At 41.7% G+C, this 143,547-nt stretch overlaps 6 protein-coding genes across 7 annotated transcripts; 3 read left to right on the forward strand and 3 right to left on the reverse strand.

Moving 5' to 3' along the window:
- Positions 1 to 9,329: 9,329 nt before the first annotated feature.
- cdk9 (cyclin-dependent kinase 9 (CDC2-related kinase)) lies at positions 9,330 to 14,479 on the forward strand. Its single transcript, XM_085278851.1, has 8 exons — positions 9,330 to 9,548; positions 9,687 to 9,800; positions 12,462 to 12,543; positions 12,632 to 12,722; positions 12,800 to 12,966; positions 13,056 to 13,227; positions 13,357 to 13,505; positions 13,592 to 14,479. Exons 1-8 carry the CDS (start codon positions 9,508 to 9,510, stop codon positions 13,955 to 13,957), a joined length of 1,182 nt encoding a protein of 393 aa, XP_085134977.1. The 5' UTR covers positions 9,330 to 9,507; the 3' UTR covers positions 13,958 to 14,479.
- A 17,049-nt stretch (positions 14,480 to 31,528) lies between these two features.
- Positions 31,529 to 37,052, reverse strand: LOC146570427 (uncharacterized). The gene is made up of 2 exons (XM_085278852.1): positions 35,870 to 37,052; positions 31,529 to 35,755 (listed from the first exon to the last, which is right to left on the reverse strand). Exons 1-2 carry the CDS (start codon positions 36,519 to 36,521, stop codon positions 35,343 to 35,345), a joined length of 1,065 nt encoding a protein of 354 aa, XP_085134978.1. The 5' UTR covers positions 36,522 to 37,052; the 3' UTR covers positions 31,529 to 35,342.
- A 19,520-nt stretch (positions 37,053 to 56,572) lies between these two features.
- On the reverse strand, positions 56,573 to 73,876 carry LOC146570428 (LIM domain transcription factor LMO4.1-like). The gene is made up of 5 exons (XM_085278853.1): positions 73,660 to 73,876; positions 63,867 to 64,113; positions 58,816 to 58,912; positions 58,557 to 58,715; positions 56,573 to 58,109 (listed from the first exon to the last, which is right to left on the reverse strand). Exons 2-5 carry the CDS (start codon positions 64,106 to 64,108, stop codon positions 58,101 to 58,103), a joined length of 507 nt encoding a protein of 168 aa, XP_085134979.1. The 5' UTR covers positions 64,109 to 64,113; positions 73,660 to 73,876; the 3' UTR covers positions 56,573 to 58,100.
- A 2,105-nt stretch (positions 73,877 to 75,981) lies between these two features.
- Positions 75,982 to 90,439, forward strand: lrsam1 (leucine rich repeat and sterile alpha motif containing 1). The gene is made up of 25 exons (XM_085278854.1): positions 75,982 to 76,289; positions 78,168 to 78,346; positions 78,427 to 78,483; positions 79,178 to 79,222; positions 79,448 to 79,525; positions 79,752 to 79,820; positions 79,905 to 79,989; positions 80,070 to 80,191; positions 80,274 to 80,364; positions 82,226 to 82,335; positions 82,456 to 82,485; positions 83,227 to 83,349; positions 83,493 to 83,632; positions 83,726 to 83,770; positions 84,311 to 84,381; positions 84,662 to 84,761; positions 84,852 to 84,939; positions 85,034 to 85,108; positions 85,428 to 85,508; positions 86,428 to 86,523; positions 87,444 to 87,542; positions 87,622 to 87,753; positions 88,372 to 88,438; positions 88,580 to 88,794; positions 89,626 to 90,439. The coding sequence occupies exons 2-25, from the start codon at positions 78,275 to 78,277 to the stop codon at positions 89,746 to 89,748; spliced, it is 2,214 nt and encodes a 737-aa protein (XP_085134980.1). The 5' UTR covers positions 75,982 to 76,289; positions 78,168 to 78,274; the 3' UTR covers positions 89,749 to 90,439.
- Positions 90,440 to 91,549: 1,110 nt separating this feature from the next.
- On the forward strand, positions 91,550 to 103,584 carry ndor1 (NADPH dependent diflavin oxidoreductase 1). 2 transcript variants are annotated; one of them, XM_085278855.1, is made up of 15 exons: positions 91,550 to 91,669; positions 98,399 to 98,538; positions 98,726 to 98,803; positions 99,387 to 99,484; positions 99,579 to 99,677; positions 99,755 to 99,856; positions 99,936 to 100,139; positions 100,316 to 100,443; positions 100,656 to 100,867; positions 100,998 to 101,105; positions 101,191 to 101,305; positions 101,627 to 101,773; positions 101,864 to 101,982; positions 102,114 to 102,208; positions 102,394 to 103,584. In XM_085278855.1, exons 2-15 carry the CDS (start codon positions 98,404 to 98,406, stop codon positions 102,536 to 102,538), a joined length of 1,785 nt encoding a protein of 594 aa, XP_085134981.1. In that variant the 5' UTR covers positions 91,550 to 91,669; positions 98,399 to 98,403; the 3' UTR covers positions 102,539 to 103,584. The 2 variants fall into 2 exon arrangements, with proteins under 2 accessions (XP_085134981.1, XP_085134982.1); XM_085278856.1 differs by having other exon boundaries at positions 91,556 to 91,669; positions 98,402 to 98,538.
- A 979-nt stretch (positions 103,585 to 104,563) lies between these two features.
- Positions 104,564 to 107,948, reverse strand: ntmt1 (N-terminal Xaa-Pro-Lys N-methyltransferase 1). The gene is made up of 4 exons (XM_085278858.1): positions 107,813 to 107,948; positions 106,220 to 106,379; positions 105,563 to 105,815; positions 104,564 to 105,196 (listed from the first exon to the last, which is right to left on the reverse strand). Exons 2-4 carry the CDS (start codon positions 106,376 to 106,378, stop codon positions 104,940 to 104,942), a joined length of 669 nt encoding a protein of 222 aa, XP_085134984.1. The 5' UTR covers position 106,379; positions 107,813 to 107,948; the 3' UTR covers positions 104,564 to 104,939.
- Positions 107,949 to 143,547: the final 35,599 nt, after the last annotated feature.

Below are 143,547 nucleotides of genomic sequence, written 5' to 3' on the forward strand. Positions count from 1 at the left end.
CGTTTAGAATCAGAATCAGAAAGGGTTTTATTGCCAAATGTTGAGCGGGTTTACAACATTAGGAAATTGCTGCGGTGCTTCAGTGCAAACATACTGTTATAAATTAAGCTTAAATAGACATGAAAAAAATAAAAGTAAGAATAAAAATTAAAAGTGCTAAGTAGATAGATATATACATGATATGTACATGAGTGCAGGTGGTGATCAGTGCCAAACATGGAATGATGCAGTGAACACAGCGTAGGGTCATGTGTTAGTGGTGGGAACAGTCATATGGTTATTGTTCATGTGTCCAACAGCAGAGGGGAAGAAACTGTTCTTATGGCGAGAGGTTCTGGTGCGAATGGACCGGAGCCTCCTGCCTGAGGGGAGCAGGTCAAACAGACTGTGTCCAGGGTGAGAAGGGTCAGCTGAGATCCGAGCTGCACGCCCCAGTGTCCTGGAGGTGTACAGGTCCTGCAGAGATGGGAGTCTGCAGCCAATCACCTTCTCAGCAGAGCGCACAACACGCTGCAGTCTCTGTTTGTCCCTGATAGTGGCTCCAGCGTACCACACGGTGATGGAGGAGGTGAGGATGGACTCGATGATTGCAGTGTAGAACTGCATCATCGTCCGTGTTGGCAGGTTGAATTTCTTCAGCTGCCTCAGGAAGTACATCCTCTGCTGGGCTTTCTTGATGACGGAGGTGATGGTGGGCTCCCACTTCAGGTCCTGAGTGATGGTGGTACCCAGGAAGCGGAATGAGTCCACAGAGGTGATGGGGGTGTCAGTCAGGATGATGGGGGGGAGTGGGGCTGTGTGCTTCCTGAAGTCCACAATAATCTCCACTGTCTTCTGGGCGTTCAGCACCAGGTTGTTGTGGCTGCACCAAGACACCAGACGTTCAACCTCCCTCCTGTAGGCAGACTCGTCCCCGTCCGAGATGAGCCCAATAACGGTGGTGTCATCTGCAAACTTGATTAGCTTGACAGACTGGTGGGTGGAGGTGCAGCAGTTGGTGTACAGGGAGAAGAGCAGAGGAGAAAGAACACAGCCCTGAGGGGAGCCGGTGCTGATGGTCCGGGAGTCCGAGACATTCTTTCCCAGCCTCACATGCTGCTTCCTGTCCGTCAGGAAGTCAGTGATCCACCGGCAGATGGGATCAGGCACATTCATCTGGGAAAGCTTGCCTCGAAGATGGTCTGGAAGGATGGTGTTGAAGGCAGAGCTGAAGTCCACAAACAGGATCCTGGCGTAGGTTCCTGGGGAGTCCAGATGCTGCAGGATGAAGTGTAGGGCCATGTTGATGGCGTCGTCTACAGACCTGTTGGCTCTGAATGCAAACTGCAGGGGTCCAGGAGGGGGGCCGTGAGGGTCTTGAGATAGGAGAGAACTAGGCGCTCAAATGACTTCATGACCACAGATGTCAGAGCCACGGGTCTGTAGTCATTTAGTCCAGTGATCCTAGGTTTCTTGGGGACAGGGATTATGGTAGAGGACTTGAAGCAGGCAGGCACATGACACCTCAGCTTCACTACTGGAACTTTAACATTATGCACTCCATACTGTACAGTAACGCCACTGTTTTGCACATGTCTCACTCTGTATATTTTATTTTATATATTTTATTTATTGTTTACTCTATTTAATTTGTAAAATATGTGTATACACACACACACACACACACACACACACACGTAGAAAAATATTTAGTATACACATCCAGAAATGCATATACTATTATATATTGTACATATATTTATTAGTTCAGATGTAGCCATTCTTGTATTTTGCTTGTTTACATTATTGTATTTTGCACAACTCTGTTGCTTGTGAAGCTCGCACACAAGAATTTCACTCACATGTGCTGTACCAATGTACCTGCACATGTGATGTGACAATAAAAGTGATTTGATTTGATTTGACATGCCTGCAGTGAGGAGTTGAAAATGCCAGAAAACACTGGGGCCAGCTCGTTTGCACAGTGTCTGAGGGTGGCAGGAGACACGCCGTCTGGGCCGGGAGCTTTTCGAGCATTCAGGTTCTTAAACTGCTTCCTCACATCTGCTTCATGAATATGAAGAGTTGTGGTGGGAGGAGGTGGTGTGAAATCCTCTTTTGTGTGGGGTGAGGAGCGGGGTGTTGTATGTGAACAGTTTGAAGGTGGTGATGGCTCTATGGAGGGGGGAGAGGTGGGGGAATGAGTGTCCAAAGTGTCTCTATTGTTATTATTTACGTCGGTTTTCTAAGAATTTACCCTTAAATAGGGCTAAACCCTGGTGAACAGTTATTCACCGCCTTTCTTTTAAAAAGGAATCGAAAGGTCATAAACACGTTTTCAGTGGGGATCCTTTGAATAATTTGTCTCTGTTAAAATGTGTCTGGTAGACGTAACTTTCAGGTCATAAAAGCTTTAACAACAACTTTAGATCATTTTGGGGTAAAGCATTTGTTTTAGATCTTGTTAGAAGCACAAACACTGATCCATTACTACACACATTTTCTTTTTGCTGGGCAGCACTAAACTCATCAGTGGCTGAGATTGTTAACATTTTAAAAATTAGTACCAGTCATTACATCACTCCTAAGGATCCCCCTTTCTTATTTGGGAGGTGTGATGGGATTACAAAATAATCTTATTTACATACTGCAGAGGCTGGTTGATGGTGGGTGGGGTCGGGAGAACCTAAAATCCTGTTTATTATTATGCAGTTAACCTCCAGCTTTGCTTCAGTACGGTACTTAACAGCCTCATTTGCACAGTCTCTTTGATAAAGTACTTTGTGTATTTCTCTGGCGATTCAGAAACTGGGTAATAAAGCTTTTAGCTCTCAAGAAGACCTGGGACCGTCATTTAAGTTTGAAATGGGACAATAAAAGAGTGGGAAAGGATATTTAGAAACATTCAAATACTTTCCCATGATGCAAGGGATACAATTTCTTCACTTTAAGATTGCGCATTGCTTTTATTGGACACCATACAGATTATATACAATACTGCTGTATAAGTCTTATGTACATATGCCATCGTTTTGTAATAAAATTCAGGAGTTTGGGACTACAATATATGAAAATATATGTGATGCTGTTTTCCCTGCGAGGTGAGACAGAAATATACTAAGATTCTGACCTAAATGACTGATCTGACAGTGAAGACTAAAAAACTAATTATTTAGTTTTTCAAATCTGATGACTGGTGGTGGGAGAAGGGGAAGAAGGTGGCTTCCATTTTTGTTGTAAAACAAATGTTTTAGAACAAACATGTTGAGGTTTCCATTCTCCTCAATGTGCACAGTGGAGTCCAGAAATGGCAAACTGTTGTCTTTTGTGTCTTCCCTGGTGAACTTTGTTTTTATCCACAGAGTTGATGTGAACAGTGAAGGATTCTACTTCGTTGGTTTTGATTTGTGGATAAAAACATAAATTTCAACACACACTCAGACAAAAACTGGTTGATCCCAAAGACAAAACTCCTAAACACAAATTTAATAATGTAGACTGTACAATGTAGTGAGGAGTGCTTAGACCTCTACATTGGAGAGACCAAACAGCCACTTCATAAACGCATTGCACAACAAAGAAGAGCCACCTCCACGGGACAAGACACGGCTGTCCATCTGCATCTAAAGGACAAAGGTCACTTGAGGATGCCAATGTTCACGTTTTGGACAGAGAGGACAGATGGTTTGAAAGAGGAGTGAAAGAAACCATCTATATCCACTGTGAGCGACCATCTTTGAACAGAGGCGGTGGTTTACGACACCAACTCTCTGCCATCTATAATCCAGTTTTGAGATCCCTTCCCAGACGCCTTGACGCCCACTCACATCCAGCCATTTGACCTCAGGAAATTACTTGATAGGATGGGGCTAGGTTTCAAGATGAGCTCATCCGAAACCTTGGCTGATTGTGACCACACCCGTTTTCACACCTTGGCTCCTGTGATTAGGTAGAGGATCAATAGGGGTCCATGACCCTCTTGGGTACACTCCCATAGGGCTTGAAATCTGGGACTCTCCACCAGTTGCTCTTAGGACTTTTTATATATTTTATTTATTGTTTACTCTATTTAATTTGTAAAATATGTGTACACACACACACACACACACACGCACGTAGAAAAATATTTAGTATACACATCCAGAAATGCATATACTATTATATATTGTACATATATTTATTAGTTTCAGATGTAGCCATTCTTGTATTTTGCTTGTTTACATTATTGTATTTTGCACAACTCTGTTGCTTGTGAAGCTCGCACACAAGAATTTCACTCACATGTGCTGTACCAATGTACCTGCACATGTGATGTGACAATAAAAGTGATTTGATTTGATTTGAACTGAAGAAGGTTCTCAGATGAGAGGTGAAACGTCTTCAAGAAAACTTAAAGAAATTTAGATGCTTTTAATTCCAAGCTCCTTAGACTACAATGACCTAGATGACTGAGAACCTTCACAGACAAACTTCAGTGTTTGTTGTTGCTGTTTTAAGTATAAAAAAAAAAAAACACGTGAATCATAAATTAGCTTGTTGTTTCTTTTCTTTCAGATAGATTTGAATAATGATAATAGCTCTTTTATTTCCCAGTCAAGTTTAGTTTCGATGCATGCTTTAAAATAACTGCAGAGGCAAGCAAATGGTTGCTGAGGGGGTGGCAGGGAGCTCGCAGGAAATCAAGAAAATTAGAATAGAATAGAATAGAATTCAACTTGAAAGCACTTGAAACCGGCTGAAAACAGAGTTCTGATGGTTTTAATGTGCAGAGACCTCCATCAGCATGCTGAGGGTATGTGGCTACCCTGTAATAATAATAATAATAATGTATTAATACAACCGCCACACAGAAGCATAGCATTTAATGGTGAATTAACAGATCGACAACATGTTTAATTTTAACGAATGGAAACGGCAATCACTACAGCTTCTAAGTAAAAGTTATAACATTATGAATAAATACAAGTTGGCGGAAGTAAATAGGCTAACAGTGAGTTCCTTTGTTTACAGTTATGAAAATAAGAGTTCTAAATAAACCACTGTGCAAGTTTCAAAGCTTACAAATATATTATTTTTGTGACATGGTTTCATGTTTGATGCACTCAGGAGGATCAGGAGAACTGGAATTCCCACCCTGTATGAGGCCATGCATTATGGCATGACAACACAGTTTCGGAGAGGCCACTCCACTCCTCTATGCCCCCCACCCCGACAGACTTGACCTTTCTGAATGAGATGCTACAGACGAACCCGGCCTTACGAGATTGGTTTTTTATTTATTATTTTATTTTCTTAATATTTATTATTCTTGTTGGAGGTTCCATTTTTTAGGGCAGAAATACCGGGGTTACTCGCATATCTCACGGAGGAATAAACCATACACACGTTGTTTAGAGTTTTACATCAGAGGGACACACCTTCCTCTGCGCCATCATTTATTGCACACACACTTCCGTATTTATACCTTTCAGGTTAAGAGCACATACATATATGATAGGGCAACACCCCCACTTGCTCTTAACACTATACATTACACATTTACATGATATACATATTTACATGATATTCACATATCAACGTTTTATGTTCCAAACAAAATATGCGTAAATTTATCTATTTTCACTTTACTTACAGACTTAGTCATGATGTCTGCTACCATGTCTTCTGTTGCACAATACTTAACTTGTACTTCCTTCTCAGTTATAGCAGACCTAATAAAGTGATACTTGATATCGATGTGTTTACATCTTTGACGGTTTATAGGATTTTTGGACAATGCAATTGCACCTTGATTGTCTGCAAGAATGGTAACTGGTGAATATTGCCTTTTAATGTCCATGCCATTAAGTAGCTGTGAGAGGTATAAGCTTTCTTGTACTGTGGCGGCCATCGCCATGTACTCTGCCTCGCACGTTGACAAAGCTACTGTAGCTTGCTTCCTGGTTTTCCAGCAGATCACTGGCCCATTTTTGGATAGTACAAAACAATAACCCGTTGTACTTCTCCTGTCACTCAAGTCTGTGGCCCAATCTGCATCGCTGTATGCTATAAGATTTAGGTTTCCTTCTATCCTTTTATAGCACAGCTCTTTGTTTAGTGTCCCCTTAAGGTAACGTAATACATGTTTTGCTGCTGTCCAATGATGCTCTTTTGGCTCAGACAGGGATTGTGACAGTTTGCTCACTATCCAACTCAAATCTGGTCTTGTACATGTCATTAAGTAAATCAAACTGCCCACTAATTCTCTATATTTTCCTGAATCAACTGATTCACCATGTGCACCAAAATCATTTTTGAGTTCACAAGGAGTAGAACGTGGCTTACAGTCAGACATTTTGAACTTTTCCAGGATTTTTGTGATGTACCGTGTCTGATTTAGTCTTATCTCATGGTTCTCTTGTATACAGTCAATACCCAAGAAATGTTTGAGCTTACCAAGATCCTTCATTTTAAATTTCTCATCCAACATTTGTTTCACGTTTCTGATAGCGTCCTCACCGTTGGCAGCTATGATTACATCATCAACCCAGATGATAAGAATCACTGTCTCACTCGCTGTCTGTCTGGAATATACACAATGGTCTACAGGATTTTGTTTGTAACCTTTTTCACATAAATGGTCATGTAACATCTTATTCCAGTTCCTGCCAGATTGTTTCAAACCATATAGTGATTTGTTTAGTTTACAGACCAGTTTTTCACCTGTGTCTGACTTTACTTCAAAACCTTCTGGTTGCTGCATATACACCTCACAATCGATTGGGGCGTGCAAATAAGCAGTCTTCACGTCCATTTGATGGAGTTTAAAGTTGTGCTGTACTGCTAATTGCATCAGCGTACGCACTGACGTCATATCTGCAGTCGGCGAAAAGGTTTCTTTGTAATCAATGCCTTGAACTTGGCTATAGCCTTTAGCAACATATCTTGCTTTAAATGTTTTAGTCTGATTTGGGTTCTCTTTTATCACATACACCCATCTCCCCCCCACTGCATTTTTACCTTCTGGCAGCGTGGTTAAAGTAAACGTATTATTGTCTTTCAAGGATCTTATTTCATCTTCCATAGCATCTGACCAACACTTAGAGTTCGATGACTGCATAGCTTCTTCAAAAGTCTTTGGTATGTCGTACATCACCCTGTAACAGTAATCTACAGTCAGTGATGTTTGGTCGTCTTCTGCAGTTTGGACATAGTCTTTCAGGTAATCTGGCCTTCTCCTGTTTCGTTTGGGATATCGTTCAGACTCTGTTCTATCACTCTGTTTGTCTGAGTTTTGTGCATCATTTATGCCATTGTCCTGGATGTCACTTTCAGGTTCCAGGATCATACTTTCATCTGATCTCTGGTCATTCCCTGTTTTGTCCTTTCTAGCGGGGTACTTCAAGATGTCCCCTGGAGTCAAATCATCATCTCCATTGTCATCAACCTGAGTGGTCTGGGTTTGGTGCTCAACTACACTTTTAGTGAGGAACTTGACCAACCTATGTCTAAGAACTCGTCCTGTTTTAGGGTAGTAGATTAGATACGACGGACTGTTTTTATCGTAACCCACAAAAACTCCTTCGTCACATCTTGCGTCTAACTTTTTTTTGTTGTGCCCGTAACCATAGCAAACTGATCCAAAAATCCCCATCCTCGACATGTCTGGCTTCTTTCCTGTCAGCATGTAATAAGGGGTTTGCTTTGTGCGTCTGTTGTAACACCTATTACGAATTACTGCGGCAGTCATAACAGCATAAGTCCATAATCTTTTTGGCAGGTTACTTTCGATCAACATACACCGTGCCATTTCAAAAAGTGTTCGCCATTGTCTCTCGGCAGTCCCATTCTGATGAGGTGAATACGGCGCTGATGTCTCATGCCTTATCGTGTTTTTATTTAACAATGTCTGAAACTCTTTAGATGTAAATTCAGTTCCATTGTCTGATCTGATTCTCTTTACTTGCCCATAGGGGGCGACGTCTGCCAAAAACTTTTCAGTTGCTTTTACGGTGTCACTTTTAGCCTTTAGAAAGTACACAAACATTGTGCCTGAGTAATCATCAGTAAATGCTAACGTGTACCTGAACCCGTCTTTAGCTTCTGGTTCTATCGGTCCAGCTAAGTCAGTGTGCACTAGCTCTAATGCTTCTTCTGCTCTTTCATCAGGCTCTCTATTCCTGGTTTGGATAAATTTGCCTTTTGTACACACTTCACAGTCTTGGTAATGTTTAGCTTTACCTTTTATTTTCATACCCTCGGTAATGTCCTCTAGTTTAACCAAGTCTTCATAGTTGCAATGGCCGAGGATTGTGTGCCAAGTTTCTACATCATGACAGCCATTGCATTCGTCGTTGTCAACATAATGATCAGATGTAACACTGTTCAAATAGTATAGGCGTTCATATTCACTTATCTTAAACCTTGTCCCGTTCTTATGGATAAGCTGGTTGCAGCCCTTCTTGAAGGTTACTGAGGCTCCTTTGGCCGTTGCCGCCTGAACCGAGAAGATATCTTGCGGGTAAGAGGGAATGTAAAGTGCTCCCTCCAGTGTCGCCTTCACCTTTCGTCCCTCGCTGTCTTGTAGATAGACCTCCACATCTCCCCTCTTCAGTGCGACCCCACTCGTCCTCGTTCCGTCAGCTAATTCCATGAAGTGTCTTCCAGGTGTGAATGTCTCATCAAAACTCTTAAATCTCTGAATGTCCGTAATAATGTGAGAAGTGGCCCCTGTATCAACCATTAGGCCTCTCTGTTTCAGCCCTTGATTTCCACAGTCTTTGGCTTTGAACGCGAAACTATGATCTTCTGCATCAGTTACGTGTTTAGCAGTAATCTTCTTTCGTCGGCGACAGTCGCTGTCCTTATGCGTTGAGCTTTTACAGTAACCGCACCACTGCTTCACTTTTTGTTCTTTCCTTTCGGTCTTTGTGTAACACTCACGTGCTATATGACCCTCTTTTCCACAGTTGTAACATATTATTTCTGCATTGTCTCTCTCTTTCTTCCAGTTATTTGCCTTCTTCCTCCGACTCGCCGGGCTCGTTCAGAATGGCATCCTTTAGCCCAAGTAGCCGCAGGTATCCCAGGAACTTTGTTTCCCACAGTTCATAGTTTCTCTCGTCTCCGTCGAAGCATAGACGGTTCCACCGGCTTCCCACATCCCTTCTGGGCCCATAACCTGTTGGAGGTTCCATTTTTTAGGGCAGAAATACCGGGGTTACTCGCATATCTCACGGAGGAATAAACCATACACACGTTGTTTAGAGTTTTACATCAGAGGGACACACCTTCCTCTGCGCCATCATTTATTGCACACACACTTCCGTATTTATACCTTTCAGGTTAAGAGCACATACATATATGATAGGGCAACAATTCTTTTACTGCTTATTTTTCATTTGTCTTTCTTTATTGTTGCTTCTTTTGGGGTTATTTTTACTTTTTGCCAAGCCCGCCCCCACATTAGCATGCGGGGCGTCGCTGAGCTCTAGAGGTGACGCCGTGCGCAGACGCTCCATACGTAACTACGTCGCGGACACGGACAGGATGCAGCGGGATAAGACAAGCAATGCCACCGGGGCTGAAAAGTAAGATTAAATCTATTTATTTTTCAATTTATCAAACGGGTTTGCTTTAGTTTGTTTAAGCTGCATTTGAGGCGCGTTCTGTGTAAGCCTTGTTTGATGTTACCACTATAAAGTCTCGTGAATTTTCCTTTTGTCCAGGCCCGACCGGGAGGCCGCCATCATGTCGAAGTACTACGACGGAGTGGAGTTCCCTTTCTGTGACGAGTTCTCCAAGTACGAGAAAATGGCCAAGATAGGACAAGGAACCTTTGGGTGAGTAGTACAAAGCAGGCTGGTTGTCTTACTGAATCTTTAGCTGCTTTGCGAATTCCGTATAAACGCCAGCTGTGTTAAGGCTAGCTGTGCTAACTGCTAGCCGCACGGAGTGAATGAAGAGCAGGTAAACAACGGAAGTTTCCTTCCTGTATTAGTCCAGCTGCTTATTAAGGAAGGCTGTTTCGACATGTTTTTTAAAAGGTATTTGGTTTGTAAAGTTGCAAAGCTTTCATGGGCTATGGTCTTCTGCGATCAACTGAAACAACAGGGCACCGAGATATGGCACCTGAATAATTTGTGACTGGCTAAATGAGCCACATGCTGAAAACCAGGCTCACTCATAGAGCACCAAAGAAGGCTTTGCGTTGTATTCTCAATGAGTGACATCTCTTCTCCCCTGACGTGGAAGAGAGGCAGCTTGACCTCTGTCCCGATGAGCTGATTCTCCGATGCTGTGCCATGCTTTTGTGAAGTGGGTGTTTATTCTAGGGCTGAGTATCGTCACTGATTTCTAGAATCGGTTTCAGTGCACGTTAGCATATGCTACTTCCGGTGGGGAAACTCCTGTAGGGCGCTTCGTTTCCGGTGTGATATTCGCGTCTTGTTTACGGTCGGGTTTGCATCTTCCTCTGCCTTTTGTGTGCTACCGCAGGTACCTTTGACGGTGCAAAACGTTTCGTCGACATTGTTGTGTTTGTCGGGGGAGAAAACTTACAAACATACAGTGCAGCACTTCAGTGATCAATGTAGCGATTCTGCGGTGTCGTCATTGTCGATCTCCTCGGCGGCACGGAGGAGATCGACAATGATCTACAGCCGATCGGGACGCAGAACACAATGGACTTTAAAAAAACAAACAAAGCATGCAAAATTGCACTAAAAGAATCCGCTAAATAGCGAAGGACCACTGTAATTGTGAAGATAAGTCACAACATACCCTTCGTAAATACTAACATATAGAGATCCTTACCCGCAATCATTCATGTATTCTTTTTTTAAATATCCTGTGGCTTTTTTCCCACGGTTTGTTGACATGCTGTGTAGATGTGTACTGACATCGACTTAACAGGGAAACATCTGGCTTTGACTATTGTTCACCTGTAGTTTGAATGCTGAACATTTGCCTGTTTAAATCACAAGTACTGTCACTGTACAGAGATGTCTTCTGCATGCAGTTCTGCTTGTGCTGAGTGATGTAAACAAACAATCGATCTACGCTCTTCAAACATAAAAATTCATCATTTGATTTTTTTTATGACACAGCAATGGTGAGTGTTCCCACCCTCTGCTCTTTGTAACTTAACGTAATGATTTTTGAGTCCACCTTTGCAGTAGCAATTGACTTCAAAATAAAGCTACCGGAAATGTACAACCCTACGCCCGGTCTTAAAACAGGAAGTTAGCATTTTCTCGTGCACAGGGTCTATTTGATTAGATCCACGATTCGATTCCATTTGAGTCTGGGAAATTTTGTCTCAGACAGTAAGAAATATTATAATTCTGATTATTTATCAGTACATATTTTTATATCTATAAAAAGAAAGCTGACACCCGTGAGACTTGATCAGAGGTGTAACCATCACAGCAGATGACTTTGTGTCAAAGTAACAGAGCATAAAACACAGAAACACATGAAGGAGATTTTCCTGGCCTGTCTTTTTATAGCAGATAACTACCTTAAAATATTCTGCAATAGAACAAAAACAGAAAACCATGAATCAACATATGAACATTACCTGATGCTGCTGAAGTGAAGCAGAGCAAAGTTACAGAAGTTTAGTTAGAGAAACAGCTAAGCATTTTGCATAATTTTAAAAAGTTTAAATTTCTTCAGTATTAAACAGCAGAAATGAGGCTTTCTTTTTGGAAGTCAGTTGAATAAAAAAAACCAAACAAGCAAAAAACACAGCGGCTGACAACGCTGCACATAACGGTAGACTTGTGCATAATAAGGAAGCAAATAACACAGAAAACAGATTTTTAGATTGGAAGAGACGAAGAGAGCTGTGCATGAAGTGTCATTTTATCGTGGTGGGAGCAGAACAGCAAAAGTAAGAGGGGATTCATGATGATGTTTATGTGAAGCATAGTTTGGATCTTCTTTTGCTGCTGGTTCAGTATAATGTGGTTGGAGAGAGACAAAGCCTACAGCTGCAGAATCTAGCGCAAAAAAGATGTAAACACAGAGCGTGGACCTGCCGATGCACCAGAACCTGTGAGCTGTTGGCTTTCAGTCCAGACAGGGTGTCCGTGTATGTGCCGTCAGGTCAGAGAAGCTTACGTTTTTGGTGGCTGTCGAAATTTTGTGAGGTTTAACCTTAGATTCTGGAGTTTCAGGCAAAATACGTTTATATTTAAAAATTGATTCAGGATTGTAATGAATCAATATCATTTTATTCAAGCTAGAATTGATTTTAATCGGAAAATCGATAATCAAAACCCACCCCTAGTGTTTAGTCTGTAAAGGTCTAAGTACTCCTGTTGTTGTTCACCTTTGTCTTTGGGATGAAGCAGCTCTTGTCTGAAGTGGACTGAGATCATGTCTACCACACAAATGCCAGCAGTGTTGTTTCTCTAGCCTACTATACATTAGGCTATATACTGTTTGAGTCGAGTAGTTTAAAAAGCCGACTGTTCTAAAATTTGTCTTTTGTACAGGGAGGTGTTCAAAGCGAAGCACCGGCAGACAGGGAAGAAAGTTGCACTGAAGAAAGTGCTGATGGAAAACGAGAAAGAAGGGGTAAGAAACCAGAGCATTGGCGTCATTTAAAATCCAGTGTCCTGAAAGTTGGTGTGGATGAAATATAACTGGTTTTCCTCCACTTTAGTTCCCAATCACAGCTCTGAGAGAGATCAAAATCCTTCAACTGCTCAAACACGAGAACGTTGTCAATCTGATCGAGATCTGCAGGACCAAAGGTTTGTGTGACACATCTTTGTGTGGATTTATTTCAGTTAGTTGGGGGTTGTTTTTAATTTGCTGTTCTCCTTTTCAGCTACTCAGTTTAACAGGTACAAAGGCAGCATCTACTTGGTGTTTGACTTCTGTGAGCATGACCTGGCTGGGCTGCTGAGCAACGCCAACGTGAAGTTCACGCTGGCAGAGATCAAGAAGGTGATGCAGATGCTGCTCAATGGGCTGTACTACATCCACAGGAACAAGGTTAGACTCTCAGAGACACAGTGGGTACTTTAAACCAAAGGAAATTCCACTGTCAGAATATTAATGGGGATCTGTTGTTCTTTGCTCAGATCCTTCACAGAGACATGAAGGCAGCCAATGTGCTCATAACCAGAGACGGCGTCCTGAAGCTGGCCGACTTTGGTTTGGCTCGAGCCTTCAGCCTGGCCAAGAACAGCCAGGGGAACCGCTACACTAACCGCGTGGTGACGCTGTGGTACCGACCTCCAGAGCTGCTGTTGGGTAAGAAAGAAACAAAAGACTTGTACTCAAACATAGTCACAGGTATAATCAGGAAAAAGTAGTACAAGTAAATTTCAAATGTACTCCTGGTGCAGTTTTTTAATTTCTGTGTATTCTTTGTTTTTGCAGGTGAGCGAGACTACGGGCCTCCAATCGACCTGTGGGGCGCCGGCTGCATCATGGCCGAGATGTGGACACGGAGTCCAATCATGCAGGGGAACACGGAGCAGCACCAGTTGACCCTCATCAGCCAGCTCTGCGGCTCCATCACGGCAGAGGTGAGCCTTCATTCTTCCTCTCAGACTCTGTTTGTTCTGTTTCTCAGCTCTGTGTTAACTTAACTAACACTCGGTTCTCCCATCAGGTGTGGCCCGGTGTAGACAAGAAGTATGAGCTGTACCAGAAGATGGAGCTGCCCAAAGGTCAGAAAAGGAAGGTGAAGGACCGCCTCAAAGCTTACGTCAAAGACCCGTACGCCCTGGACCTCATCGACAAGCTGCTGGTCCTGGACCCGGCACAGCGAATCGACAGTGACGACGCCCTCAACCACGACTTCTTCTGGTCAGACCCGATGCCGTCAGACCTCAAGAACATGCTCTCCACCCACAACACGTCCATGTTTGAGTACCTGGCCCCGCCTCGGCGGAGAGGACACATGCCCCAGCAGCAGCCCAATCAGAACCGGAATCCGGCGACCACGAGCCAGACAGAGTTCGACCGCGTGTTCTAAACCAGGTTCTTGACGCTTGGCAGTCCAATTTTCCTTCCAGACGTCTGTGGATTAACTGGGAGCAAACGTTTCCTCCTTGTCTTCACTGCATGTTTGAGGCAAAACTTCTTTTTTCTTACAGCTACTCATTTCTCTGTGTTACAGAGTTATTTATGAAGACAGTGTTAAAGTTTTATTTAAGACACACTTACAAGGACACTTATTCTTCTGACACAAAGGGACGTGCATACCTAAAATAAAGTTGTTGTTTTTTTTTCTGTTTTTTTCTCGTCTTCCTTAAATGTACCTGGCAGCATGTGGTCCGACACATGTGTGGCCTGACTTGACCATCAGGATGTGAAGTGACTGAAAGACTGCAGTACCTCCAGCAGGGGGCAGCATCATATCGCTGTATATCTTTATACAGCACATGTACATAACGTTTTATACTCCAGCATCGCTGAACAAAAGTGTTTTTGAACTGTGGGCTGGGCCTGTGCCTGTAATGTGAAATTTGGGGTCAATAAAATATTTTAAACCCTATCTGATTCCTGATCTTTATTTAAAAAAATATATATATAAAAATTTTCTGTTTAACAGCTGTAGCTGTTTTAGTCTGGATGAAAAACCAGATGTTGTCTTCTGTTTTATACACACTCACAGAATACCACATCTGGTTTTTGGTAATGTTGTCAACCAGGTTTGAAACTGATAGTGTGTTACATGGGTCCAGGATCATTACTATTTCATTATTTTTAAATGACTTAATAAAAAGTTATTTTATTAACTTTTTCAGGGAAACAACACATTTATGTGGAGATCTCCTTTATTACATAATTTTCTCTTAGATTAATAAGCTTTCTGGAAATTTAAAAAGTGCATTGGTGTGCAAAAGTCTTAAGTCATTTCTTTATATTTTTCGTCCAGCCAGACTTTAATGAAACTTTCCTCAAAAGTGCTCTTGCAATAGTTGTCCCAGCTTTCTAAACTTCTTTCATTGGTTGCTCTTTCACCAAGCCGGGCATCTTAACTCGAGGGATGAACCTGTGTTTTGTCCAAACTTATAAGAAACCCTAAAGTTAATCTTTAGGTACTTGGATAATAGCAGCCTGTCACAGGAAAAAAATCATTTGTGTTTCTGAATTATAAATGCAGAAAAGTACCAACAGATATTGCAGAACCATCTGGAAAGCGTCTGATTGACAACAGCTTCATTCTTCATCATGACAGTGATCCGACACACACTGTCAGTGTAAAAACGCACCAGAGACGAGTCTCAGCGTTACTGAAGCAGCGTGAAACGATCCTGACAGAGAACAGAAGAAAAGGCAGAAATGTCCAAGCTTTGAGAGCTTTGAATATCCTTAAAGAAGGCTGGGGAACTATTCCTGATACTACTTAAAGAAATTACAGAAGCTGCCCCAGAGATCAGGCCGTGTCAAAGAATAAAGGTGCTCATTCACTTTCAAGCTAACAAGAATTGTACAAACAGGCTACAATAAATTGTTGCATCTATTCCCCATTTTCCAAGCAAAATATAAAATAAGACACGTCTTCTTCACTTCAGTGACCTACTTCAGTCCAGCGAGTTAGAAGCCTGGTGGCAGAAAGTGGGTTTATATAACATAATTTTATAATATAATAATTTATATAATATATATTTTGTAATTTAATTTGAAAATGAAATGTAATTTAAGAAGTGCTAAATGTATATTCTTATATCTTAACTAAAAAAAATTCATCTGAAAATGTGGTTGACTTGTTTTATGGATGTTCTACATGAGGCCAACAGAGGAAGGGTTTATTAATATGCATGTATCTGCTGTGTGTGTTTGTGTGAACCCACTCTGGGCTGGTAGTTTCCCTCCCCTCAGCCTAACAGCAGTCTGTGTGTGCTGTCAGAGCAGAGCTTTACAGATGATGGATTGCTCTTTTAGTTCCAGAGCTCATTCCCCGTCACTTCTCCTGAAGAGGAGGGTGTGAAGACAACGCTGACAACAACAACTAACATAAATTAGAAAGCGCTCCAGTGGACAGATGGGCCTCCGACTCCTGCAACCGGCTGCATGCAAATGGACTCCCGGCTCTGCTCCTGCCGCTGCTGCTGATGGTGATGATCTGTATGGATGAGAGGTGGATGGTCTGAGCTGTGCCAGGTTTAGGCCTCATCAGAACTGACTGTGAACTGTTTCCAAAGGCTCTTCACACTGATGTGATGATATTCTGGGTTCAGGAGGTGTTTAGGGGCAACTGCCATGTCAGACTGGGATAAATGTCACCTCACATGGAGTCCTCCATGTGGCAATGCTGCTGTTTTTTGGTGTGGCTGTGCTCTGTGGAGTTCATTTAATGTGGAAATACTGATGCATGCTCTGTTTTCTCACAGTCTCCAGGTCAGGAGCTCATCATCATATGCATTAAGAAAACCCTTCTCCTGTTTTATCTTCTGCAAAATCCCAGAAGAAGCTCCATTCTCTAACAGCCAGCAGGGGGCGAGTACTCTGGTTTCAGCCAAAATCTGATTGTCTATTAAGGAAATTATCTGACCTCAGTAAACACTAAGTCTTACTGAATAAAACATGATTCTTATTTTGTAAAATGTGGTCCCATTTAGAGTAAAACAGGTGGCTTAACAGGGTGGTACAGACCACCACATGCCCACGCTGGCTCACTTTACACCCTTGTAAGGTTCACTTCCTGCTTTTATCACATTTCCGGTTCCACATTTCCTTTTTAATTGCCCTCCTCAGTCTCACCTCTGTTCACTTATCTAGTCACACTGCCCTGTATATACGCTCTCAGGTGTTAAAGTTGTTGCCGAAATGATCCCATATGGTCTTCTGGCACCTTCATTTAATGTGTGATTAAATCTGACGGGCAATTTAATACAAAATGATGTCAACCAAGTTCATTCTTAATAGCACTGCAGCCCGGCAGTCCTTCCAGGTGACAAGACAGAGGCAGGTGAGTCATCGTGCAGTCATGCCTACACACTTTTAACCCTTATCATCCTAGTCATGTGCTGATGTGTCCAGACCAACACAGTACTTCAATATGGGGCTAGCTCAGTAACTTTTTATAAGTGGCAGATAATTTCAAATGCAATGTTTGAAAAAGCTAAAAGATATCAGCAAGTACACAAACTGCCCACTCAAAGAGTGACAAAAAAGATTAATGTGTGGTAATATCAGAGAAAGAGAGGAAGAAAACACCTTACTTTCAACATTTGATAAACTGGAAAGATTAAATTTAACAGTTAAGTTTATTTTAATTGTATTTAATGTCATGTTCAGAGGTTCACTGCACAGGTTAGATATAAGTAGCAGCAGAGACATCATGATCAAAGAATTCTGGATTGAATCTCAAAGATGGCTTGTTGAATAATAAGCCAAATACAGACTGAGTAACCAAAATCTACCTGTTATTTGCTCAATCCAAAAGCAAAACAAAGAAAAAAGCCAAAAGGGAAACCATAAACTCAGCACAAAGAATAAGCATGGAAGAAAGCTGGTGAGTACAACTCACTAAGACAAAGTTAGGCAGGAGATGGGACTATTTTTACACACAGAAGGATAATCAGGATGTAGACAATGAAGGCTTACCAGGTAGGAAGCAAAACTAAACAGACCAGAGACACATAATTACCAAAGTAAAGGAGAAAATGAATAACTGAAAGCAGGGAACAGAGAAACACGAATGAACCAAACAGGGGGAAACTCTGGGGGGACTAATCAAACTCTATAAACAAAAGCAGTAACTAGATCTACAATGCAAACAAGATGAAAGGCTCATAATGCTGAAAGTCAAACCATAACTACAAAATAAAAGATGAGCCATCCAAGTTGTCGTGTTTTTGTTGTTGTTGTTGTTTTTTATTAAAGTTTTGGATTTGTGTATATTTTGATTTCTATTCATTCTTCAAAGTTTTTGTTTTTTAAGTGTTGTTTATTGTGTAAATCTGGGTTCATGTTTTTTATTCGTATTCTGTGTTTTCAGTTCCTATGATGCTGTTTGTATTCTCTTTTAGTACTTATAGAATTTATCAAGACTTCCCTTGATTACCTCATGTGTATATTTATAGCCTTGTCCTACTTTGTTCATTTTCAGAATGTCTGTTTGCATATCTTTGTGTGCATTCGCTGGGTCCATTCTGTCAGAAAAGCCTGTGATTAATTTGCGAGACTCAAATGCAGGCTGTAGGAAACGAGAGAATTTAAACCAAGCTTTCCAAGATTCTTTATGCATTATCATGCAAGTACAACACACAGTGAAATGTGTCCTGAAAGGCTTGTTGACTGTGGAAAAAGCTGACTTTGGAATATGAAACAAACAATAAATAAATTTGAAAACCTAAAAAAGAGCACAGTCTGTGCGGAGCGGTCTGGATGTGGCAGCACCATCTTTGAACATTTGAAGGAATTACAAAGTCCCCAAAAAACACAGAGAGGAGGCACATGGGTGTGCAGACAACACAACAAGGGACAAAGGAAGACTGAAAAGATAAATGCACCAGAGGTAACGAGGAAAGATGAAATAGTTGGGGAACTAAACACAGCTGAAAAAAATCTAGAAAGTGAACAAGGGGAAGTTAAACTACACAAGATACAGGAGAACAAACCGCCACCAAAATAAAACAGGAAATAAGATTAACCTATAGGGAATTCAGAGGAAAATGGGGAACAGTGACAGACAAAACACAACACACCGAGGTGGAAGGAACAAAATGAAAAAACAGCAAGTTATATCAATAGCAGGCTGAACACTAACCCAAACACACACAACCCCAAATCAAAGACGACCTAAAATGCAAGACTTGAATAAAGTATAACCAGTGTTGGGGAGTAACGGAATACATGTACCGCCGTTACGTATTTAAAATACAAAATATGAGTAACTGTATTCCGTTACAGTTACTGTTTAAAAGGGTGGTATTCAGAATACAGTTACTTTGTTGAAATAAATGGATTACACTGCGGTACTTTCCTGTTTCATTTTGTCGCGGGTCAGGACTGTTTGGGTTTTGTTTGACAGCTATGTTCTGTTGTTCCAGGCGGCAGCGTTACGGTTGCCATGGTTACAGGGCGACGCTCTCTCTCTCTCTGCGACTGTGTGTTTCCTGGGTGAGAGAGCGCCTTTTCGTTGTTGTGCTAAGCTAACAGGCAGAATGCTACAAGCATAGCTCTAAAGAATGTAGCATCATGGGCAGTGTAGTCCGTGCTGCAGGGAGAATGCACTGCCATACATGTTATGGGTCTGTGAGCGCGAAGAGGGAGAAAAAGGGGAGTGGAAAGGTACGAGTTGTCATCGAGGAAAAACGGGAGCTGGAAGCATGTAAATATAATAATAACCACTGCAGCCAAGAAGAGTGCCTGACGAGCCCAGTTGTAAGTAAGCTATTAAGACTCGACTGTACACCGTGTTCGTGTTTTCCTCCGAAAACAATAAGTTCCGTTGGAGCAGCCTTTCAACGCCTCTCTCTGTCTCTCGCCAGAAAAGTTGACCCACACAACAAAGTAAAGCTATTTTTCGGCTACGAGCCGACAGGGACCCCGCCGTATTAGTCAGAGGTCCCTTTACTACAGTTCGGAGTCGCGGACCTTCAGTAATAGTAATAAATCACACAGCAATAGTACATTCACGTTGTTGTAAAAAGCATGATAATATATTAAGTAATCCAAAGTATTCAGAATACGTTAATGTCATTGAGTAACGTAACGGAATACGTTACAGAATACATTTTAGGGCATGTATTCTGTATTCTGTAATGGAATACATTTTAAAAGTAACCTTCCCAACACTGAGTATAACACATTAAAAAACACAAATATAAACAATACTGGCAACCTAATTTTAAAAAGGAGAAAAGAACACAGACAATGCTCTAAAAGAAAAGGAAGAAAAAACTTTTAAAGTCTTGGGTCCCAGAATAAAAGGTTCAATTTATTTGCTCCATCAAACACAGAAAACAACTAAGGGTGTGGCTCTCAGTCATTCAGATCATTGTCTTTAGGTGATTCTGATTTATCTGAAAGACAAAACATCAAAACAGAAGCTGAACAACATAGTGCAGTGCGGTGAGGAGTGCATTGGCGAACCCACTACACAAGCCGCTACACAAATGGCACAACACAGAACAGCCACCTCAACAGGACAAGACCAGCCTTACACCTGAACCTAACAGGTAAAGGGCTCAATCATCCAGCTAAGGAAATCCCAGAAAGTTAATTCTGTTGATCTGGACGTTTTCAGTGGAAGAAACGTTTCCCAACTCATCCAAGAAACTTCTTTAGTGAAGAAGTCAATCATTGTCCTGAAGAACAGAATCAGCTTTCTGGGGCTAAAGGGTAAAAGATGCCAGTGTTCACATTCTGGACTGAGAAGGCAGATGGATTAAGGAGTGAATGACCATCTGTGAACTGAAGTGGTGGCTTACAGCACGAGCCATCAGCCACCTGCAACAAAGTTCTGAGATCCCTTGGGGGGGGGGGCAGTGTTGGGATCTGGGTTTGCTTCAGTTGATCAGATCAGTGAGTGACCAGATTTTCCCATCAGTGGATTGTTTTTCTTCCCTGATGGCAGGGACATGAAGACAATTCCAGGATTCATTAGGCTTGGATTGTGAAAGAGTGGTTGAGGGAGCACGAGATATCATTTTCACACTTGCCACCACGGAGTCCAGACGCGAACCCCACTGAGAGTCTGTGCTGGAGAAAATTTTACACAACGGTGTGACTCTCCCATCATCGATGCAGGATCTTAGTGACAACTTAATGCGACTCTAGATGGAAATCACTGTTGATATTGGATGAGGTCATTTAAATGAATCAAAGCTAAAGGTGGTCCAATAAACTCGTACGTTTCATCATTGTTTTGGGAAACATGTTGATGTCATGGTTTCTGGAGCTGCTTTAAGACAGTCATCAGAAAGCTCCTCCTGATTTTTCTTTTTCAGCTTTCTGGCTCATGTGTTTAACTCTAATTGAACTTTCTCTTTCTTGATTTGATTGTTTCCTGTCTGTAAAAGCTTGGAAATATTCCGGTTCTCTAATTTCATTCCAGCCTGCTTCAAGTGTTGGTTTCACAGCATAGAAGCTGTGAGTTTCACTTTCACATTTCAAATTCAGGGAGGCCTCTGTGTACTCTTCCACTGTTTTCATTGCTTCCTTCCTTCTCTTTCCTTTGCCCCCCTTCCTCTAACACCATTTCAGTCCTGCGGCTGTATGTGGCTGATGGCATCCGGCGTGCAGGGCAGCACACATGAAAGGGGTCCTGTCACTCACTCGAGGCGACCATATGTGTGCCGGCATGAGCTCCATGCCAGCGGCGGGCTGCCTCTGCCAGAAGACATTAGGGAAGCAGCAGGGTGTCATTAAGGCGGCACGATGATTGATTAACTTAAATCTCGAGCATGAGACCTACCAGTCGCAGCTCCTACCTCTCTGCTCACACACACCGCACACACTCAGTGACAGAGGAGAGGTGGAGATGGAGGCAGAGGGAGCCCCCTGCAGATGCGAGGGTGTAATTGCATTATCTGCCCAGTAGGGATAGGATGAGCTTGGGTTGCTCTGAAATGAACACAGCAAGGGGGCCACATCAAGCCATTAGTAGCTCTCCAGCCCTCTGCTTCTACTCAGAGACGGATTTCAGATGCGGCTTTTCTTTCGTGGAGCTGTGGGGAGTTAATGGCAGCTCCCAGTTGCTTATCCACACTGAGTGGCTGGATGTTTTTCTGGTAAAAGACAAGAGGCTGCCTCTTCAAAGCTGACCTCAGAGGAGTTTTTAACACAAAACATCGACTGCAAAGAATGATATTTGTGGTATCTAAATTCTATCAAACACATGGTGTTAAATACAAACTGTGCAAAAAATACTGGTGCAGCAAGTCTCTGAGTGCTGTCTGGGATTAAATTGGAGTTTCACTTCCATTTACAGTGATGTAAGTGAAAGTAGCAATGATGCTACTTCCAAAATCCCTATATGTATTTCAATGCCTTCCCAGCCTGATTCCCAAATCTTTTTTTTTAATCTCTGGATTCCTTAATCACTTCATTTATTTGAAATGTAAACATCCAAAACTGAAAAAAGCTATTCTTCAAAGACCCAAGTCGGTGGGAGGTTCAGTCCACCCTAATTTCCAATATTACTATTGGGCCGCCAATATCATGTGTATGTTGTATTCGAGACACTACCACCTTGACCAGCATCACCAGTTTGGGCCACCATGGAATCTTATTCGAGCAGGAAAATTTCTCTACCCGCAACTTTAGGCTCATCATTCCCTCTGGCCTTGCCAGTAGTGATAATAGAGTAGTCCAGCAGTCTCTTAGAATCTGGTCTCAGTTTAGGAAGAGTCTTGGTGTCCAGGCTTTCTAACTTCAAAGCCCAATTGCAGAAAACCACCCATTTGTTCCTTCAATGACAGTGTTTTTCACATCTGGCACAGAAAGGGTCTAAAATCTTTTGCAGACTTATATGTAGTAGGACAATTTGCAATTTTTTCTTAGTTATCGAACAAATTTTGCATTGCTGCTACATTTTTACATTACAGATCAGACACTATGTGCAGACTATGTCAGCACAATTCCCCCCAGACAATCTGGTAGTACTTTGTATTATACATTGCACTGAAACCTTTGTCTAATAAAAAGACTTTTGAAAGAAAGAAAAAAATAAAATAAAAATGCAGTTCCTCTATTGGCCACTCATGGATGGATCTAAAAGTGAATCCAGCCTCCCGTCATGGGAGTCTGAGGACAAATCAGCAGAAACAAACATGTGTACAACTATACAAAGTGTGAACTTTAAATGAACTCACCATTTAAATCTTACTGGGGTTTGAAGTTGTCATTAATTCATGTGAAGCAGGGAAAGGAGTAACTGTTCCCTCGTTATCTGGGAAAACACCGGATATGTGTCACTAGGTCTTTACGGGATTTCTTATTTTGAAAATTGGCCAGATTTTTTTTACATTATCATGTCTGACTTCCTGCCTTTGTCATCTGCTCTGTGCATCTTGATGCTTTAATAGTTTGGAATTTCTTAGATCACAAAGATCCAGCCTTTATGTTACCTCATACAATACCACAATCTTCTCAGCAAATTCACTTCAAGCTCAGAATGTACAATGCTCTGAGACAGCACAAAAAAACCCAAGAGCTACAGCTCAGACTCTGCAGGCCTCAGCCAGCATGTTAAATGTTGAAGTTCATGAGAATACAGTTAGAAAAAGACTGAAATATGGCTTGTTTAGAAGGCAGCACAGCTCAGGTTTGCAAATTTGAATCTGAATGAATCAGAAGACCTCTGGAACCATGGCCTTTGGATAGAAAAAACAGACAAAATCAAAGTGGAGATATTTGTCCAAACATAACACTTCATACCAACAGTCAGCACGGTGGAGGCCTGATGACTTGGGCTTTCTTCTTGTAGCCAAAGGACTGGGAACCCAAGCAAGAAAAAGAAAAGAATGGAGCTGCTGCAATGGTCCAGTCAGAGTCCAGATCTTGAGTTGCTTGAAATGCTGTAGTGGGAGTGGGATCTTAAGAGAGCTATGCAGAAACAAATATCCATAAACCTCAAGGAGCTGAAGCATCAGTGTAAAGAAGAGGCACCAGTCATATAAGAGATTGATGAGAAAAATGCAGTTATTGCTGCTGAAGGTGGTTCTACAAGCTACTGAATCATTGTTCATCAGGGTTTAGTTAGTTTGTGACTGGACTGCACAGAGTCCAGTGGAGTGCTTCAGTTTCCCACAGCTATAGCAGACAGATCCTCCGTTTCACAGAGGGCAAAACAGAAGAGAAGCAGTGAGAGAAGTGAAAGTCATTGTTTTCTTTGATGTAGGAGAGTTTGACTTTTTTTGCACCTTATTCGCAATAAATGACATTATGTATGTATGTGATGCACTTGGTGCTATAGGGTTAGCAGCGGACATCGTTATTGTTGTAATGCAAAGGTCCTTTGTCTCCTGTTTAATTGCCAGCTTGTCAGTCATCTGAGAGCTCTGTGACCTTCACATCTGTGGCTGCTGGGCATCTTTATGACTTTTGTCTTTAATTTGTAAGGTTATAACTGACCTCCCATTTGCCAAATTTGTAAACCTTTCTGCTCCTCGGTTCTTCTTGGATGGACTCGATTGGTTACCCTTTGACCTAGGTCACGTGTGCAGGCTGACAGCTTCCACAGACAGTTGCAGAAATCTCCAAACAGCATGTGTGCAAAATTACCGACCTCTACTGCTGACTGCCTTTCTTTCTTCCCTTCGTCCCAGCGTATCCTGAAGTCATGTGGCGCCTCGCAGAGATGAGTGATGAAATCAGCAGAGAGGGAGTTCACACCGGGACTGCCGCTCGGGCTAATGTTTTGTTTGATATTAACATGCACGAGGCACTTAAACTCCCACTGATTTGGATGAAAAAACATTTGGAATCGGGCTCATCAATCAAAGGGCACACACACAGGAGCTGTCAAAATCCCGGCGTGCGCTGTGTGTGTTACACTGCTCAAAGCAATTGGTGTTATAAAAGGAGAAACTCTGTTTTTCTCTTTTTATTCAATAACTTTAATGATGCATTTCCCCCCCCTGAGGACAGAGGAGCACCTGGACAACCACAAACCTGTTTCTACACCGGTGACCACACATCCACGGTGTCAACATATTTGTGTGCATGGATTTTTAGGGTGCTTTGTTTCCTGCATAAAATCTGGATAAGCGATTTGCTTGTTAAGTCTTGCGTCATTAACCACTTACAGATCCAAATGCTCCTGCAGGTCCCAATCAAACACTCCAGATTTTCCTCTGTTTTTCTGTTTTGTTTTTTCTTTTAAACAGTGAAAACTTGTCCACATTCTTTCATTTCCAATAAAATGATCAGTGTGTTTGCTCGTCTAAGTGTTACAATGAAGTTTAGTTTTCAGGCATTAATGAAAAACAGGAAATAAAAGGTTTAGCAAGAGTTAGACGAAAAACTGTTTCTAGATCACTTTCACAAACGGCGTCTTCTTTGGACAACAGAGCTTTGACCTTCACTGCGGACAGTACAGTGAGCTGTGTTCACAATGATGCCTTGAAGTGTTTCTGAACCTATTCAGTGATTTCAATTTCAGGATCATTTCTGTTTTTAAAAGAGTGCTGCCTGAGGGCATGAAGATCACTGGGATCCAATGTTGATTTTTGGCTTTATGCCTTGTGCACTGAGATTTCTCCAGATTCTCAAAATCTTGTGATATTGTGTACCGCATCAGAGACGAATTGCTGCCCCAAGTGAGGGAGCTAAAGAACTTCGGCGTCTTGTTTATGAGTGAGGGGAGGGTGAGATTGATACAGGGGTTGGTGCATTGTACAGAGTGGTGTGGATGCTGTCCTGGTCTATATTCCCATGCTCACCTGTGCTCATGAGCTCTGGATAAAGAGAAATAAGAATGAGAATGAGGTCTTGGACACAAGCAGTGGAAATGTGCTTCCTCTGAAAGGTGGTTTGGCTCAGCCTGAGAGAGAGGGTGAGAAGTTCAGTCATTTGATGGGGTTTAGAGTAGAGCCGCTACCCCTTCACATTAAATGAGCCAGCTGAGGTGGTTCAGGCATCTGATTAGGACACCTTCTGTGTGAGGTGTTTTGGGCATGGCCTGCTGGGAGGAGGCCCTGGGACAGACCCCAGATGAGTTGGTGGAAGTGGCGGGGGAGACTGAGGTCTAGGCTTCTCTGCTTAGGCTACTGCCTGGATAAGTGGTAGAGGGAGAATGGATGGATGGATATTATCTACTTAGATCAGGATCATTATTTTGAAGTTGTTTCATAACAAGTAGGTGGAGGTTTTTTTGCACACTTTACCAGTTACCCATCTTTACTTATGAGAAACTGTCTAAGATGCTACTTTTTATGCCCGGTCACTCTGTTAGTTGCAAAATGTTTCTTGACTTCTTTGCTTTCTTTTTCCAGTCTACTGTTATCCTTGTTGAGACTCATTGCTATGATCAAGTTCAAAATGAAATTGTAAAATGTGTCGGTTAAACATCTGATATGTTTTCTATATTGTAAATAAGATATGACAGCACAGCCAACCAGCCCACTCCACATATCCACCTTATCATGTTTATGGATTGAAACGTGGAGGAAACACTTAAGTATACTCCTGTTTTGCAGAACAAACATCTTTTCACTCGTAAAAGTCATGCAAAGAGTAAGGTGGCTCTTCTACACAATCCTCAAAGACGCTGCTGCATCTTCACCAATCCCGCCATCTTGTTCTGGCAGATGATGGCTATCCAGCTGCCAAAACACCTGAAGATTTCATACAAATGGTGTGTACTCCCTTCACAGAGCAGTGCATGCCGGCTCTGACCAGAATAGAGAAAGAAGAAGGAATAAGAGGACAAGTACATCCGAGTTTGAGTCTCTAGTTTGAGAGAGAGACGCTTCACAGGTCCTCAACTGCCAGCTTCATTAAATGGTACCTGCAAAACACCAGTCCTGACATGAACAGTGAAGAGGCGACTCTGGGATGTCAGCCTTTTAGGCAGAGCTGCGAAGAAGAACACAGAGCTGACCAATAAAAGGAAAATAATAGGACTGGTGAGAGAACACGGACAGAGGAAGCATGGAGGGGAGAAAAAGAGTGCTATGGACAGAGAGATCCAGAGGTGTTTGGGTCAAAAAGAAGAACATTTGGGAGAAGCAGAGCAAATGAAAAGATGGAGCAGTAGTGCATGACGCAATCTGTCAGCAAGGTGGAGAAAGATGATGATTTATGGGTTTTAAAGTGGGAGATCTGAAAAGGATGAAAGGGAAGTGGAAAATGTGTGTTAATTCACAGAGTGCTCACAGACTTGGACTTAAGGTCTTTCTGTGGTGTAAAAACTGTGCATCATCTCTCACTGGATGGTATGATGATGTAACACTTTCATAATATGATAATATGCTAATAGTCAGGAGGATGCAACGTGATTTTTAAGGGTCCTCTCAGTGTGAACAGACTGGATCTCCTTAGTAATCACCGACCAGCAGAGAGCAGTGTGGAGCAGCTGACCGCAGACAGCACGTCAGTGTGGATGTCATGGGATAGGTTAGAAACAGCAGCTTAAATATCCCTGCCATGCTTTAGATGTGATCAAACATCCAGGTGGATTAGCAAACAGCTGGCACAGCCTCTGGGCTCAAGAGATCAGGCAGCCTCAAAGCCAGAGAGTCTGCAGGAGGTGGCACTTCTTGTCTGAAAGTCAAAGAGCCCAGACAAAAGGCACAGCCTGATGTCTTTTGCTTCAGATCCAAATCCCACACTCATAATGTCGAGTATCTGCTGAGACAGGATCTACATAACCAGCCTGTTATCATCCCCATCCAATAATATTGTTTTGCCAAAGCTGCCAAGGTGTCCTTTAGCAGCATATCAGGTTCTGGTATTTGTCAGACAAGCCTGTCACTACAAACTCTTCACTTCTCTGCTCTGAACAGTCTCATTTCAACCCAAACCACCATCTTTTCTTAAACGGGAACACACAGTTTTTAGGAAAGTGCATTTATCAGAGGTCCACAGCTGTTAAATAAAATCCTCAGAGCCTTAGATAGTCATCAAACTCGAACTCCTACAGGATTATGATGTCGACACTGGACATCCAGGTAGAGGTACTTCATGTCAAGTTGAACCAGCATCGTAGCACAGACGCACGCACATGGATGAGCTAAAGCAGGGATGGGGAACTCCAGGCCTCAAAGGCCGGTGTCCTCCAGGTTTTAGATGTGTCCTTGATCCGATGCAGCTGATTTAAATGGCTAAATTATTTCCTTAAGACGTCTTAAAGTTCTCCAGAGGCTAGATAATGAACCAATCATTTGATTTACGCATGGTGACCCAGGTTGATATCTAAAACCTGCAGGACACCGGCCCTTGAAGCCTGGAGTTCCCCCACCCCTGGGTTAAAGGATGATGTTCCTGCTCCTACTGACCAGCCAAACCACTTCATGTCAAAAGTAAAATAACAAGAACACGAGATACACCTGAACAAGATGCTCTGGCAGGGTCCTGGCAGGGTAGGGTTTGGACCATGACCAAAAGCATTCTATTCTCTTTCCAATGGCTGCCCGTCCCAGATCCATTTTGTTTCAAAAAGTTCTTCCTTCCCGTCATGGCTAAGCGTCACTCATAGGGAATAAAGAAACATTCACACAGGAAGTGACATATGTCAATAAAGGTTATTCTTCACTCTTCACTAGTTGCTTCAGTTACTCACCTGAAAGTTGAGAGAAGTTTAGTTTAGGATCCATCAGCAGTGATTTCATGGTCGTCTCTGGTCAATGCAAACTGAATTCTGTATCGTTACACCCGAAACACAAGTAAGAACAACTGAATGGCAGCTTCAAAATGCTTTAGTACTAACTACATTGGAAACAACAAAACTGCAGTTCCTCTATTGGCCACTAGAGATTCCAAAAGTGAGTGAGTCCTTCATAATCACATATTAACGTGTCAAACTTTACAGCAGAAATAAAGATGTTTACAACCTGCTGTACACGCTTGTTTAGGTTTTATTACAGCTTAAAGTTTGGACTTTACAGAGGTCACTACAGCCACTGAACTGGATATGTTATCCATCTTTGTGGTGCTGATGTCTATATTTAAACAGATAAATCAAAAACACCTGATATGGTTGTGTGTCAGAGTTCTTCAGAATGTATGGGACAATACGAAAATGTAAGTAGAAAGCAGAAACAAAAGTGTTTGTCTTTCAAAGCCATCACAGGTTTATATTAGGATTTATTTGGGTTCATAAAGTTCACAGAGGTCTGGTCACTCCTCCCCTGCTTTTGTTGAAAAGTGTCTCCATCTTAGATACTCCTTGTCATCTCTTCTTTTTATATGATTCCCCACGCTGCGGGTCTCGAGGGCGCTGGCCTTGACTGCATATCAAAAAAGAGCAATTTGACTGGGGCCTTTGAAACATTTAGCTGTAATGTCAGTCCTGGCCTCTTTCAGATAGAAAGGAGAGGGAAATGTCAGTGCAGATTTCTATCAGCCAAGTCAGTAAAGAGTGCCCTCTCGGTGGCCAGCTGTGCCTGCCAACAGGACAACTGCCCTTTATTGCTGGTGTTTTTAGACCCTTTTGCCAGGATTTGGAAAAGCTTTTTAACATTCAGTGTGCACATGTTTGCCCCTCAGAGAAAAGACCAGAGGCCACAAAACAAAAAGTCTTGTTTGTACATCAACATTTACTTGTTGCCAAAGTGGAAAAGTAAACTTCTTTTCTTCACTTTCAGCCGATCAGTGCAGGGTGAGGGCAGATACAACAGGAGGTCCGTATCAGTCTTCAGTGGTCTAAATGTTTTCCTCTTTAGTGATTAAGGGGCACATCCACCTGTTAAAGCTGGAAAACACTTTTTTTTAAATCTATATCTGGATGTTCTCTCTGGATACACAACCAGCCAGGGTGTAAATGAGCACTTCTGAGACAAGTCTTATCCATGTGTGAATGCAATCATTACAACCTGACTGCTTTCTTCAGAAAAGCCGCTGTATTTGTGATCAGTGGCTGATATTAATTACATGCACATGCAGGGCCTGACAAAATGACACTGTATGAAACCCCAACATAAAAACCCCTGCAGTCACACCGAAGGTCATCAGATGGTGGCTCAAAAAAATTTTTTTTTAGAAAGTCTGAAATTAATTTTACCAACAGACCATCCAAGAACTTCAAACCTCCAGGCTGGGTGAAGTTCTAGGGTTTTATTTGGATACATTAATTGGCAGGTATCTGTGCCTGTGTGATGCACCTGTGGAGTTTATGTGAGCGCTCCATCCTCTCATCTAAATGTGGTTACTGCGGCTCCAAAAATCAGGACAACCGAAATGCAGAAAACAAATAAATAGCTTGGTGGTAGTTACACCCATCTTTGAAATACAGTCTATGTTTTGACCTTTTCTTTTGTCCTTAGAGCAGAACAAAAGAAGTTTGGCCATATTTTTGACCCCTTTAGGGTTACTGTTAGGTTAACAACCACCTCCTTTATGGGCTTTTCGCCTGCTTGGCTTAAAAGTTTATAAGGGAAGAACTCTTACAAGACTTGACCTCTAGGATAAATTATAGTATCTATAATTTTCACAAAGAAAATATAACTGGAAGGCAAAAATTACCATTTAATTCATTTAAATATTTAAGAATCTTCTCAGTTTAGTTTTTGCTAACCAGCAACTGCACTTCTTCCTTGGCACATTTCAGAGGTGCAGGCATCTGGGTGACAAAAATAAGATTACTGAGAGGTGGAGGAGATCACGTCCATGTCAAAGTCAGTGACTGATTTAGCTCCTGATAGACCAATAGGTTCTCTTCCTTGTCCCTCTATGAGACGAGTCTTCCTGCAGCCGTCTCTGCAAACAGCTTACTGCTGCTTACTGCTAACACAAGTGTTACAAGCGCAGCCAAACCAAACTCCCAGCTGCTCACATATGTGGGCTTAAATGTTCTCAGTGGCCTTCAGGATGAAAGCTGCACAAACCCACAGGCCGAGCCAACACGGGGCCCATTTAATCCTAATAATAAACACGTTAAATTTAATGTCAGCGCTGAAAGGAGGGGGAGGCTTTGGAAGGTCTTGGTATTGAGAGTCAATTAAGCCTGTCTCAGCAGTGGGCTGAGAAAAAATGCAACCAGTGTGGACACAGCAACATTTAGGTATGCTTTTCTCATTTATGTTGCTTTGGTACGTGAGCAAAACTTTATTGGCTCTATTTAGAGCCACAGCACTTACTCCAGGCTGTGACTAAAGAGGAACTGAAAACAAAAACAGCAACTGCAGCACTCAATGAGTTATTCAGCTGTCTTCTGCTGTAATAATGATGAATGATCCTGTACATGATTCATAAGTTTAAAAGAGGAAGCTGCATTTTATATTCATAAAACCCACAAGAGCAAAACCAAAACTTCCCGACTTCCTCTCCAGTTCTCTCCAAGGAATGTCTGCAAACACTCATTAGCCAACATCAGTCAGCCTTGTTAACAAACTGAGCCAGTTAAGTTATTTTTATCTTTTTGTGTTTAGTCTGTGTTTGTTCATTTGTTTTTAGCAAATCCTGCCCAGTCTGAGGAGTGACCCCACAAACCATATATTTAGTAATACCTGCCCAATAACTAGGCCTGCTAATAAATGCTTGTGACCACCATGGTCAGGAGCGAACTGTTTATTGTGGTCAGAAGCAAGTCAGGTATTTGTGCTTGTGCAATGCTTCTGGTGTAATTTTGATAACTTGACTCTATTCTTTTACTGTGTTTAATTTAGTCCTGTGGAAAAGCTAGTCAAGTTTGGTCATTCTAAGATTCAGAATAGAGAATTATCCATGGTACATTCATTGGCTAGTAACCTTTGATTGACAAGTTATAAGCCAATAAGCATGTGGTTTGATAAAATTTCATAGTCAGATCCATCTCTCTCTTATCACATCCAAAACACCACATTTCAAGACACCAATAGAGATTGAAAATGTGACGTCATTCAGGGGTAAAACCGCAAAAAATTCTGGGAACTCGTGGCAAGAGGTACTAGCGCACGCAGGCTTTCAATTGAACTCAGTTACACAGTGATAAAACGAAACACAAAAAGCTGTTGTATTATTAAGGCAAGGCAAGGCAAGGCAAGTTTATTTGTATAGCACAATTCAACAACAAGGTGATTCAAAGTGCTTTACAGAGACATTAGAAACAAGAACAAATAAAAAGCATGATTTAAAATTGATTAAAACAAGCAAATAAACTAACTAACTAATTAACAAACAAACAAACAAACAAACAAACAAACAAACAAACAAACAACAGTATATAAAATCAAAACAGATAAAATCAGAACAGTAGATAAAATCAGTAGTTAAATGTAAGTTTTGAAATTTAAGCTTAAAGTGTGGATTTGGTGCTTTATTCAAATGCAGCTGAGAACAGGTGAGTCTTCAACCTGGATTTAAATAAACTGAGTGTTTCAGCTGATCTGAGGCTTTCTGGGAGTTTGTTCCAGATATAAGGAGCATAAAAGCTGAATGCAGCTTCTCCGTGTCTGGTTCTGACTCTGGGAACTGATAAAAGACCGGATCCAGATGACCTGAGGGATCTGGATGGTTCATACTGGGTCAGGAGGTCATTGATGTATTTTGGTCCTAAACCATTCAGAGCTTTATAGGCCAGCATCAGAACTTTAAAGTCTATCCTCTGACGGACAGGCAGCCAGTGTAAAGACCTCAGAGCTGGACTGATGTGGTCCACTTTTTTGGTCTTAGTGAGGACTCGAGCAGCAGAGTTCTGAATGAGCTGTAGTTGTCTGACTGATTTTTTAGGTAGACCTGTAAAGATGCTGTTACAGTAATCAAGCCTACTAAAGATGAATGCATGGACTAGTTTTTCCAGGTCCTGTTGAGACATCAGATCTTTTATCCTTGAAATATTCTTGAGGTGATAGTAAGCTGACTTTGTTATTGTCTTAATTTGCTTTTCTAAGTTTAGGTCTGCATCCATCACTACACCCAAATTTCTCGCCTGGTTTGTGGTTTTTAGATGTATAGATTGAAGTTCTCTGGTGACCTGTAATCGTTTTTCTTTGGCGCCAAAGACTATTACCTCAGTTTTGTTTTTGTTTAGCTGGAGAAAATTGTGGCACAACCAGTCATTGATTTCCTCAATGCATTTACCAAGAGCCTGTACAGGGCCTCGGTCTCCTGGTGACATTGTGATATATATTTGTGTGTCATCTGCATAGCTGTGATAGTTTATTTTGTTGTTGTTTATAATCTGTGCCAGTGGGAGCATGTAGATGTTAAACAGAAGGGGTCCCAAGATGGAACCTTGGGGAACTCCACATGTGATACTTGTCTGCTCAGATGTGAAGTTACCTATTGATACAAAGTATTTCCTGTTTTCTACGTATGTTTTGAACCAGTTTAGTACAGTTCCTGAAAGACCTGTCCAGTTCTCCAGTCGTTTGAGTAATATGTTGTGGTCAACTGTATCAAATGCTGCACTGAGATCCAGTAAAACTAAGACTGACATTTTTCCACTGTCTGTATTCAGACATATGTCATTAAACACTTTGGTCAGAGCGGTTTCAGTGCTGTGGTTCTGTCTAAAACCTGACTGGAAGGCATCGTAGCAATTATTCTGTTTTAAGAAGTAACTGAGCTGTTGAGAAACTGCTTTTTCAATGATCTTACTTAAAAACGGGAGATTTGAGATCGGCCTGTAGTTGTTCATTTGTGTCTTGTCAAGATTGTCCTTTTTCAGTATAGGTTTGATTACAGCAGTTTTTAGTGATTCTGGAAACACACCTGATAATAAAGAAAAGTTGACGATCTGTAACAGGTCTGACTCTAAAGTCTTTGAGACCTTTTTGAAAAAACTTGTTGGCAGGACATCTAAACAGCAGGAGGAGGAGTTCAGTTGACCTAAGATGTCCTCCAGGTCTTTGCTGTTAATAGGTTGAAACTGTTTCATGGTGTTTAAACAGTTTTTTGGTGGACACAGTACATATCCTGGATCTGCTGTTGATGTACCAATTGCTTGTCTAATTTTTTGGATTTTTTCAGTGAAGAATTTGGCAAAGTCATTGCAGGCCATGGTCGAATGAAGTTCAGCTGCCACTGACACAGGGGGGTTTGTTAGCCTGTCAACTGTAGAAAATAAGACCCGAGCATTATGGCTGCTTTTAGTGATGATGTCAGAGAAGTAGGACCTCCTTGCATTCCTCAGTTGTAAATTATAATTGTGAAGTTTCTCTTTATAAATGTCATAATGAACCTGGAGGTTTGTTTTTCTCCATCTGCGCTCAGCTTTCCTACACTCTCTTTTTTCATTTTTGTGGAGGTTTGCTGTTTGTGGAGTTTCTCCATGGAGACTTTTTCCTTCCAGAGATAACCTTCACCTTAATGGGAGCAATAGTGTCCATTACATTTAACATGTTAGCATTGAAGCTATTGACGAGCTCATTGACTGACCCTCTGGGCAGGTCAGGTGTTAATGGGAAGACCTGGTTAAAAATTGCACTACTGTGTTCAGTTATACACCGTTTTGTGATCACTGTTGTTGATATATTTGTGTGGGCTGAGATTTTACTTTCAAAGAAAACACAGTAATGATCAGACAGGCCCACATCAGACACAGTAACCTTTGAAATGCTCAGGCCTTTGGAGATCAGTAGGTCGAGAGTGTGTCCTCTATTATGTGTGGCCTCTGTTACATGCCGAGTCAGCCCAAAGTTGCCCAGAGTGTTACTCAGGTCTTTAGTCCCTTTGTCCTGAGGGTTGTCCACATGAATGTTAAAATCCCCAGCAATAATTACACAGTCAAAATCAACACAGATCACAGACAGCAGTTCACTGAGGTCATTAAAAAAGTCTGTGCAGTATTTGGGAGGCCTGTAAACATTAAGAAACACAACTTTGGATGGGGCCTTCAGCTGTAAAGCCACATATTCAAAAGACTGAAAACTTCCAGGAGATAGCTGCTTACATTGAAATGATTCATTAAATAAGACAGCAACCCCTCCTCCTCTCCTGCTCACCCTGGCCTCACTGATAAAACTGTAGTTAGGAGGGGTCGTCTCGATGAGAACAGCTCCACTGTTACTTTGGTCCAACCAAGTTTCAGTTAAAAACATAAAATCAAGGCTGTGCTCAGTGATTAAATCATTAATTAAAAATGTTTTCCCAGCTAGAGATCTAATGTTTAATAAAGCCAACTTAAGTGTTTTAGAGGTATTACTTGTCCCCTCGTGTTTGGGAGCAGTCTGTGGCACACAAGGTATGTTTACTATGTTTAAAGATCTTTTAGAGTGCAGCTCTCTGTGTTTTGACCAGGCCACATGTCTCCTGTCACCTAAAAGTACAGAAATTTTAAAACCTTCTAGTAAACAGGGTCCCAGCTTCTCCTGGGAAAAGTCATCACTGCCATAATCCTCACAGCCCGGACCCTTCACACATCACGCATCAGACTGCGGAGACAAGGCATGAAGAGGAACTAAGGGGGGCGAGGCTGGGCAATGTGACTTCGATTGCTCTGTTGAGGGTGGGGCTCGATGGCGAACCTTTGGCCGCTCTGGTGGGGGGTTTATGGGGGACAAAAAGGGATTGGGACGGGGGGTAGATCTGAGCCCAGCATTGACCCGCTCCATCATCTCCTCAGTGAATTTCAGGTGTGGGGAGGAGGGAGAAAGGGAGGGGGAGGAGGGTGATGGCCTGTCAGGGGTTTGGGGGACTGGGGAAGGTCGTGGTCCCTTGTCCTGGTCGTTGGTGTTGTTGAGAGAGTTGGAGGCAAATAGGGACCCCTCTTCTTGCCTTAGATGTCTCTCCTTTCTGAGGCTCTTCCTCAGATGCCATGGATGTCTCTCCTTTCTGAGGCTCTTCCCGGGTGGGGGCAAATGGCGCTCCTCCTCAAGGTTTCAGCTGGGCTTTGTCTGTTCTTGGAGTACTGTTTGTTCCTCTTTATGAGATAACTCCTCGTTTATCTCAGCCTTGGCACCAAGCACGGATGGATGACGTATGGAATAAAACAAGTTGGAGGTGAACAGTTTCACCCCTGACTTGTTAAAATTAAATCCATTTGCTTTAAACAGATGCCTGCGTTCCCAAAAAATATTAAAGTTGTCGATAAAATGCACTGAGTGGTCAGCACATGCTGATATAAGCCATTTATTCAGTGTAAACAACCTGCTGAATCTCTCGTCTCCTCCTCTGACCGGCGGTACAGGTCCACTGATGAATACAGCTGCATTCAGAGAGTTTACAGTATTTAATAATCCAGTAAAGTCCCGTTGCAGAACCTCCGACTGTTGTTTGGACACATCGTTTGACCCTGTATGCAGAACAATGTTTGTCACAGTTGGATATTCATCTGCAATTTGAAGAATTCTCTCCTTCAGGTTGTTGACCATATCGTTAGGAAAGCAGAGGACTTTAGTGTTCTTACCGCACATCCTTTGTACATCCTTTACGGCAGAGTCACCCACAATCAGAGTTTCAGGCCTAGCCTTTAGCTTTCCCTGTGGTCTTTCACTTTTCAACAGATTTTCAGACCTTATTTCGCTGCTTTTAGATGGATGGTTGTCCGATATAGATCCAGGGTCCTTTGATAGTGGAGCAAATCTGTTCTGCAGTTTCACATTCAGTTGTTTTGGAGGTTTGTTGTTAACCTTCCTATTCACGGTTGTCCAGTCCTGTTTCCTCCCGTATACAGGGGTAGAAGAGCTTCTCTGTCTCGTAGGAAGTGAAGGCCAGTCGGTTTCAGAGATTTCAGCTCGCTGTGCCCTGCCTGTGGTACGTCCTCCCCCTTCCAGGAGACATGATTTATGTCTTGGTTTTGCACCAAGACAGTCTAAGGGGGGATTATCACTTGAGGATTTATAATAATGCACAGAGTCTACTTTCTTGGTCATGTTATCTGTGCTCCTTAGCTGTGTACTAGCTTGCTCATCGCCATTGTTTTGAATCAAAGGCAAGGTTGTTTCATTTCCACACAGTCCATTTACCTCCACGTTTACTTCTAAGCGATGAATTTTTGTCTCCAGTACTGCAATCTTCTGCAGGAGGCTGTGGTAGTCATCTGTGGAGAGGGAAGGCATCTTGTTGCTAGTTAGCCTAGCGGTTAGCACCTTTCCAGGCTATTGAGGCTGCTCGGTGCCCAGACGCTGTAATCAGGCTTCAGCTGTGTCTAGGCCACAGACACACGGAGCGCTGAGGACAAGGTAACCATAAAATGTTGCTGTTTCTGTTAAGAACACTCTAGTCCTAATGATCTACAAGTGTCCAGAAGTTATCGCAGGTAAGCTCACACGGAAAAAAGGGAAAAAATCAGCATAAAAATCAATAAAAATCAATATAAGAAGCAAAGCATTCAAGAGCAAAGAGATGAAGCGTCCACACTCACAAAGGGGAGGAGCTACTTTTAACTGCAATAGCCGGTCGCATGACAGCCATGGGAAGCCGACGGGTAAAGAGATCGGTTGTTATCGGATTACGTCGTTGAAGAGAAATTGTTCGAGCCATGTTTCCGAAGTAACAAAGAGGCGACGGATGGCCTGGATTGCAGCCATTCAAAGACAAAATATAACGTCCCAGAACACTCCAGCTCACAGGTTAGTCTGCTCCAAGCATTTACACGAAGGTCAGTCTGCTGTAGTAGTTAATACGTCATTTTCTTAACATAATTGGTGATATAGGTTACAAGTAAGTCTGGCGCTGAACAGAAATTGTCGCGCTATGCTCCTTTATTTATTGTGCATAAATAGTGAATTGTCCTGGTACATTGACAAAAACATATACTTTTATTCACAGGATAAAACAGTTGTTTTGTATCACTAATTGCCCAGTACGATTACAGCATACAGTATTATTGTCACTGCTACATTTCTGTGATGCTACCAGAAATTATTTCCACTACTAATTAATTACCATTGAGCTCAAAGGTCCTATTAATAAATGGTTAACGAATGTGTATTTATGAAGACAATTTGTGAGACTGGTACGATGGTCTTTCGTTCTACAGGGTGCATTTCAAGGGTCTGCACCCATCCGTCGGTAAACTGTACCTGGGCTTGTTGCAGTGACCGGAAGTTACTAAACTTCACGAGTGTATGCACTCACTCCAAGAACCGTATGATTATAAATATGAGCGTGGTGAAAGTTGGGCAGCACGCTAACGTACTTTGTCCCTCTGTGTGCTCATAAGGATCTAACCCTTTCACTGGTTTGATTTTTTTCCTCGTATCTTTTCTTTGACTTTTCATCAAGTCTGTCTTTGTACGGACCAGCATTGTTCTCCTTCGTTTTGTACATACCTTTTTAGGGGGCAAAGAAAAAACAAGAATTTATTGGAACCGAAGAATGAACGTTTTGCGGTGCTGCAAATGCTTGCATTTGATGCGGTACTTGGATTGTTTTGCCACGAGTTACCGGCATGCAATGCGCGAAAGTCACGTGGTCTGTCAATCTCTATATGGCGATGGGTAGCTATGTCCATCCTTTATATACAGTCTGTGGTTTACACATTTATTAACTTGACTTAATTTAGCGAATTTTGTCTAAAATTTTAAGCACTCTGTATCTCTTTGAAGTACTACACAAATGAATTGCTTGTATTAACAAAACATATATAGAATAACATTTCTAGATTGTGGCCGAGAGCGATTGCATGAATTTCTAGTTAGCTCTTCTTTGATGGTAAATTTCTACAGAAAGATCTGATTTGTGAGTAGGCTATCCAGTGTCCCTCTTGTCAGTAAAGGCATTGCATTTCAAACAGACTGACTCCTGAATTGTTGGATAAAGTCAACAGAAGGACGCCTGAATTCCATCTCAGTATTTTCAAGCCGTGATTATTTCACACCATGCTGATGGGTGAAGAACTTGGACAGGAAATGTTACAGAAACTGAACCCTGCTCCTGAGCTGCAGACTCATCTGGTCACCCAGCTGCTTTCTCTCATAATGCCTCGGTGGCTTTTGATGCTCACAAGCAATTTCCTACAGATGACTATCACATTACATCAAATTAAATTGCATTACCTCACACCCAGCGCAGAGGTTTATTTACTCAACAGATGGCGGCCTCATCCTGGGGAAATATGAAACGTGCCTCTTTGGATCCTGCAGGTTTGCTCATTTTTAATGGCTTTATTTATGAATTAAGAGTCAGGCCAGCTCACATGGCTACAGGTTGACACATAGAAATCAAAGCAGGATGTTGATCTTCACTAATTTGGTTTTGGTTTAAACAAGAAGAAAATTTATTGCAGTGTTTACTTTCTGGAAACAGCATGAGAGCTTAATCTAATAATTCATAAACATTTAAGATGGGTTTTAAATAAACTGTGAGTAAACGCCACCTGGTATGTGAGCTGATCTGTGTGGGAAAACTGAGATTCAGAGAGTGGGAATGTGTTGCAGAAAAACACAGTCTGCGAGGAAGCATGATGCATGGCTGTTTCCTGTTTTCCTCCTGTGAATGGGCTCTTTGTTCCCTCTGCTCGGCTGCAGTCGCACTGAACGTGTCTCTGAGGTATCCCGAGCCGAGACCTGGACTCTGTCTGAGAGGCTGCCGACACTGCCGGAGCAGATAAGGACAGAGGTGGCTGGTGCCAAGGAGGGAAATGGAAATAATGACCTCCTTATTATCGCCTTATTATCTGCTCTTTAGCCCGCTGGCTCCTTCGTTAGGCACAGCAGAGATGTATGGAGCAGCTGTGCAGGGCAGGAAGAGCTACAGTGACATGAGAGGTTTTCATTAAAACTACATTTTACCTTCTGACATTAGCCGAAGTTACAGGGAAATTTTAAATTTGCTGTTTAAACAGTCTCATTAAGGAGACCTGTCCTTGCTTCTGAGGTCAGGAAGTGAGTCCCTATGATGTAAATCATTACATTTAATCATGAAGACCTAGTTTAATGGAGTTTAGCTTTAGAGTAAGGGCTGGGGTAAGTCTCTGGGAAATTAATGTGACATTTTTAAATCAGTTTTCACCAAGTTTCAACTTCCAGAGCTGAAAAATTAATCCTGTAGGTTCATAATTGCAATTCCTCTAGTGTCCAGTTAAGGTTGCTTCCAAAAGTGAGTTCATCCCCACAGACCCCGTTTTTTAAAACGTCCCATTTTCCAGCAGAAATAAACATGTTTAAAGCCTCCTGCAAAGAATAATTTTGGTCTCCGCAGCTAATTTCCCCTTTCGGAACAACTTCACTTTGTTCAAAGCATCGTTTTGACTTTTGTTAGGGGTTATAGTTAGAGGTGTGGCTACTAGTTGTCTGCTAGGCCTCACTTAAAAGATACACCTTATTATGGCACAAAAATTCGGCATTGAAATTGTTCTGATCAAACTAAGGCAACCTCTGGTGCTAAAAACTAGAATTTCCTTTGATGGCCACTTTGTTTTGCCTAAAGAATTTGGAGGGAATTTCAACACCCAAAACTAATTTATTGGTAACAAATATAATGTTTAATGGATGAAAAACATTGTGTAACCCAGTCCTTTTACTTTCCATCCTTTCGTAATTATTTTGTTTCTATTTTGCCTCCCTTTGTAGTCCTTTAAAAATATTTTACATCTCTTTGTAGTAATTTTCTGCCACTGTAACACATAGACTTCATTAATCCCACATTGTTACAGCAGCACAAGAGCCAGCGAGAAAAATGAATTAGAGCTATATTAGAAAATTTAAAAATAATTAAAAACAATAGCTATATACATGCTATATAGCACATACTACATACTACATATGTAGTTCCTCATCCTTTTATGGTTCTAACGTGCCTCTTTGTTTCTGCTTCCCGTCCTGTTATTGTCAGTTTTCATTTGTATGTGCTCATTTTGTGTCCCTTTATTAGTCTATTGTAGACTTCTTGGAGAGCTTTGTCGCCACGTTTGTGATCATTTCGATAGTTTTGCATCTACTGACATTCATTTTGTATACTTTCATTGGTGGTAAATTTATTTTGCATAATTTTGTTGTAATCATGAGTTGTTTTACATCTATATGTAATTATTTTACTGCTGTTTTGTTTACCTTAGTTTGTGTTGTCCATCCTGTTGTTATGTTTTGTTCACTTGTGCTCATTTTGCTTCCCTTTGTAGTCTTTTGTAGATCACTTGATGTTGTTTTGAATCTCTGTGTTTATTTTGCATGTCTCTGTGGCAATTTTTAGTTCTTTTTGTAGTTATTTTGGCTGTTTTATTGTATGCCTTTGTTATTGTTTTCCGTCCTTTTGTAGTTGTTTCGTGCCTGCTACTACTCATTTTGCTTCCTTTTTTGGCTTTCTTGAAGATGTTCTGAATTACATTTTGGTATTTCTACCACTTTGCAGTTGTTTTGCATCCCTTCATAGTACTCTTGCCTTTCTCTGTGCTTTATTTACATCTGTTTGTATTAATTTTTAAATCTTTTTGTTGTCATGTTGCATAAACTCACAATCATTTTAAGTTGTGATTGTTTTGAACCCATGTGTAGTTATTTTGGATTGCTTTTTGATCTTTCAGCAGTTATTTTTTGTTATTTTGTGTTTCATGTCAAGAAGAGAAGTTAAGTTTTGGCCTCTTGGATTTTGTGTTTTTGCTCTTTACATCTGCTCAGTAGAACAGCCATGTTGCTTGCCTGTGATAGCTCTGTGAGTCTATAATGAGGCGCTGCCCTTGGCTAAATATAACATGCTAACATTTACACATGAAACTGTATATGGAAATGAAACGGATGCGTCGGTGTGAGGACGCATCCGTCCATTTACCGAACTTAATTAAAAGTTAACACTGAAACAGTGAGTGGAGTGAATCTTTAAACATTCAGGCTTCTCAGAGGATGAACCTTCATGACTTCACACCCACTAAAAACCAAAAAAAGAGAAAAAGCCCTTTGATGTTTTCATGTGTAAGAAGCAGTGCCACCTACAGGGGGCACCAGCGGGGTTCTAGCCTGGTCTATTTTGTCTTTATCGTCGATGTGTGCGTGTAAGTGTGTGTGAACAAGGTTAGGGAGTGCCAGCCACCGGGTGCAGCTCCTGCGTCAACAAATGACTCTAAAGCTATTCTCAGCACCGTGTCCTCATTAAAACATTCCCCAAAGTGCCCCTCCGTTAAAACGCCCTTGGCTTCGTGTTTAGGTGTCTAATTAGGGTCCTTGCCTCAGCCGTGGTCCTGGCTTGTGTGTCAGTTTAATGAGGCAATTAGGGATATTAGAGATATTGTATCTGGACCAGAGATTTGAGGGGAACTGGGAAGTGTAGTGCAGGCTGTGGGGGCAGTGGGAGGACAGAGGTGTAGAGTTGCAGGCGTGTTGGTGCAGGCTCCAGCAATGACCCACTGGAAAAAGAAGAAAAAGTTAATTAAAGAAAAGTTTAAGAGGGAAACACTGGTTCATGGAGCTTCTGTGGATAATTATGTGCAAAGTACAGTCGCTACTGCAAATCTCAGGCTTTAAATGGTTCACAGGGACTTCTGATTTGACCTTTTTACTTTTAAGTGCTTCATAACAGTATGTAATGAACAGGCTATAACAAAGAGCTTCTGCCATCTTAAATGGGAGCTCTTGTGTTCATTTCTAGATACATATTTTTATTCATGGACTCTATTTCAGTAGCTTTGCATAACTCACTGTTCAAATTAATCTTTCACAGGTCAAAATGCATCCTACCATTTAAGCCAACTTGCTTCTGAATGGCTTCAGAAGTGGGTGGGGCTTATTAGGAACATCCCCCTCTTGCTGACATCATATGGTCCCGGGGATTTAAAAAAAATGACATAAACTGACTGTTTAGAGCAGTATGCTGAACCTCTATCTGACAGGGATCACATGTACATGCACTGGCCTCATTTTTTAAAACTTTAAAATCATTTAATATACTATTTTAATAAGCTAATAATCTTCACCAATGTCTGATATTGATATTTTTTGATATTCATGTTTTTTCATGTATATCTATACTGTGAATAGCTGCATATATTCAAGCTACAGTGGGGCAAAAAAGTATTTAGTCAGCCACCGATTGTGCAAGTTCCCCCACTTAAAATGATGACAGAGGTCAGTAATTTGCACCAGAGGTACACTTCAACTGTGAGAGACAGAATGTGAAAAAAAAATCCATGAATCCACATGGTAGGATTTGTAAAGAATTTATTCGTAAATTAGGGTGGAAAATAAGTATTTGGTCACCTCAAACAAGGAAAATCTCTGGCTCTCACAGACCTGTAACGTCTTCTGTAAGAAGCTTTTCTGTCCCCCACTCGTTACCTGTATGAATGGCACCTGTTTGAACTCATCATCTGTATAAAAGACATCTGTCCACAGCCTCAAACAGTCAGACTCCAAACTCCGCCATGGCCAAGACCAAAGAGCTTTCGAAGGACACCAGGAAAAGTATTGTAGACCTGCACCAGACTGGGAAGAGTGAATCTACAATAGGCAAGCAGCTTGGTGTGAAAAAATCAACTGTGGGAGCTATCATCAGAAAATGGAAGACATACAAGACCACTGATAATCTCCCACGATCTGGGGCTCCACGCAAGATCTCATCCCGTGGGGTCAAAATGATCATGAGAACGGTGAGCAAAGATCCCAGAACCACACGGGGGGACCTGGTGAATGACCTGCAGAGAGCTGGGACCAAAGTAACAAAGGTCACCATCAGTAACACACTACAACGGCAGGGAATCAAATCCCGCAGTGCCAGACGTGTTCCGCTGCTGAAGCCAGTGCATGTCCAGGCCCGTCTGAAGTTTGCCAGAGAGCACATGGATGATACAGCAGAGGATTGGGAGAATGTCATGTGGTCAGATGAAACCAAAGTAGAACTTTTTGGTATAAACTCAACTCGTCGTGTTTGGAGGAAGAAGAATACTGAGTTGCATCCCAAGAACACCATACCTACTGTGAAGCATGGGGGTGGAAACATCATGCTATGGGGCTGTTTTTCTGCCAAGGGGACAGGACGACTGATCCGTGTTAAGGACAGAATGAATGGGGCCATGTATCGTGAGATTTTGAGCCAAAACCTCCTTCCATCAGTGAGAACTTTGAAGATGAAACGAGGCTGGGTCTTCCAACATGACAATGATCCAAAACACACCGCCCGGGCAACAAAGGAGTGGCTCTGTAAGAAGCATTTGAAAGTCCTGGAGTGGCCTAGCCAGTCTCCAGACCTCAACCCCATAGAAAATCTGTGGCGGGAGTTGAAAGTCCGTGTTGCTCGGCGACAGCCCCAAAACATCACTGCTCTCGAGAAGATCTGCATGGAGGAATGGGCCAAAATACCAGCTACTGTGTGTGCAAACCTGGTAAAGACCTATAGTAGACGTTTGACCTCTGTTATTGCCAACAAAGGTTATGTTACAAAGTATTGAGTTGTATTTTTGTTATTGACCAAATACTTATTTTCCACCCTGATTTACGAATAAATTCTTTACAAATCCTACCATGTGGATTCATGGATTTTTTTTTCACATTCTGTCTCTCACAGTTGAAGTGTACCTCTGGTGCAAATTACTGACCTCTGTCATCATTTTAGGTGGGGGAACTTGCACAATCGGTGGCTGACTAAATACTTTTTTGCCCCACTGTACATTAGCCATTTTTCTGGCTACTAGGTGGCAAGGAAACATTCACGAGGGGCTTAAACATGGATCAGATTAAACTGTATTAGGATCATTCTATCTCAAATCCACCAATCTTTACATTTCCGGTTGTAAAATTAAGAAATTTTAGCTTCATATATCAAATATACTTCTCAGTATATGTTTTCTTTGATAAATGGTCTGTTAGTCAATTTTCCTTTTTTCGCACATTGACATTTGCGGCAATGTTTGAACATTGAAACTGTTACCAGAGTTTTAAGTCATCATCAAGAAATAAAGAGAACCTGTTCCCATGTTACATGTTTGTAACTGTTACAAATAATGCTTCTGGTCTCTGTGATCCTTTTACCGCTCACTACAAATGGTCACTAGATTTAGTTGAGGGTTGGAGGTAATGGAGCGTGATGCAATGTGGCAATGTAAAATCCTTAGTTGTGCAGCAAGCAGCAATCGTCTCTTGTCCAAATGTGGTCACATCTGGCTGACAATAAACCCCAAAATGAGAATGCTGAGGTTTCAATATGTTTCAACTGAGGCTGCTCCTGTCTTTTATACTTTGTGACCAGTTTATGCTCTCCTTTTTGACCTGTTTTATTTTTCCATTGTTCTTTAATGACATCTGTGTTGATGAGGGTGATGAAATTGAGCCAAGCCATAAATGAGCCAAAAAGTCCAAAACACTGAGCTGAAGACACTAAAGGGCTCAGAAAAACTGTAAAACATGGGTTATTGTAGGTTTAAATAACTGTGTTTTATAAAGAAACAGACTTCAAACAGATGGGACGATGTCCTCCTGCAGGTCATCTGCACACTTTGACCTGTGAGTTTGCTGGAGGTGAAACAGGGCACAGGTCTGTGTAAGTGGAGGAGGTACGTTACCTCTAAGTTTGCCTCCATGTGTGCAGGTTTCTGAGTCACTGTGAGAGCCGAGTGCCGTGCTGCAAATTGCATCTGTTCCTAATTACAGAGTGCTAATGAAAGCCTGTACTCCTGGTGGGCCTACTGAGGACCGGCTTGGCACCTCGCCTCCGCCCCTCCAAGGAGGCAAGCAACTGACGGCACATGCAGTCGTAAACAAAGCGAAGAACATACAGTGGGTGCCGAAGACTAATGAAGACGCAAATGTGACGGGCTGATTGTTGAAGGACAGATGCCGTCCTCCTCTGGTTGTCGCTGTGTAGCTCGTCTTCGTCATCTCCGGCAGATCTCTATAATAAGTCCAGATTAGATTAGTGTTCTGACTGCAGCTGACAGCAGCCATAACTCAAGCTGCTAAACTAGTTTAAAGCTTTTCAAACCTATTCATCAACGTTAGAGCCGACGTTGACAACTTTTGGTTTGATTGAAAACAGAATGATGTGAAACAGGAAACCCTGTTTTGTGGTTGTTTTGTCATCTTTCTTTGGGCTTTTTCTCTTATTATGTGGGTTTTGTCTCTTTTTTTAAAACTTTTATTCTTGTTTTGCATCTTTTATCATTTTCTTTGTGCATATTTTTGTGTTCTGTGCGTTTTTGAAGGTATTTTGTGCTTGTTTGTTCTCATTTTTTCATCATTTTGTGCTTTATTTTTAAATTTCTTTGTTTTGTGGTTTGTTTTGTGGACGTTTTCTTTTGCTTTCCATCACATGTAACACATTTTTGTGTCACTTTATTTTATGAAATGTTATAACTTTTGAAGTTCTTTGGATTTTAAGTATTTTCGTGGTTATTTTGAGACTCTTTGTAGTCATTTTGTGCCCTTTTGTGGTTACTCTGTTTTCACACAGGACCATCCCTATGAACACCATCTACTCCAATCAGAGATGTTATCAGATGATGATGATGGCACTTCCAGCTGATTTCAAACTGAATTTGGAACATTACCTGCTCCCAACCAGGAGATGCCCCAGCATAAGTTACCATGGTGGTTTAGCCAGGTATGAAAAGGCTGACTTTTGTGACTGAAAACTCGGGTTTTAAGCTTGACATACATCAGTAAGTCTGAGTTTAATCTGGGTTTGCAGTACAGCTGTCTGGTGTAATTTTGCTTCCATTTGAATTTGTTGAATCTCTTTGAGGTAATGCTGTGTCCCTTTATTATTGCCTCTTGTCCTGTTGAAGTTGTATTGTGCTTGTTTGTTTTGTTATTGTTATGTTTTGTTTATTTAAGCTTTTCTTCCCATCGTAGTCTTTTGTAGATTGCTTTGCATTTGTTTTGCATCCCTTCAGAATCATTTTGCATCTCTTTGTAGTCATTTTGAGTCTTTTCGTTGTCAATGTGATCTTTTTGTACATATCCGATATCTCCCTGTGGTTGTTTTGCATCTCTTTGAGGTCAGTTTGGGGACTTTTTGATTTATTTTAATCTTTATTTTGTCCTTTTGCATCCCTTGGCAATAATTTTGAAACCAGTTATGGTTGTTTTGCATCCATATGTAGTTATTTTGAATTACATTGTGGATGTTTATCGTCCCTTTGTATTTTAACAGTTACTTCTGTGAGACACTCTGGCCTCATGACCTCTTGGACCGCGATGTTTTCTCTCCTTATTCCTGTTCAGTAAACCATCCATGCTGTCCATGATGATTCTATGTAATGAAGCACTTCTCTCAGCTAAATCTAACCTGTTCGTATTTGCACATAAGGTGTTAGGACTTTCTTCAGAGGAAGGTAGGGTGATATATTGTCTCCTCCCGAGAAGAGAAGTCGTCACTCATTCCTATCACTTCTAATAATTTCTGGTTTACTTTACATTTCAGTAAGGCTTCTTTCTCTTTTCAAGTGTTTCTTTAAGTTGGAGATCTGCCTGAAGGTCACATTTTAAAGAGTACCTATACGACGTGGCTGCAGCAGATGGTACAGCCGTATATTTTTCTATGTTATCAGGCTCTTGATCGTAATCTGCATATGGTGTTTAGCTATCAATATCTCCTTTACACAAGGTCACCTGAGCCCGCTGCCTCACTCCATCTGCACTCCAAGCTTTATGTGTTTGGGTTTAAGTCAGAAGAAGCCATGCGCACACATTATACTTAAGTATAATGTTTGAACTTGCTTCTCTTTCCTTTTTTTGTCCAGGGGAAGCCTCTATTTATCCTCATTTCCTTCCTTTTTATTATGAGAAGTATCTGGAAGGTTTGCTCTGGGAGGTTGGGTGTAAAACTCAAGCAGGGACCCTCAATGTTACTAATTCATTTACAGATTTAATTAGATGGATGGAGCCCTTGCCGTTATTAAAACAGGGAGGGAGAGGATGTTGCCAGCACTACAGGACTTTTTAATTACAACTCCACATCCCTGCTTGCTGACGTCTGGGGAACCAGTTAATTAAAATCCTCATTATTTTACTTTTAATTAGTTCCCCCCTCTTTTGTTTCCTTGCACCATATGGCAATGTTCTGTGGTCAAATCAACTTAATTGAGCTAATTAAGTTGATCAGTTTAATTATTCAAAGTACTCTGATTGGATGGAATTACGGTCCCATCCCCCCTCCCTCTGTCACCTACCAAAACATGTCTGCTTCAGACTCAAATTCACATCATATCCATTTCATATCATACCAACTGTTAGAGCTGTGGCTGTAAATTTATCATCATGATTCAAGTGCAGGATGTCTTCAAGTCTTTAAAAACTCACAAGTTCATGGACTCACGGTATCCTGAACACCAAATATCCATATCGAGTAATCCAAACCATGTGCAACGCATTAATGACTAACCTCACGATGTGGTTGGATTATCTTAGATGTCTGCCTCTGCCCATAGAGGACCCTCAGCATCAACTTTTCCTGAGAACATTTTAACCCTCATTTTGAGTCCCTATGTAGTTTCCATCCAATTCTACTTCTGTTGTGTCTCCTGATTTTTGCTTTCCTTCCTTTGTGCTTAGTTTGTGTTTTTTGTGGGTGTTTTGTATCCCTTCACAGTCAGTATCTTTTGTTTACAGCACATCTCTTTGATTTTGTGGTTGCATTATGTCTCTCTTTCCTGCTCTAGTTATTTGTGTGTGCTCATTTTGCATCCCTTTGTAGTGTTTTTATAACTCTGTTGAAGATGTTTTGCACCCCTTAGTGGTCATTTATCGTCTTCTGTAGCCAACATATCTTTTTGTGGTTGTTTTGCATCCTTTCATAATTGTTTTAGCATCACTTTGTTCGCCATTACACATTAAAGTACTTTCAAAAAAACATTGACAAAATCTGTAAAACCGGAGCACCCACACTATTTTAGATACAACTCCAACATTTTGGCATCAACTGACACTCCTTGTTCTGCTTTGCATCCTCAATGAACTCCAGGTAGCAGGGATTGAACCATTCCTCCTCGGTAGAGAAACACGAGACAGGAAGGTGAGGATTTCATGTTTTAACCATCAGTGGTACCTCAGTGTTTAGTTGCTTTCAGATTTTATGTTAAGTTTTGTTTTTGGTTGTTTCAAATACATTAAAAGTCTACAAAAGAGGGATAGATTTTAATCTGACCACACACCCTAGGTGAGTCGCTGTTGACCTGGTGGATGCTAAGAGCTTAAGCAGCATTGAACTTCACGGTGATCCGTTCAGTTTCCTTGAGACATTTCTGACTGACTAACCAGCGAATCCACAGTGTCACTCTGCTTTAGTGGCAAAGATACAATTAGCTTGAGTGGATGTGGCATCAGTGGAGACCTACTGCTGAGTCCATGTTTGGTGTACTCATCACATGGCTCTAAACTCTGTGTACAATATGTGTGGAAACCTCCTGAGGGTGGTGCAGGAAGTTCCGCATATGGCACCAAAACACTGATGCTCTTCACTTCTGTTACAGTCTGTCAGCACTCACCTGATTCAGTTTAGAGCAGGTGTTCATGCTCTAAATTGAATGTTCAAACATCAAATTATCTTCATTTCCTTATTTATTAACCATCATTGCTTGCTTGTTGGTGCTTGAATGGACTCTCAGCGGATGATTCAGACAGCTCAACGGGTTGTGAGTTAACTTCTGGAGCTCACTGTGAGATTATTGTCAACACTGTTTGTTTATTCATCAGCCAGATTTACCAAAAACTGCCAAACTCTGTGAAAAGGTGAGCAAAGAAGGAACCTTTAAATCCATTATCTTTAAATCTTCAAAATGGGACACTGACCTTAGCAAGACGAAGTGCCATTTAAGTTTGGAGCTGCAGTCTTCTGGTTGTAATTATAGGACCTTGTCAAAGACACTTGTGTCTTTGAACCTTTTCTTCCTTGTGCGACTGACTTTAATGGATTCCAGACTTTGACATGAGCCCTCATTTCAACATAATCATTGTTCACATTATCTCCCATTACTGATCAGGTCTTAAAGGGTCAATCTGACAATATTCCAGTTTTATTTTACAGTCCAGTATTAGTTTTATTGCCAATAAAAAAAGATTGAGTATTTCAGTGTGTGAGTAAACATGTATGCTGTGATAACTTCAAAGTCTCTAGGGTGATTTTCTTTAATGTCTCTCTTTGTTGGAGTAAAGTTTGGCAGGTTGTTATTCTACACTGCTAAAAATAATAATAATTATCATCATCATGGGTACAATACAAAGTCAGTTAAATTTCAATGATATCCATCATCCAGAAGATCATTGTCACCTTTGGTGGAAATCAAAGTGACAACAGGTGCTGTGGAAAGGCAACAGCACCATCCACCTGTCAGTCAAAGAGGCCACACCCCTAATAATGAAAACCTTAAGTGTTAACAATATTAAAAGAGAAGAGCTGGCAGAGACCAAGACTGTTTATGATAGAAGAAGATATAAAAATGTTTAGATTACGGTGCCAGATGAGTAGGTCCTAATTTTGACTTCAGTTCTCCTTCAAACAGCTACCATCACTTTATTGAGACCTTGAGTCCTTCAAACAGTTTCTTTTCCACAGAAAAAGTTCCTGCTGTGGAAATTCATCCTACAACTTATGAAATTATTCAACAAGTTTCTCTAATATTTCATCTCGAAGTGGCTCACTGAGCTATACGATAGGTTTGTTACACCACAGGACTGGACACCGATTTCATGTATTTATGTTAATCCAGCCTTTTGATATGTCTCCTTTTCATATTTCTGTGTTTATAGTGAATATGAATAAACTCCGTGTGGGTGAATATAAAGCCTAGGAGGAGAGTCATGTAACAGCACGGGCAGCTTTCAGTTTGGTGACTTCACACGGTTGTGATGAAGGCAGCCTGACGTGCTCAGCCTGTCCGTGCTGATAGGAAATCAATTATTTACTCCACGTCTGTGATCTTGAAAAGCATAAGACAAATTCATTAATGCATGCAAATGAGTTTAATTGCAATTATCTCCATATCTTGATAAGGAAAGAGGGGGGTCTCCCAACCTCCCTCCATAGTGCGAGTTCCATGCCGGCCTCGAGCCAATCAAGCCTCATCTGCATCTCGCTAATTAGCCAGACGAATTCAAGAACCAATTAACAGCACTGCAAAGATGTGAGACGAGGAGAATGAAAGTTTTCAGAGGGTATGACTTACATTTGTCCTCGTATTACACCACACATGAAGAACGAAGCATGTTCCAGTACTGTGAAGCGATTTTATGTTTCTTTAATCCTCCTCTCCTTATGCTTCTGTTACACTTTAGGGAACAGACACTTCATCATATTATGGGCACAAATCACCAAAGGCTTTGGCAGAAATTGTGTTTTTTTTTTTTTTGTTGATTAAACAAAACACAAACTTTTGGAGATTTCTTTGCACCGAGCAGAATTAGATTTGATCAGGCCGTGTTTTAGTTTACATTTTAACTTTATTTTAAAGTTAAATGTTTCTATTCTCAACATATGGCCACGTTTCATGTATCTCCTGGGCAGATTTCTTGGGGAAAATGGAGAAACAATGGGATCTTTGTCCACAGATACAGGATTACCAGTGAGGCACCGCAGTAATCAGTGCTACGCCTACTCCTGCCCACCACCCAGATTAGCCCCAGTAAGAAAAATGTGCTGCTGAATAACACTAGAAGCATGCTGGAGAGTGGGATTTGGAGGAATTAAAAGGAACCTGCTCTGCATCCACCTCTCCTGTTTTTATTCTTGGACTCTTCTCACAGACTGCATATAAAGGATGAACGAAGCCACCACAACACAGTGAAGTCCTTCTGAGAAGCTTCAATCTGCAGGCTTCTTTGTCGCCATCTTGGTGTTCTGAAACCAGCCCTTGAACATATCCTGGTTCATCACGGATTATTGAAACTAACAACTGAGATCATGGACACATCAGTGTTCACTGAAGTCATAGATCAAGAGAGGAGGAGGGTCATTTTTGCACAGCCTTCAAGGGAGTTGCTCCCTGCTGGCCACTGAAAGATTCAAGATTCAAAAGATTGAAAGTGTTTATTGTCATGTGTCACAAGAGAAAAGGCATTTCTTTGTGCAATGAAATTCTTTCTTTGCTGTCCACTCACAGATGCTGATTAATATATACAATAGAAATGGAACATATAAATATAAATAATACAAATAAATAGCTGAAGACAGAAAAGGAGACAAAATATGGAGATTTGAAACTGATGTGTGCAAAAGAGCTATGAGCTTAATATGCTGGCTTAATATGTAAGATGACCAGATGTGCAAAAAAAAAATTATTATTACTGTTCAAAATGGGTCAGCTGTTCAAGAGTCTGATGGGGAAGAAGGAGTTAGTGAGTCTGGACGTTCTGGATTTCACACTTCTGAGCCTTCGTCTCGAGGGCAGAAGTGTGAACAGTCCGTGTTGGGGGTGCGTGGGGTCTTTGAGGATGGAGGCAGCTCTCCTCTGGACTCTGCGATGGTAGATGCTCTGCAGAGAGGCCAGCGGAGTTCTGATGATCTTCTCCGCAGTTGTTATCACTCTCAGCAGGTGTTTGTGGTCCATAGCAGTAGTGCTGCCGTACCATGCAGTGATGCAGCTGGTCAGTGTGCTCTCTACAATGCAGCTGTAGAAGCTGCCGAGGATCTTGGCCGACATACCAAATTTCCTCAGCCTCCTCAGGAAATACAGCCGCTGCTGGGCCTTCTTGACCAGCTGTGTGGTGTTCAGTGACCAGGTGAGGTCCTCCGTGATGTAGATGCCCAGGTACCTAAAGCTGCTCAGCCTCTCCACTTCAAGGCCCTGGATAGACAGCAGTGGGTGAGGCCTCCTCTTCTTCCTCGTGTCCATTATCATCTCCTTTGTCTTGTCAGTGTTGAGGGTGAGGTTGTTGTCCTCACACCATGACACCAGACCAGCCACCTCTCTCCTATAAGCCACTTCGTTCCCTCCAGTAATGCGACCGATCACTACAGTGTCGTCCGCGAACTTCAAAATGATGTTGTCTTTGTTGGAGGCGACACAGTTGTGGGTGTACAGGGTGTAAAGCATAGGTGTCAAACTCAAAATTACATTTGGCCCGCGAAGCCATACCAAATCACTATTAGAGCTGGCCTACTGGTATTATACAGCTAATATATATATTGTTTAGTATTAAACTTTGCTTGTTCCATATTCAGTTTTTCAGCAAAACATGTTTGAGTCCATAAGAAAAGATTCATTCTTATATCTGGAGATATAAATATATTTCAATAAATATTAACGTTAGCCCGCGAATTTGTTCCAGTTTTGAATTGGCCCACTGTGTATTTGAGTTTGACACCTCTGGTGTAGAGGATGGGGCTGAGGACGCAACCTTGTGGGACGCTAGTGTTTGTAATAATGATGGCTGAAGTCCTGTTGCTGATCCTGGCGGACTGGGGCCTGCCAGTCAAAAAGTCCTGTAGCCAGTCACATAGGGTGGGGTGCGGGCCGAGTGTTGCCGGCTTGTGAGTGAGTTTGTGTGGGATGACAATATTGAGAACGGAGGTGTAACCAACAAAAAGTACCCTGATGTATGAGTCTTTATTTTCCAGAAAAGAATGGATGTTTAAAGAAACTGACATCTTTGATATACAGCATATCTTTGTATCAAAATAATTCACTTTTCCACCAGTCACTGTCACACAATCAAAGCTGAATCAATAAATGATTTAATACTAACATGAATTTTTATAATAAATACCATCCATTCATCCATCCGCTCTCTCCATGTCTTCTAGGAGGACACTAAGGTGTTTCCAGGCCAGCTGAGAGATGTAATCTCCTTATTGTCTTCTGGGTCTGCCCTGGAGAATTCTCTCAGCTGGAAGTCCCTGAAACACTTCACCTGGTCCTGGTTTCAATGTGGAGCTGTAGGGGCTCTACTCTAAACCCCTCCTGAATGACCGACCTCCCAGGCCTCATTTTGGTAGCTTTTATTGTGATGTCATTCTTCTGGTAATGACACAAAGCTCATGTTCATGTTGGCAGCGGGAATGTAATGAAACAGATTCCCTTTTACACTCTTCACCACTGAAATCATGCCCCTATGTCACACCAATCCTTCTGTCAGTCCCCCGTTCAGTGCTCCCCTCATTCGAGAAAAACACTGTGAGATACTTGAAGTCCTTAACTTTAACCTGGAGTGGGCACTCCACCGTTTTCTGACTCAGACTTGAAAGTGCTGGTTCCCATCTGTGAACTTAATGAACTGCTTTCTTTCCTCTTGTCTCTATATACACAATACTGGGCGCACACGTTACTGTGCTAGAACAACTTTGCATTACTGTTTTAGCTCCCTCCCCCCTCTCCTTTTAAGCCAACTTTCTTCTTATTGGCTACCACTTGTAACATAAAAGTGGGTGGGACTTCTTTCTGCCTGTGAGGACCATATTAAAAAGATCCCCTCCCTGTTACTTGCAAATGTTAATGCTTCGTATTGTTTAAACAGGTGTCTTATAAACATGTTTATCCTCCATATATAGTAGGCTGTAAACATGTTTATTCCTAGTTAAAGCTAAACATTTTAACATCATAGTCTATGGGGACCGAGTCACTTTTGAACCTCAAGTAGCCATTTGAGGAACTGGAGCTTTATCTTCAGCCCGAAAGGTTGGAGTCTGGATAAAATATGAAGATACCACTAAATCTTAAATTCCGCTTTGACATAAGAAAAAGAGGCTTCTCTTGTTAGAAACTTTTATTTCGCCTCTACGACCTCTTTTTTTTTGAGCCTCTGTCCAAAATAAGCTTTTTCACCTCCACATAAAGCCAGCCTCCCTTGTAATTGAAAGTGGGTGGGACTTGTGTGTTCCTCTCACTGACATCATTAAGATCCAAGAGGAGAAAAAAATCTAATAAACTGTGTGTTTATTAAATTAAAGCCTGAGCTTTTGGCTCAAGTGGATTATTTGTTCACACACTGACCTTGTTATTTGAAACATTAGCCATCTTTATTGGGAACATACATAACTGAAAAAGGATATATATGAGCGAAAAAAAACCCACAATCGCACAGACTGTATTTTGTATTTTTTGTGATAAGAAGCTACAGCCTGACTAGCTTAAACAGGACTGAGGTTGAATTGGGAGAAACTGGTGAGACTCCGGGCTTACAGCAGAGTCATGAGTGAAAAACCAGAGGAATGCACTCGCCCTCCATCATTATGAAAGAGCTCTCTGAATCACCACCATTAAAAGCCTCATTGTTGCTGTGAATGTGAAGCTAATTGGACTAACCCTGTGAGAGGGAGCTGCCGACTTCTCCGGGCCCCGTTAATTTGAGGAGTCGCAGCTGGCTACTCATGTGTGCCTCTGCCCGTTCTGTGTGCCTCACTTCCAGCCTTTAATTTAGCTCCACAGAAAGCTGCATAAAACAATACAGGGGGAAAAAAAGGGGGACGAGAGATCCCAAAATTAGCGTGGAAGAGATGATCTTGTAGTTTCTATGCCAAAAAGATTTAAAAAGGCTAATTTAAAGGCACTTTTCATGCCAGAAAGCAATCAGAGCCGAGAGCCTGGAAGGATCAGAGAGCATGTAAAAAAAGTTTTAATTTGAAGGGACACAGAAAAGAGGAATCCGAACGTTTTTATGGCTGAAAACAATGTAAGTCTTCGCTCTTGTATTTTATTTTTTTATTTTGTTTCAGACAACTATGGAGACCACAAACTGCTGGCTGCCTGGAGCCCACAGGAAAAAACAACCCTCCCTTTTAATTAGACCAGCTCACCAGATTAGGCCTCATTAGGCTGCAACACTGGAGTGCAGCTAAAGCCCGCGTAGGCCTCCAGCGCATCCCACTTTAATTGCTTCTGTAATGGCCTCAGCTCAGGCCTTTGAAATCCCATTCCTGTGGGTAATCAGCCATGTTTGTCTGAGAACCACAAGCGTTTCTCCCCTACTTACCCCTCAGTCTCAGGCAGCCAGAGCTAGCTCTTTAGCCCAATCACACACTTGTCACATGTGAGTCGAATGACTGAATTATTATTATTATTATTATTAGTTCTTCTGAAAGAACTCCAAATACTCAAGAATCAACAGAGAAATGATGGTTTGTACTGCAGCAGAGAGAATGTCAGCACAATGAAAACACGTCAGTATAAAGAGTAAAAATGTGAACAGTACTGCAGTAAACATTTAAACTACACAGTATATGTCACTGCAGCTGAGTAATCTTTCCAAACACGGTTACTGCATGAAGCTTAAACATGTTCCAGATGATACTTCTTTCATACAGCATCCTAGGAAAAAGGTACATCATGGGTGCTGCCGTGCTACGCCCAGTAGCAGCTGTGCTCCTAGTTGATCTAAGAGAAATTTTTACCTGTGTAGAAATGACTATGTTTCTAGAATCTTGACTTTCTTGTTTCGCTTATGTACTGAGAAAAAATTTAACTTCAAACTACAACATATAAAAAATATCTACAGAGTGCTTGAGGATGACTGTTTGTGCAGTTTGACATTAAAAACAAAGAACTAACTGAAGCTTGGTTAGGCTGCTTTGTGATCATGCCAACAAACATACTGCCCAACCACTTCTGAAGGACTGCCCTTCAGAAACAGAAGGTCCAGACTGCAGGGCGATGAAGCTTCTGTGGCTGAGGTGGCCATATTAGGGATATTCTCCCTCTGACATCACACGGATCCAAGAGCAGAAAAACCTGTCTGAAAGTGAGTATTGAGCGGTTTTAGCTGCTGTTTTAGCTCCTCCCATCCTTCTGTTGTCCCACGTAAACAGATGTAGGCGGAACTGATTCCATTTTTATGATATTGCAAAGATCCTAGAGCAGTAAAACCTCTCTGAAACTGAGTATTTAGAGCATCCTGAAGCCTAAACTATCTTATTTTGGTCCATAGTGCAGCATCGCTCAAACAAGTCCACCCTTTCAACTTTTTTCTGATTGGCTGGACCATGTAAAGAGAAGTGGGCAGGGCTCATTCCATCATCATGACATCACACAGAGCCAGAAATAGAAAAACAAAACAGTGAAACACTGTATTTTTACCCCCCCTTCCCATTTCCTTTTGATTGGCTGAGCCACATAACGAAAATTAGGCAGGGTTCATCTACTCTGTATGACATGAACATCGAGGGCAAACATGATAGGAGATAAATATCAAAGCCTGCTTTAATATTTCTTTAAATACAGTTTCCTAAATCAATAAAGAATGTTAGCATTTTTACTTTGTTGTTATCATGTTTACTGGAGATGAGGCAACAAAATTAAAAAATGAAACTGTGGCACAGATTGTGGTTAACTCAGACTGTCAGATGAGTCTTTATTCAAATAATCAGTCTTAGCTGTTTTATTAATCGCCATCAGCACACGGAGACAGGTGGAATCAACTTTAGCGCACTATAACTTTATCCTACAATGGTTCACATGGTAAAGCTTCCACAGCACTAATGCCATCAGTACAACAACAACAACATAAACATTGTTTTGCTAAAAGAGTATTACCTTCACACTCTTAATTCTTCTTAGTAGAAGGAAAAGTTGGACTTGGCCACTGCCATGTCACCCACTGTTGTAACTTTAACTTTATCATTCTTTGGCCTCCGCCATGTTGGTTTTCTGGAGCTGGAAGTGACCATATTTGGAGGAGAAGGTGCTGTGCCACGTTGTCAGCTAAAAGTGAGCAAGCCAGTTATTTTAAGCCTCAATAAAATCCAAACAGCTATAAACAAATGAACCCCACCGTACACCTGTTATTTAGGAGAAAACTGCTTCAAAGTTGGACATTATAACATGGGAGTGTATAGGGACTGACTCACCTTGGGAGCCAGGAACTGCACATATGCATAAGCTGATGTTTTATTCCACAACAGAAACTCAGTGATAGTAGCTTCTTCCTGAGAACAGGAAGAATTAAAAATCAAAGCCAGTCTTTAATAAAGTAAGTTAAATAAAGGGTCCGTCCTTGTTTTTGACACTACAGTCAAAAGACGACTGTTCTTGGTTTCCATTTGTAGTCATTTATATATATATGGCAGTACATCTCCCTTCACATATAGAACAGAGCAGGTATCAATGTCAGCAGATATGACACTGAAAAAGTCAGAAACGGCATTAAAAAGAGAAGCTCAGGTGGAGGTGGGTTGCAAAGCAGCTTGCACAGACTAAAACAGGTCATACAGAGTCACTGATATGAGACATGTGGAGGAGAACGAGCTGATTTAACTGGGAAAAGACAGACTTAAAATTCATGGAGAAATCAATCCCATTGTCTGTGACATTCACACTGCCACTAGGGAGCAATTTCTCTTCACTAACTCGCTAAAATGTGAATATTTCACAGAGAAGTACACGTCTTTAAGTCAGTACAGATGTTATGGTGTCCAGGTGTCTCTCAGCGTGTCGAAGGAAACGTCGAGTAGCTAAAATGACGACACAACAGACCCAAACGAGTTTTACTCAAATATGTGGTCAAATATAGTTCACCTCCTGCAGGAGTCACATTGCTTTCATTGTCTTCTCCTCATTCAATGTCCACAGTAACTGGCTGGCTGGGAAAATTAAAATCACACAAATGGGACAGTTCCACTTTTCCTCTTTCAGCCAGGCCACAGCTAATCAGTGAAATCCCAACAGACCTCTTTCAGATTTTACTCCTCGTCATCTTCAGAGTCTGTTGGGAAGTTAAAATCTGAACCAGCGGCAAGGGTCCACGAGATCAGAGGGAGGTTGACCAGCGGTGGGATTTACAGCGAGGGGGAGAAGGTGAAGAGGAAAAAGGTGGGGGAGAAGGCACACATTTGGTTTTCCATCCTCTTCCTCAGCAGACCTGTAGATGGTAAAGAGAAGAGGTTATAAACCAAACCAATCACCAGCTTGGATAAACATCCATGAGTCTGCATTAAAGTTAAACTGACTGGAAAACAACAAAACAAAATTCCAATCCACTGGATTGGTCTGTTTCATTTTCATTAAGAACTCTTTTTTTATCTGCATGTTGTTAGTCCACATAAACTACTTCCAGGTGCAAACACCACATTTTGAATCATCTCCAGATCTTCTCCCCAACACGGAGAAAATTACTCTCAGCTGCTGATGAAGCAACTTTTGACTGAACTATCAACCTCTATTTAAGCCTCTGAAAAAAGGGGGATGGAGCAAAAAATACTCGCCAATTCATCAGCAGTTAAGCTCACATTTTTGCTTCATGAAAATCTTCCTGAATGAAAATGATGTCACTGTTCAAAAAAGTCTTAGTCCAGAAACTGCCTCTCACCTTCTGGTCAGACATGATGTTGTTGCCCTGCAGTGGAGTTGAGTGTCCGCCGAGCAGGCCTCCTCCCGGCCGGTCGTGCTCACAGAAGATTGTCCCGTTGACATAGTGGAAGCGATCGCCGGGAACCAGGCGGTTCCTGCATGTTGCACACGTGAAACACTAAAGAAAAACAAATAAATTGGATTAAAAGTTTCACCGGTCTGAAAAGATGAAAACATGTAAGGTTGACAACGCTGGACTGGTAGAAGATCACGCTCACCTTCAGGTGGTAAACGCTGCCTTGTGCTCGCATCACCATCTCGCTGGCAGGTATAGACTGTCCACAAGCGCTGCAGGCTCCACTGTGTCCAAACAGCCTGCACATGAAACCAAACAGTCATGCATCAACACAACAGCCATAAAGCAGATGTCGTGGGTTCTCAAATCCCATCTCTACTATTTCAGGTACCTGTGAAATGTTGAAATGTTAAGACATAAGTTCAATGCCACCAAATACGTCAAGATATCTTAATGCCAGAAAAAAGTTGCCATCACAGCAGTAAATGTCAGTTTTTCTACATGCTGATGTAGTAAAGGAAAGAAATCTGTCAGATGAGTCTTTGGGCTTCAAGTGTAAGAAATAATGTATAAAATTACAGAAAAGACTCCTATAGTTATTATAAAACTGAAGGTTTTACTGTAGAATAACCTATGACCTCCTTCATATTTTCAAAAGCAGTCCAGCAGGCCGGATTAGAGTCTTTGTGAGGCAGATTCTGGCTTCCAGCCCTTATGTTTGACACCCCTGCCTTATATAAACACAGCATGTTGGCACCACTGAAGCTTGGGCAGAAGGGTAATAACAAAAGTTTGTGATTAAAGCTGTAAATGGTTTTAAGTCTTCATGCATCAGTTATATATAGTCTGTATTTAGCACCCATAAAAGGTCCAATGAGAGGGTATCGGCTCCGGGTCGTTTCAGTGTGGCGGCACACAGCAGCCGGTCCTCATCAGTCTGAACCTGGAGGAAGGTCAGTGCCTGTGTTGAACCTTTAAAGGAAGCTGCTGTCATCATTAAAGCTACACGTGAAACCCCGCGATACTCACTTGACCACTTTGGCGTCTCTCTCTTTCTCCCTCTTTCTTTGTCTTCCCCTTTCAATGACTCCACAGAGTAATGAATTTTTTATCTTAATCCAAACAGTCATTTAATGAGTGTGCCTGAGAGGATCCCTGTCCTCCTTAATTAACCCTCAGACACACACACACACACTCCTCCCGAGTCTCAGTTAAGGCTCATCTTTCTTTAGCAGCATGACGAATCTAAGGACTCGACCCCAAACCAGACCTTAGGTAAGTCCACCTCAGCTCAAGGTTTGGATAATTTAGCCATGGCTTTCCTGTCTGTTGGTCAGTGTCTGTAGCTTTGAGTTCATGGGATGGATGGCGGTTGGAGGTCCTCCCCACTCAAACACAAATTAGCCGAAATCCACTGTAGGACTATTTATACATATTTTGAGCTCTTTATTTGCACTCCTGCCACAGAACGGAACAAACGGCTGCCAAGCGAGAAATCTGAGGCGGCTGTAATTCTGGAGTGGCACTGGAAGTCCAGAGTGGATTTAAATCAGACGTTTCTTCAGCTCGTTTGCGGCTGGAAACACACGCAGGGTTTTTTTTGTTTGTTTTTTTGTGAAAATTAGGTCTGGTGTCAGGTGCCAAAAAGCTAGCACTTGAACATCAGTACAAAACGGCCACATGATGCTGTGAACATTTGGCTTTCAAGCCAATCAAAATGTACGCTGGTTCTCAAAAGCCATCAAAGCAGGAGAGCTTTCACACTGACTGGACTGCTTCTCAAGTGCTCCATCACTGCTGATTGGGCCAAAAATAAGAGGTATTGGTGGAGTTAAAAGCACACATGACTTCAATTTCCACAAGAGTAACAAAAGCCATGAGCTGAATTAAAAAAAAAAAAAAAAATCTATTCAAAAGCATTCAGCCAATCAAAAAAGGCAAAATAGGAAGTGACTAGACCAGGGCGATATGACAAAAAATATTTATCACGACATACATTTGAAAATTTGCAATAACGATATAACTGACGTAGAGCTGGGCAATATAAGATTTTTTCATATCACGATATGTTTTTTTCATTTCAGGCGATAACGATATCTATCACGATATAAGCCAAATAACTATATTTGTAAGATTTAAATGTGCCGTTGCTCACAAGTAAAATGTGAAATAATCAGCAGCTTGTTTTTATTTAAATATTTGTTTCCCATAATAAGTTCAACAGGGTAGATGTACTTAAGAAACATGAGACTTTTTCAGATAAATAAAGGCAAATATTGCAAACTACACAAAAGGCAGCCGCTAAAGCGTTTAAGTTTCAAAATAGAACAAACGAAACAGACTACTAAATTGTCAATTCAACTTAGAAACAAAATATTAATTCTAAAAATAAATCTTAGTTTGTTTTACAGAATAACAGACAAAATTGACTAACTTTTGTCAATATCAAATAAACTGAGAACTAAAAGGAAATTCTCAATCTCTCCTTGTTGTATAGCTGAGCTTTTCAAACAGTTTTAACAGTTACTTTAGTCTGACAAAAGCCGAATGACGAATTAGCGCTTCCAGTCAGAGACTGAGGCTACGTCCACACGTACACGGGTATTTTTGAAAACGGAGATTTTCCGTTTTCGTTTTAAAAAATAATCCCGTCCACACATAAAGGCAGAAATGAAGGAAAACGCTGCTATGAACATGCCAAAGCAGCAGGTGGCGCTAGATTCCTAACCGTGCAGAAATGTTGGCCAATCAGAAGTCTAGAAGCCTCGGTGGGAAAAAGTAAACAAAGCTGGGGCATAGAAGCAGAACCGAGTCGTATGTGTGGAGGGACAGTAACTGTGTGTATGTGTAAGTATTTAAACACTGCAGAGAGTAGAATTAACAGTAACAGTATTGTAGAAATTCATTTCACCGAAACAATAACGTGGCGCACAGTGTGACGTCAAAAAATGCGCACACCTTTGACGCTGCGTTTTCTCTGTTTTTCTAGTCGGCACACTCATTTCCTCCATTACCCGGGCGGTACGGTGGCTGGCTGCTTCCCAAACAAATACACATGTGCGGCTTGGCACTTGTGCTGTACGTAACAAGTCACGTGACGTGACGCTGCGGCTGTGATTGGTTGATTGGTTCGGCTCTGCGCTACTTAATTTGGATTGGCTGACCTTTTTTTTTTTTTTTTTTTTTTTTAAAAGAGGACAAGAGCGGCGAGGTCTATCGCGATAGTTTAATTTTTCTATCGAGAAAAAGTTATATCGCGATACATATCGTTATTGTTCTATCGCCCAGCTCTAAACTGACGATATAATTGACACTAGACAAAATGCTTTACAACTCCACAACTTTATTAGTGCAAAAAACCCCAAAAACATCAACGTATTTTCACTTAAACAAGCAGCTGTTTTTTATGTGCATTAAAGTTATATAAAAAATTAACAGTGCAAATGCAAAATCCTTGCTGACAGTTTAACCAAAAGGCATTTCCAGTGGAAACTGGCTGACAGATCCTCAGCATAACCATGTATAATATCCACAAAACTTAAAAAGTGGTTATACACACACAATACGGTAATATTATGTTGAAGCACAGTACGTATCACTCTGCGAGGCTCCTGCCTACGATAGCCGCAATGCTCCGACAGTCCATCAAGCGGTGCGGGTTCATAGCTTAGCAAAGTCGTACTGAAACATTTGACAGATTTTCGAGCGCCGTGTACGACATAAAATCGTTTCGAGGTCAGTAAACACAACCAGAATTCATACATAAGGCACACGGGATTATAAGGGGACCTGTCGATTTTCAGAAAAATCAAAGGATTGATTTTAAGTGTGCTGTCTTTTCCAAACAACACGTAATAACGACGGCCCGCTAGCATGCTCTACCAAAAATAGTGCTTTGTTGTGTATCTGACGGGCGAAAGCTAAACCAGTTCCACACCACTGAAGTTGCAGCATTTTACAAACCAATTTTGGTTCATCTGTTTCATTTAACGATCCGCTTTCGCCCTTCTCATTCTCTGTCGCCGTCATGCTTTTTCCGCCATGTGCATATGAAAACAAAGGCACTGCACATGTGTGTTTTACCCATATTATATCACAATATTTCATTTTCTTATCGTTTGCCCGACATTATACCGGTATTACTGTGAACAGTATGATATGGCCCAGCCCTAGAAGTGACATCACAAAGCAGCATTCATAAAACAAAACGTAGCTCATGGGATCACTAATCTTATTTTGGACGAACCACAGTAAAGTCTTGACCACTAGAGGGTGCTACAATGACCAGGAATCATAGACTGTATATAAAAAATGGACACTGCCAACATGCTAGCTTGCACTGCTTTGAGGTTTTGTATTTTGTAGCTTGAACGGGCACATTCCAAAAACATGTATAGTTACTAACAACGAGAGAATAGTGATAGAAACCAAAGGTATTTTTGTAGAAGGCTGTAAACATGTTTATTTCTGCTCTAAAGTTAGACACATTGACACAGGAGTCTATGGGGCTGATTCAGTGCCTGAGCCAGCCTCAAGTGGTCACTAGAGGAACTGCAGGTTCTAACATGAGAAGCCATCACATCTCAGCACCTGAGCTTCCTGAGACCAAACTGGTGTATCGACTTGGCACACGTTCCCGAAGCTGTCAAAAAAAAAAAAAAAAAAAAAAAAAAAAAAAAAGCAGCATTCAACAACTGAAGAGCTCCCTGTTAGTTTAGAATCATAGTTTGATTGTGACTCGACTGACCAGTCTGTTTTGTAAAAGGCAGATTTTTGCCTTCAGTGAAGCCTTTTTCAGTTTGGATGAGTTTGAATGAGCTTAATCATGAGCCAGTCATGAATGCATAGGAACCTGTGAGAGTCCAGCTTCTAATTTGGAGTCACACCAGTGCAAAAACCGCATGAATACTAATCAGGGACATTTATATGCACCTGCATAAACATCCCATTTTACGGCTGGATCGAATGTGGAATTTCCTCCAACACACTGCAGACCTCTCATGATTATTCAGTGTATCTTATTGCAGATTGTGGCGTAATCCGACCGTACAGTCAGAGCTTTATTTATTTCATGAGAGGCTGCTGTATTATTACTGGCCTGATGCACAAAGTCTGCTGTGTCTCAGGGTCCTCCTCAGCAGCTTTCCAGATCCAGCCCTCAGTTTTTCCTAGAGATGCCCACAAAACCCCTGCCTGCACCTCCCTCACACACACTAACACACACACACGTTTCACGTTTCTGAAAAGCCTCACCTGATGTAGTCGTTCTTGCAGAGGATCATGCCGCCTTTGCTGTAGCAGGTACTGCTGTACTCGCCCAGCTGAGCGTGGCAGCAGGAGCACTTGAGGCAGCGCGTGTGCCAGTACCGCTCCATCGAGAAGAGCAGGAAGCGGTCCGCGATACGACCCCCGCATCCTGCACACGACCTGCCCGCTGTCCCGCCGCCGCTGCCCATCACCGCTACTGTGGGTGCCTCCACCCTGCTGTTCACCATCGCCACTGGAGGGTAAAAGGAAAGAGGAACCATTGGAGGTTAGATATAAAAAAGGTGTCAAAGATGAGACCAAATAAAAGCGTGTCAGTGATGTTAACTCCAAACCTGAGGCTGCGACTCACTTTCTAATATTAATAATTACTTTCAGATTTTGAAGTTGTTGCCACCTAACTGATGATCAGTGTGGGACAGCATGGCAGGGTGAGAAAACCAGGATTGGACTGGACCATGATATTTTTCTAAACTAGCTGTAAATGCTTCTTTTCTACTCGAGCACTTAGAGCACATTATACAACATGTCTCATTCACCCACACACGCAAGCACTTTTCTCTACACACAAGTGCTTTCCATCCAGCATTCACACGCATTCACACTCCAATGAGCGAATCAGGACCAACTCTGGGTTTGGTTTCTTTCCCAAGGATACTTGATCGAAATACCGACCTTCTGATTGGTAGATGACCTGCTCTACCTCCTGTACCACAGCTGCCTCTTGTTGTATAACCACCAGAAGCCCTCTGACACACCAACTGTCAACTAATGACATATTTCTTCTCCTCCAAACAACGCTAAGTTGAATATTTTTCTGTAGCCACAGTTTTTAGTGTTTGTACTTAGTTTGGAGACTAAGTTGGGTATCTGGTATCTATCTATTGGATATCTATTAGAGAGGAGGGTGGGAGCTCAGAGTACAGACGCTGCTCCTCAAGACCAAAAAGAAATGCATGGAAGGAGATGCTGGGGTAGACCCAGGGTCTACCCTCAGTTTGAGAGGAGCTTGACAGGTTGAAGGGAGGTCTGGGCCCACTTATGGAGTGAGACTTTTACCTGAATAATTAAAGGCTCATAAAACAGTGCATGAGGCAGGAGCATATCCTTGAATATGAATGTAATACACAAACATAAGAACGATCCCCAAACAAGCTCAAAGATGGTAAAACAAAACCACACACACTCTTCTGAACCTGATAAACGAGCCCCGTGAGCAGGGAATCTGTGCAGGATCTGGGCCTTGATTTAATTCTTTCCTTCATCATCTCTTTTTAAACATTACGGAAACACATGTACTGTCGGGCAGCATTCAGCATATTCCTCCTCACTCTCGTTTTTCCATTACAGAACTGAGCTGATTTCATGCACAGCTGGGAATAATATTGCTTTTGAGTACAACCACAGCAGTGTGTGTGCCGCTCAGCAATGAGTCAGCAACACTGCCTCTTCAGCCGCTTCCATGATTTATAATTAGGGCCAACAACAACATAAAATAATTGCAGGGCTAGATTTCATTTTCCAAATGAGCAACAGCAGCACAATTTGTCCTCCAGAGCGTCTAATTTCAGCAAGGGCATGTTTAGCTTTACGACTAGCCTTCCCACAAGATCATTTGAGATTGCAGCAAGCAGCAGCTGGTCCTCTGCGGCGAGGCGGGCTGCCCTCAATACCCTCATTTTCTAGAGTAGACACCTGGCTCTAATCAACCACAGGAACACCATGTTAAGAAGCCCAAGGCTACGTTCAAACCACAAACAGCCACACGCGCTGGGACCAAACCTTCTTATTAGTGACGGCTCAGTCATGAATGAGTCAATCCTCTGAATGAGAAGTGAGGCCATTTATTTAATCCACAAATGAAACCTTTACATTTGAAATGGGTGAAAACTCGAGCTCATCGTTTTAGCCTTAAATTCTCCTCGAGGTGTTTAAACAGCTTGTAGTGCACAGCAGGACAAACCACAGACACAAAGCGTGACTAAATCCGACAACTTTTTCTACCAGAAAGACATAAAACTAAACAGTGCACAGTCGGGGGTTTGCATTCAAATCTGTGGACCTGGGCTCTGTGCTTCCCTCTCTACTTCCTGCCATGAATCTCCTGTTCCAAAGCTGGATTTTCACATTAAACACGTCCAAAATTTCAAATAATGAGCTCAGTGTTTCTACAAGTAATCCCTGTGAGCGGAACACTCATTTGTCACTGTTTTTTCTACTCTTGGCTCTGTTTGATGTCAGACCTTACACATATGGGTTTATGAGGGGCAGCCAATCAGAAGAAAGCTTGCTTAAAGGGGGAGGATGCAGAATAGCTTGTTTTAGACAAGATGAATTGAAGGCCCAGTATAAGATAGGGTTATTTTGAACTGTGAATCATGCAAAGCTGCTTTATTAGAGTCCAAAAATAGAATTAAAGAAGCTGGAAATGAACCGACGGGTCCTTCTTCATGTGTCTGCTGACAATGAAAGACAAGAATGATTACATAAACCTGCATCACTGGTATACTTTAAATTCACTTTGTATATAATCAGTACATTGCCCTGATATTTGGGGCTACATGGGCTGCAGTTCTTCAAATGCCCACTTGAGGTTCCTGTGAGTCAATCCCCATAGACTCCCATGTTCAAATTCAACAGCAGAAATAAACTGCTTTGGTCTCCATCCATCCATTCGCTTCCGCTTATCCTTTTCAGGGTTGCGGGGGGCGCTGGAGCCTATCCCAGCTGTCGTAGGGCGAGAGGCGGGGTACACCCTGGACAGGTCGCCTGTCTGTCGCAGGGCCAACACACAGGGACAGACAACCATTCGCGCTCACATTCACTCCTAGTGGCAATTTGGATTATCAAATTAACCTATCCCCACAAGCTGCATGTCTTTGGACGATGGGAGGAAGCCGGAGTACCCGGAGGGAACCCACGCAAACACGGGGAGAACATGCAAACTCCACACAGAAAGACCCCGGCCTGATGATGGAATTGAACTCAGGACCTTCTTGCTGTGCGGCAACAGTGCTAACCACCGCGCCACCGTGCTGCCCTGCTTTGGTCTCGATAGCTATTTTTCTCCTTCTTAGCCAGTTATCAGGGGTGTAAAAGCAAAAGACAGGGACGTGCCTGATGTGGTCATCTCAGAGAGACAGAAGCTACACCCACATGTGTTTACAAGTGGCACCCAATCAGAAGAAAGTAAAAGTAATCTCAACTTGGAGGCAATTAAAGTGACGTCCAATAAGTGTGAAGTATACTGATCATTGTCATAATGTAGCGCCAACTGTTATTAGCTACAAACTGATGGAAACTGAGCCATTTCCGCCTCAGTGGGCTTTTTCATCCAACCAGGATCAAAAGCATTTATAGCTGACCAACTCATTACTAAACCTATCCTGAAGTTCAACCTCTGACCTCACTCTCCCGTTAGCATAAATCCAAAAGGTCATCACAAGGTCAATAATTCTGGATCTGTTCCCACTTGGTGTTTTTAATGTGACCGTGTGCCTAAACATCTCTTTCTCCTCCTTCTGTCTCCTGTCTTTGGTGCCAGATTCCTCTGGGTGGCACATCACCAGCCGTGAAATCAATTAGCGGCCCGAGTCTGCAAAGCATAACAGCTCCCCTCCCACCCCTGTGAAATAAAGTGAAAACCTGTACATCGTCATGAGTTTGCCTCTACAGTGGCATCCAAAACACAACCCTGTCCTCTGGATATCATTCAGGTGGTGAATCAGACCTGACCGGCTCATATGCAGACTAAAAAGGATAAGAAACCTCAGTTAATGAGTCTGAAACCTTTAAAAGAACACACGTGCACACACACACACACACACACACACACACACACACACACACAGCTCTTTAACCTGAAAAATGTCCAAACGTTCCCAAAACAAAACTGTGGAGCAGCGGCCAATGCAATCATCACACTAACACCTGTGTTAATTCGAGAAGATTCGAGACAGCTGCCAAAAACCTCTATGATACAATTCTTATCCAATTAAAATGCAAATCCTGCTTTTAATCATCTCCTGCAGCACACAAAGCCTCAGCGTGTCTCACTGCTGAGACGGGGACGTTTCAGGCTACAGATACTCAGATTTATACCCAGCAGGTCGTACGATATATTTGCAGAAAGTAAATATCTTTGTCTAAACAAAAGCTGCTTCTGTGTAAAAGTGTAATTATGTTGCCATATTTACCAGGACGTTTGTCACATTTTGGGTTCAGTCATTGTGTTTTCATGAATGTTTTATCATCTTCTGGAATGTTACCAGAAGCTTTATTTTATAATTTCTGGATGCTTTATGGAAAATCTGCTTTGTTGTGTAATCTGGGCGTGATGTTTTTTTGTTTGCAAGTTATCTGAAAGGTTTTCTGGAAACATTGCAGTTCTGAAACATTTGTCATGCTTTACTGTTGTGTTTTTGTATTCTCATAAAAGTTCTGGAATGTCGTGTTTCCTGAACAATTCTCTCGTTAGGTTTCTGTGTTGTTGTTATTTTCATATTTTCCTAATATTAATTACTTTTTTTAATGTTCCTTTTTGCAGAAATGTGATTTCTGAAACATATTTCTGGTTTTGCTGCTGTGTAACATGTACAGGACATGTGGTTTCCTGAACGTGTTTCCCGAAGTGGAACTTCTTCTGGAATGGCATTGTGATTTCGTAAAGAAGAAGGAGTGTTTTACAGATTTTTGCCTTGGTGCAGTCAGGTGGTTTTTATTTTCCCATTTTGTTTGCCGGAAATGTCATTTTGTCGTTTCCTGCTGAAAGCTTTCCCGTCTACTTCTTAGTTTCCTCTAAAGCCTGATAAAACGCTGCACAGACTTCCGATTCTTCCTTCCTGCACACGCAGGTCTGACCATGTCATTTCCAGCTCCACACTCACCTGTGTGGGCTTTACTTTCTGAGCTTCCCCTCGGGGTGTCAGCAGCAAACACTACGTGCTTTCAAACCGCTGCCGGTGAGCTCTGCTGCATGGCCGCTGAACCACCACAACACTCGCTGAAGCTTGGCTCTTCAAACGAGTCTTCATCTTCGAGTCTTTTTGGTCGGATGTTTGGCTCTGGTGTCAGACTGTAGTTAGTGGAATCTGACTGAAAGCTGGCCAGAACATCTGTGTGACTTCTCGGTGAAGCTGAGCGTCACACAAACATTATGATCACATCCAGCAAACTGAACTGTTCCCACCTTTGCTTTTTCTTTCTTTATTAGCAGCTCTTTAATCCTAAAGAATCGCCGGTAAAGGAATAGCTGCGTGTGATGGAGCAGTGAATAAACACAGGGGCTAATGAAGAGACACAAACTGGTGAATCAGATCCAGTTTCAGGCTGATTGGGTTGACAACAGCTCTTTTTTTTTTTTCCTGGCAGTTGACGGATGTTCCTCATATTAAGAAAAATCTTCGTTCTGTGCAGATTGGAGGACCTCAATTAGTCTAAAAGGAAAGGGTTTAAGAGTATAATGTGTCACAGGGCGTATCAGGTTATGGCTGATATGTCATCTAGTAATTCATCACAGTCCACAGGACTCCCAGTTTGAGTGGCTTATATTCCCTTTTAATCAATCTTTTTAATCATTTCTTTCACTCAGTGTTTCTTATTCTATTTAAATTGTGTTTGCCTGATTTTTTATTTTTTATTTAAGCACTTAATAGTTATTTGCCATTTAAGCTTGTGACCATCAGGACTGTATTTCAGCTTTTTACTGGTTCCAGCATCACCCCAGTCCTGACATCTCACCACTGGCTTCTTATTTGGTTTAGAGAAGACAGTGGTGAGATGTAAGGAAAGATTTGGGGGGGAGAAAGGAGCAAAGAAAGGAAATTCCAGTAGAAGAAAGGAGAGAACCTAAAGAAAGAAGAAAGGGGAAAACAAGGACACAAGCTAAGAAAAAAGGATAGATAACAAGGATAGAGGCAAGTAAGTAAGACAATAAGGGCAAAGTGAGGAAGGGATAGGTAAGGAAGAAAGGTAAAAATGCAGGATGGGGAAAAATAAGGACAGGGAAGCAAGGAACAAAGAAACAAATGAATGAAGAGAAAGGAAGGAAAATGGGGTATTCAAAAAGAAAGGAAAACAAGGAAGGAAGGATAGAAGAAAGAAAGGGGAAATAAAGGCGAGAATGAAGGCTTGATAAATGGAAGAAAAGCAAAACAACTAAGCAAGGAGGGAGGAGTGAATGGAAATGCAAGGAAGATAGGTAAGGAAGCACAATAGAGAAGAAAATAATGATTGACAGAAAGGACAAAAAAGGAATGAAGTGAAAGAGAAGAAAGTAAAGAAAGAAGAAAACAGGAAGGTAAAGTAAAGAAAGTAAGAAGAAAAGCTAGGGGAATAAGAGTAGAAGATGAAAAGGAAGGAAGAAAGAAGGAGGGTAAAAGGAAGGGTAAGAGTAAAAGACAGGATAGGAGGAAGAAATGAAAGAAAGAAACGGAACGAAGGACGGATGCCCTGAATGGTTTGCAGCCATTTTAACAGCTGCTGGATGCTGACAGGACGAACTGTGCACGAGTTGTTTTATTCTGAAATTATGAAGTGCTTCCTTCCTTCTTTTTTCAAAGCAGCTCAGTGAAGCCTCCTCCACACTCTTCAGAGGTGTAATTAACAAATAAGCTGCTTTCAGTCTGAGGGGGTAAAAGTGACTAAACGAGCCCGAGCGAGGGCGCGCCGGTCACACAGATCCAGTTTCTTCTCCTGAGACTCTCACAGAGAGACGTGCCGTTTCATTAAAACAGGCCTCTTTTTAATTAACACCGAGGGCACGGGTTCGTGTGGCAGCAGCGATCCTGCTCGCAGTTTCAGTCAAATTAAAAAGACGCAGCTCTGCCGCAGAAGCAAGAGCTGATAGAAATATCCTTTTTAATAAAAATTTGGTCAAATTTATTCAGTCAGTCGCTCGTTTAGGAAAACAGTTTCAGAGACAACCTGCAGATTCTCCCACAGAGACTTTCCTGTGGTGCTGAGAGCTGAATGAGTACAGCTCAGATCACTTAAACACACCGACACACACACGCCTGTAACGACGTGATGAAAGTTCACTGCATGCAGCAGGTTTACTGTATATGAAAGAGGGACATGGCCACTGTGATGTCCCTCGTTAGTGAAGTCCTGTTCTGAGTATTTTCCCGCCTTTTTTGGCTCTTAATGGGACCTATAATTAACAACACGGTTTTTAATATGACCTAAAACCAAGATCATAAGTTCATCATGAGGATCTTGAGAGACACTGCGTCATTTTCGCACAGACTGTTTAATCAGAGCAGTCGCCCCCTGCTGGTCATTAGAAAAAACAGGTTTAAGCGGCTTCACTTTTCAATAATGTCTTTTTTATAAAGAGCATCGTTGACACCAACAGTGATGGATGAAGCATACATGCCAATAGTTTTTTACATTTATTGCAACTCTTGATTTTTAGTTATTTATTTTTAGGAGCTTTTCTGATCATTTGATTTTGATTCTTATTCATAAGCTTGTGTTTGTTATTTTTGTGAAGTCAGAATAAAAATATTTAGCTATAATAACTGAATTAAAGCATAAGTTTGAATGAACAAGTCAGCGGATATTTTACTTGAGCGTAATTTTCCTCTCTGAACGATTCATTACACAGAATTAAAAGTCATTCACTTACAGCAGAGGTCGTGAAACAGCTTTTTGAAAATGTGCTTTTGGGTATTCTCTGTTTAAACTCATTTATAAAACAGTATAATCATCAGGCAGTTAGGGCTGTTGGATATAACGATATATATCAGATGACGATATAAAAACGTCTATCGTTGCATTTTACGCTATCATTTGTTTCGTGGTGTCGCAAAATAAACTGTTTACGGAAATATTTTTCATTATTTTGATGGTCACTGTAGCGGCTATATTAATTTCTTAAAGTTCTCTCTTTCTCTTATATTTAATATAACCACACTAGAGACGGACAAGCGCCTGTTTTTATGCGTTGTGGTTAGCAACAACGATGGTAACACCATCGCGTGTCCGCTTGTTTATGTTCCACATAAACCTTTCACAATTAAGCTCAAGATCCTGTTGAGACTTTTCAAAATAAACTGAATCACGTGAAAGAGCAGATTATTTACAGATGAGAAGTAAAAAAGAGCCGCCGGGTGCTAAAAAATAAACCTTAGACTCAAACGTTAGAACAGGCTTTTCCCCGCAGCACGCCGTGTAATAAATACTCACAAAGAAAACGGCGGCCGTTACAACTTATGTCTAAAAATGTATCGCTTCATGCGTCGGTTAAAACACTCGACTCCAGCTACATGACGTGGAAACGCTGGAAACACTTCCCGCAAGTCGAGCTGCCCGAGATTCACAGAATTTACAGAAAATGTTACATTTTTGTGATTTAAATCGTTATCGGGATGATAACGATTAAGAGCTCTAAATAGAGTGTGTGTAGTGCTGAGTTAGAGTACACTCGCCCACATCTGCTAACACATTTTTCTACAAGTTTTCCAATTTCTTTTGAAAAAAACAACAACAAACAAAAAAAAACAAAACACAAAACATTTTTTAAACTACATTTACAAAACTGAGTGTTTGCTCAAAGTCACAAAATGTTTCATACCAGACACATAAACAAAGCCAGCCAAAATATTACCAGTGCCGAGCATTTATTACACGCTGCGGCATGAAAATGAAAAACACAGACTTCAGGACATGACGCCCGAGTCGTTCCAACCTACTCGGGCTGTTTTGTTCCATAAAAGTCACAATGTGAAGCAGAAACTCCAGAAACAAACCACAGGCCGGGTAAAACATCTGAAACCTGAAGTTATGAACCTTAAACCTGCACTCTTTATAATGACCAGCAGGGGGCGACCTGCTTCTCCTGCGATCTCCGACCCAACAACACTTTGTCCAAATTATTAAATCAATCAATAAATAAATTTACCAAAAATGATAAATAAATGATTTTTAATAAATTATGATGCAATTAAAGAAAAAAGGACGATAAAACAGAGGATGCTCATAGGCTAACGACTTGATTTCACCAAAATGATTATAGCAACTAACCCATGAGTGATGTCACAGTGGCTACTGCCATCTTTTATATACAGTCTATCATATCAACTATCTCTTGGCCTCTCAGGATGAACATTTTTTATTTGTTTTTAGTTTGAATCTGCAGTTGTGTTTAACAAAAAAGGTTAAATGAGATCTGAGATTGGTTTTAAAAGTGGGTGAATATATTAAGTTAGTGAGGACAGCAGTGTTATAGCATCTAAACTTAAATCCATGTGCACAGTCCTTTTTAAATAACCAAAAATGAACGTGTGTTCCTACAAGTCTGATGAGATATGATGTAAACACTTCTTATATCAAAGAGTAAGGTAGGACAAAGCAGATTCTCTGGTTCCACTTCATCACTTTGTGAACATAAATGAAGCAGCACATTCCTGTTTTCACTTCATATTTTTGTCATTTCATAGAATAAAAACGGGCGGATGAGCTTGGAAAGACTTTGGCTTCATGTCCTGGACCCTGCCTGTTGTAAATGTCATGCTGCAGTGTGAAATAAAGACTCGGTGTTGATGCTTTTCTGAGAATATCATGCGGTTTGGAGCAAAGATAAAACTGTGTTTGTGCGTTTGCTTGTTTCTGAAGAGTCAGAAGTTTTAAAAATGCTGTCTGAAAAGAAATGTGTCTGAGAAAGTGTAAATATTAAAGACGAAAACATCAAATCTGAGGCTTAAATCGCGGTAAATATTTCAGTCTGGTTTAATTTCATTCCGCTGACAGTAAAATAGTCCTTTCAGGTTCGTGAACTCACCTCCGCGCTTTGAACTTGAATCTCTCTGTTCGTCCACCTAATGTTTGTGCCAAAGGTCAAACAGCTGGGAACTTTTCGGCTCAGTATTCCTGTGAAGGAGCTCCTCTCCGCTCTTCTTCCATGCAGTCTTCTGCTTTTTTCTTGCAGATGTTTGAGCTCTCTCTCGCTCTCTCTTTCTTTTTCTCTCTCCTGCACCTACTGCGCTTTGTTCGCGCACTGAGCTGTTCACGGAGGAGCGCTCCTCCCCAATTTAAACCAGCCAGGCCACGCCTCCTCTGCGTCACGAAATGGGCGTGGTTCCTGCCTGTGGTCAGGAAGATGGATGACTGCTGATCTAAAATCTAAATATGCCATAATTATCTCCTGACTGTGACTGCAAACAGTCGTTTATTCACATGACGCTTTGCTTCAAGAGAGAAATTATTCTTCTTACAACAACAGGGATTTATTACTAAATAAAAACAGAATCAATAAATAACTCAAATCAGTTTAACTTAAAGAGTTAGGCTTTCTGCTCCAGATTTATTTATAATATTTATTTAAATCTAATTTTATTTATGTATTTATGTAGTTTAATGGACGTGTTTCTAATTTATTGTTCGAATGTGAAGAGCCAATCCTGAAATAAAAGGAGTCCAAGAGGACCAAGAAACAAAGAAGGAAGGAAAGTATAAGAAGGAATGGAGAAGGATGCTAAGGGGAAGAAAGGAAGGCATTTAGGAAGAAGGGATAAAAGGATGTTAAAAATTAAGGAAATTACAGTTCAAATGGAAAGGACCAGGGGAGGAAAAAATTAAAGAGCAACAGGTAATGAATGAATGAAGGAAGGAAATTAGGAACATGGAAAATAAGGAAGAAAGAGAAAAGAAGGAAGGAATAAAGGGTGACAGACGGACTCAAAAAGTAAGGAATATGGAAGGAAGGAAGGAAGGAAGGAAGGAAGGAAGGAAGAAAGAAAGTTGGGAACAAGGTAAGAAAGGAAAGTTTGAAGGGGGAATGAGAAAAAGGAGAAAAAGTAGAAAAGTATGAAGGACGGTATAGGAGCAAGAGAAATAAGGATTTAAGGATGAAAGTGAAAAGAAGGAAGGTAGGAAGGAAAAGAAGAAGTGAAATAAATTAGTAAGGAAGTAAACTGCATGTCTATTATATTTATAATTATTATTATTATTTTAAGTTCGTTTCACCTGTCTTTTATATACAGTCTATGGATGAGGGTAATTATGAACCTTTGGAATTAATTTCTGACTTTAAGTTTATTAAAAGTCTCCCCTCCTTCACTGAAGATTCATTAGTATATGCACAATAAGACCATGACAAGCCTCACATGTAACACCTCCTCTGGTAATAACATGATCCTGTTCTGAGGACGCTGGTGTTGTTGGAGGGGGGGATCTGTAGTGTGTGTGAAGCTTTTTAAACTAAAGGGGGGCTCCGGGGAGAGCAGCTCTAACCACAGTGTCAGTTCCCTGTCAACACCTTTAATTATGTGGTTATTTATAGCTGCGCGGGCGCCTCTTGTGGGTTCAGAGTCATACATCACACCTGCAGAGGGCTGTGATAAACACTGCTCGGGTTCAGGTCTTCAGGTTATCTGGTTATGTTAATATTTTTATTAAACCGACCAGGTGTGTTTAGTCAGTGGAGTTATAAAGCATGCAGAGAGCGTGAGGCTTAAAACCACAATCAAAAACATCATGCTTTAAGAGCACACCTCTGAGATTATAATTACTGCCACATGCAAACAGCCGGGCTTCGTTCGGTGTGGCATAAACGTGCCTAGCGCGACCCCTGCTGGACAAAGTGCTCACGTGCGGGGTAAGTGCAAAGAAGCTGCACTACCTTAAAGGAGCGTGTTTTCTAAATTATCGGGCCAAAAAACAGAGGTAACAAATATTCAGACGCAGCATTTTCAGCCTTCGGGCTGTTTAAAAACGTTTTTAGATCTGAATGCCCTTTTGCCAAATTTAGCCTGAATCTTCGGCGCAGACTAATTTTTTTGTGGGAGCTTTAAATAGGAAAGGACCTGGGCTTGTTTAAGTTAGTAAAGATATTTCACATCTCCTCCAAGAGGAGTCTTCATTTTTAAGACAAAAGGTGGAGGGTCCCAGGTATGCAATTCATAGGAGTCATAAGACCGCCCTAAACTGGATGACTGAAAATCTGCATAATCAAACACCTTTTTCAGTTATTATAATTAAGTAAGTAAGATGGGAGCAAAGCAAAAATAAGAAGTCTACACCACTCTTTGAAATATCAGCGGCAGTGCGACCTGATATGACTTATGTGCACATGCGCAGTGTGAACTATAGGGGGCGACAGGCTCCTGCTATCACGCTGGAGCCGGTAACGGGGCGGAGAAGAAGAAAAATGCAGTTAACTGTTTGTTTTGATTGCATTAATCAGCTCGTGTAGGTTAGCAGCAGTCAGCCTCATTCGATCTGAGTGGAAATATTACCGTATGGCTTCATTTTTATGAGCTACGAGGGTAAAGTGGGGAGGAGTTCAGATTTAAATAGTTAAAATCGACTAACTGGACCAGCTACTTCACATGTTAGCGAACATCGGAGCTTCCTTTAAACATTTTTATCCTGAGAACAGCGAAGAATAGGAGAGACTGTAATAATCACACGGTGAGTTTGAAACCTGACATTACTCTGACTCCACTTCCTGCTGTTGACACACTCCAACAGGCTACAGTTTAATGTTATCTTTTAGCATGTTAGCTTATCCGTCAGCACAGTTTAGTGTAGCTGAACTTGTCGGCTGTCAAAAGGTGAGCACAGGTGGGTTAAAGGTGGTTGTCATCAGGTTTAAAGTCTACTGAGGTTTATTATCTTTTTCTAATTCTACTGATTAACGTCATGTCAGTTTACGGTAATCCTCCGTTCCCCTCCCCAAAGCCACACCCACAAGGGCCTTCAGCTGTGGGAAAATCCATACACCAAGCTCCCCGTGACTGCGATCATACAGATCACATATGTCATTGTGAAACATCTAGGAATGAACTGAGCAACCAAGTCTTTAAAGTCTATTCATAAACAAATAAGTCAATAAATAAACCAAATAATGCCATTATATACAATGTAAATCAGTGTAGCTGTTTATGAATTTAAAAAGTAAAACATAATTTTGTAATTTTAGTTTGAATTTGTATTCATTTGCTTCAATGTGTAAGTGTAAGCCCAAGGGGCCGTGCTGTTTACTGCAGCTGCATTCGCATTCACATTGAACTGTCTGTGAAAACACTGAGGCATTTTACTTTTCATAGAATCTATATATATATGGTGGTCTCAGAATCTCATCTCTGCTTTTTGCGGATGATGTGGTTCTGTTGGCTTCATCGGGCGGGGGCCTCCAGCTCGCACTGGAACGGTTCGCAGCGGGAATGAGGATCAGCACCTCCAAATCTGAGGGATGAGTTCCTGCCCCAAGTGGAGGAGTTCAAGTATCTCGGGGTCTTGTTCGCGAGTGATGGGAGAAGGGAGCCGGAGATCGACAGACGGATTGGGGCTGCGGCTGCAGTGATGCGGCCGCTGCACTCCGCTGCACTGGTCCGTCATGGTGAAGAGGGAGCTGAGTGTAAAAGCGAAGCTCTCAATTTACCGGTCGATCCCTACCCTCACCTATGGCCATGAGCTGTGGGTAGTGACCGAAAGAACGAGATCGCGGATACAAGCGGCGGAAATGAGCTTCCTCTGAAGGGTGGCTGGCCTCTCCCTTAGAGATAGGGTGAGAAGTTCGGCCATCCGGGAGGGGCCCAGAGTAGAGCCTCTGCTGCTCCACATCGAAAGGAGCCAGCTGAGGTGGTTCGGGCATCTGACAAGGATGCCCCCTGGGTGGGGTGTTCCAGGCATGTCCCACCGGGAGGAGGCCCCGGGGCAGACCCATGACACGCTGGAGAGATTATATCTTTTGGCTGGCCTGGGAACGCCTTGGTGTCCCCCCCAGCTGGGTGTCCCCCCCCCCCCAGCCACCTCCTTCACTAGCTGAAGGAGGTGGCTGGGGAGAGGGAGGTCTGGGCTTCTCTGCTTAGGCTGCTGCCCCCGCGACCCGGCCTCGGATAAAGCGGATGAAGATCGATGGATGGATGGATGGATGGATGGGTGATTTAAGTGTTCTAATTTCTCTGAGCATTGTAATAGACATATTAATAACGTTACTTGTGTGAATACATTGGAAATCTGCGATTGTTCACCTCTGAACACTGGTGGGATGAGGAGGAGTGTAATCCATAGTTACAGAAACACCTTTAACACCTACACAGAGCTTTGTGAAGGCTTTAGGGGTAAAACAGCTTGTCTCAGACAGAGAGTGAGCTGAAAGGCTTCATATACCTCCTAAACTAAACCATAAATAGTTTAGTCCCGGGATAAAAATGTAGTGCTGTAAATGAGCGGAATCGTTCCCTTTAAATCATTCAGTAATCACACTACAGCTTATTGTGTTTCTGTGATACAAGTTAAATTCATATTTATCTGATTAGTCTTTCATGTCTCTGCTTCTCCTAGAGTGCAGGTGGTGTGGTCAGGGTTGTCCAACCTGTCCGTCAGACCTCCGTGTGACTCTTGTTTGAGTGGAGGGGGAGGGAACAGGAAGGAAAACACCCGGGGTCAGGATGCCTCTATTCTTCAGGAAGAGGAAGCCCAGCGAGGACTGCCAGAAGAGACTCGAGTATCAGCTGTGCCGGGTAAGAAGAAGAAGCTGCTGGTGCTAGTGTTAACATATCTATCACAAATCCACCCGCTTACTCTTAGTTATCCTCCTCAGTCTAAGGAAGCTGGTGCTGATGACATCCTGGACATCTCAGCCTGTGGGCTGTCAGAGGTGAGAGGAAAGCTGCACTGATCCCTGACAGCCATCGTGTTGTGGTTTACACATTAACCTGATGAGTAACAGTAGCCTTTATTTCTCTTTTTCTGTTATGTTAGCAAACTACTAATACTTCTAAACTACTAGTATTTTTGCTCTCTGTATAGCTATATGAACATCTGTTTACTTAACCTATTTGTGGATAATCTGTTCATCAATATTCCCACCTTTTATACTACCCATATCTGTATATAATCTGCTCTTATTGCACTTACTGCTCTTGCACTTCTGATTAGAAGCAAATTGTATTTTGTTACCCTGCATATATATTTTATATATTTATACATGTGTTATGACAAAAAAGTCCTAATCTATCCTAAACAAAGGAAAAACTCTGCAAACAGAAGAGAAATGGAAGAGAGCAGGGAGTCATTAGTGGGAGCACTAATGAGTCACAATGTGAATCGATTAGTTAGCAGTTTTCGACTTCTATTAAAAAAAAAAAAAAAGCCAAGTTGGAGCTAAACTGTGTTTTTATTATTGCTATTTTTGCTGAGAGATTACTTCCAGCTGTGCCACCATCAACAGAACAGCATTTTTCTTTCATTCTTTTCTTTGAGTCTTTTATCCCATTTTTTTTCCTGAGATTGACTAAGATGTGATTAAATTGTGCTGGCTACAGCTAATGTTTTCGTGTGTTACATCACAGGCCCCCTCGAGTGCCTTTTCCATCAGCAAAGTGCTTCATAAGAAGGTGAGACAGAGTTGCAGAGCTTTTAAGTGGTTTGATATTTATTTACTCAGTGAAGAGTTTCTGCAAAAAATCTCACACACAATATTCCTCAGACTCCAGAACTTAGAGCTTCAACTAGTGCTTTAGCTCCTCCTCTTTTTAGCTATCTCTCTTCTGACTGGCCAACCCTCACAGACTAACAGCAGATAGAGCAATGAAAATGTTACCTCTGTTTCTTTCATTCAGGTACTTATCCTCCACAACAACGAGCTGCGGCATCTGTTGCCCAAAGGCATTGACATCAGCACCCTCATTACATTAAAGGTAAGCCCTGGGACCCTGTGACATCATCATATCCTCTTCATAGGTGATGGTGTTTCTCTCGTTTTTTGTTTTTAAACGTACTGCATTTCGAATGTGTACCTCAGCTTGAGGCTCATAGCTCATCATCGTTTTTAACTCTGTGTTACCTTAGAGTTTGTTAGAGTTAGCATGCAGATGTTAGTGCTGGATTTATTTTCTGAGAAAACCCTCCTGTGACCCTCCGAAGGTTTTAGACCTGCATGAGAACAAACTCACCTCTCTGCCAGAGGACATCGGGAAACTGACGGCGCTGCAGGTAAAGCCTGCTCTCCAGTTATACGGGAAGTAAGTGTGAATAAATGTCGTCAGCATCCACCTGCGGTCTTTCTTCTTCTGTCAGATCCTGAATGTGGAGAAGAACCGTTTGAAGGCCCTGCCAGATTCCATCGGGAACCTGTGCCTCCTGCAGACTCTTAATTTAAAGGGTACGATGCTTCCTGCTTGCTTGCTCTGAAGCGAGATGAGTCACAAGAAGCTAGTTGTGTATTTTCTTTTTCTCTAACAGGAAACTGCCTCACTGAGCTGCCGTCCTCTGCTGGTTCTCTGAGCAGCCTGCGGACACTCGATGTGAGTGACAACAACATTGTGACGCTTCCCAAAGCGCTGGCCTACATCCGCACCTTAGAGGTGAGGTGTCCACTGATTCAGACCTACAGGAAGGCTGAAAACAAACTGGTGTTTTATAAGTGTGTGTGTGTTTCTGTGACAGAGTTTTAGCCTTGATGCTGCCATGATGTCCTTCCCACCTTCGTCTGTGTGCACAGAGGGAACAGAGAGCATCCAACACTTCCTGTGCACGGGTAGGATTTGCCGCTCGTGGTCACTCATTTATTTGTTGATTAACGGCAGAAAAACGTAAACCTACAGGGTTCCTGTCTGAGATCACAGTCAAGAAAATTAATCTTAAAATGTCTTATTTCCTCAAACTGTAGGTGAGAATTCTGTTGATTGCTGCCTTTCCTACTGGCTCACTGAGATTTAGTAGCTCCTTAGATTTACCACATAGGGCGCAGATGCTGATGCTTCTTTGCTGTGTTGGAAATAATGAGCCTGTGGCGATGACGCAGACTAAATTGTAATCGATTGATGGTTTCTTGTAACAACAGTGAAGTTTTTATCAGAACTTTAATCTTTTCTAAACATGCTTCAAGTGAGTATTTATCTATTTGCATCAGTGATACAATAATAATAAAAAAGGCACAGTCTGTTCAGAATTCATAGAAAATAAATAATGATAAATAAATAAATCTGTTTTTACACATTAATCTTGAAATTTTAAATTTGAGGAAACAAGAAATGAAAATGTTGGTCTTTCTGTGTTTTCCCGTGCCGCGTCACAGATGAGGTAAGCAGATGATGATGCTGATTTGTTGTTCGGTTCAAAATGCAGAAGTGCACAGAAAAAAAGGAAAGATAGCAGGGAGTTTGTTTCTAATTTCCAGTATAAAGAAAAAAACTGGTTTAAAAAAAAGGATTTAAAAAAGGGTTAAAAATACAACATTTTTTTCTACACGACTCTGTGTTAGTTCTTATTTACTACGTCTTAAAAAAGGTCTTAAAAGGAAAAACTTTGATATTTTTAAATAGTGCAGGAACTGTGCAGCCTTTGGTGTAACAGCACGTTCATGTAAACGTGATATGAGCCGAGTGTGGCTAATGTTAGCAGCTCTGGCAGCAGTAGACTTCTTCCTTCGCTAGTTAGCGTCAGCACGTCTGTGTGAATGTGGTTTACACCTCGATCATATCGGTTGGCTTTGGGTGCCCGGTCTGCATGTTTTTAACTTCCTGTCACAGAAAAAGAGACAAAGCTATGACTTTGTCTTTGAACTGATGGTGTTGTACATGAATGGAACGTGAATAATTAGTTTAAAGATTTCAGATGCTTACAATATATTGCATATAAAAGAAATGTTGTAGAAAAACATCAGATGAGCTTAAGGTCCGGGACACCGGTTTAGCTCAGTGCGTTGAGCGGGCGGTCACATGCCATACGAGAGATATGGCTGAGAGTGGCCGGCCCAGGTTCGAAACCAACCCGTGGCTCTTAGCCGCATGTCATCCCCTCTCTTTCTCCTTCCGCTTTCCTGTCAATAAAGCTGAAAAAGGCAAAAAAAGGAAAAAAAAAAAAAAGCTTCAGGTCTTCCACAACAGAGTTACTCTAAACAAACGGCAATAAATTCTACAAAGAGTTCAGTAAAATTCACAGATTTGACACGAACACAGACACTGAATCTGAAATCAGAACATGCATGTGTATTTTTACTGTTTCACTTCTCCCTCTCTCGTATGTGTGCGGTTACTTCTGCTGAGGCAGCGACTTTCATCTTGGCATTACCTCATGTTGTTTTAATCAGGCCGTGAGAATTCCTGGTCCAGCCTGCAGCTCCACCACTTTAACAGCATTGTACACTTTGCTGACCGTAGCATCAGGAGGCTTATGAACTCAAAAGACCTGCATATGCCCTCCTGGTTAATGAACAGCAGTTATTAAGGTGGAACCCATCTATAGAGACCAAAACTGTTGTTTTGGCACAAGTTAGAAGTTTTAATATCTAGGCTTCTCTGTGTCACATCACGGTGTAAACTAAAAATGTGCTGTATGATTGTTGTGGTTTGGGCAGCATGAAGGTGAATTGACTGGTTGGTTGGTTTGCTTTCCAGAGCTGGGAGAGGAGTACTGCCCACCCTCTCAGTACCTCCTGCCGGTGCTGGAGAGCGACGGCGGCAGGCAGAGCTCCGACTGCCTGGATGGGTTGGATGAGGCCTGGCAGGTACAGCTTTCTCTTGTGGAGTGTGTAGAGGACACGAACACCAGCTTCTTTGATACGTTTATGGATTTCTGTGTGAGATACTACAAGTGTCTTTCAGTGTTTCCTCTTTTTCTGTTGCAGAACAAATTTAGTGACTACGAGAAGAGAAAGGTTGGTGACAAGACATTCCTCATTTTTCTTCAACATCTTTTAATATCTTAGTTTTATCTAGTACCTTTTCTACTTCTTTCAGGCATACAAGTTTTCTTTAATATTTCCTGTGTCGTTTTTCTGCAACACCAGGGTGAAGAACAAAGTTATAGCACATCTTTCAACACAACTACTAGCTTTTACCGAACTTTTGAGTACATTACACAAAGAGAACAAAAGCCCTTCTCCTAGCAGAGAGCAGTTTTGATGTAATTTTTTTCGGTCAGTTTCAAACACGAGGTGCCATAAAGGACAGTACACGTATCTGATTTCCTGCTGTCTTCTGAAAATAACTTTTTTGACCACCAACTTCCCAACTGAAGCGTTACTGTGGTGCACCACAAGGTTCGATTTTAGGTCCCAGTTTAATTTCCATTTCTAGACTCTGATAAGTTTTGTAGTTCCTTTGCTGCTTTTTTGTGTTTTAATTGTTTCAGTGAAATTAAATATTCTTATTTTATTTGTTCTTATTACAATTTCTTGTTCTGTCCCCACAGAATTTTTTTTTTTTTTTTTTAGCTTATTATTGTGGAAACTGGCTGCAGACTGTAGCAGTAGTTATTATTTAGAGGGCTGAGAATCTGCAGATAAGGCTTTCTGTTCAGAGGTGTTGCATTATTTTTACATGAGCTGAATAAAGTGAAACCTGTGTTTGAGCAGCTGAAGTTTGAAAGTTTTCTGACTGGTTTGTATGTCCTGCAGGAGCAGAAGCAGCAGGAGAAGTTGGCCTTCGAGAAGCACCTGGAGGAGAAGCAAAGGGAGCATACCCAGCTTGTAATGATGAAAAACTCCAACAAGGAGAACATCCTCAACTCAGTCCGACAGGTAATAACAACCGCCCAGAAGTCTTCTTGATAGGTTTAATTGTCAGCTCCTTCTTTCTGTTAACACCGAATCATCCCTGATGATGATGATTCTGTGTGTAATTCCTAAAATTGCCTGTTTTATATGCTGTGTGTGCCTTTTAGGAGCAGGAGAGGGTGGAGCAGGGCGTCAGCAAGCAGCAGAGAGCTCAGGAGGCTGAGAGGCAACTGGTGCTGGAGAAAGTCAGACAAGCTGAAGACAACATCAGCAGTCGCATCAGCAGCCTGCTGATGGACAACAACAGGTCTGAAGGAGGGGTTTCTGCGGATACTTTAAATATGGCGTCTCCACTGATGAGTCTGTGCTAACTGCAGTGTGTTCATCTGCATCCTTGCAGGCAGAAAAAGAGTGCAGAGTTCCTCCAAGCCATGGAGGAGGATCGGTGAGTGTTCTGACCAATGATCCATAACACACAGGGAAGAGAAATAAGACTCTACAACACAGCAGCACTCATCCAATTGTTTCCCACTTAGCTGTCTATTTCTGGAGCACTTTGTGAAGGAGATGCATAAAGTGCTTTCAGGGATGGGAGGGTAAAAAAAAAAAATAACAGCAGGACAAAAGAACACTTTACAAACCAGTTTGGAGGGCTTGATTTTCATATTCTGATCTTAATGGAATACAGATCGTGAGTTGCTGCGTTGCTCCTGTCTGGAATCTGACTCCATCAAAGCCAGTGGCGATGCTGTATTGTGATGGAGGTGCTGGTAGTTGTGTGAGATATTTCATGAGGGTACAGCGTGGTCCTAGTTGGACTTCAGTTGATATCTTGTCAACACATTACAAAGATGTTTTGTTGATAAAGTCACAGTGATTGTTTCTTCACATCCTGTTTAGGACTTAGCCGTTTTAAACACAGGAAGTTATAGAAAGTTCCTGTAAGTCTGCAGTGAAATGCTGAAACAAAATGTTTTCCCCTCAGGATCCGTATGGAACATCTGACCACCATCACGCAGGAAGAAGCTAACTCACTGAGGAAGAAGGAGGTGGCAGGTATAGAGCTTGTCTCATTCAGGCATTAAAACACATAATTTTACTCAGTTTTTTCTACTCTGGCTCTGTATGATATCATAGAGAGGGGATCTCCCTAATATGGTCATCTCAGGTATGGAAAGTTGATACTTAAAGTGTGAGATAAAGAAGGATTATTTTGAAGTCTGAATCATGCAAAGCTACTCTAAGAATGAAAACATAGAGCTGGAAAAGACAAAAACGTAGCTAGCATGCTCCTCATGTGGTGTTTTCTTCCCCTCTCCTTGCTCTCTGTTTTTAGCGGCCATGCAGAAGATGCTGTCTGACAGCTGCGCCATGAGCCTCCTCCAGGAGGCCAGTGACTACCGCAGACAGAGCCTGGTCACTGAGGCCTGCAGGAGGTCAGAAACACACATATACACAAACCATAAACAGGGAGACCTGTGACAGCTTTTGGAAAGATGTTGTAATCTCTTCTCCTTATGTAACAGTTTAGAGAATTTAGACAGGAAGTTTGACAAGATGCTGTGCCTCCAAGTTCTGGACAAGTCCAAAGCTATCGCCCAGATCTTACAGGAGGTAGGATGAGTAGAAATCAAACCCCCACTCTGTTTAAAGCTGCTGGACTCGGTAACCCACCTCGGTGACCTGCCTTGAATGGTTGTCTTTGCAGGAGGAGATGCAGAAGGCAGCATTCCAGGCGCTGCAGCTCCAAAAAGACGCCGTTCATGGGTACATCCGTAACCAGGTCGGTGACGATGCATCATTGTTTTTTTATTTGTTTTTTTATTTTGCTTTGTTTTGTTTTTACAGCTCGTTTCTGCCAGAGGTCCAAAAAACTCAGTTAATTCAAGTCTAAGGAAAAAAAAATAGCTGAAAATGAAAAGACACTGGGCATTAACGTCATTTTACTTTTTCCCACAATCTGCTCATAATCAGATTCATCTTACTCATCCTAACAGTAATGAAGATGTCCAGTTTAAGTTGCTTCTCATAGATTATTATAGCCTCGGCAGCATGTCCCCTCTCCTTGCTTGCCTCATGTCTGCTTCTCCACTGTCCCTCAGATCCATCTCATAGAGGGTGAGTTAATGCAGCTGACTAAACTGGAGATTAAAAGACGCAATCTGGATGCTGAGAACCTGCAGGTGGGTGTCACCGCCTTCTTTGTTTGCCCTCCCATGTTTATTTTCACTTCCATGTCATCGCTTCATGGCAGCAGTTCAAAATTTCAAGAAAACGATCAGCAGCTTTAAATGTGCGACTTAAAACGAGTGACAGAGGCAACTACAGTAAACAAACTGTTAAGGTTTTAACTGGCTACCAGTGAGGTTTCAGGAAGAAAGCTTAAAAGCAAAACGGCAGCCAACATTAGACAGTCCTTTTAACTGATCGAGCTGCGATCAATAAAAATGCAAAGAACTGTCAATGCAGGGTTATCAAAAAACAAACAAACGCAAGACTAAAAAGGTGTTCCCCAAGGTTCAGTTCTGGGACCACTGCTATTTATTTTATATGTAAATAATTTCAGTCATATAAGACAAGTACAAACTTGGATTTTATGCTGATGACATGGTGATGAACTGCTCTGCACCTCCTCAGGACCACCTCTCTGTCAGCAGCAGACAGCTTTTAATACAGTACAGCTCAAACGGTGTGATTTATGCTGACAAAAGTAAACTGATGAAACTGTTTCATGTTGTGTATTTTTGCTGTGTATAGTCACGTGTGTGCTGCTACTTTATGCGACTGCTGTTGGTTGTACTGCTGTCTGCTTTGGTGCGGAGGAAAAGATTCATATTAACTCATTCATATTAGTTCTTTTTTATTTACTTATTTTTAACGATGGAGTCACACTGCATTTTTTCTATGGTATTTTATTATAACATTGCACTCGAGTCCTGCATGGCCTTTTGAATTCGATATCCAATTTTTTTTTGTGTAATATTTAAATTTAAGTTTTTGTAATGTTGAATAAATAAACCTTAGTACTAACAAACATTGACTGCCCACAGCTGATAATGATGTGTGTGTAACGTCACTCCATTTGTGTGTGTTTGTGTGCAGGAAGTTCTGGTGGAGCAGCGCACGGCGCTCAGCGACATGTTGCAGCAGCTGCTGAAGCAGAGAGACCAGCGAGAGCAGGAGCTGCTGCAGGTTCTGGTGAGGAATTATCTCGTGGCGGTTTTGTTCTTCTTCTCCTAATTTCCTGTCATGTTTCTCCACTTCCTGTGGTGGGTGTTCATATTAAACATTAAGGTTCAAATAATGAGGTCAGCTTCCATACAGCAAGGCTTTGGTCTACTCTTAGTACTCCGTTTCATATAGTGACCTGAAACAGAATGGGCTCAGCATAGTCAACTTGTACCCTCTGTTTGTGAGAGGCAGCCAGTCAGAAGAAAGTTGGCCTAAAGGGGGAGGAGCTCAAACAGGTTGTTTCAGAGAGATGATGAAGGCTGCAGGTCTTGCAAGTCCCAGTATAAGATGAAGAAGTTCCACAACTCTCAGTGCTGAATCCAATAGAATTTGCTTTGTACATCCTTCCTTTATGTGGTGTCATTCAGTCATTTTCTGACATTTTTTTAATCATTTCTATACTGATGACATTCTGCTGTGTGCGTCTTTTAAGCCTTAGCGGATGAACAGATAACCGTTTATCTCGCACTATCTCTCCATCAATGATCTTGATTGGGTATTGTGTGATTATTGATCCTCCTGAACTATATAAATGTCAGTCAAACTCTTTCTACCTTCTCACAAGTCCAGCGTTCGTGATCTTTTCATTATATTTGATTCTTCTTTGAGCTTCAACTCTCATGAAAAATCAGTTTCACAATCCTGTTTCTTTCAAATACATTTCTGGTTTCTTTTCTTTTATTCAGTTTTAACTTTTACATTTTGTATTGCAATTAAATGCATTTTAATTTTCTATTATATTTTAATGTTTTTATTCCTTTTGTTGTTATGATGGCTTTGTGACCAGATGTCTATGAAAACTACTTTATAAATAAACTTTATACCTGTTTGTAGAGTTTGTGTTTCCTGTTCTGAGGATAAACAAAAACCCATGTTGTGTTTTTCAGGCTGAGATGGAGCTGAAGTCTGAGTCCAACCAGCAGAACTACTGGATGATCCAGTACCAGAGGCTGCTGGACGCTAAGCCGCTGTCACTCCGCATGCAGGTTACATAGCACAGATGAACATCTGCAACATCTGGAAACAGAGTGTGGCATCCCACCTAAAGCTGTAATCTCTCTGCAGGAAGCGGGTGTGGAGAAGGAGCTGGTGAACTTGCTGTGCAAACTGTCCGCTCAGCACTACCTGCCCATCCTGGCTCATCATCGAGTGACGACCGAGGCGCTTCACCACATGAGCTCCTCCGACCTCAAGAAGGTGCGTCTGCAGCGCAAGTTTCTGTCTGGGCTGCTCGATTTGTTTTTTGTTTTTATTTTTTAAAATGTTTATCTTGATTATCTGTCATATTAACTGGAAGCCATTTGATTGGCCCAGGTCTAGTTTCTGCACCAGCATCTGTATGAACATCAACATCAAATAATCAATCTCCAGCGTAATGAAACAGAAAATTGGTTTATTTCACTCCATTATTTAGTTACTACTTCTGCCTTATTGAATATTAAAGATGAGATTGTTACCAGAGACAGGGCTCAGCCTGGCTCTGGATCCAGCAGTGTTTTGGACAGATTCTTACTTTTGACAGATCAGACTAAACTATACATTTGATGTTGTTATTTTCATAAATCGGGTAAAATTAGAAAAACAGGGAGGTGCTGTTTTGATGGTCTCTACTCTGAAGGTGAATGGTGTCTTGATTCACCTTCGTCACTGAGTAGCTGACATAGCCATCTGCAGGTTTCTATTCTCCAACTGGATCATGTTGCATTTAAAGATAATCTCAGTGTAACTTTTAAAGCTTTGTTTTTTTGGATCCATGGTGCCATGTCACATCCAGGTTTATGAAATCATCAGCTTTATGGAATTCTTTGTTTTCAGTTGGGCATCAGTGAAGCAGGAATCCAGAAAGCTCTTCTGAACTGGGCCCGGGAACGCCAGCCTCAAGGTACAGTCCACACATCACACCACAGCTGAGCGTTAGTCACATTGTAACACTGACACACTGCAACTGTTTAATGGGACAGAGATGTTAGATTTTCAGTGTTTAGCATGTGGAAAGTGACGTGATCCGTTTCCTCCTCTACAGGACCTTGTAAAGTCACCAAGCAGGAGGCGGAAGTGGAAGTCACCCCCTCTGCGCCATCTCCTTCCCCGCCTCCGTTCTTTCCCAGCACCTCAAACATCCAAATGCCCAGCCCACCACTCACCCCGGGGACCCCGGGGACCCCCGTCACCCCGTCAGCACCTACCCCTGTGGAAGGGCCGGGAAGCTCAGACTGTGTGGTCTGCATGGAGACCGGGGTAAGAAATGCTAAAATGGTCATGAGTTTAGTCTCAATGAGATTATAAGATCAGATGTCAGATTTGAGAGCAGAAAACACGTTTTTAGCATAAAAAACTGTTTGGGGTTTTAATAAAGGGGCAAAGTGACAAGTTTGACTGACAGGCATGATCTCAGTTATACAAACATGATTTACTGAGGTTTAGTACAAGTGTTGCTGCTGGGAGCATTAATGCATTAGAAATGAGGAGGAGGTGTTATCAGGATGAACGCTGAACCATTGTGCTCTGAAACCTGGATTTTCTGATTTTTTTTCCCCTCATTTCTGATCTGATCTTAAATGGCAGTAAAACTTAACAAGTTTTATTCACCAAAACTGGAGCTCAGGCTTCTCGGTCAGTCTGTTGGTACAGCATCCTCACAGCAGCCCTATTATTGGCTAACTGCACTGAAAAGGCTCCAACAGCACAAACATGGTCCTGAGGTCCAGTTCAGGGACTCCAGTTAGCTGAGGTGAAGCCAAGCAGCTACACTGCCTGTGTGGCCATCCACCTGTCTGTCAAAGAGGCCACGCCCCTATTAATGCAAACTGTTCTTCAGATAAGATCCAATGGGACTGACACGCTTTTGGAGCCTTGTGTGGCCACTAGAGGAACTGCAGTTTTTGGCATGAGAGGTGTTAGTTTTTACGTTTTTTCCACTGTTAAGTATTTTGGTAATAACAGTCTCCACCTGCATGGGTGCAGAGGAAACAGGAAGTGCTGATGGCTCATTCAAGATGGTGAGAACCAGGACAGCCTGAAAGATGGCTTCAAAGTTCAGATTACTCACTGTCTCTCCTGTCTCTGCAGTCTCAGGTGATCTTCCTGCCGTGTGGTCATGTGTGCTGCTGTCAGGTGTGTAGCGATGCCCTGCAGAACTGCCCTCTGTGCCGGGCCAACATATCCCAGCGCATACGCCTCTACCACAACTAGACCCTCTTCCCTCACAACTGTCACTTTCAGCTATTTATGCATGACGATGAAGCTGCTGCTGTGTCGTGTCGAGAAGCTTTTAGTGGGTTTTTAAAGCGCTGAGCCACTTTTCCTGTAATCACCAAACTGTATTCTGTGAAGGACATTCTCAGATCTTTTTAACGTGTTTCCAGTCGTCTCTGGTGGATTTATTTGTGTCTGTTCTGTTTAAGTTGTGTAATTTTTATTTTATGTGATATATAAAGAGCCGAGTGGATGACACCACTCACTGACTGTTCACTGCCTTCATGACTGATGCGTGCCTTTTTCTATGACTTATTTTTTTATTTTTTATTTTTAAATTCTAGTGTAGTAACCAAAGCTTAACGTTTAAATAACTCAGTATAATCTGGTGATCCTTAAAGATTTCTGTCCTCATTGCTCATCGTTTCCATCTCTGATTCGGCCTCTTACTGCTGCTTTTCCTTTCGTCCATCTGTTTCACCTGTACCATGTAACAAATGTCACCTGTCTGTGTGTAGCATCACTAATGCTGGTGTATTTTACCAAGTGCTCTTAACCTCTCGCATGCTTCAGTAAAGTCTCTCCTTTAAAAACTCCACATGAGTTTGTTCAGTGTCAGAGATTCCACCTCAGTGTCAATGTGATGATATCGTCAGACTGTATGAATATAAAATCCATACGTGTTATTTCCTGTGGTCAGAGTGGGTGTTTTTTTTATTGATTATAACTACACAGGCAGATATCTCAACACAGTGTATGTATATAAACATGAGCTATAAAACAACTACACACTCATTTCTGAGCTTTTTCTACCTTTACTGTGACCTTTAACGTCGATTTGAGGGTATAACATTTGGATTTGATTAAATCCTGAGTTCCATTTTATCGAGCTATTGATGAAGTTGGAAGGCTGGAGCAGTGTGATCAGAGATGTTACCTGGATCTAAGCCCAGCCTTGAAATATTCTGGATTTTCACTCAGTGACAGCACCTTTTCTAAACTTATTCACTATACTATACATTGAAATGATTATAATATGTTGGACATAGTGTGCTAGGCTCTTCCACAGAGTGACACTGAAATTAAAAATCTAAAGTTCTCACAGTTTGTTCAGTGTGAATCTTGTTTCCTGTAACTCGGCACAAAATCTGCTTCTCGGACTATGAAAGAGTATTTTGTATTTCTTCAGTGGTTTAGTGACCATCAGATCAATCACAAAAGTGCTCTTATTCCATAGATGACAGTCCCTGTGACAGCATATGAAGTGCTTTAACCAGTCCATTTATCATAATACCAGAGACTGTATCAAATGATTAATAATCTATAAAGAAATTTTTAAAAAAGAAAAAGAAAGTCTCTGACTTTTTCCAGAACATTCATCTGTTGTGGTTCAAGGTGAAGGAGTGAGGAGGTTTGCAGGAAATTTACTTGACCACGAGGTGGAGACAAACACAGAGCAGTCACTGTTTGATATTTGACATAAGACAACATTAAGCACTGTAGGCTAATATAATTTTTAAATGAGACAATGAAGCTACATAGTGGATGAATCAGGAAATTAAATTAAAAAAATATGTTTTTTTTAAGATGTTTTGGGTTCAAATTTAAGACAAATCAATAAAAATAAGTCACTTTGTAGCTGTTATTAATTAATACTTAAACGAAAATTATGTCTTCATCAAGTATAATGTTAACAAAAATGAAAGAATAAAGAATAAACAGCAGAAGTTGCTTGTGAAAGAATTTTTTACGTAAACTTTGTTATTTCTGATTTTCCTCCGGGGCTCTGAACGCAGCATCGGCCTGTGAGCTAATCACAGCGTGCCTGCCGTAAAGTGTGGCGTTGAGGGTCATCATGACCAGTTAATTTTGTTCATTTGTATAAGTTTCTAGGTAATTGTCGACGAAGACAGCGACGGTGAGTGGATTTGTTTGCTTGTGGTCATAAATGTGAATTATAGACGAAAAAAAAAAAAAAAAGTAAAATAGCGGATCAGATTTTTATCAGTCGGTTAGCTAGTATTCTAGCACGTTAGCATGCAGCTCAGTTATGTAGTCCTGAGTGAAGGTGAACATCTGCTAATTTAACTGTTTAACTGTTATATTTTATTCATTTCATTATATCTACTGTAAAAAGTAACCGAGATACCTGCTGGTCACGGAAAATGGTTTGTTGTGGCCCAAATAAAGAAATGCGGAACATATATTTCTGAGTGAAAAATGAAAGTATTGCTAATCAATGTGTTCAGAGCCAACGTTTCCTGTTTGACGAGTCAGCATGTATTTATCACACAGACATGTGTACATGTGCGAAGACAGTCTCATGCTTATAAGGATGAAAGTCAGATGATTAGAATTAAAGTCACGTTATGGTTTGTATTGTTTAATTGATTGTTTTTACTGAAAACTAACAGCAGAGCTCTGCTTTACGTTTATTGGTTTCGAGTCTTCTGTTTATGGGCACTGTTTTCGTCTAGTATCTATTATAGAATAGATAAAACTTTATTCTGCGCCAGAGTCGAGCATCATCTTTGTTTCACCAAAACATTCATTCAGAACTTCATCTGTTTACATGTACACAGCAGGCAGCTGAACAAATACTTGTGTCAAGCCAGCCTCCAATTCGAGACTTGCAGTCAAGCCAGCCTCCAGTTTGTTTTACGTTCCCTGTGTATTCAAAGTATTACGGGAATGGATGTGGAAACCGGATTTCAAAATAAAAGCCAACTTCGAGTGAATTAACAGATATGTTAAGAACATAATAACATATAATTTAGGCTTTTTTTTTTTTTACAAACTCTAATGTTAGATCTATATGACACAGCCTTGTACCCTAATTGTGCCCTGTCACTATCAAGGCCATCTTATTTTGGATTTCAAAGTAAAAGCCCTGTGAATCTTCATTTTTGAACTACTCTTTCAATGACTTAATAATGCTCTTAAAAGCAAAAGTCGTATTTCCAAATACTATTTGAACTTTATATCAACACTTTCCAACCACAGTCTTTTTACAGTGATACCATATCAATATCAAGTCAGTCTGATTTTGCCTTTCATAGTAATGGCCCTTTGAAATTGTCCATAATTGACTTAATCTTCTAACGATTCAAAATGCTCTAAAATGAAAAATTCTTGTTTCCACAGGGTAATTCCACCTTAGATCAACAGTATACAGCCCCACAGTGATACCATATCAATATCAAGTCATTCTGATTATGCCTTCCAAAATAAAAGCCTTTTTAAATTGTCCATAATTGACCTAACTTTCAGTGATTTCAAAATGTTTTAAAATGGAAATTTCCTGTTTCCACAGGGTAATTCCACTCCAGATCAACAGTATACAACCTCACGATGTTACCATATCAATATCAAGACATTCTGATATTGCTTTAAAAAATAAAAGCATTTTCAAACTGCCCATATCTGACTTGCTCCTGGAACAATTTCAAAATGCTCTAAAATGGCACATTCCTGTTTCCACAGGGTAATTCCACTTTAGATCAACAGTATACAGCCCCACAGTGATACCATATCAATATCAAGTCATTCTGATTTTGCTCTCAAAAATAAAAGCCTTTTCAAATTGTCCATAATTGACCTAACTTTCAGTGATTTCAAAATGCTCTAAAATGGAAAATTCCTGTTTCCACAGGGTAATTCCACCTTAGATCAACAGTATACAGCCCCACAGTGATACCATATCAATATCAAGTCATTCTGATTATGCCTTCCAAAATAAAAGCCTTTTTAAATTGTCCATAATTGACCTAACTTTCAGTGATTTCAAAATGCTCTAAAATGGAAATTTCCTGTTTCCACAGGGTAATTCCACTTTAGATCAACAGTATACAGCCCCACAGTGATACCATATCAATATCAAGTCATTCTGATTATGCCTTCCAAAATAAATGCCCTTTCAAATTGAGCATATATACGACCTACTTTTTTAACGATTTCAAAATGTTCTTAAAAAGAATTTTGCTGTTTCCACAGGATAATTTCACTTTAGGTCAACAGTATACAACCTCACGATGTTACCATATCAATATCAAGTCATTCTGATTATGCCTTCCAAAATAAAAGACTTTTCAAATTGCCAAGATACGACCTACTCTTTTAAAGATTTCAAAATGCTCTAAAAGTGAAAATTGCTGTTTCCACAGGATAATTTCACTTTAGGTCAACAGTATACAACCTGACGATGTTACCACATCAATATCAAGTCATTCTGATTTTGCTTTCAAAAATAAAAGCATTTTCAAAATGCCCATATCTGACTTGATCCTGGAACAATTTCAAAATGCTCTAAAATGGAAAATTCCTGTTTCCACAGGGTAATTCCACCTTAGATCAACAGTATACAGCCCCACAGTGATACCATATCAATATCAAGTCATTCTGATTATGCCTTCCAAAATAAAAGCCTTTTTAAATTGTCCATAATTGACCTAACTTTCAGTGATTTCAAAATGCTCTAAAATGGAAAATTCCTGTTTCCACAGGGTAATTCCACCTTAGATCAACAGTATACAGCCCCACAGTGATACCATATTAATATCAAGTCATTCTGATTTTGCCTTCCAAAGTAAAAGCCTTTTCAAATTGTCCACAATTGACCCAACTTTCAGTGATTTCAAAATGCTCTAAAATGGAAATTTCCTGTTTCCACAGGATAATTCCACTCCAGATCAACAGTATACAGCCCCACAGTGATACCATATTAATATCAAGTAATTCTGATTATGCCTTCCAAAATAATGGCCTGTTGAAAATGCCCATAATTTACCTAACTTTCAGTGATTTCAGAATGCTCTAAAAAGGAAGATTTCAGTTTCCACAGGGTAATTCCACTTTAGATCAACAGTATACAACCTCACGATGTTACCATGTCAATTTCAAGTCAGTCTGATTTTGCTTTTCAAAATAAAAACTTTTTCAATTTGCCCATATATGACTTACTCTTGGAGCGAATTCAAAATGCTCTAAGATGGAAAATTGCTGTTTCCACAGCATAATTCCACTTTAGATCAATAGTATCCAACCCCACAGTGATACCATATCAATATCAAATCAGTCTGATGTTGCCTTCCAAAATAAAAGACTTTTCAAATTGCCGATATACGACCTACTCTTTTAAAGAATTCAGAACGCTCTAAAAATGAAACTCGCTCTTTCCACAGGATGAATCCATGTTAGATCAAAAGTGTACATCCACACCATGGTACTACTTCAATTTCAAGTCATTCTGATTTTGCCTTCCAAAATAATGGCCTGTTGAAAATGCCAATAACTTACCTAACTTTCAGTGATTTCGGAATGCTCTAAAAAGGAAATTTTCTGTTTCCACAGAATAATTTCACTTTAAATCAACAGTATACAACCCCACAGAGATACGATGTTAAGATCAAGTCACTCTGATTTTGCCTTCCAAAATAAAAGTATTTTCAAATTGCCCGTAGACGACCTACTCGTTTAACGATTTCAAAATGACATGACCATGACATCTGTGGAAAGATGTCATGGTTGGTTTGCAAGCTGTTTTGTAATTTCTTTATTTAGAATGACATCTTTCCACAGACTTAAAATATAAACGTACTATCAATTACAACCTAGTGGCAATTTCGGCTTCCTTTTACATCATCTTTATGATTCAATTCTGTCATAATCAATTGAGTCTGATTTTGCTTTTCAAAATGAAAACCCAATATGTGTTGAAACAGCAATTTTCATTTTTAAAACATTCTGAAATAATTGAAAGAGTATATCACATATGGACAAATTCGACGGGCCATTAATTTGAAAGGCGAAATCAGACCAACATGAAATTTACATGGTTTTACTGTCGGGTTGGATACTGTTGATCTAAAGTGGAATTATCCTGTGGAAACAGCATCTTTCAATTTAAGAGCATTTTGAAATCGTTAAACGAGTAGGTCGTCTACGGGCAATTTGAAAATACTTTTATTTTGGAAGGCAAAATCAGAGTGACTTGATCTTAACATCGTATCTCTGTGGGGTTGTATACTGTTGATTTAAAGTGAAATTATTCTGTGGAAACAGAAAATTTCCTTTTTAGAGCATTCCGAAATCACTGAAAGTTAGGTAAGTTATTGGCATTTTCAACAGGCCATTATTTTGGAAGGCAAAATCAGAATGACTTGAAATTGAAGTAGTACCATGGTGTGGATGTACACTTTTGATCTAACATGGATTCATCCTGTGGAAAGAGCGAGTTTCATTTTTAGAGCGTTCTGAATTCTTTAAAAGAGTAGGTCGTATATCGGCAATTTGAAAAGTCTTTTATTTTGGAAGGCAACATCAGACTGATTTGATATTGATATGGTATCACTGTGGGGTTGGATACTATTGATCTAAAGTGGAATTATGCTGTGGAAACAGCAATTTTCCATCTTAGAGCATTTTGAATTCGCTCCAAGAGTAAGTCATATATGGGCAAATTGAAAAAGTTTTTATTTTGAAAAGCAAAATCAGACTGACTTGAAATTGACATGGTAACATCGTGAGGTTGTATACTGTTGATCTAAAGTGGAATTACCCTGTGGAAACTGAAATCTTCCTTTTTAGAGCATTCTGAAATCACTGAAAGTTAGGTAAATTATGGGCATTTTCAACAGGCCATTATTTTGGAAGGCATAATCAGAATTACTTGAAATTGATATGGTAACATCGTGAGGTTGTATACTGTTGACCTAAAGTGAAATTATCCTGTGGAAACAGCAATTTTCACTTTTAGAGCATTTTGAAATCTTTAAAAGAGTAGGTCGTATCTTGGCAATTTGAAAAGTCTTTTATTTTGGAAGGCATAATCAGAATGACTTGATATTGATATGGTAACATCGTGAGGTTGTATACTGTTGACCTAAAGTGAAATTATCCTGTGGAAACAGCAAAATTCTTTTTAAGAACATTTTGAAATCGTTAAAAAAGTAGGTCGTATATATGCTCAATTTGAAAGGGCATTTATTTTGGAAGGCATAATCAGAATGACTTGATATTGATATGGTATCACTGTGGGGCTGTATACTGTTGATCTAAGGTGGAATTACCCTGTGGAAACAGGAAATTTCCTTTTTAGAGCATTTTGAAATCACTGAAAGTTAGGTCAATTATGGACAATTTAAAAAGGCTTTTATTTTGGAAGGCATAATCAGAATGACTTGATATTGATATGGTATCACTGTGGGGCTGTATACTGTTGATCTAAGGTGGAATTACCCTGTGGAAACAGGAATTTTCCTTTTTAGAGCATTTTGAAATCACTGAAAGTTAGGTCAATTATGGACAATTTGAAAAGGCTTTTATTTTTGAGAGCAAAATCAGAATGACTTGATATTGATATGGTATCACTGTGGGGCTGTATACTGTTGATCTAAAGTGGAATTACCCTGTGGAAACAGGAATGTGCCATTTTAGAGCATTTTGAAATTGTTCCAGGAGCAAGTCAGATATGGGCAGTTTGAAAATGCTTTTATTTTTTAAAGCAATATCAGAATGTCTTGATATTGATATGGTAACATCGTGAGGTTGTATACTGTTGATCTGGAGTGGAATTACCCTGTGGAAACAGGAAATTTCCATTTTAAAACATTTTGAAATCACTGAAAGTTAGGTCAATTATGGACAATTTAAAAAGGCTTTTATTTTGGAAGGCATAATCAGAATGACTTGATATTGATATGGTATCACTGTGGGGCTGTATACTGTTGATCTAAGGTGGAATTACCCTGTGGAAACAAGAATTTTTCATTTTAGAGCATTTTGAATCGTTAGAAGATTAAGTCAATTATGGACAATTTCAAAGGGCCATTACTATGAAAGGCAAAATCAGACTGACTTGATATTGATATGGTATCACTGTAAAAAGACTGTGGTTGGAAAGTGTTGATATAAAGTTCAAATAGTATTTGGAAATACGACTTTTGCTTTTAAGAGCATTATTAAGTCATTGAAAGAGTAGTTCAAAAATGAAGATTCACAGGGCTTTTACTTTGAAATCCAAAATAAGATGGCCTTGATAGTGACAGGGCACAATTAGGGTACAAGGCTGTGTCATATAGATCTAACATTAGAGTTTGTAAAAAAAAAAAAAAAAAAGCCTAAATTATATGTTATTATGTTCTTAACATATCTGTTAATTCACTCGAAGTTGGCTTTTATTTTGAAATCCGGTTTCCACATCCATTCCCGTAATACTTTGAATACACAGGGAACGTAAAACAAACTGGAGGCTGGCTTGACTGCAAGTCTCGAATTGGAGGCTGGCTTGACACCAGTGAACAAATGCAGCTTCCTGTCCAATAAACTCTGGGTTATTAACCATGACAGTGAAACTCTATCACTGTCACATCTGGGAACTTCGCCACTGCCTGGGTCACCCAAGGAAAACTGAACCTGAGTCCCCATCTGGGGCCAGTTAAGAGGAAAATAAGTGGCTGTGTCACATGAGCCAGGAGCGAGTTTACCAGGGTCTTGGCCTGAATGAGCCACACGTGTCCTAACTCCTGCTGTGGGACTGCATGCTGAGTGGCTCAGAGAGAATCAAACTCTTTGCTCCATGTTTAATTTAGTCCCTGAGGCTTTTTTGTATCCAAAACATGATGAGTTTCTGTTCTTGTGTTTCTGTCAGCAGTCATGTCAAATCCTGCCCTGCTCGTTCTGTACGGGAGTCAGACCGGGACAGCTCAGGACACGGCACAGAGGCTTGCCCGGCAGGCACAGAGACGGCGGCTGCGGGTCCGAGTGATGCCACTGGACGACTACAATGTGGTGCGTAAGACCTTATTCAAAAATAAGGGGGGGTGTTAAAGTTTTCAGAGCTGTGACTCGATAAATGTGGAATAACTGTGGGGTCACAGTCGGTGTTTCACATGTTTATACCCAACTTTAGTCCCAGAGCTGCTCCTGAGTACTCCTCCTCAACCTCACAGCGTGCCTTTTTCCTCCCATCAAACAGGCCAACCTGATCACCGAGTCTCTGGTCGTCTTTGTTTGCTCCACTACTGGTCAGGGAGATCCTCCCGACAACATGAAGGTAAGAAAAATGAAAACTGGAAGAGTGAAAGGTGACCTTCCAAAAAGGAAATATTATTTTTAAGCACAATTACCTTTTTACTTCAAGTCTTTCCAGTTTGAAATTAACCAAGAGTTTTCCTTTTCAAAGTTTAGAGTGTTTCCCCTCTTCGTCCTGCTAAATGTAAGGATCTTTGAGGTCTGTCCATAAGGTTTTTGAGTCAGTCAGTCATGGTCAAAGCTTCAGAGTGAATTAGATTCGAATCCTCAGATTAAAATCAGATCAGATTCACGCGAAACACATGAAACACATTCTCGGCTGAGAGAGACATTAAAGCTTTTTTAAAACTGTTGTACACTATCAGTAGCGTCAGTAGCGTCGGACATAACAGGTGGATTTCTCCTGGACTTATCAATATGAAGGTAAAGTGTTGTATGGCTTCATTAAATGTAGTGAAGTTATATTAAAGAAAGAAGCTAATTCTGAGGGTCAGTGAGAACCTCTGTGGTTTTTCTGAAGAATGATAAAAGATTTCATGCACAGCCAATTATATTTTGAAAACCTTTACCTGTGTCTGAGACGTCCATGTGTTCTTTGTTTTAAGAATTTCTGGCGGTTCCTCTTTAAGAAGTCTTTACCTGCCGGCTCTCTGAGTCAGCTCGACTGCGCCATCCTGGGCCTGGGAGACTCCTCGTATCCAAAGTCAGTCCAGGATTTATGCTCGCTGTTCTCACCATTAGCCTACAGTGACTCGTCTGGTTTTTGTTAAAGCCTGTGCACGTTGTGTGCACCGCAGGTTCAACTTTGTGGCCAAGAAGCTTCATAAGCGCCTCCTGCAGCTCGGTGCCTGCGTGCTGCTGCCCGTGGGGCTGGCTGATGACCAGCATGACCTCGGGTAAGAGACAAGTGTAAACATGAACATGGCGGAGGGTTTGTTGCGCGTGTGCTGAGCTGACGGTGTGTTTGACGCAGAGCGGACGCTGTGATCGACCCCTGGTTTGCTTCGTTTTGGGGGAAAGTGTCGACTCTTTACCCGACTCTGTCCGGCATGATGCAGCTGAGGGAAGACGAGCCGTGAGTATCTGCTCCACGTGTCCCTCTCTCAGAAAGCGTACGTTTAATTTATAGGTTTGTTCTGTCTTTTTTGCGACAGACTTCCTCCAACCTACACGTTCCACTTCCTGGACGACATGCAAGAGAAGGAGGAGGTCCAGCTGAGGATTCCCATGGATCAAACTGTCCCCTCCCAGTCTCACCCATTTCCTGCCAGAATGGTGTTCAACAGGAGGGTGACGGAGCCGTCGCACTTCCAGGACGTCAGGCACATTGAGTTAGACGTCACTGGGTCCAACATTGAGTACGTAACCTTGATCCCCTGAAGATTACTTTTCAGACCTGCATGGTTTTTTTGTCCTGAAACGCCTTGTTTGGAGCAGAATCTGCTCTGAATACGACCCTGAGTTTCAGTATTTAAGTAAAAGCAGTAAGCCTCGTTGGTCTGCCACCATCTCCAGCTGTGTTGCTGTCCTCCAGGTTTGCTGCCGGTGACGTGGTGATGATGCGCCCATGTAACGCCCCTGAGGATGTGCAGCAGTTCTGCCAGCTGCTGAAATTGGACCCAGAGACCCGGTTCACTCTCAGCCCCACAGACAACACTGCAGGTCAGTCCCTGTTTCATAAATATCCCTTCCTATCAATGCACTTCCTTTCCTTTGAATAAATCTGACCTCTGAATGTTTTAATGACTCTTAGTCAGATCTATAATCTGTATATAAAAGATCGAGGTAGCTACAGTGACCTCACTGTTTTCATTTAAAAGCAGCTTGGAAATAATTTTAAGACAATCACTGATCAGTCTGAGTCTATCTTTCAGTCCCAGCCAGGCTTCCTCAGCCCTGCACGGTGCGCCACCTGGTGGAGAGTTACCTGGATATCGCCGCTGTGCCTCGCCGCTCCTTCTTCGAGCTGCTGTCCACCTTCGCCACCAACGAGCTGGAGCAGGAGAAGCTGGCCGAGTTCAGCTCAGCGGCGGGCCAGGATGAGCTGCATAACTACTGCAACCGACCCCGACGCACCATGCTGGAGGTAATGGTCGAAGAGGTGGAGCTTAGAAGCAATTTTGCAATTATTAAACCCAAACAGGATTCAGACCTGTGTAATAAATAAATCTGTCTTCATCTGCGTTTTACCTCCGATCTGCTCCTTGTTGCTGCAGGTCCTGGCAGATTTCCCTCACACCACAGCAGAACTCAAAGTGGACTATCTCCTGGACCTTTTCCCTGAGATCCAGCCTCGCTCCTTCTCCATCGCCTCCTCTCTGCGGGTAGATCATCCTTCTTTATTAGATTTAAAAAGTATTTATATTTTAGCGTTATAGCCGTCACTGTAAAGATGTGGTCTGCCTGCAGGCCCACCCAAACAGGATTCAGGTCCTGGTTGCTGTTGTTTGCTACAAAACCAAACTGTATAAACCTCGAAAAGGCCTCTGCTCCTCCTGGTTAGCCTCTCTGGATCCTGCACAAGGTACTCCACCTTATCTGTAGCATATGCTCACCGTAACTGTTAGCAGCCACCTACATACACTGATGATTAGATTAGGGCTGATTAATCAAATTCCAGCAGTGAACTGGCATCAAATGACGACTCTTTTTAAAATTCATTTTGGATACAAAGCTCTAATTTTGAACAAACCTCATGCAATGTAACCCTGAAACTACTTGTGGTATAGGATAGTCTTCATTAAATAAAGTTCAGCTGAAATCCTGAAGAACTTTAAATAATTAGATCGGATTAATAAGTCATTCTAATTAAAGAATTTAAATGTTTTCCTAATCTGTGTCCCAGGCGATGTGTATGTGCCTTTGTGGGTGAAGAAGGGAAGTCTGAAGTTCCCCTCAGACAAGGAGACCCCGGTGATCATGGTGGGACCTGGAACAGGAGTGGCCCCCTTCAGATCGGTGTTACAGGAGAGGACCGCTGAGGGGAGAACTGGTGAGATATCTGATTACATTTCCCAGTCGCTCCACAGTCTCTCAGAGCTCACGTGACGACACGCCTCTTCATCCTCTTCCTGCACGGCAGCTAACGTCCTCTTCTTCGGCTGCCGCTCCAAGTCCAAAGACTTCTACTTCAGGACAGAGTGGGAGGAGATGATGGAGGCTGGATTCCTCACCCTCTTCACGGCCTTCTCTCGAGACCAGGTCAGAAACACGCTCCTGTTAACCCTGTAAATAATCACCAATATGAACAACAGCAAATGGGAGATGATCAAACTTCCAGTGTCCAGGAGTTCGGTAGGTTTTGACCTTCAAGCATTATTGTGTTTGTTCAGGAGGCAAAGGTGTATGTGCAGCACCGTGTGAGGGACAATGGTGAGCTTCTGTGGGACCTGATCGCCAATAAAAACGCCTGTTTTTACATCGCTGGGTGAGTCTGAGGCCTCGAAGCTGCCGCTGATAACCTCCCCCACTGAAACTCAGGTTGTAGAGTTTAAAATACAATTCTGGGACAAAACAAAAACCCTGGTCTTTTATTGTCTAAGGATCACATCTGGAAGCTAGTTTTGATTCTTCTTTAACTAAACTTCAGGTCTTCTTTGTGTTTCCGTGCAGCAACGCTAAACAGATGCCAGCCAGTGTGTGCGACGCCCTCAAAGAGGCGTTCCAGCAGGCGGGAGGTGTGTCCGCTGAAGAAGCCGAGCAGATGCTGGCGACCATGGAGAAGACGGGTCGGTTTCAGAGCGAGACCTGGTCGTGATCGCTCGGCCCCAACAACCTTTTGACTACACTGGGATCCGTCCAGCTGTCAGAATCAACTTATTCCAACAAATGAAAGAATAACCAAAAGTCTCTGTTTGACGCTCTCTTCATAGAACGAGATCATTTCACCCCACAGAAAGTTCACACTTTGGCTCTGTTTGTGGGTTTGGATGCTTTTAGGGTTGGGCTTTAGCTTCATCTGCATATTTTCTACACACTACTTTAAAAACCTGAACAGGCTGCTTTGCTTTGAGCTAAGTCGACTGTTATTGTGACGCAGCCGCAGAGATGTGCTGCAGTAGATCATTGGACCAGTTTCCTTAATTCTTTCTACTGCGTTGGCCTGCTGTGGAAACCCAAACCAAATCTGGTGCTTCCTACACTTTCATTCATGAGAAGTCTCTGGAGGTCATGATGAAAAACCTCACTGATCCCCCAACATATGAATCATTTTAAAGTCAAGCAGTAGAAGATCTAAACCCTGATCCGTGAACGACGTACCCAATAGTTTTTAGCTTTTTCTGTGGAAGAGTACTGTAGTCACCACACAGTCTCTGGTGTACAGCATCACTGAATATTACCCAATAACAGGGACAGAGAGGATTGCATCTCACAACTGGAATCAAGTTACAGAAACAGTTTAAGGAACAAGTCGCTCTTCTCCTCCTTCCTGCCTCCATTTCTGATCGTCTGTGACATCAGGAGAATCTCAGCAGGTGGTGATCACAATATTTCATCACATCAGTTTGCCTGATTGCATCTAACCTGTATGAAATCATTTGGCGTGAACTTTTAGTCAGATAAACCCTTTGAGAACTGTATGCACTGCAGATAAAGGGCATGTTCATTCCTCCTGAACAGGAGTTATAATGGTAATCTGTGAAGTATTTATTGCTTTTCTTGAGCTTTATTAAGTGTGTTGACCAGAAAGTAAAACCAAGTAAACAGTGTTGCCTTAAAGTACGTCAGTGAGGTCCTAAACTCTTAAATGAAGCTATAAGCATTCAGTAAAATACGTCACAATAAACTGTCTGGATCTGAAAACTCCTCCAGAGTGTTTTTGTTTCTGGTTTCTTCCTGAAAATTAATAATTCATACAAGATACATCCACCATCAGGCTGCATCTGAAATTAGCCGACTATGAACACTCCAGTGACTAAGCTACTGATCATTACAGGAATGAGCCAATCAAATCATGCAAACGCCACAGCACTGCTGCTGACCACTCAATGTTATGAAAACAGCAGACGTTGATCATTGTGAGTAATCAGCCAAAGCAACGAGCGGCTAGCTCAACCTAAATTTTAAAGCTCCGGGGTTATTCGCTGTTACTATGCCGACATGCCAAGCAAAGACAAGTCTACGCTGTAGCCCCCACAGCTGGCTGACGGTGGGTTTGACATCTGTAACAAGAAACAATGGAACTGAACAGGCCAATCACAGTCATCATCAGCCGTGAAAACACGACATGCAGTTGTTTATAAGGAGGCGCACGGCAGATTAAGGTGAAGGCTTTCATTAGGGTTTGTGACTGGATCTAATGTATAAATCCCACATTAAGAGAATTCTTGTTCATGTAGTGCTTGAACACCTGATGTGGGCATTGCATCGGTTCATTTTGATGTGAAACTGCACAGCCAATTGTAACACAGCTCCACAGGTTTCTAAAAGTAAATAAAGATGCTTGGTTGTGTGCTGTGAACAGAGAGCAAAGAAACACGACACTGACTCCATTTCCTTATTTTTATCTTCCAGCTTCCCTGAGGTAAATGACTCTCAGCACTGACTCCGCCCCTTCATACAATCCCACTACACTACAACTCCCAGCATCCAATGCGGTGTCACCGTCCACCAGATGCATGTGGTGCTCTTTTCTCCCGTGCGTCATTAGGCAGGCTTTCAGGAATTGTAGTACAAACCTGGTTAACCGGGATACAACCACTCAGTTAGCTAACCGTTCACACGTATAAAAACACCTTAAGGAGAACGTCCAGCCTCACAGATCAAAAATCGACTGCTGCAATAAATACATCATTTTTATTGATCGTTAATCTGCAGTTTGGTGTATTTTTCCTATAAAATGTCCAGAAGTAACAAAAATCTCTGTCACATTTTCCTTAAAGTGAGCTTTTTAAAAATACTAGGCGATATAAAAGCAGCAAATCCTCACAGAGAAACCGTCCGTTAGATAACTGTTCAGGAGACAGCGACACAGCTGCATCTGGCGGACGTCCTGAGAAAGTCCAGCACAGGAAGTGGCGTTTGTGGATGATGCAGAAACATTTTGATCATTACCCCACGCTGCAGTGACCCCAGAATAGACAAAGCCCACAGTTAGAGAGCGACCCATGATAGAAAACAGACTATTAAAAAGCCCCACCCCCTTCGCCGCTTGTCCTCTATCTGATGGCCAGCGTGTGGACCTGGTAGAGCTCCTTCGGGAAGTTCTTTTGTTGCTCCTGATGGACGATGCGGAGGCCGGCTTTGCTAACCAGGCTGCACACTATGTTCAGATCGCGGCACACGCTGCTGTCCTCCTCATCAGGGATCACGCCCTCATATGACACGTTGTCCTTGATGACAATGAGACCGTTGGGCCGCAGCGCCTTCTGACAGCGGCGCAGGAAGTCTATTAGGTGGTCGTCTGTCAGGTGACCTAAGGGTGGAAAGAACAAAAAAATGAATTAGAATGAGGAAAGTTTAGGTCCCACTCCAGGTCAGGGATGAGTTCCTGCCCCAAGTGGAGGAGTTTAAGTATCTCGGGGTCTTGTTCGCGAGTGACGGGAGAAGGGAGCCGGAGATCGACAGACGGATCGGTGCAGCGGCTGCAGCGATGCGCACGCTGTGTTCCCCTGGACAAGCTGGTGGAGGTGGCTGGGGAGAGGGAGGTCTGGACTTCTCTGCTTGGGCGGCTGCCCCCGCGACCCGGCCCCGGATAAGCGGAAGAAAATGGATGGATGGATGGAAGTTTAGGTCATCTAATCGCGCACCATTTTTCATTTGCTTTCCGACTCAGACTCACCAATGACCCACTGGATCCAGATGACATCATAGCGCCCGCTCTCCGGCACAAAGTCCTGCAGGCCGCAGCAGAAATAGTTGCCCACCCTCTTGCTGTCGTCTCCCAGGTACGTCTTGGCTTTGTCCAGGAACTCCTGTGTCACGTCCACCAGGTCAACAGTCTTGAACAGCGGCAGCAGCAGGCGCTTTGTGATCCTACCGATGCCTGCGCCGCAGTCCAGAGCGCAGCCTGAGCCAGTCTTCCCCTCGCCATCCTGCAGAGGAAAGAGAAAAAAAGATGACTAGGGTTTACACAAAGACCCAAGTAAAGCACAATTCAACTGCATCACAAACAAGGAAACAGCAGCACTCGCTCCCTTTGAAGGTCATACAGCTGTTATCACCCATTTTTATCCACAGATTACAAAATAATAAGCTTTTCCTACATATAATCCAAAGCATAATGATAATAATTCACTGGAGAACCCTACAAGGGTCAGATCAGCATGTCGGATTAGTGGCTGCTTGGCACGTGAAAGGTCTTGTTCTCCGGTTTTTCATTTCATTATTAATTTTATATTTTAACAACCAATGTCTGAAAACAATGTTTGAAAACCATGAATTCCCTGTACACAGAGTGCTAACTCAAACATGCTACAATCTTTTTAGAGGTTCTTACGCCAAGGAATTTCTGCAGGAAGGCCTTGGACCCGTTAATGTCGATGCTGGAGATGCTGCCATAGCCTCCCAGCATGCCGTCCACCGTGGGTGGGATATCCTTCCAGTAGTCCTGAGCGTTGGAGTAGAAACTCACCTCGTCCTCGACTATGTCCCCCATCCTGAAAGGAAAATGCACAAAAATGTGAAAATCAATCAATGGCTGAATCATGAAAAAAAAAAAAAGCTTCAGTCAACATCAAAAGAGATTCAATGATTTTTGAAGGAGGTTAAATTTGCAATATCACTGACCACTCTTATTTTGAAAGTTCAGTTGATGCTAACCAGCTGCTTCTTCCATATAGAGTATATCTGCTTGTTTACACTGAAAGACTGAATTATTAGCGGCGTGGTGCTCCATGGACAGGACTTCTGGACCACATCTGTGCTGTTGGTGTCTTTTTAGTGTTTATAATTCCATCATCTGACCAATGATGTGGCCACTGTGCGGTTAATTGTATAACAGGCCATCCAAGAAGTCTGAGCTCCAGTTTTGGTGGGTGAAATAGTTGGATTTTTGTTTGGAGGTGTCTGCACTTTAGTGGCTCTAAAAAGATCCAGAAAGATTTCTGTTGTGGCGTCCATGAGGTCACGCAACTGTTTCGAGCTTCAGCTCATGGTCAGACTGACTCACATTCCTGTGGGAAAAATTTAAATACCTGCCTAAAGGAGCCTGAGAGTTGTGCTGCTTTTATTGTTATGATGACAGCAAAATGCTTTTTATTGTCTCCATTCTGGACAGAAGACCGAGCCACACTAAAAATAAATAAAGACACCTGCGCAGAAATAAACAGGCTAGGTCCTGTTTCTGAGCAACAAACCTCACTCTCTGGCACCGGACAGTGGGACATGAGGTCTATCACCTGTTCATCATGAAAGGGGAACGCGTGCGCGTGCGTACACACACACACACACACACACACCAAATGTGGCATCATGTGGCTGCAGTTCAGCTGTCAGCGCCTGTCTTGTGAGCAGGACAGAGTGGATGGTTTAAATGTGCAGAGTTTTGTGTGTTTCACACACGAACAGCCTGACTACAGAAAGAAGCAGCTACATGAAACCATAAAACTGCTATTTATTATTATTATCATTATTAATAATACTTCACACTTCACACAGGCTTTAGGACAGTTTTCTGTTATATTTTTCCTTCTTGTATCTGATTTACAGTTACAGAACGAAATACTCGCTTTTTACAGCCAATATTTTCCCCAAATCTGAGTAACTGTGTTATAAGTGGAAGTAAATGACTGTTTATGATTTCTGATTTAACCGAGCAGTTAATAAAGTTTACAAAGTCCTCTTAAAGTGACAGCTGCACCTATATCTGCCTCCCACACCTGCTCACTACAACAAATAACTGCCTGTTTCTGTCGTTTTTAATCAGAAACTTTCCACCTGTCGCTCTCTGTCACTTTTTACGTACTCTCCCTCTCCTTCGTCTGACGCTCTGCACGTGCTAACTTGCACCTAGCCGCCGTCGTTACGCTGTTTAATACCCGCCTCTGCCGGATATCAGCCCGATAGATTCACTCTCCGTGATCACACCGACCTGGTCTGGAGTCAACGCCTGGTCCCACTCCCTCCTCGGCCCCTGTTGAACCCACTCCCGGTGTCTGCTGTGCTTCACTTTTCTATTTGGGACCGTCACACACGGTACGTTACTTCCTCTTTTGGTTTCCTGGGAGAAGAAGCGGCCACAGCGCCCCCTGCTGCCCTTCGTAGACCCACTTCTTTCACCTGTGCTTTTGGACCAGGTCATTTCAGACCCAGGATGAAACATAAAAAACACAGCTCAGGATCATCTCTGCTTCCTGTCAGGGTTACTTATTATGACTTTCTATAAGAACTGTGGCAGGACAAGGAGAAAAAAAGCCGAGTATAAAACAAAAAGGTCCACACCCATCTGCCTCACCTTAAAAATCCCTGTTCACTTTTCAGTGGTTCCAGTCATCTCTGCATGTTAAAAATTAAATAATAAAGCTACTACTACTACTCATTATTATTATTATTATTATTATTATTATTATTATTATTATTATTATTATTATTATTATTATTATTATTATTATTATCTTGCATTTGCCTGAAGTCTGTATTCCAGATGTTCTTCACATCAACTATACTTTCCACTTCCTCCTTTGGATTCCAAAGGTGTTCCCAGGCCAGACGAGATATGGAATTTATCCAGGGGGTTCTGGGTCTGCTTTAGGTGGCGTCCTAACCAGATATCTGAACAACCTCATCTTTTTTCAACACGCATGAGCAGCAGCTCTACTCCGCTGTAGTAGTAGTAGCAATAGATGTAGTAGTAGTAGTAGTAATAATAGTAGTATTACTGTATTAAGGTTGAAGAAATTTTTCTAGAGGGTGTCTGAGCTCAGCCTTAGAGATGGGGTGAGGCATTAATAAGGTGGTCATTAAAGCCTCCTCCACACTGAACAAAACCAGCTGAGGTGGTTCAGGCTTCTTCCTGGACACCTCCTAGATGAGTGGTCTGCAAACACCTTATTTTCTCTCTGGAACAGCTGGAAGAGGTGGGGATGGATGGATGGATAAATCCTCATTTTTCTTTTTTCGTTGTTTCATTTTTGTAACATAAAAACAGCACCACTGTCCTTCTAATTCTAAAGCTTAGGTGGAATTTTAACAGCAAAGGAATAAATCTCACAGTAAGCCGATGGAGTTAGAGTAAGAGTCCTATCATATAAAGTGAGATCTCTTTTTACAGACTGACCCGTGTACAAAAGGCATATATACACTTTCAAAGCATACAAACACAACACATCACATAATAGATGTGACAAATGAAACTGCAGAAATATAAATATAACCTTCCTTTAAATCAAAGACTGTAGTTCACATTTGTTGTTTGGGCAGCAGGTTACTTAAATCCCATTTCCCGAGTTCAGTTTGTATACGAAGTACAGCTCATGCTAGAAAGTGAACAGACAGTTTCAGCAATATAGTGTTTAAATTTCTTCAGAGCAGAGCTTGCTGGGCAATCTTTGCAGCAGAGCCAACGATCATTACAACAGTCCTTCACTACATGCACAGGACCATGCTTAACTATTTCACTTCTTCATACAAGATGTGTGAGAAAAGAAATCAGAAACAATAATCCACCCCAGCTGCTTACATTACAAAGAGGTGCAGTTTCATGGTGGAGCTGCAGTGTTTTCATTGAACCACAGGAGGGCAGTACAGTATAGAGCTAAATGGGAAAAAAGGAAAAGGTGGGGAGAACTTCACTGTGATGATTTGGAAAGTTCAGTCTGCAGAGCCAGTCTCCATCTGCATCCAGTCCTCAGCGCTTACACTGCGCAGATACAACCAGCCACATTCCTGCACATGTGCACTCATTAAAAATATAACTGATTATTTCTGTTTTATACCTCCAGAGAAAGGCTTCCTCTCTGAAATATTTAAAACCGTCGTGAAAATAATCCCGTGTTTCAGTCACATCCACTCCGCTGCTGCTTTCAAGCGACACACAGTCAGTTCCTGCGGTCACCAGTGAGAGGAGCTCCAGTGCAAAAGAAAACGAGAGAGAGAGAGAGAGAGGGAGAGAGGGAGAGCGAGAGAGAGAGAGAGAGAGAGAGAGAGAGAGAGAGAGAGTTCATTTTTGTCATCGTTTGAGGATTCAGTGCTGAAGAGCTGTTCATTCCTGCACTGAACACACAGCAAACCTCAGTAAACCTGCAGGGACAGCACATATCAAACAATCATGAGAAAACTGGGATGCTCTGTGAGGATATGACACATGTTTGTATGTACAACATACTGTTTGCTCAGGAAACACGTACTCTGCACACAAACAGCAGTTACTGATACTCTTACATGAAAAAGACAAAGAGAGGATTCATCACTGCTTTTTCTGAAAAGCAGTCCATTCCACTCTGAAGTTTACGTTTTTCCTTCTCTGCGTCGTTCACAGCTGACAATTTCCACTCATTGTTTTCCCTTTAGGAGCTTTAAAGTGGCCAAAAATCACCCTATTTCTCACTGCCTGATGGGTCCATCATATCCATATCAAGACTGAACCAAGAGGAATTGAACAAAGTCTGGATGCATGTCATAAATTTGAAAGAGACCCAGCAGTCAGACTCGGCTGAGCTGCCAGTTATGAGTTAAATTGCTTCTTTTTTCAGTGTGAAGCCATGTGCTCATGTTCTAAATCACCATCACTGATGTTACCCACCGGTTTTGGACTCGTTTTGAAGCCTCAGCATCAATGTTTTGGTCAACACCATGTTGGTTTTCTTGGAGTCAGAAGTGACCAAATGAGGATGAGAGGAGTGATGAAGCTGCGTGCACAGACTGTATTAGTGCACCACACAGACAGAGATACCTGCCAAACAGTGCTAAGTAAGTAAGTAACGGGCTAATAAAAGTATATTTAGACCACTTGAAATCAATCATTCCACTTCATGTGAAATCATCTACAAGTGATGTAGCATGGTTACCAATTTATTTATTTATTTAAGACTGGCTGCTCCAGTAAATTCAGCACCTTGAGCAACAATAAATAGGAGACTGTGCCAGAAAAAAGAAATATTTGATGATGAGTGCTCGGGCAAAGACCAGGCCTTTGAGAAAGAGGAACAGAGAAATGGTAAATATCCTATATTTATATAGCGCTTTACTAGTCCCTACAGACCCCAAAGCACTTTACACATTCAGTTATCCACACATTGGTGATGGCAGCTACATTGTAGCCACAGTCACCCTGGGGCGCACTGACAGAGGCGAGGCTGCCGGACACTGGTGCCACCGGGCCCTCTGACCACCACCAGTAGGCAATGGGTGAAGTATCTTGCCCAAGGACACAACGACCGAGACTGTCCAAGCCGGGGCTCGAACCAGCAACCTTCCGATTACAAGGCGAACTCCCAACTCTTGAGCCACAATCGCCCACAGAGAAGGTCAAACTAAGCCTGTAAATGTTCAGATTACTGAGGTCACCTGTAGTTTGCGTGGAGGGCGCCAACTTGTCACTTGCCGTTTACTCTTTTCAAGGGACTAAAAAAGGAGTAAAAGCTGCTCCTTACCACTGCAACCAACACGTTTCAAAAGGTGCCACTTTTATTTTGAAAGCAAACCGTCTTTGCTTCTGGTTTTCATTGTACTTTTTGATGTTTTACACAGTTTCACTGGCGACCATGGCATCCTGCTAGCGGTTATGGAATACACTGTTTTCCAAAGCGACCCTACTAGTCACCGCTGGTTATGAGAGGGTCACTGAGCCATGACTGACGCCTTAAACAGGTCAGCTAAAAAAAACAAACAAACAAACAAAAAAAACATTTTTTTATTAGGCTACGCACATGTTTATTTCTGCTGTAAAGTTGGACATTATGCCATGGAAGTCTTAGGGGATTGACTCATTTTTGGAGCGGGCCTCAAATGGACATTACAGTTTTTTCTGAATGCTTAAACCCTAACTGTGATTCCTGTAGCACAATCTCTAAAACTATTCAGACTTATAGCAAAACCACTCACTGAGTTTGCAAAACTAAAAGCACAAAAACTGCTTTGCACTCAGTTTGCAATTTTGTAACACACACTTTGCAAAACTGTAGGCACAATTCACTGCACAACACTCAATTACCAAATTTCCAACACACTCCTAGCAAAAGTATACACATGTATGGCTATCATTAACACTAATTTGCCAACTGTCTGGCACACTTTCACATGTGAAAACTTTTTTAGATAATTAGTTCACTTTGCAATCAGCCTAAGCACTATAATACAGGTAAGCTGTGTGTGCGGAGTACAATGGAGGGAGCAGAAAGAGTGAGAAGTAGAGGAGGCCGAGGAAGAGGACGTGGAGGTGAAGAAGTAGGATGAAGAGGACGACAAGGACAAGGGGGAGCAAGAGGAAGATGAGGAGGGGGGAGAGGAAGATGAGGAGGGGGGAGAGGAAGATGAGGAGGGGGGAGAGGAAGGGTAGGAAGAGTAAGAAATAGAATTGCTGATGACATCAGAGCTACAATAGTGGACCATGTAATCAACCGTGGAATGACCCTGAGGGTAGCTGGCCAACGGGTCCAGCCTAACTCGAGCCGCTACACTGTAGCAAGCACCATAAGGACATCTTGAAATGAGAATCGGTGAGTACAGTCACTTCGCACAAAGATTTGTAGCACTGCCGTATGCCAATGAGGAACACACCAATACCATTGATGTAAAAATACTGAAATTGTTACTTTACAGAATTGCTAGATGACCAGATGCTGGGGCAGAGGAAGCATGTTCACTGCAGACCAAGTAACCCATATAGTCATTATGGCGATTGCAAATAATCCTATACTTGGAAATAAACACTTGTGTTTGTTTTGATGTGTTTGAATAAACACCAGTACTTGAAGTTTGGATCCCTCTATGCTTATGGATCTATGACAGAAGTATGAGCTCAAACTGACATAGCCTACCTTGTGCACAGGGAAAGCAAAAGCCAGATGTGTTTTGTATTCATACCATCAGTGTGCAGTTGGCGCATTGTGTGCTTAGTAGATGATGGCTTGTGTGTACTGTTTTTACTATTTTTACGAAGGTGTGAAGAGTTAATCTAGCTGTGTTTGCTTTTGCAAGAGAACTAAAATGTTTTGATAATTGGGTGACAGGTTTTCTTATTTGTGTGAAGAGTTTTGCAAAATTAGCCAATAGTTACAAAAAATGTGCTTAAGCAATCAGAAAAAACTGTAAAAGAACTGACCTCATTTTTCAGCCCTGGAGGTCAAAACCGGGCCACTAAACCACTGAGGGGGGATTTGATTGGAAGAAAACCCTAAAACATCGTGTAACTGAAAGAATTCTCCAATGAAGAAAGGTCAATAATTACAACAAGCCTAATCCAGGATGGTTTGGTATCATGTAAAACGCCTACGACACTGAACTTATAAATAACCTTGGCATGAGTATGATAATGTGGGCTATATATCTATCTTTCATCGTCAAGTCAGGGATATGTCATGTTGGATGTTGGAATGTGAAATGTTAAAGACCCACCAGAGATAAGTGCAGCTGATCTGCAAAGACATCTTCAGGGCAGCAGGGCCGCCGCTGAAGAGACCGAGGCCATGGCCTCTGTATTGTTTTGGTGAATTTGAGGGTTTTAATGACCCGAGGACGAGCAGGGTTTTGAAGATGTTATGTTATCGTTGAGAATGAATTCAAAGTCGGTTGTATGTGTTGCTGCTTATTACATTATGACTCAAGGGCTGCAGTTATAGTGGGCTGAATGAATATGAAAACGTGAGCTTACATTGGGTCTGATTTCATTCAAATAAATAAAACACTACAAGTTACGTTTACTTGAACCAGCGTATTTATCTGAAGTGGGGTGGATGTTTATAGGGACAAAGTGATGGATTAGCTTCCAAGTTAAAAATGACTTCAGGTGCACAATGGCCAAAAAAGCAAAAACAAATGTGAAGAAAGCAAGAGCCTAACAGCTGAGAGGCAACATCGCGGCTGTGGCTGCTGCAGAGTTGCACTGGTGCATTTTCTTATAAATATTTCAGGAAGGAAAACTCGCCTCTTCAAACTCCTCCATCCTGCACTCACTGCTGTGGTTTGGACTGCAGTGAAAGAGAAAAGAAATGACCAAAGCTTGGTGGTTCCATTGCATTGTTGAGGCTGTTCAACCCTGTAAATTACTCTGGATGATAAACTGTAAAATGAGCTTTTGAAACACTCATCAGAGCAAGATTTTCCTCAAATATGAAAGGCTGAGGTGAGGTAAATTCATTCAGCTGCCAACTGTCTTAAGAACATATTCATAAGAATACCTATAAAACACTTAATGATGGCTCCCTGAGAGGTTGATAAGAGGTTACTGGCACTTTAAATAAACCTTTGACTCAAACACAATAAGGCTAGGAAACTGTCAAGATGAGCATATTTCTTAGTCAGTAAACTTCCACCAGGTATCTGCTGACCCACGTCGGGTTAGGGTAAGGGTAGGCGGTTTGGTTATGTTTTAACAGCTGATTGAATAACAAATGGCACCTGTTACATCTTGGCCAGTTCTTCTGTCATAGGTGTTTCCATGTAGGTACACAAATTGGAAGAAAACACAATAAAAAGAGGAGGATTTTAATCCATACTGTACTCATAAAACTAAACTTACATCACTGATAACATCCATCCATCTATCCATAACTTATCCAGGGCAGCTAAGAGATGCAATCTGGTGTCTACCCAGTAGCCTCCTCCCAGTTGGAAATGCCCAGTACAACTCACTGAGGAGGTGCCCAGGAGGCCTCTTAATCAGATGCCCGAATCATGTCAGCTGGCTCCTTTGATGTGGAGCAGCAGCAGCTCTACCCTGAGTCCCTCCTGAATGACTGAACTTCTCACCCTATCTCAAAGGGAGAGACAAGCCACCCTTTGGAGAAAGCTCCTTGTATCCATGCACTCATTGCTTTGGTCGCCACACAGAGCTTGTGACCAAAGGTGAAGGTAATGAAATTATATTTGAAATTCATTTTATACAGCCTGCATAAAATCAGACAGTGGGAAAAACATGGGGCAACGTACCTGGGATGAACTTTCTAATTCATCCTTGGGAGGTTGTAATTTCTCTTGGTCCAGCAGACCAACACCAGTAGTAGCCATCACCAGCTACAGCCCAAAACGGATGAGTTGGAGTATTATTTTGGACTGGCCAGAATAAGAGCTGGGATACTGTCCTCTAGTAAAATGATTGTTGTGTTGTCTCAAATAGGTGAAAATAATACAAATAAGCCTCAAAATATACCCATGAGACCCAAGAAAATTCCACATGTGGGAAACTGCAAATATACAAGAATGTGTTCATAAGTAATACATATCTGCTGTGCTTTTAATCATTCAGTGAGGTAGTCTGGATTTATAGTTTGAGTTAGCTAAACAAGTAAAAGAATATGAGTTCATGTGGGTATTTTTGGTAATTTGTTTGGCTCGTTGCTGTTTGTGTCCATAAAAAAAGCTGGATGTTAACCTAATAGAAATCCCCTAATTCAGTGACCTGGAGGATGTTAAGATGTTAAAAGTAACTCTCTGAGCCTGTGTTACTCAGTCCACGCCACTCACATTGGACCTAAAGACAGATGGAGGTGTGGTCCACACATGAGGCTGCAGATGGAGAGACGGACAGAAGGAAAAGACAAAGAGACAAACAGAGATGCACCAAGAGGCAGACAGAGATACACAGCTATTCAAACTTTGCTGTTCCATCCCAGCCTTATTGGAAAAGCCTCTACAGTGAGCCCAGCACTGAAATTAGATATTGATCCTGTGCCTCCTCCCCCTCCTCCTTTGGCTCTGCACACATTCCCTTCGCTTTCATTTAGTCCTTCTGACTCTTGAGATTCATTCGACTGGGAATCTTCTCATTTATGCATCCTTGATTCCACCCCTTGCATCCTCACACTTAGGACATAAGAGGAGGGACGTGAGGAGAGAATAACTGATGCACCTTCAGATTATTGAGATTAGTCAGTTATATGTGCTGTGAAAAGCTATTTCTTTATTAATTTGGAAGATATAGAAGAATATTATTGACCTTGTTAGTAAGTCATTTTATACTTAGGTGTATATTTAATTAAGACTCAGTGGGAAAAGACAAAATTAATGAAATTAAAAGAGCATTTGCAAAAGATGCAATATCATTTCATCCAGCTAAGGTTAGGTTTAGAAAAAATATGACCTAGCAGACATGCTTATCTGTCTGACACATGAAGTGTAACTCTTCTAGAAAAACATTAAAAAAAATCCCCATTAAAAATCACTATTTAGTGTAATCTTGTTTCTCAAAAGGCTTTTTGGCACACAGTTTAAGATTCAATCCTGCATTCTTCCTACTGGCCAGCAGGAGGACTACTTCTAAGCTCTGGAGCTTAAAGAAAGGAAGCCAGAGCTGGAATGCTAAAAACTGCAGTTCCTCTAATGTCCACTTAAGGCTGGCTCCCACAGGTGGATGGTGACACAGGCGGCTGTAGCTGACCTCCAAACCATGTTTGTGCTGCTGGTGCTTTATGGATGAAGCATGCTAACCAAGCTTGCTAACCTCTTATAAGCACATAATAAACCTGACAGACGTGAGTGTGCCTGATTTTTGTATCAAGTCTTGTAAAAGTCTCAAACTGAGCACTGCAAACACAGACTACAAACATGGAACATTTAGCTATTCAGCTTAAAGCACAGACTTCTCTGCACAGCCTCTATTTTCTAACACACAGATGATTTAATTCCCCTTAAAATGTGATCATGAACGCAGCACAGGAACATATGGACATAAAATGTTCGAGGCTGGTTTTTCTCCCTTCAGCTCTGCAGTTCTTCCTTCCTTTGCCATCGTGTACATATGAAACGCTGAAGCACACAGCAAATGTTCAGCAGGCGTGCGTCATTGTGGTGACTCATGGACGCTTGAGCACAGTGTGTGCGTTTGTGTATTGCTCACAGTTACACAAAACCCAAAGTTCCTGGAAGCAAGAGGCAGTCTGAGAGTAGACATGTTCTCTATATCAACAAATTAATCTCTACAACAAACCTTTTGTGTGAACTTCAGCAGTCGAGCCTCTCACTGTTGAATGGGAGTGTTGTTGTCAGCTCAGCTGGGATTCCTACTGTGTTACCTCTTTATTAAAACCATATTTAAGGTCTAAAAATGAGCCATGATCTGTTAATTAAAAGAGCTGAGCTTTGAAGCCTGAACTGAGTATTTCATTTATATTATATTCAACTTTTATGGCAACTGGGGGCCAACTAAATCGGTAGAAACTTTGACTTTGAAATTTAGGCTGTAGTACAGTTGATAATTAAGCCTATTTAGCAAAATAACTGGTCAACTCGAGTCTCTGAACTGGACATCTGGACTGTGTTTGTGCTGTTGGTGCCATTTGGAAAAATTTTTAATGCAGTTATCTGAGAAACAATACAGCTTGCTGTGCAGTTAATTGTACTAACAGACCGTCCATCTGCGCTTTGGTTTCAGTGGGATTTTATTTGGATGTTATGGTCGTGTTTGTGAGTTTCTGTTTGGTTTGTTATCTCTGATGTTTCTTATTAGAAATGTTATTCTGTGTTGACTGTTCATGTTTTGGTATTAATCATTTTTATTTTGTCTCCTCTTGCTTAAATCACCATTTGTGTGTTGGCTTTTTCCATGTTTACTTGTTTACTGTTTAATTTTGACAATCATTTTGTCTCTTATTTCTTCCTCAGGTTTACTTCCCCGCTTCATTGTCCTTGATTAGTTTCAGCTGTGTTTTGTTTTCCAGGTGTTTCCTCTCTGTCTGATTAGCGCTCATTGTGTCTGAGAGTATTTACATCATTATAGTATTTTTTATTTTATTTTCCTCTGTTCTTTGTGTGAGTATCTATTTATCTGCCCTTCAGTGCGTTTTGAATATGTTTTGGATTTTGGATCAGGCAGTGTGTTTGTTCCCCATTATTTTGTTCTTTGGTAATGGACTTCTGCTTTCCACCTGGTAAGTAGTTTATTCACATCTGTCTTTGAGTCCTTATCACTTAATTATTACTCATCCCACTCATTCAAATATAACCACTGCTGGATTAACACCAAAACAGTATAGGCCGATATGCTAACATTAAGGCTCATGGTCACAGTCACTTTTACTATACATTCAATGGTAGTCCCACTGTGTACTGTGGTCTGAGAATTGTCCTTCTCAGACCACAGTACACAGTGCAAAGGTGAGGGAATGCACTTATGTTATTGTGTGCTCATGCTGTGCACATTATGCTCATTCAGAACAAAACAACCACACCAAGACCCCTTGGAGGAAGTAGTCTGGATCCAATTCCAAAAGAACTCCAGAGCAGTTTGTTGATGGTGAGAATGGGATGCGACTTCAGTGCAACTTGAAGTTTAAGCTAAACACCTTCACTTAGTCACGTATGCTTTGCATTTTGAGATGCAGCAGACGTGAAGAATACAGATTTGCCTGAAATGCAAATATTAGGAGTAAACTCTAGATGTACTAGTCCAGAACACAGCACTTTCTTCCTGTATTTACTTCGGTTGCTCCCACCCCAGACTCTTCTGGCCAATGAGAAGACTGAACGTTCTCACGTTTGCTCAGTATTTTTCTCTGCATGAAAGGAAACCAAACCAGAACAAAATCTACAAGTTTTCACAAATGAACAAATGAACTCCAAGTGTGATAGTGTTCATAGAGCAAAACAAAAACAGAAACCACCATCTACTTGGATTCCTTTAGCACTGTTCTGAACCAATGCACTTTGAGAGGGTCCTTTTATGTATATTACATGTATATTGCAGCCGTTCACTCACTCATCTCACTGAGGACCACTTATCATCTTACTGAGCTAAGAATCTCCCCTCACAAATATGAAACATTTCACGTTGTAATGGTCCAGCATGTCCAGCATGAGACCATTTGGTGACTAACTTAGTTATTGTTATTTAACAAATTTATTAAAAGAAACAATTTTCACAAAGAAATTGGAAGAGGAAGGACTTTATCAGGCACTGACAGGTATTTGAATCTCCACATATAGATATTTGTAGGTAGGTGTATACAGATAGACGTGTCTGTATATACATATATATACATGCATGTGTAAAAGTATCCACATAAATATTATTATATAAATAATAATATTTATTTATTAAAACTATTAAATTACTAATAAATGAAAGATTATGTGTTGTAGGTAAGTGAGTATGGGTGTACATGTATATAATAATAATGGATTGCATTTATATAGCTTTTTTCGAGACCCTCAAAGCGCTTTACAATGCCACTATTCATCCACTCTCACATTTACACACTGGTGGAGGCAGCTACAGTTGTAGCCACAGGTACCCTGGGGCAGACTGACAGAAGCGAGGCTGCCATATCGGGCCATCGGCCCCTCTGGCCATCACCAGTAGGTGAAGTGTCTTGCCCAAAGACACAACGACCGAGACTGTCCAAGCCGGGGCTTGAACCAGCAACTTTCCGGTTACAAGACGAACTGCCAACTCTTGAGCCACGATCGCCCCCTATATATTACATTTGTGAATGCAAAGGCGAGGGAATGAGATGAATGTAGACAGAAAGGAGACAGATGTTTAGATTTTCCTTCTCTCTCTCTAAAGGACAAAATGTAATTTCTTTTTTAAAATATACAACTGATTAATATATTCGCTATTTTTGTTTTGCATTTTCAAACTATGAGTTACACTTTTTTTGTAATGTTCAAAATAAACATCTATCCATCACTTCCGCTTAGTGTTTTCAGGGTCGTGAGGGGTGCTGGAGCCTATCCCAGCTGTCATATGGCAAGAGGTACACCCTGGACAGGTCGCCAGTCTGTCGCAGGGCTAACACACAGAGACAGACAACAATTCGCACTCACATTCACTCCCGCATTCACACCTATGGGCAATTTAGATTTTTCAATTAACCTATCCCCTCAAAATAAACAGTAATCTGATTTCTTCATTTATATCAGACGGTCTGACGAGACCTTTATTCCATGTGGAAATAACATCAACATCCTCTTGTCTGTGTCTGTTTTTTCTTTGATTTTTACCCAGTAAATAAGGTTGAAGCAGAAACCTCGTCTCCAAGGTCAAAACTGGTTGTGGTATGATGGGGTTCATGGTGAACAAAATAATCATGGTGACGTTCAAGAACTACACTTGATGGTAAACCTACATTGAGGAAATACTGCCAGCAGATGGTTATTCAGCATCCACACGTTTGCTGGGTACTTTTACTCATTGTTTACGTCTAGATCCTAAAACCTACTTTGTTAGATTTAGAAAACAGTAACCCTGCACCTTAAAAATTACAAGCTGGGAGTGACTGACTCACGTCATCTTTACTATGTCCTGGCACAGGACAGCATGCAACGTGCCACTGGTTTGACAAGACAGTTTGAGTTCCCAGAAATGAGAACATGGTTTATTCAATGGAGGAAAATCAGACTGAACGCTCCTCTCGCTTTTAACAATGTGATGTGGGAGGTCTCTCTATAAATGTCACAAGTTCCAAGAGTTTCACTGGGAGGGACACATGGACTAACAGAAGTTCAGATTTTTCTGCACCACTGCTCCTCTGTAGCTCAAAGTAGTCAAGAAAAACAATAAAGTTTTAAAATGTTCAAAAATCTTAGAACATTTGCACAAACCGTGTCTTGAGGATGGTTAGGAGCGTGACAGAAGTGAGGATTTGGCTTACTTTTATGAAACTAAAGGAGCTGCCGACTTGACAGCCACCACCACAGACAAGCTCCATTGTCGTGCCAGCAGCTCCTGCTGTGACAAGTCTGCGAGGGCGACATCAGATCTGCAACCCCTCGACAAGCCTGCCATTCAAACACAGCTGTAAGTAGATGAAAACACAATCAATGAGAACACTAAAGAAACTCTTTCAAAATAAAACAGGAAAGACTAAACTTAACTCGGTAAACCTTCAACTAATACCCAAACACATTGGATTGAGATCAGTACAAAAAACTTGAAAGTCACATTTTATTCATCTTGGTTAGAAGGGTGGATGACTATGTGAAATGTTTATTGTGAACACAGATTGTATATAAAAAGACAGGTAACACCAGTATGAAAGTACCCTAAACCTGCATTCTTTTAACAGATAACAGTTTGTCTGGTATATCTCAGCATGGTGTGTACTTAAAAATTTTGAAGAAACTGGACAAGTGGACAATAAAGAAGTGTCAGGTCTAAAGAACTATCTACAGCAGATGAACATGATCTGAAAGTCATGTCCATATAAGAAATAGGAAAAAAAATCCAGGAAAGACCTAACAAAGGACTCGAGATCATTTAGTCCCTTAGCTGATCCATATGATGTTCACTGAAGCCTCATCAGAGATGGTCTCAGTGGAAGGACAGCTGTCAAGAAGCCATTTTCATGGAAGGGCAACATCTTACATTTTAGAATGATGAAACTGATGGCAATGATCCCAAACACACTGTCAGTGCAGAAAAAGCATATCTGGATAGAAAAGCACAGAGTGGAACACTGCCAGTCATGGATTGGCCTCCCCAGAGCCCCGACCTTTTTTAATGCTTGAATGATTAATAAGTCAGGTTATGACTTAAAATCGTCAGGTACAAAGACTGGACTGAAAATGTGTGAAAAAGCAGCCAATAACTAAAGAAAAACTCTGAAATACTTTTATAAATAAAGACCACTTAAAAAAAATATACAAGAATGTCTTTCTCCTTTTGAAGCAAACTATATGGAAATCAGCCCTGGCTCAAGATTTTTGCACAGCATGCAAACAAAACAAAAAACATATAAGGATGTTTTAAAATGCACATAAAAGCTGAAAGTCGCTTGTAAACAGTACACAGTATAGTGCAGGGAGAGTGCACAGCCATATTATAATAAAAGCAAACATATGCATGCTCCGGCAGTTATACACTGTAGTGTGTGCATTTGTACAATTGGATCGATTCATTTAAAGAGAATACATCTAAGGAACTACAGCTACACAAACAAGACATATTTATCATGCTAATAGTGGTTAGTAAAACCCTGCTTCACGCACTAAAATGTAATAAGAAAAAAAATCCACCTCCTGACATGTGTTAACCTTTGGTGTTATCTCATATTCAACAGCGGTTTGCTTCTGTTTTTTTTTTTTAATTTTATTTTAGAGGAACGTTACAGAACAGAAACAGAGCAAGCCACGAGTGCTCGCCAAGAAGAAAATAACAACCAGCGCTTTACTCCCCCTCCCTTCCTATATCTTCTTTCTCTCTCCTCCTATCTCCCTTGGGCTCACCTTCACTCATCACCTCATCTATTTTTCCCCTTCTGTTGCCAGGCAACAGACAGGAAGAGCATCACTTGGAGACGTCAAAACCACAGGAAGAGCTCACAGAAAGACGCATCACGAAGATGTGCCATGAAACATCAAGGATTTAGCCGAATAAAACCGCCTCTCTCCGTGATGGGAAATGCCACGGGGTCCAAGAAAGATGTCAAGGAGGACGTTTGGGCCATAGCAAATGTAAATACAATGAGGAGGAACTCAGATTTGGTAATTTATTCAGCACAGCTCATCCTGTGTATGGGAGCAAATGCTTTGTTATTTATATCCAGCACAGCAGTGGGCTGAAAGAGTCCATAATGAATAAACTAGCAACAAAGGATCATGCACTGTGGCTTAAATGAAAACAAATTTAAAGATAAAGGAAACTGGCATGATCTTTAAAATGGTGTCAACATCAGTGTATCAGGTAGTATGAATGTGATTAAAAGGAACAATGAAAACCCCCAAATCCCTCAAAATATGCACGTTTGATCTGTTAAAGCTGATTTAATCGCACCATCGAGCTGACAAAACAAACTACAGCAGTTCCTCCCGTGGCCACTTGAGGCTGCCTCCAAATGTGAGTCAATCCCCATAGACTTCCATTTTAAAATCAGGGGGTTGTTTTTGTTATCCATTCATCGGGCTATTATCAAGGCTTCCAGTTTGCTCTGATGGTATTAGGGGTGTGGCCTCTTTGACTGGCAGGTGGATGGTGAAGCAGGCAGCTATAGCTGCTAGCTGTTTGCTAGGCTTCACATCAGCTAAACTGGAGTCCCTGAAGTGGACCTCTGGACCGTGTTTGTGCTGTTGGAAGCTTTTTAAAGCAATTATGTGACATTCTGTCTGATATTCTATTTGGATGGTAGTCAAAGGAGCTTGCAAAGAAAAGCGTCTGGACTTCTTTAAGTTGCTTGAAGACGTTTCACCTCTCATCCGAGAAGCTTCTTCAGTTCTAAGGTCAAATGGTGGAGAGTCCCAGATATAAACCTAGTGGGAGTGACCCCCCACAGAGGGACAAAAGGACCCCCTGATGATCCTCTAATCGCCTGAGCCAAGGTGTGAAACTGGGTGTGGGTCCCAATCAGCCAGAGTTTCGGGCGAGCTCATTGTGAAACCTGGCCCCGTCTTATCATGCGAATTCCTGAGATCAGATGGCCCAGGATGTGAGTGGGCGTTAAGGCGTCTGGGAAGGGATCTCAAAACTGGATTATAGATGGCAGAGAGTTGGTGTCGTAAACCCCCGCCTCTGTTCAAAGATGGTCGCTCACAGTGGACATAGATGGCTTCTTTCACTCCTCTTTCAAACCATCTGTCCTCTCTGTCCAAAATGTGAACATTGGCATCCTCGAAAGAGTGTCCTTTATCCTTAAGATGCAGATGGACTGCTGAGTCTTGTCCTGTGGAGGTGGCTCTTCTATGTTGTGCAATGCGCTTGTGAAGTGGCTGTTTGGTCTCTCCAATGTAGAGGTCTGGGCATTCCTCGCTGCACTGTACAGCATACACCACATTGTTAAGTCTGTGTTTTGGCATTTTGTCTTTCGGGTGAACCAGTTTCCGACTGAGCGTGTTGCTGGGTCTGAAATACACTGGGACGTCATGCTTGGAGAAAACTCTCCTGAGTTTCTCTGATACACCGGCTACATGGGGGATGACAATGTTGTTGCATCTGTCCTTCTTATCCTCCCTCGTTGGTGTCTGGTCTTCTTTTCTGTGCCTCTTTGCTGACTTTAAGAACGCCCATTTAGGATAGCCGCACGTTTTGAGTGCTTCCTTTACATGTGTGTGTTCCTTCTTTTTTCCTTCAGGCTTAGAGGGAACATGTTCTGCCCGGTGGTGTAGGGTCCTAATTACTCCAAGTTTGTGTTCCAGAGGGTGATGGGAGTCAAAGAGGAGGTACTGGTCCGTGTGTGTGGGCTTCCGGTAAACTTCGATGTCGAGGTTGCCATTCTCTTCAATGTGCACAGCGCAGTCCAGGAAAGGCAAACAGTCGTCCTTTGTGTCTTCCCTGGTGAACTTGATGTTTTTATCCACAGAGTTAATGTGCGCAGTGAAGGATTCCACTTCTTGTGTTTTGATTTTGACCCAGGTTTCGTCTACATATCTGTACCAGTGGCTGGGTACTCTTCCTTTGAAAGAGCCAAGAGCCTTCCTTTCCACTTTCTCCATGTAAAGGTTGGCTACAATAGGTGACACGGGGGAGCCCATGGCACAGCCATGTTTTTGTCTGTAGAAGCCTTCGTTGTATTTGAAGTATGTTGTGATGAGGCAGAGGTCTAACAGTGTGCAAATCTGATCGGGTGTCCTGTCCTCCAAGGAGCTGTCTTCTTGTAGTCGTTTTCTGACAGTCTCCACGGCCTCCGTGGTGGGTATGCAAGTGAAGAGAGAGACTACATCAAAGGACACCATGGTTTCATCTGGATCCAGGGTAAGTTTCTGGACCTTGTCGGTGAAGTCGGTGGAGTTCTTGATGTGGTGTGGGGTGTTCCCCACGAGAGGAGCAAGGATGGTAGCAAGGTGTTTTGCAATGTTATAAGTGGCTGAGTTTATGCTACTGACTATGGGTCTGAGTGGGACAGCTTCCTTGTGGATTTTAGGAAGTCCGTAAATGCAGGGTATGGCATCCCCTGGGTAAAGGCGGTGATATGTAAGGCGGTCAATGACTTTGTCCTTTTCAAAGTCTTGAAGGAAAGCTATAACTTTCTTTTTGTAGCTGCTTGTGGGGTCTCGCTTTAAGGCTTCGTAGGTATTGTTGTCACTGAGGAGAGTAGTGATCTTTGTATGGTAATCTGTAGTGTTTAGGACCACGGTGCATCTTCCCTTATCAGCTGGTAAAACAGTGATGTTGTGGTCTTTGCTCAGGGAAGCGACGGCCTTCTTTTCTTGTATTGTGAGGTTGGACGGAGGGACTTTGGCACTGGAGAGCATGGCTGAGACTTTCATCCTGATTTGCTCTGCTTCTGTCTGTGATAATTTATTAATCCGTATGGCAGATTCTGTGGCTGTGATGAGGTCCACTATGGGCAACTGTTGTGGAGAAATGGCAAAATTGAGTCCTTGGCTAATACTCTCTTTTCAGGTTCAGTGAGAATCCTGTCTGAAAAGTTCTTTACCCATTTCTCCTGACTGTTTTCAGGTGTGTTTTCTTCTATGTCCACTGTGAGCGACCATCTTTGAACAGAGGCGGGGGTTTACGACACCAACTCTCTGCCATCTATAATCCAGTTTTGCGATCCCTTCCCAGACGCCTTAACGCCCACTCACATCCTGGGCCATCTGACCTCAGGAATTCGCATGATAAGGTGGGGCCAGGTTTCACAAGGAGCTCACCCGAAACTCTGGCTGATTGGGACCCACACCCAGTTTCACACCTTGGCTCAGGCGATTAGAGGATCATCAGGGGGTCCTTTTGTCCCTCTGTGGGGGGTTACTCCCACTAGGTTTATATCTGGGACTCTCCACCATTTGACCTTAGAACTGAAGAAGCTTCTCGGATGGGAGGTGAAACGTCTTCAAGCAACTTAAAGAAGTCCAGACGCTTTTCTTTGCAAGCTCCTTTGACTACGATGACCTGGATGACTGAGAACCTTCACAGACTATTTGGATGGTACTTAACACTAGCTAGCAGGTATCTGTATCACACACCGTCATGTCCAAATATGACGTAAGTGGGAAAGATGTGGAGTCCAGATGATGTCCCAAAAAGATGACATCATTTTGTGTCGAGTCTCAGTTGTCTTCCTACATCCTACTTCAGTTCTGATGCCCTGCCTGTAGTATGTGTTACGTAAGGCCCAAAATGGCCTCCGTACAAGAAAGTAGTAGCTCTAATATTGACCAGTAACGAACCACCACACGCACACTGTAATGGGTTACACAAGATTTATTTGTTCTTTCTCCGGGTAACACTACTGGCTGAAGACACAACTCTGGCCAGGAATCCAAGGCCCAAAGCCACCGCGGTCAGGGTTGTTAGCCTGGTTACAAACAGGGGAAAGGTGGTCACTTGGAAGAACAAGCAGCCAAAACGTATCAATCCTGCATCTTCCTCAAAAAGGCTTGCCACCCACCTTTTCAGGCCTGACTTCGTTCGAGGTTGGGTCTCCACATCACATCCTGGGAGCTGGAACTTCCCCAAAACTGGTCCAGTTTCCTTGTCAGGGGCACAGAGAGTCTCCAGTCCAGTGTTTGTTTTCCTGCCTCCCAGCACATCCACTCACATCCCAATAAGAATGAGTCCTCCCTCCAACATCCTCAGATTATTTCAAAAGCAAAACCAGGCCAGGTTAAAAATCTTTTCCGTTAAAATGTGCACACTTCATCCTGGATCTTCGAGGCTTCCCTGCTACACCAGTGTCCTACTAAAAAAACAGAGAAGGGCTCCAATCCTCCCCAATCAGCTGCTCCCTGTATTCAACTCCAAATAGCTGGCAGCTGGATTAGAGTAGAATCTCCACTCCCACATGGGTGTGGCCCACACCTCACATCAAACACAAAGAAACACCAAAGCATGCAATTAATACAAAACAAAATCTAAAGTAATGCCAACCCAAAAGCTTAGTGGGGGATTCTCCCCATCCTTTTCCACACAGCAAAATCTCCAGTGTTAAATTAACACTAGAGAGTGTCTATATGGGTCCAGACCTCTGAGTGTTAAATACAACACTGTTGAGTGTTAAATTATGAATTATAAATTATGTAATGGCTAACACTGAGCAGTGCTGATTTTCTAACACTGGAATATTTCTAACATTTTGAGTTATTTTCCAGTGTTAGAAAATCAGCACTGCTCAGTGTTAGACTTTGTTAATCTTCAAAACTGACTAGGTTACTTTTAAACATATAACACTGTCAAAAGTGTTAATTTAACACTCAACAGTGTTGTATTTAACACTCAGAGGTCTGGACCCATATAGACACTCTCTAGTGTTAATTTAATACTGGAGATTTTGCTGTGCACCATGCTATACTCTGTAACATATGTCCATATGTCCAACGATGTCTCTAAGCTGACTTGGGAACTGAAAGAACTAGAGAAGGTGTTTGGGAAGAGGAGTTGATGAAAATGGATAGATGATTGAGAACTTTAGTTGAGGACTTTTAGTTGAAGGACCGAATGTTTGGGAAGCTTTTCACTCTAGTCTTGAGTCATGATGATTTCTAGCAGATTGATAGTGCCAAAATGCTAAAGTAAGGCTTTAAAATGAAGAGTCCTCAGACACAGGAAGACATCACAATGGCTAAAAATGACTATGGCTAAAAAATGGCTGTTGGTATGTATAAAATGGTAATTGCAGTATGTGGTGTAAAACTGGCAATCCTTTGGCCTTCTAGGGTAAGTTTTTCTAACCTGTGGGCTACACCTACTCTTACATCTTATCAATTTTACAAGTGGACCCTAATATAGCAGGCTAAAGCTGACCTCAGGTTTACTTTTTCAGGATAGGAAATAGTTTATTTTGCAGGCAAAGTTTTGCTTAAATAATATTAATCCAAAAAGCAGAGTGTCCTCATCAGTGACGCCTTACAAAATCCATAAGCTCCACACCTGTCAGACTGTCAGAGTGGTTACAAAACACTTTTCCCCACAGCAACTTCAGGACTTTGTGTTTTCTCATCTGTGACAGCCATAATTCTTGTTTTCAGTCATCATACATTTATTTCCTCTATGTCAGTAAACACTTTGCTATATTTTCGATTTTGAGTTTTGGTTTGCAGTAGAAGGAGGTTTTAGCTCCATGTTCCACATGAGGTGAGCAAATTGGAGCTGCCGATTTTCAAAAAATTAACAGTATAGAAAAAACTTTTAACATTCTGTTAACTTATGTTTATTATCCAAGGTGTTTTCACAGTATTTAAAACAGAAGAAATATACAAATGTATTCAATGTAATAGTAACTGAGATGAAAATATGACGAAAGTATAATTAAATTACCTTGGTCGTGAAGATTATTCTTTCTTAGTTTCCTTACATAAATCTTCACTTGGATGGCTAGTGAAGACTGCTTGTTTAAACCATGTGTTTTGTTATTGTTTTGATCTCAAGTCCAAACTAGCAGGCATATTTGGGCAGTTTTGGAAATGGGCCAACTATGGTTTAAAAGTCATAAGGTGGACTTGATTTGGGGTACAGCAAACATGGACTTTTCTACTCTACTTGAGCATGCAAAGTGCTTTATCCATGTCTCATTCATCCATTCACAAAAGCACTTTTTCTACATATAAGTGTCGCCATCTAACATTCACACTACAGTGAATACACTGGGAACAACTTGGGGTCGGTATATTTTCCAAGGATGCCACCAACCTTCTGATTAGTAGATAATTGTATTCGGAATCAGAATATAAACAGAAACAGCACATTCACATGGCCATCCTTACATTACCCTGTTAAACACTCCTTCATTCCTTCTCCACGCTGACAAGCTGTTCAGGCTAAGACAGGTAAGCAACCCCAAGTCATCATGGTATCTCCACTGTGCCTCAACATTGGTATGCAGAACATAATGCTTTACTACATGATTAAAGACACACTAGATGGCACTACATGAGAAAGTCAGGAATGGTGGAAAAGTTTGGGAGGCTTTTCCTGCTGGTGTAGGACTTGTATGAAGACAGTAAGATAGTGGTGAAGTGTGTGGTACGAGTCACAGATGGGTTCAAGGTAGGATAGTATTACAAGTAGGGATGGGTATCGAAAACCGGTTCTTGTTGAGAACCGGTTCCCACTGTTTCAATTCCTTGGAATCGTTTGCCACTTTTAAAAACGATTCCCTAATCGATTCCAGTCGCCCCGAATGACGTCATCACGTTGAGTAGCGTCTTTTACCCAGTAGGAAACACGGCGCCTGAGCGGCACAAACGCTCAAAAGTTTGGTTACACTTTATGAGAAAGGATGACAACAGGGCAACGTGCAATACTTGCAAAGTAGAGATTTCATCAAAGGGAGGAAACACTACGAATATGCAAAAGCATTTGCTCAAAAAACACGCGATTGCTTTCAACGAATGTCGTGTTTTTGATCTGCTCCGGACTAGCGAAGCTCAACCCAGCAGCAGCGGTAGCGTTTCCACGTCCTCTCCCGTTAATACTGCAGGTAACTAATCAATTAGCATTGCATATTATGTTAGCGCGATTTACCTTATTACAAAACCTGCTATTACTGTGCGTTGCATTTAGATAACCATGATGAGAGAGACAGACAGAGTCTGGCTGGCTCAGATGCTGGCAGTTCTCGCTGCAGTCTACCGGTAGCGTCTCCTTTCAGGCCAGGATAGACGAATGTCACCCAGCAGTGTCTAAGTTTGTGGTCAAAGGCTTGCACCCATTTGCCACAGCAGATGCCCCCGATTTCACTTTGGTAAGTGAATGTGTTTAATTGTAGGCAGGACATTACTGGATATTCTTGTGTAATTGCTACAGAATAATTTATGTTAAACTTTGTTATTGCTACAGGAGAATATTTATTTTATTATTTTACATATACATTTTTTTTCCTGGGGACCCTGTGACACCCCATTGAAGAGCCGTAGGCTGTGAATCTCTTAAGATCTCACTGTTGGGTTTGTAAGGCCATGTTACTCCTAAATTTCTATCTTGTTCAAAGAGAAGATATAAAACACAGTTCTAAGCTAATCGACTTTAGTGTTCTCCTTTTTAAAAAAAAAGAATCGATAAGAGAATCGATAAGGAATCGAATCGTTAAACAGAATCGAAAATGGAATCGGAATCGTTAAAATCTTATCAATACCCATCCCTAATTACAAGTGGGATCTTCTCTGACCTCCTTGTTTTCTAGTAGTGATTGAGCGGCTGACAGATTAGCTCAGGCAGGAGTCTCTGTGGACCATGATGTTTGCAGATGATACTGTGGTCTGTAGGGAGTGGATAAAAGAGAGTCTAGAGAGGTGGCGGTATACACTGGAGAGAAGAGGAACATCAGGACAAGAAGGTTAATAAGGAAGAAGTGAATTCAATCAGACAGTAAGCTTCAAAACAAAACAGGAAGTAAAGAGGCAGACCCCTTTCAAACAACACAGGGTGCAAATACATGGAGGTGGAAATACGAACAATCTACAGATCTGACTGCAAATATGTTTATTTCTGCTGTGAAGTTGAAGGCTGGCTCCAAAAGTGAGTTGGTCCCTTTAGAATCCCATGTTAAAAAGACAAGTTTACTTTTTTGTCATCAGAAGTCTGCACTGCAGCTATGATGGATAAAAATCTAGTATTTTATTACTCTGTTGATAAATAGCTTTATCTTGTATCTGTGTCAGTGCAATGCACCCATAAAGTTGAGGAACCAGCCTAAATATGGCTCCAAAGGGTTCATTTACTTTCCCCTACCACACGAGTCTCGCTCTGCACACACGTGGCATGCAAAGCAGGATTCGTGTGTGTGCATGTTCATGTGTGAACCCAGCTCACTGAGAAAACGTCCACATATGATTTATCTTCACTCAGTAATGCCGCCCCTTGTCATGCATGTAAAATTCATCCTTATTTCTCTGCTGCCTGCTCTCTCTCTGCTTGCTCTGCTTTTCAGCCTTTTTTCTTCTTCGTGGCAAAGCACAGCAGCGGCGGCGGCAGCATTTCCTTCTCCTCTGTGTCACCTCCACTCCCTCCCTCCTCCCACTCTCTCTCCCCTCCATCTCCTGCTGCTTCCATCCTCCCCCTCCCTCTTCTCTCTTTTTTTTTGCTGTGTGCTTGCAGATGAAACGGGCAGCCTGCCAGTTTTTCATATTTCTTGGCAGCAAAGTGGCTAGCCAACTTCCTGGGGATGGGGAGCAGTGTGGTGCGGTGGGGTGTGGGTTAGGGTGGATGGGTAGGAGGGTTGGGGGCTTGCTAAAGGTTACATTTGCACAATGTGTCTGTGAAAAAAATAGCAGAGAAAAGAGAGAGAGGAAGGGAGGGAGAGCTAAAAAAGAAATAGAGAAAGAAAGAAAGAAAGTGAGGAAAAGCTGTGTTGGATCAGCTAAATGACCCCCCCCCATTCTGGGGTAATGGAAAAAGCCCTCTGGGGGAATATTCAGTATGCAAGAGTATCGACTTGCATGCAGTCATTACAATGATATCTGTCCCTCTCTCTTTCCCTTTTTGTCTCCTTTCTCTGGAATTTTCCTCCGGCATAACACGCACACCTACAGCACCTTCCCTCCCTGTCTCTCTGCCTGTGTGAAAGTCTTCTGTGAGGAAATAGCTTTGGAATTGGGGAGATGGTGGAATCACAGCAGTCTGACGGGTGTGTGTGTGTGTGTGTCTGTGTGTCTTAGGGTAAAGGGTGTTACTGCTGCTGATTATATACCAGCAAATAACCACGGCGAAACAACTGCAGGCTCTGTCTTGCTGCACTGACGGGATTGACTGTGAATAGATAGTGTGAGACTGAGAGAGAGTCAAACAGCCAAGTGGGAAGACGGGGAGGGAGAGAGTTCAGTTGTTTACTTCGCTGCTTCACTCCTCATCCGTCTCTGTCAGGGCAAAGATGATAAAACATACAGGGGTGGTACAGATGTGTCTGTAGCGAAGCTGGTGTCTTACGAAGTAAAGCTAATCAACATTCAAAGCCTTTTTTATGACCTGCATCCTGAAACTGCACATTTTCCTGTGCAAAGAGGCAAAAGAAGGAGACATCGCTGACGTACCAAAACTGCACATCCTCTAATGTCCACTTGAGGGTGGCTCCAAAAATGCGTCCCTCCCCCAGAGACCCCCATGTTAAATTAAGTCTATATAAAACATCAAAGTAGCAACTGTTGTTTTTTTACTTCACATTTTGAAAACTCAACATTAGAATTTAGACCTGCACTTTAATTTTTTAGAGGCAAACATCATATATTGAACATTTTAAAAAATATATACAACCTACACAGCAAAATCTCCAGTGTTAAATTAACACTAGAGAGTGTCTATATGGGTCCAGACCTCTGAGTGTTAAATACAACACTGTTGAGTGTTAAATTAACACTTTTGACAGTGTTATATGTTTAAAAGTAACCTAGTCAGTTTTGAAGATTAACAAAGTCTAACACTGAGCAGTGCTGATTTTCTAACACTGGAAAATAACTCAAAATGTTAGAAATATTCCATGTTAACTTTTAAGAGTCACAAATGACCATATTACAATGAGCGGGTGAAGTGCAGAGTTACCTGTGAATGCTTGGTTAGTAAACTATATCCACAGAATGGGTGCATCAGACATGTGCAGATACCTGCTAATGAGTCCTAAGCAACATCTACCTAAGACAACCTAAGTTAATATAATTAACAGCACAGCAAACCGGTTTAAACATACCCTTCCTTTTAAAAAATATTCATAATACTGGTGAAGAGAGAAGAGTCAAACACCGAGGTTGCACCTGCCCAAATCCATCTATTTTCTTTTTGAAGGACCTTTGTAGTTTTCATTTTCACTTGTTACATTTGAGCCGGCTTTGTTTTGATGCGCACAAATGGTCTCTGTGGAGACAAGTATGTCCTCTGTCTACCAAGACACAGGCAACAGTCCCCAGAGGTTAAACCATAATTTAATAAGGAGTTTTAATTATTTGCACTTTGTCTCTGAGATATCATGTTTCCTCCTACATTTTGTGAGAGAAAAAAAAAAGAGAGTACTAAATACTGCAGTACCAGTGAGCTCTGCTGAGCTCTGTGGAGGAGGAAACCAGTAAGAGGCAGAATCACTTGGTTATTATAAATATTATAAAACCTTGGCTTTATTTAAAAAAGAAAATCTTTAATACAGTTTGGACTTACGATTGCACAAGAAGAGTTTCAAGTTGACCTCAGATCAACATCAAGACCTCCAGCTGGTAAATTGTCCTTTTACTTCTGGGACCAGGGGTGCCTGAAATAACTCTCCACACACTGCAACACTTTATTTTCAGTACCTACTGAGTGGATGTGCTGAACCTAATCTCTGAAGGAAGCTGGAGCTCCAGCACTAGCTGTGTTAGACACACTCTGTTGATACCCAGTAAACATTTTTTGAAATAACCATTGTCTGACTTGCCAAACTGAAAATTATACTGATGTTGAAAATGTAACGTTATCGTTGCAAATCACACCATTTTTATAATGATGACGCCAATTAGCTTAAAGACTGTAAGTCCAAAACAGCATGTTTACCATGGAACATATAAGAAAGCATTTACAGACAGACAAAAGACAGATAAATAAATAGCCTGAACATGTTTATATTCAAAACGTTATCTTTATCGTGTCTGTAAACATGGAGTAGATGCTATATATGGTTATCTTCTCACAAACATTTCAAATACTTTTGCCCACCAAATACCCTTTTAAAAAATCGAAGACGCATTTATTATTATTTTTTTTAAAATGCAATATCGACAACATTTTCTGCTTTGTAAGAGATGTCCAAACTAGACCTCTAGATTTACACAATTTTTGAAGGTCTCTTGGAGTCATTTCTAAAGAACTACAGATTCCCAGATCATCAGATCAAACAACTATACTTAAGTAAAAGTTATCCCGATGTGTCACCCCTTTGCCGAGGGCTGGAAGAAGGCCCAAACAGTCAACCTCAAGTGAGAGTTAGTTATAATTTTTTTAGGAACCACCAAACCAAACTGTAAACTGCTGAATCACAAGCGTCACCGTCTACAGTTTTTCAGATCAACATGGACTAAGAGGGTGCTGATCAAGAAAGAAGCTCTAAAAATGACACGTTCAAGCTTTACTGATATTTGCAGCTATTCACATGTACGAGCTGAATGCCCTCTGGAGAAACGTTTGATGGTCAGAGAGGACAACGATTGAGTTATTTGGTTTTGGAATAGATAAAGCAGGCATTGGAATGGCCTTCACAAATTTTCAACCTCAACCCTATTGAAAATAGGTTGAAGAGCGAGAGGAGGGAGGTTTGGGGTCTTCACACACCCCTGTTCTCTGCTGGCCTTCGGGGCGGGGGGGCTGGGAGGTGTTGGCCGTCCGATTGGGATCTGGGATGCGAGGCCTCCCTGCTGCTGCGGAGCCTGGGGCGGTCTGCTTGCCTCCACCCCGGGGGAAAGGGTAACATCTCCTGGGTCTAGGTGCCATTTCCCCCTCCAGGGGTGAGGGTACCTGGACCCGGGGTATAGAGTTTGTTTGGGGAGAGTGATTGTGTGTACAGTGTCCATGTATGTCTATCCCTACGTTAGGTGAGTGCTGAGTATTTGTATATGTGTGCATGAGGGTGGGAATGCATGTTTGTGTCTATGTGTGCCTGTTTGTCTGTGTCTATACAGGGAGTGCAGAATTATTAGGCAAGTTGTATTGCTGAGGAATAATGTTATTATTGAACAACAACCATGTTCTCAATGAACCCAAAAAACTCATTAATATCAAAGCTGAATGTTTGTGGAAGTAGTTTTTAGTTTGTTTTTAGTTTTAGCTATTTTAGGGGGATATCTGTGTGTGCAGGTGACTATTACTGTGCATAATTATTAGGCAACTTAACAAAAACCAAATATATACCCATTTCAATTATTTATTTTTACCAGTGAAACCAATATAACATCTCCACATTCACAAATATACATTTCTGACATTCAAAAACAAAACAAAAACAAATCAGCGACCAATATAGCCACCTTTCTTTGCAAGGACACTCAGAAGCCTGCCATCCATGGATTCTGTCAGTGTTTTGATCTGTTCACCATCAACATTGCGTGCAGCAGCAACCACAGCCTCCCAGACACTGTTCAGAGAGGTGTACTGTTTTCCCTCCTTGTACATCTCACATTTGATTATGGACCACAGGTTCCCAATGGGGTTCAGATCAGGTGAACAAGGAGGCCATGTCATTAGTTTTTCTTCTCTTATACCCTTTCTTGCCAGCCACGCTGTGGAGTACTTGGACGCGTGTGATGGAGCATTGTCCTGCATGAAAATCATGTTTTTCTTGAAGGATGCAGACTTCTTCCTGTACCACTGCTTGAAGAAGGTGTCTTCCAGAAACTGGCAGTAGGACTGGGAGTTGAGCTTGACTCCACCCTCAACCCGAAAAGGCCCCACAAGCTCATCTTTGATGATACCAGCCCAAACCAGTACTCCACCTCCACCTTGCTGGCGTCTGAGTCGGACTGGAGCTCTCTGCCCTTTACCAATCCAGCCACGGGCCCATCCATCTGGCCCATCAAGACTCACTCTCATTTCATCAGTCCATAAAACCTTAGAAAAACCAGTCTTGAGATATTTCTTGGTCCAGTCTTGACGTTTCAGCTTGTGTGTCTTGTTCAGTGGTGGTCGTCTTTCAGCCTTTCTTACCTTGGCCATGTCTCTGAGTATTGCACACCTTGTGCTTTTGGGCACTCCAGTGATGTTGCAGCTCTGAAATATGGCCAAACTGGTGGCAAGTGGCATCTTGGCAGCTGCACGCTTGACTTTTCTCAGTTCATGGGCAGTTATTTTGCACCTTGGTTTTTCCACACGCTTCTTGCGACCCTGTTGACTATTTTGAATGAAACGCTTGATTGTTCGATGATCACGCTTCAGAAGCTTTGCAATTTTGAGACTGCTGCATCCCTCTGCAAGATATCTCACTATTTCTGAGCCTGTCAAGTCCTTCTTTTGACCCATTTTGCCAAAGGAAAGGACGTTGCCTAATAATTATGCGCACCTGATATAGGGTGTTGATGTCATTAGACCATACCCCTTCTTATTACAGAGATGCACATCACCTAATATGCTTAATTGGTAGTAGGCTTTCGATCCTATACAGCTTGGAGTAAAACATGCATGACGAGGATGATGTGGACAAAATACTCATTTGCCTAATAATTCTGCACTCCCTGTATGTCAGGTCGGGTCTTACACTCCACCTCTCTGGGAACTCCCAGGCCCTCCAAAGGCCTATCTCCCTTCACCACCTCCCTGGGTACTCACCACACTCCCTGCCAGTAACTGATGCCCTCAGGGGTTGGTGCGTTGGTGGTTCTTGGTGTCCGGGGCTGGGCGCTCAGGGATGTACCAGCTCATTCCCGGTGACTACTTGGTGGGGCCTGGTGCCTGTTGCTTGGTCAGGCCCAGTGTTGGGGAGTAACGGAATACATGTACCGCCGTTACGTATTTAAAATACAAAATATGAGTAACTGTATTCCGTTACAGTTACCGTTTAAAAAGGTGGTATTCAGAATACAGTTACTTTGTTGAAATAAATGGATTACACTGCGGTACTTTCCTGTTTCATTTTGTCGCGGGTCAGGACTGTTTGGGTTTTGTTTGACAGCTACGTGTTGTTATGGTTGCCATGGTTACAGGGCGACTCTCTCTCTCTCTCTCTCTCTCTCTCTCTCTCTCTCTCTCTCTCTCTCTCTCTCTCTCTCTCTCTCTCTCTCTCTCTCTCTCTCTCTGCGACTGTGTGTTTCCTGGGTGAGAGAGCGCCTTGTCGTTGTTGTTGTTGTGCTAAGCTAACAGGCAGAATGCTACAAGCATAGCTCTAAAGAATGTAGCATCATGGGCAGTGTAGTCCGTGTTGCAGGGAGAATGGACTGCCATACACGTTATGTGTCTGTGAGCACGAGGAGGGAGAAAAAGGGGAGTGGAAAGGTACGAGTTGTCATCGAGGAAAAACGGGAGCTGGAAGCATGTAAATATAATAATAACCACTGCAGCCAAGAAGAGTGCCTGACGAGCCCAGTTGTAAGTAAGCTATTAAGACTCGACTGTACACCGTAGTCAGAGGTCCCTTTACTACAGTTCGGAGTCGCGGACCTTCAGTAACAGTAATAAATCACACAGCAATAGTACATTCACGTTGTTGTAAAAAGCATGATAATATATTAAGTAATCCAAAGTATTCAGAATACGTTACTGTCATTGAGTAACGTAACGGAATACGTTACAGAATACATTTTGGGGCATGTATTCTGTAATCTGTAATGGAATACATTTTAAAAGTAACCTTCCCAACACTGGTCAGGCCTCTTCCGGGGCAAAGAGGGCCCTCGGGCCTCCGGCCTCTGGGCCTGCGGCTGGGTTCACTCTGGCACAGCTGGCTGCCGGCAGAGCCGACGGGCACGCCACTGCAGCCCCCTCTGGCTTCTGCTCCTTGGCTACTGGGTGACCCCTCATCTGGGGCTCTCCTCAGCTCTTCCCAGGAGGGAGGCACGGATGCCCCTTCGGTGGTCCTCCTTGGGCTCTCGCACTCTGGGGCCTCTGGATGTCTGGGGCCTGTATCTCCTTCATGCCTGCTTCATGCCCTGGGGGACAGGGCTATGGCTCTCTACATCCTCTAGCAGATAATTACATGGGGAAACCTTTTGAATACAAGCGTGCTGATCCACACAGGTGTGCACACAGGTGTTCACTGTTCGTAGACGTAAACTATACCTTTATTGGCTGCTATTTCCAAGCACATTGTGCGCTGTCGGTCCTGCTTGCTACACAACAACATTCAACATTTCGTATTTACTGCTGTTTACACTTAGCTAGATTAACGTGATGGTGTTGTGTTTAGTATGTTGCTCTGTTTTTTTTGCTTGTTTTCTATTCTTCTTCTCTCAACAGGTGATCCAGGAAATTTTTTTCTCTTCTTTCTCTTTTTAAGTGCCCTTTCTCACTGTCCCTCTTCCCTTCTGTTTTTCTTTTCCTTCATCTTTCTTTCTCCCTTTCCTATCCCTCAGTCATGTCTGTCCCGTCTGTAACAACTAAAAAAATAAATAAATAAATAATAACAACAAAGGTCGATCAAATGGACCAATACGGCAAGGCCGTGATGATCCATTTGGCAAAGTAAATCCATTGGGTATCCTTGTTGGTCTTCAGACAACATTTCGGACAGCTAAAGAACCAAATGGGACAGGCAGAAAAAAAAAGAGAGAAAATTTGTGGACTATGCTTAAAAGCCGGATCCACTAACTAATATAACTAATTTAAATTAACTCTACCAATTCTGACAGGAGGATTGGTGAAATATATAGCCATGCCATAAGTCTGTTGATGACTACCAAATCATCTGGTCGAGGTGCAACTTGCTCAGGGACATTTAAGCAAAAATCACTGCAGGTGTGCATATATTTGAGCCTGTGTGAATTAAAGAAATCCCAAATAAAGTCAAACTTGTGCAACCAGTTCATGTTTTTTTTTTTAAAGTCATGAAAGATTTATGCTTTACAGCAGCGGTCCCCAACCCCCGGGCCTTTGACCGGTACCGGGCCGCGAGAGTTGAGGCTCAGGTGTGAAATGTATGGTTTTCAGGGTTTTTATCGGTTTTCAGTGTTATTTTGTTATCGTTTTGATCGTTAACTCTGTTTTCCTGGGTCTTTTCACGTGTGTTATGAATAAATCTTCCTTTTTTCGGTACCTGTACTAGTTTTATTTTCTTGTATTTATCCGCGACACCTTAAAGGCTGGTCCGTGAAAATATTGTCGGGCATATACCGGTCCGTGGCGCAAAAAAGGTTGGGGACCGCTGCTTTACAGTCATTCCATCCTGGAAAAAGAAAAAATTCAAACAAATCAGCAAAAGCCCCAAAATACCATAGCATTCATTGCCATGATGAGTGTATGGAAACCACTGAACATTACTGGTTACCTGGGCAACCAGAGCAAAGATTGTGTGCTAGCAAGTGACCATTAGCTAGAAAGGGACGTGTGAATTTCTTCTTCTGTAGATGCCCCTTTATAATGACATGGAAGTGTCTGTTGGGATTTAATTACATTAGAAGCATCTAGTTAACAAATGGAAAATGACATCGCCTGAGTGTCTCCTTTAATAACCAATAAGCACGAAATATCTGAAAGCAAAGACTTTATCAACAAAATCCAGTTCCCTGTAAGAAGAACCTGTTAGTTTTTTGTTTTTTTTAACTTCAGTTTGGAGACATTAATAAAGTTGCGGATTTGTGAAATTAAAACCAAAACACAAGGACACTTTTTTATGTGTGTCCTTGTGTTTGATAATGATTTTTAACAGTTTACTCACTGAGGACTGATCTCACAAGCGCCCCCTGCAGTACACCCAGCCAAATTGCAGATATTTTAAATATAATAGTATAAAAAGGAAGTGGACTGTCTCTCTTAGATCACCTTTATCCTTGAGCTTGTCATTGCATTCAACATCTGCACTGTGTGATCGCTGGTCTTATCTAACAATGGCAGTTCAGCATTTTGTCAGATGTTGGCATGTTTGAGGTTTACATGGGCAATATTAAGAGTTTTTTTTTCAGTATTCTTGTAAAGTTTATTTTACTAAAACATTTAGGTTTCATGTTTTACTCCGTATTATGGCAGAGTGAAGAAGAAGAAACCCAATCTAAATAATAAATTTGCTATGAACCGGCTTCTCAACAATGCCTTGAAAATAACAGCTTCTGCCGCTGAAACGATTCTCTGTCTTTCTCTCTCTTTCCCTGCCACACAGAAACAGACACACATTGGAAACACCACCACCACCACCACCACCCCAATCCCTCCCTCCCCTGCTCCCTCTCCTCTTTGCTGTGCTGCTTCTATAATTCAAATTCTGTCATGCTTGTTCCAGACTGCTGGCTCCAGCCTCCCTCCTCCTCCCTCTCCATCTCTTTCTCTCTCTCTGTGTCTTTCTTTCTCCCTCTCTAGGAAAAGAAAAGTGTGGGGGGAGAAAGAGCTCTTTGAGGGACAAAGCTGACAGAACCACACACAGACAAAATACACCAAGCTGCACTGAACAGCAAATGTGGAAAAAAACGTGCAGTGCATTTGGATTCTTGCAGGAACACTGAGTATTGTCTCCTCACTCCTCCTCCATCTTTCCCACTCATTAGTTCAATTTTCCTATCTCCCTCACCCCTGATTTCAGTAAGAGAAGAAAGCCTGTTTCTGGATCACTTTAATTACGCACTTAAAAAGATACTTCATCAATTTAGTGTCACACTTCGAATAATCTCTGGGGACTTGTGAGGGACAGATTGCCATCTTATCATCCACCAGGTTACAGGAAACCTGTCTATAGAGGTAGGATTAGGACTGGGGATTGTTTAGATGTACGCTAAATAGACAGATTTTCAGAAACTATTACATTTTTATTCTTTCAATCTAGGTATCATACAATAATTTAGGCACTAATCACAGGGGATGGTATTAATTAAACTGAAGCCTATGTTGCCTATGATCTATCTAAGGTTAATCCTAGGAGGTTAACAGATACCTGGTCATCAGTTAACCACTTAGTGGTATGTTAAGAGGTAGGTTAGGTTAGCCACATGGTCACCAAGGCTTCAGTTATTTGGGTTTTACAGGTTTTAGGTTTTTATCTGCATATGCAAAATAGTTGAAAATTATATGCAATTGGGTATGTGTGTATCTAATCATAACCCTTAATAGGTCAAAGGTAGCCAGGTGCATGTTATTAAAAGGTCAAATTTATTTGACAGAATGGTCAAACACATGTAATCCTTCTCAAACTGCCAATGATCAGTTTCTAATAACAATTGTTCACCTGCATTTGAGTCCTACAGAAAAAAAAAACTGAACACATCCGAAGACATGTTGAGAAAAAGTCTTCTTGCATCATCAAAAAGATACGCTTCATGATATTTAAGCAAACTCCTCATGATCAGCAGCTTCAAACCCAGATCCTTCCAAACCAAAAAAATCTGATTTCCAACTCTTTTGGTAACTACACAGATCCACATACACAGATACAGAAGGATAAGAAGGCCCTGCGTAAATATGGTTATCCCAGTTGGACATTTGTCAAAGCTGGAAAGGCACCTAAAGAACGCTCCTGGTGATCCAGGAGAGAAGGACAACTGCTGCCTAAGCAAAAACCCGTAGTGATACCTTATGTGTCAGCAGTAACAGAACAGCTGAGACTCATTTTCTCTAAACACTGCATCTCTGTAGCTTTCAGACCCAAAACACGCTGCGCCAAAAATTGGTCCACCCGAAGGCTGGTCCACCCTGGTACAATCAGAGTAATGTAGTGTACACTGCTAAGTTCCAGGAGGATTGCCATGAACATCGGAGAAACCAAACAACCTCTGGCTAAGCGGATGGCACAACACAGAAGAGCCACCTCGTCAGGCCAGGACTCTGCAGTCTATTCACACCTACAGGCCAGTGGACACTCTTTCAATGATGAGGATGTACACATCCTGGACAGGGAGGAACGCTGGCTTGAGCGCGGAGTCAAGGAGGCCATTTATGTGAAAAGGGAAAGACCATCTCTGAATCGAGGAGGGGACCTAAGGGTACATCTTTCACTATCTTACAATGCTGTGATTGCAGCCATTCCCCAACTCTCTGTGAATGGTACTCATGGGCACTGATCAATGGTCGTTGATCAGTGCTTGTTGATCAAAGGTCATGAAAATGTGCATATCAATGATCATGAAACAGACCGCACGACCCATTGTTAGTCAGTGGTGCTATCAGCCATTATGCAAGTGTACATTTTAAAGGTTGGGGAAACCTGCAGTCAGCTGAGACTGAACAAGTCACATGGATGAGCTACGAAACGTTTCTCCCACTGAAAACACTGTCCAGATGAGGATCATGGCTAATGAGAATATGTAATTTTTGTTTTTAATGAACTGTTCTTGTAAGTCTAAATCAGAGAACGAAAGAAATAGTCATCCTAATTGTCACACACACACAAAAAAAAAAAGTCACCTTTCTTTTTTCGGGGTTATGGTAGGGATATGTTTACCACCAATATGACGTCCGAGACTTCAGAAGATGCCTCATTTGTTTTACTGTGAAACTGTTTTTATTCTGAGAAGAAAGAAATAATTATAGAACAAAAGTTTCTCCTTGCTAGGAAACCCAAGAAAGCAAAGAAATCACTTCTAGGTGACATTCAGGAAAGGCACATTATATCTTCAAACAGTTTTCCAACCAAGACCAGACACTGTCCCATCTTGCTCCCCTCGCCCTCATGAGGTTGCAGTAGAGGGCCGCCCCTCCCTGAGCCTGGTACTGCTGTAGGTTTCTTCCTGTTAAAAGGGAGTTTTTCCTTCCCACTGGTGATAAGAGCTTGGTAAAAGGAGCTTGCATGATAGTTGGGGTTTTCTTTATATTATTGTAGGGTCTTTACCTTACAATATAATACCTTCAGGCAAATGCTGTTGTTATTTAAAACTATATAAATAAAAGTGAATTGAATTGAATTGAGAAGACAGTCTTTACTGCTGGGAAGAAGCTCATAATGAAAAATAACCCCACAGAACATTAGGTGGCCATTTGATCACAACTAAATTAACCAGTGTTTGGATCACCAACACAATGTGATCTAAGCAAAACCTTCCCTTTTGAACCAAATTTGAACCATTTATTTGTGCCATTTGGACAGCTGTTAGACCTCTAATCATCAGAAAATTGCTCAGTGGCTGAATGTGATCGGTGAATGTAATTAGGTTGAATTCACATCTTTGTAATTGCCTTAATAACGTAATAACTTGAAAGTACATCTTTTTAAAAGGCCATGAATGCATCTTGATTTAGTGTAGAAAACAACATCCATGGATGTTTGGTGCTTCATGGGCAATATATCAATTTCATCCTAATAAATTCTGAAAATTCAAAAGAAGAACATTTGTGGTTGCTGCAGGGGATGTATTAACTAATATTACCAAGGATTACCCAAATACTTACATCCAACAAAACCATTTTCAGTACTAGTAAGTGAACTGTGCCCTTACGTTTACCTCGAATCAGCTGACAGGCACACACTGTTCGCCTGATATTATACAATCAATAACTGCATTAATGACCTATTACGATAGCTCAAAGCATTACAGCAGCATACGTGCATGTTCTGCCAAAGAAACAGTAAATGACCAGTCATTATCAGCTTCCTCTCACCGTTACCGCCAGAGCAACCCAACCTGGCTCCATTAGCATGCTAATCTAACCACTGATGAAATCAGCATTATTAGATGGTTCTGATGGTGTCACTAGATAAAAACTTAGCAGTGTAGTGGTCCACCTAATTCTCACATCTGTAACTCATGCGACTGGCATTTCTAATAAAAGAACAAATTGGGAAAACCTAAAAAGACTCATTTTAACAGCAGGAAAAAGCAAAAATAAAAACATATGGTGTGGAAAGTTCTGCACATTTTACAATATCCTGTTCCTAGATGAAATACAGTGGATATGAATTCACTGACCTTGAAACAGAGCTTAGAAAATGGTCAGATCACAGTTTGGCAGTTACTGTTTCAGTCATATCACACGTACACGTACAGTCTACTGGGAAGCCTATGTTATGATTACAGTCATTTGACTGTATCAGAAACTCCAAAAGAGCTACTAAACAGACCCTTTTTGTCATGGTCCGGGTGTGTGCCAGTGTGTCTCCCTCCGAGCCGGCATCTCCACCCCGGGGAGGGGCCTCAGTGTTTTGCTGATCGCTCACACCTGCGGGTAATTTAGCCGGGGACTCATAAGGCCAGCGTACTCAATCTCTCTTCGCCAGATTCTCTGCTAACACCACCACACCTAACTGCCAATCTCCGCCGAAGAGCTCCTACCTGGATATTGGACCATCT

This window comes from Mchenga conophoros, linkage group LG7 (assembly GCF_057382185.1).
Source record: "Mchenga conophoros isolate Kocher_MC1m ecotype Shallow Benthic linkage group LG7, M_conophoros_male_GT1.1, whole genome shotgun sequence".
In the NCBI taxonomy this organism is placed as follows: domain Eukaryota; kingdom Metazoa; phylum Chordata; class Actinopteri; order Cichliformes; family Cichlidae; genus Mchenga; species Mchenga conophoros.

Bases quoted from the DNA above. Each gene is read 5' to 3' on its own strand.
- ndor1 (XM_085278855.1), top strand. From the start codon at position 98,404: ATGTCAAATCCTGCCCTGCTCGTTCTGTACGGGAGTCAGACCGGGACA. The intron at 101,106-101,190 runs GTAGATCATCCT...GTCTGCCTGCAG, and splicing joins CCATCGCCTCCTCTCTGCGG to GCCCACCCAAACAGGATTCA. The intron at 101,306-101,626 runs GTACTCCACCTT...TCTGTGTCCCAG, and splicing joins CTCTCTGGATCCTGCACAAG to GCGATGTGTATGTGCCTTTG.
- lrsam1 (XM_085278854.1), top strand. From the start codon at position 78,275: ATGCCTCTATTCTTCAGGAAGAGGAAGCCCAGCGAGGACTGCCAGAAG. The intron at 82,486-83,226 runs GTTGGTGACAAG...TATGTCCTGCAG, and splicing joins GTGACTACGAGAAGAGAAAG to GAGCAGAAGCAGCAGGAGAA. The intron at 87,754-88,371 runs GTGCGTCTGCAG...CTTTGTTTTCAG, and splicing joins GCTCCTCCGACCTCAAGAAG to TTGGGCATCAGTGAAGCAGG.
- LOC146570427 (XM_085278852.1), bottom strand. From the start codon at position 36,521: ATGCCTTCCCTCTCCACAGATGACTACCACAGCCTCCTGCAGAAGATT. The intron at 35,756-35,869 runs GTAAGAACACTA...TTCTGCATACAG, and splicing joins GGATGTACAAAGGATGTGCG to GGTCAAACGATGTGTCCAAA.
- LOC146570428 (XM_085278853.1), bottom strand. From the start codon at position 64,108: ATGGTGAACAGCAGGGTGGAGGCACCCACAGTAGCGGTGATGGGCAGC. The intron at 58,913-63,866 runs GTGAGGCTTTTC...TTTCATGTGCAG, and splicing joins TGCAAGAACGACTACATCAG to GCTGTTTGGACACAGTGGAG. The intron at 58,716-58,815 runs GTGAGCGTGATC...GTTTTTCTTTAG, and splicing joins GCAGCGTTTACCACCTGAAG to TGTTTCACGTGTGCAACATG.
- ntmt1 (XM_085278858.1), bottom strand. From the start codon at position 106,378: ATGGGGGACATAGTCGAGGACGAGGTGAGTTTCTACTCCAACGCTCAG. The intron at 105,816-106,219 runs GTAAGAACCTCT...TTTCCTCTGCAG, and splicing joins TCCTGCAGAAATTCCTTGGC to GATGGCGAGGGGAAGACTGG. The intron at 105,197-105,562 runs GTGAGTCTGAGT...TTCCACCCTTAG, and splicing joins CTGGATCCAGTGGGTCATTG to GTCACCTGACAGACGACCAC.
- cdk9 (XM_085278851.1), top strand. From the start codon at position 9,508: ATGCAGCGGGATAAGACAAGCAATGCCACCGGGGCTGAAAA. The intron at 9,801-12,461 runs GTGAGTAGTACA...TCTTTTGTACAG, and splicing joins ATAGGACAAGGAACCTTTGG to GGAGGTGTTCAAAGCGAAGC. The intron at 12,723-12,799 runs GTTTGTGTGACA...TCTCCTTTTCAG, and splicing joins CGAGATCTGCAGGACCAAAG to CTACTCAGTTTAACAGGTAC.